Source organism: Salmo salar, chromosome ssa10, assembly GCF_905237065.1.
Source record: "Salmo salar chromosome ssa10, Ssal_v3.1, whole genome shotgun sequence".
NCBI lineage: Eukaryota > Metazoa > Chordata > Actinopteri > Salmoniformes > Salmonidae > Salmo > Salmo salar.
In genome coordinates, this window is record NC_059451.1 from 35,042,981 (window position 1) to 35,187,159 (window position 144,179).

General features: G+C 41.8%; 1 protein-coding gene across 2 annotated transcripts; it reads right to left on the reverse strand.

Annotated features, from left to right (window-relative positions):
• Positions 1-12,577: 12,577 nt before the first annotated feature.
• LOC106560299 (BMP/retinoic acid-inducible neural-specific protein 3) lies at positions 12,578-71,768 on the reverse strand. 2 transcript variants are annotated; one of them, XM_014123052.2, is made up of 9 exons: positions 71,065-71,768; positions 56,562-57,015; positions 50,462-50,652; positions 48,800-48,996; positions 41,105-41,210; positions 38,588-38,824; positions 28,098-28,320; positions 16,228-16,570; positions 12,578-16,082 (listed from the first exon to the last, which is right to left on the reverse strand). In XM_014123052.2, exons 2-9 carry the CDS (start codon positions 56,771-56,773, stop codon positions 15,294-15,296), a joined length of 2,298 nt encoding a protein of 765 aa, XP_013978527.1. In that variant the 5' UTR covers positions 56,774-57,015; positions 71,065-71,768; the 3' UTR covers positions 12,578-15,293. The 2 variants fall into 2 exon arrangements, with proteins under 2 accessions (XP_013978527.1, XP_045543653.1); XM_045687697.1 differs by lacking the exon at positions 71,065-71,768 and adding an exon at positions 57,416-57,546.
• Between the last annotated feature and the right edge of the window lie 72,411 nt (positions 71,769-144,179).

Consider the following 144,179-nt stretch of genomic DNA (forward strand, 5'->3'; position numbering starts at 1 on the left):
TGTTCACAGCCTGAGTGGCTGAGCAATGGAGTTTGCTAAACCGACACCTGAACGAATGTAATTTTAAAATGCTTCATCCTTGGAAATAAAAATCAGGATTGAATTGAGCTTATACAAACCACGCCGGGCGGACATCGACATCTCAGTAATAAATTGGTTCTGATCTAGTCTCGTTTGGTCGGGGTGAAGGGAAGGGGGGACAAATGCCAGAGGAGCCTCCTAAGTGTAATTATTGATCTCTGCAGAACCTGTTGTTCTCCCAGGTAATAAAGCAGACTATTGATTTATCGGCCAACAGCGGTTACCTTTTTCTTGTGTTTGCTATTCCCAATCTACTGCCTGGTCCCCAGGAGGGGAAAGTTTTGTCGGAAACCTGGGATCTTACTTCCTGTGTCACAGTACAATGGTTGCCACGCAGCCTACCCATTAAAACTGAGTTGAGTATCGACCAGGGTGCAATGTTTTCTTTACACTTTGTGTTTGTTAGGAACACAGGAAGCTCAGTTGTTGTCTCAGATCTGTGCTTTGATTTTCTGATAGTGACCCTCCACTTTTTTCAAAAAAGCAGACCGAGCAGCACCATTCATTATCACTCTCTTTGAACTTCCATAAACCCTTATAGTCTGATAAAATACTTAATTGTTTAATGTTGTCATGGCATGCCCTTTTGGGTGAGGATCATAGCTCTCTCTCTCTCTCTCCCACCACAGGTTTACGACGGTCAAAAATACCGAAAACTCTTTACCCCGCTCGGCCAAAATGAAGGTTGAGAATCGCTTTGTTACCACAGAAAAATACTGTGCAGTAGGGTAACGTCAAAAGGTTGAATAATTGAACAGCATTTCTGTATTCCAAGCAGTTGGAGTGGTCCGTGGACACTTAAGGAAAAGTCATGTTGAGTTTGTTTCATTTGGTGACCTCATGAAGGACAGGAGACACACATTACTGTTTCTTTGTTTGTATATACTTCTCAATTATGGGTTTGCATCTGAATGTTGTACAAAATAAATGATTGAGTATAGGAATACTTTTGAAAAGATGAAATGTGATGTTAGCCTTCTAAATGAGAGAATGTGTTTTCATATAAAGTTTAACTAGTCAGTGACCATACCCCGTGAGCGCAGACATTTACATTGGCATCATGGAACGCCACCTTTTCTACTAAAAGCTAAAAAAAACACTTGCAACAAAATTTACATTAGACCAAAACACGCCGGGTGATGCTGGTGTGTGAAGTGGTTCAAACTACAACTTTAGTTTGGTAAACGCGTCCGATCTAAGACCATTTCCAAATGGTACTCTGACGTAGCCATTATAACAACCTACAACTACGACATACTTTGATCTCTGGTGGACAAACCAGAGGCTTTCTGTCGACTGACTATTATCCAGCACACGGACCGGCGATCACAGAGATGGGCAACAAAGGCATACACTCGTAAATATGTAAATTGCTATTTATTTTCTAATGAGCGGCTGTTCATGTTCAAAGTATTAGCATTTACATGACTGTAGTTATGAACTGTATTACAGTGGGTCCACTCTGAGTTTCCCGCTCTTGAACTGTCCCCAACGCTTTCCTTTGTCTACCAAGCAGTCCTATTGGTTTCGTCCACTAGGGGATTTTTATTTGTATCATGTTAGTAAGCAATGTATGACCTATTGTGTGTTTATGTAATTCTGTGATTGATTAGTTCGTTTTTTTTTTTTTCGTTTTGGATCAGCTTAATATTGCGGAAAGAATATTGCTTCCATCAATTTTAATTGTCTGCATCATTTCCAATCCCCCATATATTTTTGGGGTAAATATATATATCCATACACGCATGCATACATATATACATACACATACCTATATAGACATACATACTTTTTTAAAGAATATACCTTTATTATTATTCCCCGCAAACCCTACCACCGATCCCCCAATTGGAGTAAACTAATAAACACTTCGGCTTTAACTTCAATTTATTCATCTTATACACATTTTACAGACACAGTCTATTTTACAATAGTTCTTATTTGTTTGTTTTTAGTCCTGCCTCTATTTCTGATGTCCATCCAGTTTGATTTGTATTTGTAACTGTGCTATATCACAAAAGTTCTGAACCTATATACATTTTACTGATGGATTAGTTAGTTAGTAAATAAATAATTAAGCCAATTTGTATAGCGCTGATTCATGATTTGATGTTCGGGTTCGTGCAGCTATCCAAGGGTTTGCGACGTTCAGAAATGAGACTGATGAGGTAACAATACATTAATAAAAGACTGTAATCAATAAGATGATACAATACTTGAAGAGTTATATTCGGGAAATGTAAACTCTATAAACGTGGTGCCACATCTTCCTAGTTAATTACTATTCTGTGATTCATTTAATTACGGAATAATTACACAAAGAGAATTGATTTGATATATATAACAGTCTTCACATCTAATGAATGTGTATCCAACATGTTGTAATGAGGAATGCAACAAGGTTGGTCAGTGTAGCAATTGACCGGGACTGACTTATCTCTATGCCATCAGATTGTTAAACAGTCACCACTAGCCGGCCTCCGCCCATTACCATGCGCGAAACCTTAAACAGAGTCACTAGCCGGCTACCACCAGGTACTCTACCCTGCACCATAGAGACTGCTGCCCTATGTACATTGAACACGAGTCACTTTAATAATGTTTAGCTACTGTTTTACACACTTTACATGTACAGTACCAGTCAAGTTTGGACACACCTACTGATTCAAGGGATTTTCTTTATTTTTTACTATTTTCAACATTGTAGAATAATGGTGAAGACATTACAATTCTGAAATAACACATATGGAATCATGTAGTAACCAAAAAAAGTGTTAAACAAATCAAAATATATTTTATTTTGAGATTCTTCAAAGTAGCCTTTGCCTTGATGATAGCTTTGCACACTCTTGGCATTCTCTCAATCAGCTTCATGTGGTAGTCACCTGGACTGCATTTCAAATAACAAGTGTGCTTTGTTAAAAGTACAGTTTGGGGAATTTATTTCTTTCTTAATGTGTTTGAGCCAATCAGTTGTGTGTGACAAGGTAGGGGTGGTATACAGAAGATAGCCATATTTGGTAACAGACCAAGTCCATATTATGGCAAGAACAGCTCAAATAAGCAAAGAGAAACGACAGTCCATCGTTACTTGACATGAAGGTCAGTCAATCCGGAAAATGTCAAGAACTTTAAACGTTTCTTCAAGTGCAGTCGCAAAAACAATCAAGCGCTATGATGAAACTGGCTCTCATAAGGACCACTACTGGAAAGGAAGACCCAGAGTTACGTCTGCTGCAGAGGATAAGCTCATTGGAGTTAACTGGACTTCAGATTGCTGTCCAAATAAATAAATGATTCACAGAGTTCAAGTAACAGACGCATCGCAACATCAACTCTTCAGAGGAGACTGCGTGAATCAGGCCTTCATGGTCAAATTGCTACAAAGAAACCACTACTAAAGGACCCAAATAAGAATAAGAGACTTGCTTGGGCCAAGAAACATGAGCAATGGACATTAAACCAGTGGAAATCTGTCCTTTGGTCTGATGCGTCCAAGTTTGAGATTTTTGGTTCTAATCGCCCTGTTTTTGCGAGACGCAGAATAGGTGAACTGATGATCTCCGCATGTGTGGTTCCCACCGTGAAGCATGGAGGAGAAGGTGTGATAGTGTGGGGGTACTTTGCTGGTGACACTGAATTCAAGGCACACTTATTTAGCATTGCTACCACAGCATTCTGCAGCGATTCGCCATCCCATCTGGATTGTGCTTACAGGGACAATTATTTATTTTTCAACAGGACAATGACCCAACACACCTCCAGACTGTGTAAGGACTATTTGACCAAGAAGGAGAGTGATGGAGTACTGCATCAGATGACCTGGCCTCCACAATTACCTGACCTCAACCCAAATGATATAGTTTGGGATGAGCTGGATAGCAGAGTGAATGAAAAGCAGCCAACAAATGCTCAGCATATGTGGGAACTCCTTCAAGACTGTTGGAAAAACTTTCCAGGTGAAGCTGGTTGAGAGAATGCCAAGATTGTGCAAGGCTGTCATCAAGGCAAAGGTTGGCTACTTTGAATTATCTAAAATATATTTCATTTGTTTAATACTTTTCTGGTTATGACATGATTCCATATGTGTTATTTCATGGTTTGATGTCTTCACTATTATTCTACAATGTAAACTCTTGAATGAGTAGGTGTGACCAAACTTTTTACTGGTACTGTATTCTAGTCATGGTTCTTCCTATATTACTACTGCTATACACACTTTTCTATTCACATACTCTACATATACACTGAGTATCCAAGATATTACATACACCTGTTCTTTCCATGACATAGACTGACCAGGTGAATCCAGGTGAAAGCTATGATCCCTTATTGATACTTGTTAAATCTACATTAATCCGTGTAGAGGATGGGGAAGAGACAGGTTAAATAAAAAACATTTAAGCCTTGAGAAAATTGAGACATGGTTTCAGAGGGTGAACGGAGAAAATATTTAAGTGCCTTTAGGAAGGTTATCATTGTAGGTGCCAGGCTAGTCGCACCAGTTTGTGTGAAGAACTGCAATGCTGCTGGGTTTTTCACACAACAGTTTTCTGTTTGTATCAATAATAGTCCACCACCCAAAGGACATCCAGCCAACTTGACACAACTGTGGGAAGCATTGGAGTCAACATGGGCCAGCATCCTTGTGGAAAGCTTTCGACATCTTGTAGAGTCCATGCCTCGACGAATTGAGGCTGTGTTGAGGGCATAAGGGGGCGGTGCAACTCAATATTAGGAAGATGCTCCTAATGTTTATATACTCAATGTTTATTCATATTCCGTACTCTGGTTTCCTGCAATTCTGTCCATTTTGCCATGGGGTTTTGTACTGTGTATATAAATACTGTATTCGAGACATGGCTCATTCTAATATTTCTACTACTGTTCATTGCATTTTAGTTGTACTGTTCATACACACTGCATATTTATTTTTATACTAGATTCTTGACATAGTTCACTCTAATATAACTACTGCTGTAAATATCATTCTTAGTATATCTTGTGTATTTTCATCCGGTGTACAGTGCATTCGGAAATTATTCAGACCGGTTGACTTTTTCCACATTTTGTTACGTTGCAGCCTTATACTGAAAATGATTCAATTAAATGTTTTACTCATCAATCTACACACAATACCCCATAATAGCAAAGTGAAAACAGGTTTTTAGACATTTTGGCAAATTTATATAAACAAAAACACCTTATTTACATAAGTATTCAGACCCTTTGCTATAAGACTATAAATTGAGCTCCGGTGCATCCTGTTTCCATTGATCATCCTTGAAATGTTTCTACAACTTGATTGGAGTTCACCTGTGGTAAATTCAATTGATTGGACATGATTTGGGGAGGCACACACCTGTGTACATAAGGTCCCACAGTTGACAGTGCAAATCTGAGCAAAAACCAAGCCATGAGGTCGAAGGAATTGTCCGTAGAGCTCCTAGACGGGATTGTGTAGAGGCACAGATCTATGGAAGGGTACCAAAACATTTCTGCAGTATTGAAGGTCCCCAAAAACACAGTGGCCTCCATCATTCTTAAATAGAAGAAGTTTGGAACCACCAAGACTCTTCATAGAGCTGGCTGCCTGGCCAAACCTAGCAATCGGAGGAGAAGAGCCCTGGTCAAGGAGGTGACCAAGAACCTGATGGTCACTCTAACAGAGCTCCAGAGTTGGGAGAACCTTCCAGAAGGACAACCATCTTCGCAGCACTCCACCAATCAGGCCATTATGGTAGAGTGGCCAGATGGAAGCCACTCCTCCATAAAAGGCCCATGACAGCCTGCTTGGAGTTTGCCAAAAGGCACCTCAGAGCATGAGAAATTTGATTCTCTGGTCTGATGAAACCAAGATTGAACTCTTTGGCTTGAATGCCAAGTGTCACGTCTTGAGGAAACCTGGCTCCATCCCTACGGTGAAGTATGGTGGTGGCAGCATCACGCTGTGGGGATATTTTTCAGGAGACTAGTCAGTGTCGAGGGAAAGATGAACTTAGCAAAGTACAAAGAGATCCTTGTTGAAAACCTGCTCCAGAGCGCTAAGGACCTCAGACTGGGGGCAAAGGTTCACCTTCCAACAGAACAACAACCCTAAGCACACAGCCAAGACAATGCAGGAGTGGCTTCTGTACAAGTTTCTGAATGTCCTTGAGTGGCCCAGCCAGAGCCCGGACTAGAACCCGATTGAACATCTCTCGAGAGACCTGAAAATAGCTGTGCAGCAATGCTACCCATCCAACCTGATAGAGCTTGAGAGGATCTGCAGAGAAGAATTGGAGATACTCCACAAATTCAGGTGTGCCAAGCTTGTAGCGTCATCCCCAAGAAGACTCAAGGCTCTAATCGCTGCAAAAAGGTGCTTAAACAAAGTACTGAGTAAAGGGTCTGAATACTTATGTAAATATGATAATTCAGTTATTTATTTTCAATACATTTGCAAAAAGTAAAAAAAAACAGTTTTTGCTTTGTCATTATGGGGTATTCTGTGTAGATTGATGAGGATTACATTTTTTTACATTTTAGAATAAGTAACGTAACAAAATGTGGAAAAAGTAAAGTGGTCTGAATACTTTACGAATGCACGGTATATACACATACATTACCATTCAAAAGTTTGGGGTCACTTAGAAATGTCCTTGTTTTAGAAAGAAAAGCACATTTCTTGTATGTTAAAATAACATCAAATTGATCATAAATACAGTGTAAACATTGTTAATGTTGTAAATGACTATTGTAGCTGGAAGCTGCTGATTTTTTTATGTAATATCTACATACCGTAGGTGTACAGAGGCCCATTATCAGCAACCATCACTCCTGTGTTCCAATGGCATGTGGTGTTAGCTAATCCATGTTTATCATTTTAAAAGGCTAATTGATCATTAGAAAACCCTTTTGCAATTTTGTTAGTACAGCTGAAAACTGTTGTTTGATTAAAGAAGCAGTAAAACTGGCCTTCTTTAGACTAGTTGAGTATATGGAGCATCAGCATTTGTGGGTTCGATTACAGGCTCAAAATGGCCAGAAACAATTAACTTTCTTCTGAAAATCGTCAGTCTGTTCTTGTTGTGCGAAATAAAGGCTATTCCATGCGAGAAATTGACAAGAAACTGAAGATCTCGTTCAACGCTGTGTACTACTCCCTTCACAGAACAGTGCAAACTGGCTCTAACCAGAATAGAAAGAGGAATGGGAGACCCAGGTGCACAACTGAGCAAGAGGTCAAGTACATTAGAGTGTCTAGTTTGAGAAACAGATGCCTCACAAGTCCTCAACTGGCAGCTTCATTAACCTGTTTAGGATAGGGGGCAGTATTTTCACGGCCGGATAAAAAACGTACCCGATTTAATCTGGTTATTACTCCTGCCCAGAAACTAGAATATGCAAATACATTTATTTGGATAGAAAACAACCTAAAGTTTCTAAAACTGTTTGAATGGTGTCTGTGAGTTTAACAGAACTCATATGGCAGGCCAAAACCTGAGAAGATTCCATACAGGAAGTGCCCTCTCTGACCATTTCTTGGCCTTCTATAGCCTCTTTATGGAAAATAGAGGATCTCTGCTGTAACGTGACATTTTCTAAGGCTCCCATAGGCTCTCAGAAGGCGCCAGAACGGGGAATGATGACTCTGCAGTCCCTGGGCGAAAAACAGTAGGGCATTTGGAAAGTGGTCAATCTGAGAACAATGACATGGGAGCGCGCGTGCATGTGAAGGGTCCATTTTACATTTTCAGTGTTTGAACGAAAACACGGTCTCCCGGTCGGAATATTATTGCTATTTTACGAGAAAAATCGCATAAAAATAGATTTTAAACAGCGTTTGACATGCTTCGAAGTACGGTAATGGAATATTTAGAATTTTTTTGTCACGATACGCGCCGGCGCGTCACCCTTCGGATAGTGTCTTGAACGCAAGAACAAACGCTGCTATTTGGATATAACTATGGATTATTTGGAACCAAAACAACATTGGGTGTTGAAGTAGAAGTCTTGGGAGTGCATTCTGACGAAGAACAGCAAAGGTAATCCAATTTTTCTTATAGTAAATCTGAGTTTGATGAGTGCCAAACTTGGTGGGTGTCAAAATAGCTAGCCTGTGATGGCCGAGCTATGTACTCAGAATATTGCAAAATGTGCTTTCACCGAAAAGCTATTTTAAAATCGGACACCGCGATTGCATAAAGGAGTTCTGTATCTATAATTCTTAAAATAATTGTTATGTTTTTTGTGAACGTTTATTGTGAGTAATTTAGTAAATTCACCGGAAGTGTTCGGTGGGAATGCTAGTCACATGCTAGTCACATGCTAATGTAAAAAGCTGGTTTTTGATATAAATATGAACTTGATTGAACAAAACATGCATGTATTGTATAACATAATGTCCCTGGGTGTGTGATTATTTCTGGCTGGGTACTCTCCTGACATAATCTAATGTTTTGCTTTCGTTGTAAAGCCTTTTTGAAATCGGACAATGTGGTTAGATAAAGGAGAGTCTTGTCTTTAAAATGGTGTAAAATAGTCATATGTTGGAAAAATTGAAGTTTTGGGATTTTTGAGGAGTTTGTAATTCGCGCCACGCTCTATCATTGGATATTGGCGAGGCGTTCCGCTAGCGGAACATCTAGATGTAAGAGGTTAAATAGTACCCGCAAAACACCAGTCTCAACATCAACAGTGAAGAGGCGACTCCGGGATGCTGGCCTTCTAGTTGCAAAGAAAAAGCCATATCTCAGACTGGCCAATAAAAAGAAAATAGTAATTTGGGCAAAAGAAGACAGAAACTGGACAGAGGAACTCTGCTTAGAAGGCCAGCATCCCGGAGTCGCCTCTTCACTGTTGACATTGAGTCGGGTTTTTGATGGGTACTATTTTATGGAGCTGCCAGTTCAGGACTTGTGAGGCATCTGTTTCTCAAACTACATTTCAGAAGAAATGTCTTTGTTTCTGGCCATTTTGAGCCTGTAATCGAACCCACCAATGCTGATGCTCCAGATATTCAACTAGTCTAAAGAAGATCAGTTTTATTGCTTCTTTAAAACCTGTTGGGGCTAGGGGGGCAGTATTGACAATTTCAGAAAAAAATATGTGCCCATATTAAACTGCCTCCTACTCAAACTCAGAAGCTAGGATACGCATATTATTAGTAGATTTGGATAGAAAACACTATGAAGTTTCTAAAACCGTTTGAATGGTGTCTGTGTGTATAACAGAACTCATATGGCAAGCAAAAACCTGAGAGAAATCCTACCAGGAAGTGGAAATCTGGATGCATGGGCTCCCTTCAAGTCGTTTCCTATTGAATACACTGTGACGTAGTAATAATTGTGCACTTCCTACGGCTTCTACTAGATGTCAACAGTCTTTACAAAGTTGTTTGAAGCTTCTATGATGAACAGAGACAGAATGACAAGGAGGGGAAGCTGTTGAGGCAGGGGGAGACATCAGTTCTTGGGGCGCGTTCACGAGCGAGGATCCTCCCGTTCCAAAACCTTTTTCAAGACAGGAACTGTCCGGTTGAAATATTATTGAATCTTCACGTTCTGAAGGCCCTAAAGATTGATGTTTTACAACGTTTGACATGTTTGAACGAACGTAAATACTACTTTTTTTAAACTTTTCGTCGCGACATCGTCCGCGCGCTTTCTACACTTGGAGTAGCTTACTGGACGCACGAACAACAAGGAGTTATTTGGACATAAATTATGGACTTTATCGAACAAAACAACATTTGTTATGGACCTGGGATTCCTGGAAGTGCCTTCTGATGAAGATGATCAAAAGTAAGGGAATATTTCTAATGCAATATATGATTTTAGATGTCCCCAAGATGGCGGCTATCTGTATAGCCTAGTGTATTTTTCTGAGCTCAGTACTCAGATTATTGCAAAGAGTGCTTTCCTCGTGAAGCTTTTTTGAAATCTTTCATAGCGTTTGCAAAAGGAGATGTTCATCTATAATTCTTTGAAAGACAGTTTAATTTTGTATCAATGTTTATGTCAAGTATTTTTGGAAATTGTGGTGCTGATTCACCGGCAGTATTTGAGGGAAAATATTTTCTGAACGTCACGCGCCGATGTAAAATGCTGTTTTTATATATAAATATGAACTTTATCGAACAAAAAATGCATGTATTGTGTAACATGATGTCCTAGGAGTGTCATCTGATGAAGATCGTCAAAGGTTAGTGCTGCATTTAGCTGTGTTTTGGGTATTTGTGATACATGCTAGATGCTTTGAAAATGGCTGTGTGATTGTTTTTGGCAGGGTACTCTCCTAACATAATCTAATGTTTTGCTTTTGCTGTAAAGCCTTTTTGAAATCGGACAACGTGGTTCAATTCAGGAGAGGTGTATCTATAAAATGGTGTAAAATAGTCATATGTTTGAGAAATTGAAGTTATAGCATTTGAGGTATTTGTATTTCGCACAACGCGATTTCACTGGGTGTTGACTAGGTGGGACGCAAACGTCCCACCTTGCCCAGGGAGGTTAATCAGGACAACAGTTTTCAGCTTTGCTAACATAATTGCAAAGGGTTTTCTAATGATCAATTAGCCTTTTAAAATTATAAACTTATCATTCTCTAACACAATGTGCCATTGGAACACAGGAATGATATTTGTTGATAATGGACCTCTGTACACCTATGTACAGTGGGGGAAAAAAGTATTTGATCCCCTGCTGATTTTGTACGTTTGCCCACTTACAAAGAAATGATCAGTCTATAATTTTGATGGTAGGTTTATTTGAACAGTGAGAGACAGAATAACAACAAAATAAATCCAGAAAAACGCATGTAAAAAATGTTATAAAATGATTTGCATTTTAATGAGGGAAATAAGTATTTGACCCCCTCTGCAAAACATGACTTAGTACTTGGTGGCAAAACCCTTGTTGGCAATCACAGAGGTCAGACGTTTCTTGTAGTTGGCCACCAGGTTTGCACACATCTCAGGAGGGATTTTGTCCCACTCCTCTGTGCAGATCTTCTCCAAGTCATTAAGGTTTCGAGGCTGACGTTTGGCAACTCGAACCTTCAGCTCCCTCCACAAATTTTCTATGGGATTAAAGTCTGGAGACTGGCTAGGCCACTCCAGGACCTTAATGTGCTTCTTCTTGAGCCACTCCTTTGTTGCCTTGGCCGTGTGTTTTGGGTCATTGTCATGCTGGAATACCCATCCACGACCCATTTTCAATGCCCTGGCTGAGGGAAGGAGGTTCTCACCCAAGATTTGATGGTACATGGCCCCGTCCATCGTCCCTTTGATGCAGTGAAGTTGTCCTGTCCCCTTAGCAGAAAAACACCCCCAAAGCATAATGTTTCCACCTCCATGTTTGACGGTGGAGATGGTGTTCTTGGGGTCATAGGCAGCATTCCTCCTCCTCCAAACACGGCGAGTTGAGTTGATGCCAAAGATCTCCATTTTGGTCTCATCTGACCACAACACTTTCACCAGTTGTCCTCTGAATCATTCAGATGTTCATTGGCAAACTTCAGACGGGCATGTATATGTGCTTTCTTGAGCAGGGCGCTGCAGGATTTCAGTCCTTCACGGCGTAGTGTGTTACCAATTGTTTTCTTGGTGACTATGGTCCCAGCTGCCTTGAGATCATTGACAAGATCCTCTCGTGTAGTGCTGGGCTGATTCCTCACCATTCTCATGATCATTGCAACCCCACGAGGTGAGATCTTGCATGGAGCCCCAGGCCGAGGGATATTGACAGTTCTTTTGTGTTTCTTCCATTTGCGAATAATCGTACCAACTGTTGTCACCTTCTCACCAAGCTGCTTGGCGATGGTCTTGTAGCCCATTCCAGCCTTGTGTAGGTCTACAATCTTGTCCCTGACATCCTTGGAGAGCTCTTTGGTCTTGGCCATGGTGGAGAGTTTGGAATCTGATTGATTGATTGCTTCTGTGGACAGGTGTCTTTTTTACAGGTAACAAGCTGCGGTTAGGAGCACTCCCTTTAAGAGTGTGCTCCTAATCTCAGCTCGTTACCTGTATAAAAGACACCTGGGAGCCAGAAATCTTTCTGATTGAGAGGGGGTCAAATACTTATTTCCCTCATTAAAATGCAAATCAATTTATAACATTTTTGACATGCGTTTTTCTGGATATTTTTTTGTTATTCTGTCTCTTACTGTTCAAATAAACCTACCATTAAAATTATAGACTGATCCTTTCTTTATCAGTGGGCAAACGTACAAAATCAGCAGGGGATCAAATACTTTTTTCCCCCACTGTAGATATTCCATAAAAAAATCTGTCATTTCCAGCTACGACAGTCATTTACAACATTAACAATGTCTACACTGTATTTCTGATCCATTTGATGTTATTTTAAATGTACAAAAAATGTGCTTTTCTTTTAAAAACAAGGACATTTCTAAGTTACCCAAACTTTTGAACGGTAGTGTACATTGCATTTGGATTACTGTTACAGTGCTATTTGCATTGTTAATTAGATTCGTTACAACATTTGTTGATTTCTTGTTGTGTTCAAAACTTTATTTCTGTACTTGTTTGACATTTTACTGCATTGTTAGAAGCTAGTAATATACGCATTTCGCTGCACCCACTATAACATCTGCTAAACTGTGTACGTGACCAATACACTTTGATTTAATATGATTGTGTCTGTGACATTGTAACATGTCATTCTTTTACATTTTACAAACAATAATCTGTTTGAGAATAATTAAAGGTGTGTTCATAAATTCACTCTGTCTATCTACTCCAATCTCAGAGCACTCTCGTCTGAGTGTGCGAGAGCGCGTAATAACTGATGAATTTACGAACCCTCAACACACATTGAATATGGCCGTTGTCAGTAAACACCTGCAAAAAAGCGTAATTAAATTGATGCCAGCAGCACAGTTACAGTCGCCAACACCCTGGATAACATGAACACAGCCTAACCAGCTCTGCTAGGGCAAGTAAATTGGTCAGAGTGAGGTGTTCTCTCATTTGTGTCTGGAAGTAGCTAGCAAGCTAGCAACGTTGGCCAGTTAGCTTGGGTGCTTGACTGACGTTGTGAGGTCAGAATGCTCAGATCGCACTCTGAGTGCACTCTGGCACTCAAGATTAAATTTACCAACACACCCTATACTGTATGTCTCTCCTATGGGCAGTCATGTCTTACTGTCATGTTCAGTTTGGAAAAGTAACCGCATTATGAACAGTGAAAGCATAACACGCAACCCAGTTGCAATAAGACAGCCATACATGTACAAAAGACAATTTTATATATCTAACACTTTTGATTGACAGCTCAGTAATGGTCAGACCTTCCTTCATCAAAGCCTGGCCTCTCCTCTGCCCACTCAGTGTCTCATAAGAGAGATGCCAGGCTTCTGCAGAATGAATAACAACTATTTACAAACTCACAATAATGAATTATAGCCAGCCAGCCGCCTCTGCAGCACCAGAACGAGCTTTAGAACTGAGCCTGGTAATTGCAGAACGAGCAGAGGGCTATTAAACATAATTATAGGCACATACCTGGGGATCTTTTCATTTTTAACTCATGAAGAATAAATGGGCAGACAGAATTTATTTTCCATATATTTCCTTTTACTCAGAAAATTCCACCGGCGTTTTTAGCTCAATTACTTAGTAAGGGGGAAATGTTTAATTGATTGCAGGGTTGATTTGAGGTGAGAGGATGTAAAGATTTGGTCTGTTCTCTGTCTCACCTCTCTAATGGGGTGAGCTCACCAGGAGTAGGTGGGCAGGGTGGACTGATGATTTTTGGAGAAATAATTATATAATTCTGGATAGAGTCAAATGACCAAAGAGACAACCAGAACCTTAATCTTTAATCTCTTCACGGCAGCCATTTTCTAGCTGTTTTGAAAACAATTATTCTCCAATATCTGACACCCCTGCATCCAAAAGACACTAACATTTAGTTATGCATTAGACAAACACCTCAGCATCAAGCCTGCTTCATCCACATTACACTCTTTCGAGTTTAGCTTCTAATATGAGCAGGATTTGCTAAGAGGAGCGCAGACAAATGGAAGTGACAGCCGTTGACCTTCATAGGTGTGTGACCTCTCCTTCATCTGCTCCGCTGGACAGCCATACCATGAGATACGGGCCATGTTAGTAAATGAGATCTGGCACCTTATAGACCTGACATGAATACTGCAGGTATGGATCTGTGACCCAGTGCACTGGATGGCCATCACTCCTGGTCCTAGAGGGCAGCTGGGGTGTCTACTGGTCTGCTCCAATTCAACCTGTTGCAGATAATGGAAAACAATACCATGTGGGTTTTTAAAGCCACAACCCTAAAGGAACCAGTTTTACAATAATCTCAGCTTTGTTCACTCATATCTGCATTTTTGGTGTGTGTGTCCATGTGTGTGTGCACATTCACCGTACAACAATATATTGCTTCAATTGTTCCTGTTACAAAGTCTACTTAATTAGGATGGAGAAGCTTGGTCACCATCCATAAACTAACCGTATAAATTAATGAAATAGAGGTTCATGATTATTTGATCAAACTCTGCTATCATGTTTAATTTCATTCACTCAGTTCCTAAGTGGTTTTAATTGCTGCGATAAATGTGTCTGACAATGAGATGTGACAACAGCTGTTACTCGGCTCTAAGTAAGTTTGACAAATATTCTCCACAGTTGTTACTCCATGATGTTTTAATAACAAGTTATCTACAAATCTGACTGACACCACTGTATTCTGGTTGTTATGGAAAGTGCACTGTCACTGAAGCAAAATAACATATAAAAGAGTTACAAACAAACAGATTGTACCATCTATCTTAAAAGGTTCCTCCAGTTGGCTTCAGTGTACACTGTATAAATGAGCAGGGTTGTATTTAAACAAGATGGTGAAGTGGATGTGGAGAGAGTTACATATTTGATTTTCTAGATCTGTTTTTGTTTTCGGTGTCAGAGTTTTTGTGTGTCTTCTGTGGACAAAAAAGCCCCAGCTTCCAGCATCTCTCAACCATTTGCAAGTCATTGAGTCACAACCCAACTGAAAGCCAAAAGACACAATTCACGTGTCCTTATTGTGTCTCTGTAACGGTTAAGTACATGCTTTTAAGGTCTTGTAATCCAGAGAATCAACAAACCATTGAAAGTCAAACCACTGTAGCAGTATACCATGTAGCCGTCCAATACTTCCCTTGTAGCCGTTGAGCTTTAACGTCTCCCAGTCGTTCCATAGTAGCTGTTAACTACACAGCTTGGTGGTCTCGTAATCCAGAGAGTTTGGCAGGCGGTTGCTGAAGGCCTGCAGGGAGGCGTGTATGCGGACCACCTCACTGGCGGTCAGTTTGAGCCGGTGTCTGAGCAAACAGGCGAACAGGTCCAGTCTCTGCTGACCTGGGGGGGACAGTCTGTTGACCCGGTCCCTGATCTCCAGCAGCTGCAGCAGAGCCGTGTCCTGGGACCCCTGGGTGTATGGGTAGTCCAGCTGCAGGATCAGGTCATGGATTGCTTCCGGGTCAAAGTGCATGCTGTAGCCAAATACTTGGATGCTGTTGATCTTCATGTAACCCAGGTTCCGTGAAGGGTCTACCATTTCTAATGGCTCATAGTAGAGGCTGTCGTTCACAGCCCCCGCCGGACCTCCAGCGCCCTGCATCTTTATCCGGCTCCGCAGGTAGATGTGGATGGTCTCAAAGAAGGTCTTCCACTTGTTGCCCAGTGTCAGGGTCCAGTTGAAGCACTCCAGGGGTAGATCCAGTTTGGTGGCCGTCCAGTCTGGGAAGCTGTTCTCACTGACTGGAATGTACCAGCTCTCAGAGTGGCTGCCTCCAAAGGGGTTGATGTAGAGGGTGAGGACGGGCTCGAGGGTGCTGTTCTTGGTCAGGCAGATCTGGAGAGACACGCCCAGCAGCATGTGGACCAGGTTGGACTTGTACTTGTTGCTTTTCAGCGTCAGCAGCATCCTCTTCCTCCAGGATGGGTCAAACCAGCTGTTCAGACGCATGTCATTGCTGATGAAGATGGCGTGGACCTGGATGGACAGATACGGTTGTTTAAGTTGTTAAGACAATATGTCTATCTACTTTTTCAAGATCCTATTCAACTTTATTACATTTAAAATATCTCTACAACTTATCCACAAAATCGTTCACAAAATCAAACAGCCATGTATTTACCTCCAGCCTACGGTCGGCCCTCTGCAGGAGGTATCTCAGCTCCAGGTCCTGTAGGTCTGTCTCAAAGCCCAGGTAGTTCTCTGTTGAGTCAGCCACCATGGGTCTGCAGGCCCCCTGGGTTAGGGCATAGCCAGGGTTGCAGCTCCCACATCGTGTGTGGTTGTCTGGGGCACAGGCTGCGCATGCGGGACCCTCTCCGATGTCACATGGTGGGGGCAGCTGGCAAGGGCTGTGCTCGTAGCTGCAGGTACAGCTGTGGAGCTCCTCAGAGAAGGAACCCAGCTGGTTGTTCTCAGAACAGTAGAGGAGAGACTGGAAGTGTATCAGCCAGTAGGATTGGGGCCTGGGACGTAGACAGAGAGACAGACAACATAAAACAAAATATTTGGGAATTAAAATGGATTTGAATTTAATTGGTTTGTTTAGAAACTTTTTTGCACAATTATACACTACATGACCAAAAGTATGTGAACACCTGTTCGTCAAACATCTCATTCCAAAATCATGGGCATTAATATGAAGTTGGTCCCCCATTTGCTGCTATAACAGCCTCCACTCTTCTGGGAAGGCTTTCCATTAGATGTTGGACCATAGCTGCGGGGACTTGCTTCCATTCAGCCACAAGAGCATTAGTGATGTCGGGCACTGATGTTGGGCGATTATACCTGGCTCACAGCGGGCTTTCCAATTCATCCCAAAGGTGTTCAATGGAGTTGAGGTCAGGGCTCTGTCCAGGCCAGTCAAGTTCTTCCACACTGATCTCGAAAAAAACAATTTCTGCATGGACCTCGCTTTGTGCACAGGGGCACTGTCATGTTGAAATAGGAAAGGGCCTTCCCCAAACTGTTGCCACAAAGTTGGAAGTACAGAATCGTCAAGAATGTCATTGTATGCTGTAGAGTTACGATTTCCATTCACTGGAACTAAGGGGCCTAGCCCAAACCATGAAAAAATAGCCTCAGACCATTATTCCTCCTCCAACAAACTTTACAGTTGGCACTATGCATTGGGGTAGGTAGCATTCTCCTGGCATCCGCCAAAAACAGATTTGTCCGTCGGAATGCCACATGGTGAAGCGTGATTCATCACTTGCGTTTCCGCTGCTCTAGAGTCCAATGGTGGCGAGCTTTACACCACACCAGCTGACGCTTTGCATTGCGCATGGCGATAGGCTTGTGTGTGGCTGCTCGTCCATGGAAACCCATTTCATGAAGCTCCCGATGAACAGTGCTTGTGCTGATGTTGCTTCCAGAGGCAGTTTGGGGCTCGGTAGTGAGTGTTGCAACTGAGGACAGACGATTTTTACACGCCACGCGCTTCAGCACTCAGCGGTCCCGTTCTGTGAGCTTTTGCAGCCTACCACTTCGTGCCAGAGCCACTGTTGCTCCTAGAGGTTTCCACTTCACAATAACACCACATACAGTTGACCGGGGCAGCTCAAGCAGGGCAGAAGTTTGACAAACAGACTTGTCGGAAAGGTGGCATCCTATGACGGTGCCATGTTGAAAGTAACCGAGCTGTACAGTAAGGCCATTCTACTGCCAATATTTGTCTTTGTAAATTGCATGGCTGTGTGTTCGATTTTATACACCTGTCAGCAACGGGTGTGGCTGAAATAGCCGAATCCACTAATTTGAAAGGGTGTCCACATACTTTTGTATATATAGTGTACCTCGTAAAAAATCGAATCAAATCAAAACAGGTATTATTTTAATGGGAAAATATGCTTCTGTGAGTAAAAACTAAATAAAACATATACCATTATTAATGCACTGTGCGATCTTTGAAAAAAAGAGAACAATATTGTGAAACAGAGCAAAAATTTAGAGAGCAAAATCAATAGGACTAATGGTGAAAGTTAGAACACAAAGTGAAGTTTTAACCAACAACTCAGAAGTCGTATTATTAGTCGCTCTATAAATCGAAGGTGACTTCTCTCTCCAAATTATTCCTTCATAATGTGTAAGAAGATGGCGCTGCAGTGGATTATTTTTATTTTATTTATTTATTTTTTATTTAACTAGGCAAGTCAGTTAAGAAAAAATTCTTATTTACAATGACGGCCTACTCCGGCCAAACCCGGACGACGCTGAGCCAATTGTGCGCCGCCCGATGGGACTCCCAATCAAGGCCGGATGTGATACAGCCTGGATAGCAGCAGTCTTATGGGCACCTGACCAATTCTGCTCTTTTTTGTGTTTTTTTTACACTGATCTTAACTGTATTTGTACATAATGGCTCCACCATAATTTCCTATGACCAAAATCAGCTTCTGGACATCAGAACAGAGATCACCAACCTCGATTTGGACGAACATTTCTACTTCAAGGAGTTGGCAGCTCTGGACGTCCTGCTCACTCCGGACCAGGCCCTACTCCCCGGGACTCGAAAGAGGAAGCAGTGGCGAAATAGACTGCCATTAACCTCTGTTCTATTGGTGAACGTGCAATCACTGGAGAACAAACAGGATGAGCTACATTTGAGACTATCCCATCAACGGGACCTGAAAAACTGTAATATCCTATGTTTCTCAGAGTCGAGGCTGAACGAGGACATAGATATACATCGTGCTGGTTTTTCTATGCATCGTCAAGACCGGACAGCAGACTCAGGTAAGACGAAGGGAGGTGGGTGTGTCTTTGGGTCAACAACAGCTGGTGCCCAATGTCTAATGTTAAGGAAATCTCCAGGTTTTGCTCACCTTGATAAGCTGTACACTATACTATTTACCAAGAGTTTTAATCTATATTATTCGTAGCTGTCTATTTACCACTAAGACCGCACTCAATGAGCTGTATAGGGCCATAAGAAAACAAGAAAATGCACATTCATAGGCCGTGAATCAAGAAGAATCTTTTAATACCAAAACAGAACATGATTACGAATGAGGGCTATTATTATACAGGCTATTGTTTTTATTTATTTTTTAATTACACAGGAGCCGCATATCATCAGGTAGGCCTATATGCACTTGTAACTTTTTTTCATTCTGGAAACTGTCATTTTCTCATTTATTATATTTTATTCCAAGATATTGTTGTTCCAAAATAGATTTATGTTGACTGTGATTAGGGCATGGGAATATAAGAGCATTTGCTAAGCTAAATTAACAAACCAGGCATGCATAGCACACCACATGATCCTCAAATCAAAGACTGGACAAACTCATGTATCTAAAACTTTAAATAAAGGCACTGTAGAATGAATGTACAGCATAGCCTAATAAGGCATTTTTCTTTTCATTATTATTTAATTCTAAATAATACTTTTTTGAAATGTCATTTTATACAGCCTATACTAATAGGCATGTTGTTGAAGTGCAGTTATTGATGTGTTGTTGAAATTCTGAGCGGTCCTGCCAGCCTGTAGCATGTCACAAATGCTTCACAATTTATTTCTTAAATGGCAGGCTAGCCTTGAAATATTAATATAGCCTAAATAATTATACCTGGATTGCTCCTGACTGATTTAGAGTTAGTATGTTGTTTAATAGCCTGTTGAAATGTTGAACTTCAATTGATTATGACAGAATCACACATTACTTCCCATTCAAAGTAAATGTTTTGTCTCCTCGGCTACAGAAGTTTGTAGCGCAGCCTCTGAATGTCATACAGACAAACCAAAGATATCCCATATGCATCAGAGTCACATCTTTCCCATGCATTTTACAGCTTGTGTCTAGCATTACGGACTAAAGCGTTGTTATAGATCATAACAAAAGCCACAATACCATCACATACCCTCACCCACACCCTCAATTTGAGCTCTGGTTTTAACTTAACACATTAAGCCCTTCCCTCACTGACACTGAGATATTTAACGTGTGCATGGTGACTGAAGGAAATGGCTGACAAAATCTATGGATAGTAGACAATAATTGTGTCTGTCAAATAGGTAGGCCTACCTCTTATTCCTTGAATAGGAAGAAATAGGCTCCAACACAAAGACCTCTTGTTGTTAGTAGCCTAAATTCAAATTAAAATGAAGACAGTTTAAATGAATTAGGACTGCTCAAATGAACCACCCATGCGCTGTCCATCTCCGCGGCTACCGCTTCATAGTAATGTAATTTATGTAAATTACTCAAATGGCTTAATGTGAGGTCAATAATGCTGATAAATAGCTTCATTATGTGCAACAAAACATACACACATATACATATACATATATATATATATATATATATATTTTAATCCATTTTATAAGTAGCAAGCTTACCTCCGGTACTCCACAGTAGGCCTTGTCCGCGTACACATATAAGAGTGTGCAAAGCTGTCATCAAGGCAAAGCTTTGCTACTTTGAAGAATCTCAAATATAATTTATATTTTGATTTGTTTAACACTTTTTTGGTTACTACATGTTTCCATATGTGTTATTTCATAGTTTGATGTCTTCACTACTATTCTACAATGTAGAAAATTGTATAAAAAAAATGAAGACTGAGTAGGTGTCCAAACTTTTGTCTAGTACTGTAATGCCATAGATTTTTTCGACTGGTACTGGGGGACAATCAGATGAGTCTTGTGAAATCTGTGGGTGTCCTAGAGGAAAACAACTGACATGTATGTGTTCATGAGAGTCTCTCCTTTACACAAATGTGTATCTCAAACTGTTCGGAAGCTATAGACAGAAGTTGGAAGATCAGCAGTACCGACTTTAAACGAGTCCCAAGACGCTTGTAGGAATCATAGAGAACACCATTGTGTTTGTGAGAGTCTCATTTTTCCACAGAATGGGTCATAATGGATTCTAGGCCAAACGGTTCGGACACTACAGATGATTTCGTGAGAAGATTGATTTTCGGGATATCTTATGGTCTGACAAACACTGCTCTAGCAGATGCGGAAGCGTTACATAGGCGGATGCAGGGGATTGAGACGCATTCAATGCAAAAACCAGATATTTCTAGCTTAAACTGACAGATTTTTACGGACAACGGCCTTATTAAAACAAGTTGTTTCGTTTTGTTTTGTTTCGAATTTGATTATAATTATTGGTCTCTTTTTAGACCTTATCAATAAATGAATTTGTTATTGACAAAGTTCGGCATGTCCATGCTTAGCCATAATGCAATGTAAAGTAGGCCTAGCCCTTATATCAGTATGCATGCTATGTATATATTTACCCATTGAAGCCATGCAATTACTTAGAACAATGTCGACTGCAAACAGGCTCAAGTTAACATTTTAGCAAAGATGGGATGGTCTACATTTTGTTATTTCGTTTCTATAAGTTGTGTAACAAACTCTATTACATAAAATACCATAAATACACAACTTGAAGAAACCACATATTTAGCCATGGAGGACGTTCCGATTGGCCAGTGAGGGGCAAAGCCTTGACACACCCACAACTGGTTTATTCATCAAAAGTCAGTTTGTGCCACCGCCAGCACTGCTCTGATACCTTTTGGTTTTGAAAATAGCTAAAATATTTCTGACACACCCCCGAACCTACAGCACTACCGCCAGGGCTTAGATTTACCATTGTGTTAGGTTTGTTAACCGATTACAAATTACATGACCCTCCCCTGGACTAAATAAAAAAAATACTAAACCCTCACCTGAATGAAAGTGAGAAAGCATGACATCCCCCATTTTCTTCCGGGTAACAATTGTGTACATTTCGAACACTTCCTAAGATCAAATCCTACAACGCCGGCTCTGACACTCAACAATGTGTCAGGACATATAAACTATCACAGTTAACAAAAAGGAAATCCAGCCACGAGCTGACCAGCGACGCGAGTCTACCAGACAAGATAAATGCCTTCTATGCTCGCATCGAGGCAAGCAACACTGAACCGTGCATGACAGCACCAGCTGTTCCGGATGACTGTGTGATCACACTCTCCATAGCCGATGCGAGACCTTTAAACAGGTTAACAGGGCCAGATGGATTACCAAGATGCATACGCAGAGCATGTGCTGATCAGCTGGCAAGTTTCTTTACTGAAATGTTCAACCAATCCCTGAACCAGTCCATAAAACCAACTTGTTTCAAGCAGACCACAATAGTCATCATGCCCAAGAACGTCAAGGTAACCTGCCTAAATGACTATCACACCCACATCTTTAGCCATGCAATGCTTTGAAAGGATTGTTATGGCTCACATCAACACCATCATCCCAGACACTCTTGCTCCACTCCAATTCGCATACCGCCCCAACACATCCACAGATGACGCAATCTCTATTGTACTCCACACTGCCCTTATCCACCTGGACAAAGGGAATCAATATGAAAGAATGCTGTTTATTGACTACAGCTTGGCATTCAAAACAATAGCCCCTCCAAGCTCACCACCAAGCTGGGGACCGTGTGACTGAACACTTCCCTCTGCAACTGGATCCTGAACTACCTGACGGGCCGCCCCTAGGCAACAACACAGCCGCCACGCTGACCATCAACACGGTGCGTGCTTATTCCTCTCCTGTACTCCAAGTTCACCAACGACTGCGAGGCCGCGCATGACTCCAACACCTTCATCAACTTTGCTGATGACGCAACGGTGGTAGGAACTCACACAACGACGATGAGGCAGCCTATAGGGAGGAGGTCAGAGACCTGGCAGTGTGGTGTCAGGACAACAACCTTTTACTCAACGTCATCAAAACAAAGGAGCTGATTGTGGCCTACATAAAACATAGGGGGGGCACGCCCCCATACATGTTGAGGGGGCTGTAGTGAAGCGGGTCGAGAGTTTCAAGTTCCTCGGTGTCCACATAACTAAGGAAATAACATGCTCCACACACACACACTCAGTTGTGAAGAAGGCACGACAGCATCTCTTCCCCCTCAGGAGGCTGAAAAGATTTGCCATGGATCCTCAAAAAGTTCAACAGCTGCACCATTGAGAGCATCTTGAACGGCTGCATTACCGCTTGGTACGGCAACTATAAGGCGCAACAGAGGGTGATGAATACGGCCCAGAACATCACTGTGGTCATAATCTCTGCCATTCAAATCAAATCAAATGTATTTATATAGCCCTTCGTACATCAGCTGATATCTCAAAGTGCTGTACAGAAACCCAGCCTAAAACCCCAAACAGCAAGCAATGCATGTGAAAGAAGCACGGTGGCTAGGAAAAACTCCCTAGGAAAAACTCCCTAGAAAGGCCAAAAACCTAGGAAGAAACCTAGAGAGGAACCAGGCTATGAGGGGTGGCCAGTCCTCTTCTGGCTGTGCAGGGTGGATATTATAACAGAACATGGTCAAGATGTTAAAATGTTCATAAATGACCAGCATGGTCAAATAATAATAATCATAGTAGTTGTCGAGGGTGCAACAAGCATGTCCGGTGAACAGGTCAGGGTTCCATAGCCGCAGGCAGAACAGTTGAAACTGGAGCAGCAGCACGGCCGGGTGGACTGGGGACAGCAAGGAGTCATCATACCAGATAGTCCTGAGGCATGGTCCTAGGGCTCAGGTCCCAGGTCCCATTCAGGACCTCTATTCCAGGCAGTGTCAGAGGAAGGCCCAAAAAATTGTCAAAGAATGTTCTCTCGGCTACCGGATGGCAAGTGCACCAAGTGCAGTGCACCAAGTCTGGAACCAACAGGACCATGAACAGTTTCTACCCCGAAGCCATAAGACTGCTAAACAAGGCTGCTAAATAGCTAATCAAATGGCTACCCGGGCTACCTGCATTTGCTTTTTTTTTAACTAAATCTCTTGCACCGACTCTCTGCACACACACTGGACTCTACCCATACACTCGAACATACTTACATTTACACCCCAACACACACAAACACTCACACACACACACTTTCACCTTCACCCTGCTGCTACAGCTCAGCATGTTATCTATCCTGTTGCCTAGTCACTTTATCCCTACCTACAGCTGAAGTCGGATGTTTACATACACTTAGGTTGGAGTTATTAAAACTCGTTTTTCAACCACTGTACAACTTTCTTGTTAACAAACTATAGTTTTGGCAAGTCGGTTAGGACATCTACTTTGTGCATGACACAAGTCATTTTTCCAACAATTGTTTACAGACAGATTATTTCACTTATCATTCACTGTATCACAATTCCAGTGGGTCAGAAATTTACATACACTAAGTTGACTGTGCCTTTAAACAGCTTGGAAAATTCCAGAAAATGATGTCATGGCTTTAGAAGGTTCTGATAGGCTAATTGACATAATTTGAGTCAATTGGAGGTGTTCCTGTGGATGTATTTTCAAGGCCTACCTTCAAACTCAGTGCCTCCTTGCTTGACATCATGGGAAAATCAATAGAAATCAGCCAAGACCTCAGAAAATAAATTGTAGACCTCCACAAGTCTGGTTCATCCTTGGGAGCAATTACCAAACGCCTGAAGGTACCACGCTCATCTGTACAAACAATAGTACTTAAGTATAAACACCATGGGACCACACAGCAGTCATACCACTCAGGAAGGAGACGCGTTCTGTCTCCTAGAGATGAATGCACTTTGGTGCGAAAAGCGCAAATCAATCCCAGAACAACAGCAAAGGACCTTGTGAAGATGCTGGAGGAAACAGGTACAAAAGTATCTATAGCCACAGTAAAACAAGTGCTATACCGACACAACCTGAAAGGCCGCTCAGCAAGGAAGAAGCCACTGCTCCAAAACCGCCATAAAAAACCCTGACTACGGTTTGCAACTACACATAGGGACAAAGATCGTACTTGTTGGAGAAAAATAACTTTTTGGCCGTAATGACCATCGTTATGTTTGGAGGAAAAAGGGGGAGGCTTGCAAGCCGAAGAACACCATCCCAACCGTGAAGCACGGGGGTGGCAGCATCATGTTGTGGGGGTGCTTTGCTGCAGGAGGGACTGGTGCACTTCACAAAACAGATGCATCATGAGGAAGGAAAAATAACTGGATATATTGAAGCAACATCTCAAGACATCAGTCAGGAAGTTAAAGCTTGGTCACAAATGGGTCTTCCAAATGGACAATGACCCCAAGCATACATCCAAAATTGTGGCAAAAAGGCTTAAGGACAACAAAGTCAAGGTATTGGAGTGGCCATCACAAAGCCCTGACCTCAATCCCGTAGAACATTTGTGGGCAGAACTGAAAAAGCGTGTGCGAACAAGGAGGCCGTCAAACCTGACTCAGTTACACCAGCTCTGTCAGGAGGAATGGGACAAAATTCACCCAACTTATTGTGGGAAGCTTGTGGAAAGCTACCTGAAACTTTTGACCCAAGTTAAACAATTTAAAGGCAATGCTACCAAATACTAATTGAGCGTATGTAAACTTCTGACCCACTGGGAATGTGATGAAAGGAATAAAAGCTGAAAAAAATCATTCTCTCTCTCTCTTTCTGACATTTCATATTCTTAAAATAAAGTTGTGATCCTAACTGACCTAAGACATGGAATTTTACTTATATTAAATGTCAGGAATTGTGAAAACCTGAGTTTAAATATATTTGGCTAAGGTGTATGTAAACTTCCGACTTCAACTGTATATACAATAAGCTACCTCAATTACCTCATACCCCTGCATATTGACTCGGTACTGATAGTCCCTGTATACAGTGCATTCTGAAAGTACTCAGACCCCTTGACATTTTGGATTAATTTGTTTTTCCCCTCATCAATATACACATAATACCCCATAATGACAAAGCAGATTTTTTCAAATGTTTGCAAATTCATAAAAAAAAGAAACTGAAATATGACATTTATATAAGTATTCAGACCCTTTACTCAGTACTTTGTTGAAGCACCTTTGACAGCAATTACAGCCGTGAGTCTTCTTGGGTAAGACGCTACAAGCTTAGCACACCTGTATTTGGGGCGTTTCTCCCATTCTTCTCTGCAGATCCTCTTAAGCTCTGTCAGGATGGATGGGGAGTGTCACTGCCCAGCTATTTTCAAATCTCTCCAGAGATGTTCGATCGGGTTCAAGTCCGGGCTCTGGCTGGGCCAATCAAGGACATTCAAAGACTTGTCCCGAAGCCACTCTTGCGTTATCTTTGCTGTGTGCTTAGGGTTGTTGTCCTGTTGGAAGGTGAACCGTCGCCACAGTCTGAGGTCCTGAGCGCTCTGGAGCAGATTTTCATCAAGGATCCGTCTGTACTTTGCACCGTTCATCTTTCCCTCGATAATGACTAGTTTCCCAGTCCCAACTGTTGAAAAACATCCCCAAAGCATGATGATGCCATAGGGATGGGGCAGGGTTTCCTCCAGACTTCACGCTTGGCATTCAAGCCGAAAGCTTCAGTCTTGGTTTCATCAGACCAGAGAATCTTGTTTCTCATGGTCTGAGAGTCCTTTAGGTGCCGTCTAGCAAACTCCAAGCGGGCTGTCATGTGCCTTTTACTGAGGAGTGGCTTCTGTCTGGCCAATCTACCATAAAAGCCTGATTGCTGGAGTGCTACAGAGATGGTTGTCCTTCTGGAAGGTTCTTTCATCTCCACAGAGGAACTCTGGAGCTCTGTTAGAGTGACCATCGGGTTCTTGGTCACCTCCTTGACCAGTGCTCTTCTCCTCCAATTGCTAAGTTTGGTTGGGCAGCCAGCTCTAGGAAGAGTGTTGGGGGTTCTGCACCAATTAAAGAATGATGGAGGTCACTGTGTTCTTGGGGATCTTCAATACTGCAGAAATGTTTTGGTACCCTTCCCCATATCTGTGCCTTCACACAATCCTGTCTCGGAGCTCTACAGACAATTCCTTTGACCTCATGGCTTGGTTTTTGCTCTGACATGCACTGTCAACTGTGCGATCTTATATAGAGAGGTGTGTGCCTTTCCAAATCATGTCCGATCAATTGAATTTACCACAGGTGGATTACAATCAAGTTGTACAAACATCTCAAGGATGATCAATGGAAACAGGTTGCACCTGTGCTCATTTTCGAGTCTCAGAGCAAAGGGTCTGAATACTTATCTAAATAAGGTTTTTCTGTTTGTTATTTGTAATAAATTAGCAAAAATGTCTAAAAACCTCTCTTCGCTTTCTCATTATGGGGTATTGCGTGTAGATTGAGTAAAACAAATTAAATATTTTAAAATAAGGATGCCTAATGTGGAAAAAGTGAAGGGGTCTAAATACTTTCCGAATGCACTGTATATCCATGTTATTTTCTACTCTCTGTATATAGCCAAGTTATTTTCTACTCCCTGTATATAGCCATGGTATTTTCTACTCTCTGTATAAAGCCATGTTCTTTTCTACTCCCTATATATAGCCATGTTATTTTCTACTCTCTGTATATAGCCATGTTATTTTTGTACTCCCTGTGTATAGCCATGTTATTTTGTACAACCTATATATATCTATCTATGTTATTTGTACTCGTCATTGTTATTTGTTATTCACTGTGTATTTATTCCTCTTGTTGCTATTTCTATTTTTATTTTTTATCTTTATCTTTAACTCTGCATTGTTGGAAAAGTAAGCATTTCACTCTTAGTCTGTACTTGTTGTTTATGAATCATGTGACAAATTATATTTGATTCAATGATTTGATTTGATTTCATTGTTAGCAGTGGAACTGGCCCCAGGAAGTGAAATCAATCATATATCGTCTGTCTGAAGTGCTGCGAACGAACGGGACGTAGGGGAGCCTTTCAAGTGTTAGCCTTTCAAGTGTTCCGCTTCACTCCCAGGCAAACTGACAAACATTCCACTTTCTCTCTCCATCTCTCCACAGTCTATGGAGATTTCTCTTCACAAAAAAAGTATACTACTTCCAGTTTTCTTCAGAGCAGCAGTAATAAAGTAGATAAACATACTTTGGCTGGCTCCCTGTTTCTCCCACTCACACAGGGAGAGGTAGAGAGGATCACTATCAGCTTCCTGGATGGGTGATTAAAGTGTAATTGGGGCTCAGTGGTAAGAGGTGTATTGTAGGAGCAGAGCGGGACTCTCACCATTCTCTGGGTAGGCGGATGTGAGGCTGCCGCTGGCACCTCTTGCTGAGGCTGAAGAGCTTGAACACCACTCTCTGGGCTCGTCTGAAGAGCACACTCATGCTGTTCTCCAGCTGCTCGTAGCGCCACTGGAACACGCCATCCAACGACCAAAGGTGCTGGATAGTCGACACGTTCAGGAAGAAGTTCTGCGGGAGCCTCATAAGGAAGGTCTTGAACTCATCTGTCAGAAAGAGAGTGAAAATGAAAAGAAGAGGCAACTTTTTTTTAAAGGTGATTGTTTTTAAATGAACATGCCATGAGTATGGCCAGGGGACATCTGTGGAGGTAGAACTTTCTTAACCCCTGGAAATTATTTAAAGTAAAGAAATGAACAGGACACAATGATTTAAAGTAAAACAATGAAACAAATCTGCTTACAGAAGGTATAACTGTAAAGGCATTGGGATTTTCTCTGCACATTCTGTTTGGTCCTATGTTTGAAAAGAAAGTGCATACGATCACTTCAGGCATGTCGCCACATTCCTCAAGGCTAAAGGAGAACAATGTAATTGGTTCCAGAACTGCCACATTCTATGTTTCCGTGGTTACTTTCTTCCTGCTGGCATCCCATTCCGCTGATAGAGCAGAACGTTGACACGTCTTTGATATCCTTTACCGAAGGACACGTTTACGACCACACCTGAGAAACTCTTTATTCCTGGCACTGCCCTGCACTCTCCTCTCCTCCCTGCTATTAAAACATAAACTTTGAAAGTAATTGCACAGATATTTCACACACCAAAAAATAGATGAGAAAAAAGGCCCATCCATTCTGATTTCACCTCAGCAACCATGGCCACTGCAGGGTGACCTAGAGAGGCAATAATACCCCCAGATTATACTAAGTGCCCTCATTCATAAACTGTTACTATGCCAATGTGAAACACTGGACTTGTAATAAATGTTTTTTATGTATGATTAATCTGCTCGAGACATATTGTAAACTACCTGTGCAAGGAGATGTTGATTTTGTAATCCAATCCTGTCAGGTTGTGATTTGCTATACACAGATCGTGTGCCAAGTCCCCCATGGTTTACACTGTTTCAACTGTATATATCAATATGTCTTGGGTACACACCGAGGAACGGTCCTCCACCTTTAAGGGTGTGACATACAATAAAACACTTTTATTCAGCTAACATAGTCCACTACAGAAACTTTTCAAAGATTGCCCACATGAATTTATCAATTATCAACTGCATGCACAACGAGTAAGTTTACAGCTAAGCTAGCTGAAGAAACCTGTAGATATTGCATGTCAACTGAGTGGCACTGGACACGTCATATATCAAAGTAAACGTGTAATAGCTTGAGCATCTTAATATATAATAGGATCCAAAACAATTTTGTATTCATTTTTTATTTAAACTTTATTTTGACAGGGAGTCAGGCTGAGACGAGCAGTCTCTTTTACAGATAAGCCCTATATGCCAAGGCAGCAGCTACTCTTCCTGGGGTCCAGCAAAATTAAGGCAGTTTATACAATAAAAAAAAACATTACAATACATTCACAGACTGTGTGCCCTCAGGCCCCGACTCCACCACTACCACATACTGTATATACAGTAAAAAATCCATGTGTACGTGTGTGTATAGTGCGTATGCTATCGTGTGTGTGTGTGTGTGTATGCATGTGTCTGTGCCTATGTTTGTGTTGCTTCACAGTCCCTGCTGTTCCATAAGGTGTCTTTTTAATCTGTTTTTTTAATCAAATTTTACTGCTTGCATTAGTTACTTGATGTGAAATAGAGTTCCATGTAGTCATGGCTCTGTTTAGTACTGTTCACCTTCCATAGTCTGTCCTGGACTTGGGGACTGTGAGGAGGCCACTTGTGGCATGTCTTGTGGGGTATGCATGGGTGTCTGAGCTATGCGCCAGTGGTTCAAACAGACAGCTCGGTGCATTCAACATGTCAATACCTCTCATAAATACAAGCAGTGATGAAATCAATCTCTCCCCCACTTTGAGCCAGGAGAGATTGACATGCATATTATTAATATTATCTCTGTAGATCCAAGGGCCAGGTGTGCTGCCCTGTTCTGAACCAATTGCAAAGTCCTTTTTTGTGGCACCTGACCACACGACTGAAAAGTAGTCGAGGTGCGACAAAACTAGGGCCTGTAGGACCTGCCTTTTTGACAGTGCTGTCAAGAAGGTAGAGCAGCGCCTTATCATGGACATACTTCTCCCCATCTTAGCTACTGTTGTATCAATATGTTTTGACCATGACAGTTACAAATACAATGCTTATAGTTTTAGAAATATTTAGGACTAACTTATTCCTTTCCACCCACTCTGAAACTAACTGAAACTCTTTGTTAAGGGTTGCAGTCATTTCAGTCACTGTAGTAGCTGACATGGATAGTGTTGAGTCATCTTCAAAGTAGCCACCCTTTGCCTTGATGACAGCCTTGCACACTCTTGGCATTCTCTCAACCAGTTTCATGAGGTAGTCACCTGGAATGCATATCAATTTACAGGTTGCCTTTTTAAAAGTACATTTTGTGGAATTTCTTTCCTTCTTAATGTGTTTGAGTCAATCAGTTGTGTTGTGACAAGGTAGGGGTGGTATACAGAAGATAAACCTATTTGGTAAAATACCAAGTCCATATTATGACAAGAACACCTCAAATGAGCAAAGAGAAATGCCAGTCCATCATTACTTTAAGACATGAAGATCAGTCAATCAGTAAATCAGGCGTTCATGGTTGAATTGCTGCAAAGAAACCACTACTAAAGGACACCAATAATAAGAAGAGACTTGCTTGGGCCAAGAAACATGAGCAATGGACATTAGACCAGTGGAAATCTGTCCTTTGGTCTGATGAGTCCAAATTGGAGATTTTTGGTTCCATCCGCCGTGATTTTGCCAGATGCAGAGTAGGTGAACGGATTATCTCTGCATGTGTGGTTCCCACCGTGAAGCATGGAAGAGGTGATGTGATGGTATGGGGTTGCTTTGCTGGGGACACTCGCTGTGATTTATTTAGAATTCAAGGCACTGTTAACCTTTCTGGGAAGGGGGTTTCGCTAGCGGAACACCTGGCCTACAGCCAGTGAAATTGCAGGGCGCCAAATTCAAACAACAGAAATCTCATAATTAAAATTCTTCAAACATACAAGTATTATACACCATTTTAAAGATAAACTAATCCAACCACAGTGTCCGATTTCAAAAAGACTTTACGGTGAAAGCACACCATGCGATTATGTTAGGTCAGCGCCTAGCCACAAAAAAAACATACAGCCATTTTCCAAAGAAGGGGATGTGGCACAAAAGTCAGAAATAGCGTTAAAATGAATCACTAACCTTTGATGATCTTCATCTGGTGGTACTCCCAGGACTCCATGTTAGACAATAAATGTTTGTTTTGTTCGATAAAGTTAATCTTTATGTCCAAAAACCTCATTTGAAATTGCTGTGTTATGTTCAGAAATGCATTGTCTCAAACAAACATCCGGTGAAAATGCAGAGAGCCTGTAACGATCGTTGTCGGGTGACGAGGAAGCGGACCAAAACGCAGCTGGGAGCGAACACATGTTTATTCTTTACACTGAAATAAACACGTACACAAAATCAAGAAAATGCCGATACGTTAACTGCTCAAACACAAGAGGCAACACCCCACAAACAGCGTGGGGGAAAAAGGAACTTAAATGTGATCCCAATCAGAGACAACTAGCGACAGCTGTCTCTGATTGGGAATCGACAGAACCCAACATAGAAATAACCCACATAGAGCTAACACAAGGCTATAACGCAAACATAGAAAGCAAACCAAGGAAAAATACCCAACATGACACACCCTGACCCAAAATACCCGAGTTCACCTGGTCAGGGCGTGACAGTACCCCCCCCCCCCAAAGGTGCGTACTCCCGGCGCACCAAACTTAAGTCTATTAGGGGGGGGACCCGGGTGGGCGCCTCACCCTCGGTGGAGGCTCTGGCCCCGGGCGTGTTCTTTCCCCCGCCTCCACCTTAGCCCTACCCCTCTGGCCCGGACTGGACCACTGTGGAGCGGCATGCTCAGGCTCCGGAGCGGAGCCGTCGACCGGAACAGGATTGGGCACTGGTGGACCGGACACGGGCCATGCCGGACTGGGAACACGCACCACTGGCTTGGTGCGGGCAGCAGGAACGGTCCGGGCCGGACTGGGGACACGCACCACTGACTTGGTGCGGGGAGCAGGGACGGGCCGGACAGGACTGTGGACACGCACCGTGGGCTTGGTGCGGGGAACAGGAACGGGCCGGACCGGACTGTGGACATGCACCGTGGGCTTGGTGCGGGGAACAGGAACGGGCCGGACAGGACTATGGACACGCACCGTGGGCTTGGTGCGGGGAACAGGAACGGGCCGGACAGGACTGTGGACACACACCGTGGGCTTGGTGCGGGGAACAGGGATGGGCCGGACAGGACTGGGGACATGCACCACTGACCTGGTGCGGGGAGCAGGGACGGGCCGGGCCAGACTGGGAACACGCACCACTGGCTTGGTGCGGGGAGCAGGAACGGGCCGGGCCGGACTGGGGACACGCACCACTGACTTGGTGCGGGGAGCAGGGACGGGCCGGACAGGACTGTGAACACGATGGAACGAAGGCGAACGTCCTGGCTGGATGCCATCTAGCACGGCATGTGCTGGGCATGCCACCGGACGCACCGCGGCGCACTGGCGACACAGCGTGCAACTCCGCTCCCATGGCTTGTGCGGGGAGCAGGGATGGGCCGGACAGGACTGTGGACACGCACCGTGGGCTTGGTGCGGGGAACAGGAACGGGCCAGACAGGACTGTGAACACGCACTGGTGAACTGAAGCGTGGAGCCGGTTTAGCCACTCGTCCTGGCTGGATGCCCATCCTAGCACGGCATGTGCTGGGCATGTCCACCGGACGCACCGGGCTGTGCGGGCGCACTGGCGACACAGCGCGCAACTCCGTATCCCATGGCTCCTCCTCCAGATCTTCTCTCAGCAGGTCCTCAATCAACCGCCTCATCTCCGTCTCCTCCTCCGCCGTCATCCCCCACGAGAGCAGTGGTCTGGGCTCTTCCTCTGCCCTTCCGGACCACCCCATTAGCCCCCCTAAAAAAAATTCTTGGGGGTGTCTTCCGGGCCTCCTCGACCGCCGCCTGCGACTCCGTCCACCGGCTGGCATTACCTCCTCGACCTGGGAATCCTTTCGCCAGGGTCCTTTCCCCGACATGATCTCCTCCCAGGTCCAGAACTCCTTCCCCTCGCGAGCCCATCTCTCGCGCTCCTTATCCTCCCGCTGCTTGGTCCTGGTTTGGTGGGGTGTTCTGTAACGATCGTCGTCGGGTGACGAGGAAGCGGACCAAAACGCAGCTGGGAGCGAACAAATGTTTATTCTTTACACTGAAATAAACACGTACACAAAATCAAGAAAATGCCGATACGTTAACTGCTCAAACACAAGAGGCAACACCCCACAAACAGCGTGGGGGAAAAAGGAACTTAAATGTGATCCCAATCAGAGACAACTAGCGACAGCTGTCTCTGATTGGGAATCGACAGAACCCAACATAGAAATAACCCACATAGAGCTAACACAAGGCTTTAACGCAAACATAGAAAGCAAACCACGGAAAAATACCCAACATGACACACCCTGACCCAAAATACCCGAGTTCACCTGGTCAGGGCGTGACAGAGCCACATCAAATTACAGAAATACTCATCATAAACATTGATATAAGATACAAGTGTTATACATATGATTAAAGATACACTTCTTGTTAATCCAGCTGCTGTGTCCGATTTCAAAAAGGCTTTACGGTGAAAGCACACCATGCGATTGTGTTAGGTCAGTGCCTAGCCACAAAAACCATACAGCCATTTTCCAACCAAGGAGAGGTGTCACAAAAGTCAGAAATAGCATTAAAATGAATCACTTACCTTTGATGATCTTCATCTGATGGCACTCCCAGGTCTCCATGTTAGACAATAAATGTTTGTTTTGTTCGATAAAGTTCATCTTTATGTCCGAACGGAGCTTGCATATTCTAGCTTCTGGGCCTGAGTAACAGGCAGTTTACTCTGGGTACGCTTTTCATCCAAACTTCCCAATGCTGCCCCCTATCCCAGCATGGCTACCACAGCATTCTGCAGCGATACGCCATCCCATCTGGTTTGCGCTTAGTGGGACTATAATTTGTTTTTCAACAGGACAATGACCCAACTCACCTCCAGGCTGTGTAAGGGCTATTTGACCAAGAATTAGAGTGATGGAGTGCTGCATCAGATGACCTGGCCTCCACAATCACCCGACCTCAACCGAATTGAGATGGTTTTGGATGAGTTGGACCACAGAGTGAAGGAAAAGCAGCCAACAAGTGCTCAGCGTATGTGGAAACGACTTCAAAACTATTGGAAAAGCATTCCAAGTGAAGCTGGTTGAGAGAATGCCAAGAGTGTGCAAAGCTCTCATCAAGGCAATTGGTGGCTACTTGAAGAATCTAAAATGTTTAATATATTTTGATTTCTTTAAAACTTTTTTGTTTACTACATCATTCCATATGTACTATTTCTAGTTTTGATGTCTTCACTATTATTCTACAATGTAGAAAATAGTAAAAATTAAGAAAAACCCTCGAATGAGTAGGTGTGTTCAAACTTTTGACTGGTACTGTACATATTAATACACATCTATATACACTATACACATCAATATAAACATCAATATACTGTACACATACATTTTCACATCAATACACGAAAAGCAAAACAACTTATTTGAGAGAGTCTTGGTGATTATCCTCTCTAGGGTAGGGGGCAGTATTTGCACGGCCGGATAAAAAACATACCCGATTTAAACAGGTTATTACTACTGCCCAGAAACTAGAATATGCATATAATTGTTTGATTTGGATAGAAAACACCCTAAAGTTTCTAAAACTGTTTGAATGGTGTCTGTGAGTATAACAGAACTCATATGGCAGGCAAAAACCTGAGAAGATTCCTTACAGGAAGTGCCCTCTCTGACCATTTCTTGGCTTTCTACACTCTCTTTATTGAAAACTGAGGATCTCTGCTGTAATGTGACACTTCCTACAGCTCCCATAGGCACTCAGAAGGCGGCAAAACGTTGAATGATGACTTTGCAGGCCATGGCTGAAAAACAGTAGCGCATTTGGATAGTGGTCGATCAGAGAAGAATGAGACTGCACGAGCCGACAACATGTTTTTATTTTTTCGTCTTTGAACGAAAACAGGGTTTCCCGGTCGGAATATTATAAAAAAAATTGCGAGAAAAATCGCATAAAAATTGATTTTAAACAGCGGTTGACATGCTTCGAAGTACGGTAATGGAATATTTCGAATTTTTTGGTCACGAAACGCGTCGGGCGCGTGACCCTTCATCACCCTTCGGATAGTGTCTTGAACGCACGAACAAAACAGAGGTTATTTGAACATAACTATGGATTATTTTGAACCAAACCAACATTTGTTATTGAAGTACAAGTCCTGGGAGTTCATTCCGACGAAGAACAGCAAAGGTAATCCAATTTTTCTTATAGTAAATCTGAGTTTGGTGAGGGCCAAACTTGGTGGGTGTCAAATTAGCTAGCCGTGATGGCCGGGCTATCTACTCAGAATATTGCAAAATGTGCTTTCACCGAAAAGCTATTTTAATATCTGACACCGTGATTGCATAAAGGAGTTCTGTATCTATAATTCTTAAAATAATTGTTATGTTTTTTGTCAACGTTAATCGTGAGTAATTTAGTAAATTCACCGGAAGTTTTCGGTGGGTATGCTAGTTCTGAACAAAACATTCTAATGTAAAAAGCTGGTTTTTGATATAAATATGAACTTGATTGAACAAAACATGCATGTATTGTATAACATAATGTCCTAGGAGTGTCATCTGATGAAGATCATCAAAGGTTAGTGCTGCATTTAGCTGTGGTTTTGGTTTTTTGTGACATATATGCTAGCTTGAAAAATGGGTGTGTGATTATTTCTGGCTGGGTACTCTCCTGACATAATCTAATGTTTTGCTTTTGCTGTAAAGCCTTTTTGAAATCGGACAATCTGGTTAGATAAAGGAGAGTCTTATCTTTCAAATGGTGTAAAATAGTCATATGTTTGAGAAATTGAAATTATAGCATTATTAAAGTTTTTCGTATTTCGCGCCAGGCGCTACCATTGGATATTGGTGAGGTGTTCCGCTAGCGGAACGTCTATCCATAAGAGGCTAAATCACCTGTTTGGCGAAGTAGGCTGTGATTCAATGCTAAATAAACAGGCACTGCATCGATTATATGCAACGCAGGACAAGGTAGATAACTACACATGGTTGATGATATTACTAGTTTAACTAGTGATTATGTTAAGATTGATCGTTTTTTCTAAGATAAGTTTAATGCTAGCTAGCACCTTACCTTGGCTCCTTGCTGCACTCGCATAACAGGTAGTCAGCCTGCCATGCAGTCTCCTCGTGGAGTGCAATGTAATCGGCCATAATCGGTGTCCAAAAATGCTGATTACCGATTGTTATGAAAACTTGAAATCGGCCCTAATTAATCGCCCATTCCAATTAATCGGTCGACCTCTAGTATGGCGTGTCGTGTGGGTGAGCAGTTTGCTGATGTCAACAGAGAACCCCATGGTGGCGGTAGGGTTATAGTATGGCCAGGCATAAGCTATGGACAACGAACACAATTTCGTTTTATCAATGGTAATTTGAATGCACAGAGAGACCATGATGTGATCCTGAGGCCCATTCATCTGAGGCCCATTCATTCATGCCATTCATCTGCCTCCATCTCTTCATGTTTCAGCATGATAATGCATGGCCCCATGTTGCAAGTATCTGTATACAATCCCTGGAAGCTGAACATGTCCCAGTTCTTCCATGACCTGCATACTCACCAGACATGTCACCCATTGAGCATGTTTCGGATGCTCTGGATCGACGTGTACGACACCGTGTTCCAGTTCCCGCCAATATCCAGAAACTTCGCACAGCCATTGATGAGGAGTGGGACAACATTCCATAGGCCACAATCAACAGCCTGATCAACTCTATGCAAAGGAGATGTGTCACGTTGCATGAGGCAAATGGTGGTCACACCAGACAATGATTGGTTTTCTGATCCATGTTCCTATTTTTTTTTAAGGTATGTGTGACCAACAAATGCATATCTGTATTCACAGTCATGTGAAATCGATAAATTAGGGCCTAATTCATTTATTTCAATTGACTGATTTCTTTATATGAACTGTAACTCAGTAAAATCTTTGAAATTGTTGCATGTTGAGTTTGTTTTTTGTTCAATGTAATTCATTATCATTCTTTTTGAAAAGTAGGTTTTTATCAATCCTGACACCCAGATATTTCTAAGCGGGGACACGAGGACAGGAGGACACCACCATGCATAAAGCATCAGATACATTTTTATGTGATTTGGAGAATGACATATACTTGGATTGACCTGCATTAAGTACCTATTTCAGTTCAACAAAGGCTTTCTGCAAAGCAATGAAGGTAGATTGAAGCTCCGAAAGAGCCTGGTCAACCATGGGGGCAATAGCAAACACAACAGTGTCATCTGCATTTTTTTGCAGATAGACCAACATTTGTATATAGACAGTAAAATGTACATGACCTAAAATCAATCCCTTTTGTAATATAAAGGAAACCTTTCGTAAAACATTTCAGAAAATATAATTGTTGGAGGTGTAACAACCTTTGTGGAGATCGAGCACATTTAGCGAGCTCATTTAGCCTTCTAAACCCTGAGATAATCGTCAGATTAAAAATATGTGTCAATGACTCTGCAATCAGGGGAGCAGAAAGCTGCAGCAAGAAACGATAAAGCAAACCAGTCCAATTGATTTTTTTAAGCAAGGCGTTAAAAAGTGGAACATTGCTGAAATGAAAACAAAGATTCACTAGAAGTTGACTGATCTTCCATTGAGCCAACTAGACGCTGGTAGAGGGAAAAGCAGTAGACTGACTGACCAGGCTAAATGCAATCACAATTTATTTCAAATAAAAAGCCTGCTGAGATAAAATGCTGATTAAAAGCATCACATATCAATTTTTTCTCAGTAATGATGCCAGTGTCTGACACAACTTGCTTAGGCAGGGAAGGACAGGAATTTCCACACTTCAGTGCATGAACTCTTTTCCAACATTTTGACGGATCACCAGCAGAGTCTGAGATAGAACTTAAAAAAGTAGCTTGATTTAGCTTTCTTTATTGAGGAAGTACATATATTTCTCCATTGCCTGTAACACTGCCAATCTGCTACCAAGTCGGTTTTCTAGCCTTGGCCCAAGCATGATTTCTCATTATAATGAGATCTATAAGTTCAATACAAAACCAAGGATTTGTTCTATTTTTATCTCTAAGGCGTGTCTACTAGAAATGTAAAAATACATAAGAAAAGTTCTAGAGCCAATTTGTCCTCACCTGAATCCTCAAACTCCTTGTAGAGTGTCCCCCAGGTCTCAGTGATCCTCTGTAGACTGTCCTCCATGGCTTGGATGTCCATGTAGGGACAGTTGCATTCTGGGAACTTGGTGTCACACTTGCACCAGCAGTCATTGTCCTTACAGACGAAGCCCCCCTCCCCGTTACAGGCGATGTAGCTTAGAGCAGCCTGGACAAAACTGTCCCTCAGGTAGTCTGGCAGGATAACCTGCAGGCCTGTAAAACAACACAACACAGCCAAGATTTAGTACCACCATCAAAGTGTACAGTTATGGTACTGTATGAGAGGATAGCAATAAGTGATTTATAGTGGGTGAATCACAAGGCAGTTCAAGTGTAGTTGTTAGCCTTGGTACACTAACAATGTCAAATCAAATCAAATGTTATTGGTCACATACAGATGGTTAGTTGATCTTATTGCGAGTGTAGCGAAATGCTTATGCTTCTAGATCAGACAGTGCAGCAGTATCTAACAGGTAATATCTAACAATTTCACAACAAAACCTAATATCTAACATATTCCACAACAAAACATAATACACACAATCTAGTAAAGGGATGGGATAAGAATATATAAGTATAAAATATATGGATGAGCAGTGACAGAGCAGCTAAGATGCAATAGATAGTAAAGAATAGATAGTGAAGGATAAAGTATACATTATATACATATGAGATGTCACACCCTGGCCATAGAGAGGGTTTTATTCTCTATTTTGGTTAGGCCAGGGTCTGACTAGGGTGGGCATTCTATGTTCCTTTTTCTATGTTTTGGTATTTCTTTGTTTTGGCCGGGTATGGTTCTCAATCAGGGACAGCTGTCTATCGTTGTCTCTGATTGGGAACCATACTTAGGTAGCCTTTTCCCACAGGGTTGGTGTGGGTAGTTAATTTCTGTTTAGTGTTTTGCACCTTACGGAACTGTTTCACTATTCTCTTTGTTATTTTTGTTTTAGTGTTCAATTATTAAAATAATCATGAACACTTACCACGCTGAGCTTTGGTCTACTCCTTCTTCCACAGAAGACTGTTACATGAGATGAGTAATGCGAGATATGTAAACATTCTTAAAGTGGCATTATTAAAGTGACTAGTGTTCCATTTATTAAAGTGGCCAATGATATCAAGTCTGTAGGTAGGCGGCAGCCTCTCTGTGCTGGTGGTGGCTGTTTAACAATCTGATGGCCTTGAGAAAGAAGCTGTTTTTCAATCTCTCTGTCCCAGCTTTGATGCATCTGTTCTGACCTCGCCTTCTGGATGGAAGCGGGGTAAACAGGTAGTGGCTCGAGTGGTTATTGTCCTTGATTATCTTTTTTGCCTTCCTGTGACATCGGGTGTTGTAGGTGTCCTGGAGGGCAGGTAGTCTGCACCCGGTGATGCATTGTGCAGACCACACCACCCTCTGGAGAGCCTTGTGGTTGTGGGCGATGCAGTTACCAACTGGATGCTCTCAATTGTGCACCTGTAAAGGTTAGTGAGGGTTTTTGGTGACAAGCCAAATTTTTTCAGCCTCCTGAGGTTGAATAGGCGATGTTGTGCATTCTTCACCACACTGTCTGTGTGCGTGGACCATTTCAGTTTGTTGGTGATATGTACACCGAGGAACTTAAAACTTTCCACCTCCTCCACTGCTGTCCCTTTGATGTGGAAAAGGGGGTACTCCCTTTGCTGTTTCCTGAAGTCCACGATCATCTCTTTTACTTTTGCTGACATTGAGTGAGATGTTATTTTCCTGACACCAGACTCCAAGGGCCCTCACCTCCTCCCTGTAGGCTGTCTCGTCGTTGTTGGTAATCAAGCCTTCTACTGTGGTGTCGTCTGCAAACTTGATGATTGAGTTGGAGGCGTGCATGGCCACACAGTCGTGGGTGAACAGGGAGTACAGGAGGGGGCTGAGAACGCACCATTGTGGGGCCCCAGTGTTGAGGATCAGAGGGGTGGAGATGTTGTTTCCTACCTTCACCACCTGGGGTCGGCCCGTCAGGAAGTCCAGGACCCAGTTGCACAGGACGGGGTCGAGACCCCGAGTCTCAAGCTTAATGATGAGTTTGGAGGGTACTATGGTATTGAATGCTGAGCTGTAGTCAATGAACAGCATTCTTACATATGTATTCCTCTTATCCAGATGGGATAGGGCAGTGTGCAGTGTGATGGCGATTGCATCGTCTGTGGAACTATTGGGGCGGTAAGCAAATTGAAGTGGGTCTAGGGTGATATGATCCTTGACTGACTCTCAATGTAAGAGCAGAACAATGATGGTCCAAACTGTATTTTATTCTCTACAAGCATTGTCATGGAATGTGTGGATCTCTTTGAAGATGCTATTGTATGGGAATGTTTGATAGGGAGTGCTAAAAACCTTAAAAATATTTAACGTTCTTATTTCTTTGTAACATTGTGTGATAATGCTGTGCAGGATTTGCATAACAGGAACACGTAATCAAAGGTCTGACATTAAAATGCAATATACGTGGTATGAATCAAAAAGAAACAAACCTTGCAAGTGGACTTTGTTTTCCGGACTCTGAACCAGAACAGAGCTGACAGAATCAAGGTTGTCATAGTTACTGCATCCGAGAGGGCCTGTCCGGGTCTCTGTTACCTGGGCAACAACAAACACACAATGCTTTGAATACACATTCCTTTTAACATCAGAGCAACGTAAGAATGACAAAAATATATTTATGCATCATGCATTTCCTTTGAATTGACATCCTGGCAATCTTACACCCACTCTTTCCCTGGATTCATGTGCATGCTTTTCCGTACGATGATTGATATTAGTATACGTACATTAACTATTCCAAATTGAAAAAATATAAAAATACTACTACTTCTACAGTACTTCTGTATGAGACACATAATGCCAAAAGAAACACTTCTGAGAGTGGCTGCTCTCTGCTGGGGAAAAGCAATGAAGTGGTGGGCATGTGTGTTCCCTGGTGAGATGAGTGTTCAACCATGGGTTCCTGCTTCTTGTGCTCTATGAGTCAGAGCTGAGCTCCTATTATATACATTACACAGGCCCTTTAATGACCATCACCCACAGCTCTGAGTAGATAATGAAGCACGGCTAGCAGAGAGACGCAGAACATTGCAGTGGTAGAGCATATGTACAGTACGCCCTCTCCTCTGCTCTGCTCTCTCTCTCCTTCCTTCCACCCACATACAACACTTAAAGGTCCAATGCAGTCATTTTATCTCAATATGAAATCATTTCTGAGTAATAATTAAGTTAGTTTGATTGTTTTCAATTAAAATTGTAAAGAAATATACAAAAATATATTCTTAGCAAAGAGCAATTTCTCAAGCAAGAATTTTGCTAGGACTGTCTGGAAGTGGTCTGAGTAGGGGAGGGAAAAACAGAAAACTAGCTGTTATTGGCAGAGAGGTTTGTAACTTTCTTTCTTATTGGTCTATTAAGTTATTTACCGCCTGGTGATGTTACCAGGAAGCCAAACCTCCATCCCACCAAAAGAGGCTGAAATTGCAAGCGCTTTTCAAAAGCTCATACACTAAAAGGGCACTATCATCATTTTCCACGATTTCACAGTATTATTCCAACCTCATAATGTGGAAATATATATAAAACACAGGCAATTCATGTTTTTTACTGCACTGGGTCTTTAATTGATTACATACATTCCTTTGTTACAGGTATTCTTATGCACCCACAGTGAAAATGGCAGCGGTGTTGTTCTTATTCTCTCCCACTCAAAAAAAAGAGAAACATCAGAGTGGTGTTGAAGGAGAGCTTCTAACAACTCAGCCATGACAGGTCTTTTCTGTCGTATTGACTGAGACATCTCTCCTGACCTTTCCCTGGCAAACCGTCTCTGCCAGACCTCATCATTCTTTCCATTCTCCCTCGCTAGCAACATGAAATCTCTTTCCAGTCCTCTTCTGTTGATAGAAAGCTCCTAATTGATTGCCATTTTTCTCTCTTTGTAGGAGAGGGACAGTGTCGTCAGCCCAGAGACGTGCCCAGGTCTAGCCTGTCACAGGACAGTTGGTGGGGGATAGACGGCTAGGAAACAAGGGTCAGTCCATCAGTTACACAATCAAACACAGTCTCAAAGTGCTGACAGAGGGAAAGACTAAAGAGAGACCTGAAGCTAATGCTGTGTAGGGGGAAACTTCTGGAGCTTTTCAATCAAACCCTGAACCAGCAAAATCTGGGTGTCTGGGAAAATGAATAGAATGTGTAAATCAGAGAGAGGGGAGACCATCTGTGTGCAATGATTTTGACATTATTATTAACAGCACATTGTAAATCACAAATTTCCTTGATATGGGATTATACTGCTGATAAGACTGTGAGGAAATGAGGAACAATGCAGAGTTTTGAGACACTTGAATATTGAATCTATACAGAGCATTATTTGATATGCCATATGATAGCCCATATGGCACAACATTGACTGATGAGCACGGCATTCAATTTCCTCTATGGATAGCAGCTGCTTTTCATTGCAGATATATTCTGGTATATTACTAAATGCTTAATGGCACATTATTGGCCACCTGTATCTCTATGCTGCTGCTGCTGGAGGGATTTCACATGGAGCACAGAGAGAGACTGTGTTCTAGTAGTCTCAGCTAAACTTATTTTCCTTCTTCTCTGCTTCTGCTTTTCTTCATGACCACTAGGGTGAAAGGATTGATATACAGGTGTACTATCTTAATTTGATCACTGTTGTCGCAGAGAAATGCTAATTATCATTTCCACTTTTAATATGTCAGACATGATTTATCATAACTAAAAATGCATCAACCCTTCCCGAAAATGGCCACGAATTATAATGCACATGATAATTCACATTTCCGGTTGCTGCAGGATTCATTTCCAGCTGAGAAACTGGTCAAATTAAGATAGACATATTACTAGATGAAGAAAAGAGGAGGAAGAAAAGAGGAGGAAGAGATTAGCTAAAAGGCAGTTATTTAAATTATGTGGTAACTCAGTGGCAGTTACATTTGCCCAAGACTCACTGGCAAGTGAAGGGGCAGGACTTTAGACTGGAAATGAAAGGTACAGATTGTAGCTTTAAGACTGCTGGATACAGTGCCCCTTTGACAACACAGACAACAATCGATTGAGTACCGGGGTGGAAACGTAAAAAATGCAATGCTGCCATAATGGCAACATAATGCAATACTGGGACTGTCTGAGTGGAAATAAATATGAATCCACACGGTGTTGTGGGAGCGCCACTGCTGAGAAACTTTCTCTCATTGTTCATCATTCTGCAGACATACTGCCAACCATCGCATGGGTCAGGTGGGGATATCAACATCGATTTAGTTGGGGAAATTGTCAAATCATAACAAAAATGATCCCTGCCGCTCTGGTAACAGCTTGAGTCATTACTCATTATAGCAACAACCTTCTCTGAACAGAGGTAGAGAGGTAGCAGGCTGCACCGTGACCTCTTTAAGAGGGAGAAGATTTCCACAGCAAACCCCCAGCACACCAGAGCACTAACAGGCTTTTCCTCTGAAATGAGCTCCCAAATTTTCCCTCCATAAGGCCACAAGGGGGGGGGGGCAGCCTCACCTGCTATCCTCCTACCTTCCCCTGTCCAATTCACATTCACATGGTGGAGCGGTTGGTTGTGCCTGTCCCGGCGTCACGGGGGTTGACGCCCTGTGGAAATGATGCGTGTGCTGAAGAATCCCTCCGCCGCCTCCCTCCCTCTCAGTGATTCACTCTGCTTCACTGATGAGCTGCTCAACCTCTCTGCCTCTCTGCTCTCACCTGTCACTCTCAACACATCTCTGCCTTTGAACCATTAAAGTTGGCGCTCACACACATACCCACACTTACACACATACACACACACACACACACACACTACAAAAGTGACTCCCAACAGAACAGACAAAGCAGCGCGTCTCGCTTTCTGAGTAGTGACTAGATACCTCTGCTGTGATAGAAATGTCCGACCTCCCACACATCCTTGTGGTTCAGGGAGTACAGAGCTTTGATAGCTGTTATTCATAGTTTGCTCTGGCAAATTCAGAGAGGCCGGATGCCACACACAGATGTGACTGTCACTATATAGCAGCATGAAGGATCTGAAAGGTTCACGTTTGCTATTTTCAAAAGGGGTGTGTGCACATCCAACAACTTTACAGGTGCAGGGTTAAAAAAATGGCATAATAAAGAAACATAAATATTTGCACACTTTAGTTCAGCCTGATAAAATCCATCCTGTCGAAATGTTGCACTAACAGAGTGGAGGTATTTATATCCCTTTCCTTATTCACACAACATTGCAGTAACCTACTGGTACAGTGAGGGAAAAAACCATTTGATCCCCTGCTGATTTTGTACGTTTGCCCACTGACAAAGAAATGATCAGCCTATCATTTTAATGGTAGGTTTATTGGAACAGTGAGAGACAGAATAACAACAAAATAAATCCAGAAAAACACATGTCAAAAATGTAATAAATTGATTTGCATTTTAATGAGGGAAATAAGTACTTGACCCCCTCTCAATCAGAAAGATTTCTGGCTCCCAGGTGTCTTTTATACAGGTAACGAGCTGAGATTAGGAGCACACTCTTTACCTGTCTGGTCTAGGGGGCAGTATTTTCACGGCCGGATGAAAAATGTACCCAATTTAAACAGGTTACTACTCTGGCGCAGAAACTAGAATATGCATATTATTAGTAGATTTGGATAGAAAACCCTCTGAAGTTTCTAAAACTATTTGAATGGTGTCTGTGAGTATAACAGAACTCATACGGCAGTCAAAAACCTGCGAAAATTCCAAGCAGGACGTGGAAAGTCTGAGAATTGTAGTTCTTCTTTTGATTCTCTATCGAAGCTACAGTGTCTGTGGGGGACGTTGCACTTCCTAAGGCTTCCATTGGCTGTCTAAAGCCTTCAGAAAGTGATTTGAGCATTTTGCTGTCACTGGGCAGATAATAGGAGCTCAGTTACTGAGTGGTCTGCCTGGCAGCAAAGGGATTGGATATGCTCGGTCCTGCGAGCGCGCCCCTCCTTCTTTTTCTTCTTGAATGAATATGCTATTGTCCGGTTGGAATATTATCGCAAATCTACGTTAAAAATACCATAAAGATTGATTTTAAACAGCGTTTGACATGCTTCTAAGTACGGCAATGGAACATTTTGACTTTTCGTCTCTCGTTCCGCACACTCGCGTGTTATGCCTTTGGATAAGTGATCTGTACACACGAACAAAACGGAGGTATTTGTACATAAATATGGATTATTTCGAACAAAAACAACATTTCTTGTGGAAGTAGCAGTCCTGGGAGTGCGTTCTGACGAAGATCAGCAAAGGTAAGAGCATATTTCTAATACTAGTTCTGAGTTTAGGTTGCCTTGGACTTGGTGGGTGTCTGAATAGCTCACCGTGATGGCTGAGCTATGTACTCAGAATATTGAAAAATGTGCTTTCTCCATAAAGCTATTTTAAAATCTGACACAGCGGTTGCATCCAATCTATAATTCTTTAAATAATTGTTATGTATTTTGTCAACGTTTATGATGAGTATTTTTGTAAATTGATGTGCACATTCACCGGAGGTTTTGGTGGGAATACATTTTCTGAACATCACACGCCAATGTAAAATGCTGTTTTCGGATATAAATATGAACTTTATCGAACAAAACATACATGTATTGTGTAACATAATGTCCTAGGAGTGTCATCTGATGAAGATCGCCAAAGGGTAGTGCTTCATTTAGCTGTGTTTGGGGTTTTATTGACACATGTCCTTGCTTGGAAAATGGCTGTGTGATTACTTTTGTCTATGTACTCTCCTAACATAATCTAATTACATTTTTACATTTACATTTAAGTCATTTAGCAGACGCTCTTATCCAGAGCGACTTACAAATTGGTGCATTCACCTTATGATATCCAGTGGAACAACCACTTTACAATAGTGCATCTAAATCTTTTAAGGGGGGGGTTAGAAGGATTACTTTATCCTATCCTAGGTATTCCTTAAAGAGGTGGGGTTTCAGGTGTCTCCGGAAGGTGGTGATTGACTCCGCTGTCCTGGCGTCGTGAGGGAGCTTGTTCCACCATTGGGGTGCCAGAGCAGCGAACAGTTTTGACTGGGCTGAGCGGGAACTGTGCTTCCTCAGAGGTAGGGGGGCCAGCAGGCCAGAGGTGGATGAACGCAGTGCCCTTGTTTGGGTGTAGCGGATGCGGATGCGAGCTTCAACTGGAAGCCAGTGGAGAGAGCGGAGGAGCGGGGTGACGTGAGAGAACTTGGGAAGGTTGAACACCAGACGGGCTGCGGCCATTACACTAATGTTTTGCTTTCGGTGTAAAGCCTTTTTGAAATCGGACAATGTGGTTAGATTAACGAGAAGTTTATCTTTAAAATGGTGTAAAATAGTTGTATGTTTGAGAAAGTTGAATTATGACATTTTGTTGTTTTTCAATTTGCCGCCCTGATATTTCACTGGCTGTGTTCCCAACGCTAGCGTCCCAGAAGTTAAAGGGAGTGCTCCTAATCTCAGCTTGTTACCTGTATAAAAGACACCTGTCCACAGAAGCAATCAATCAATCAGATTGCAAACTCTCCACCATGGCCAAAACCAAAGAGCTCTCCAAGGATGTCAGGGACAAGATTGCAGACCTACACAAGGCTGGAATGAGCTACAAGACCATCGCCAAGCAGCTTGGTGAGAAGGTGACAACAGTTGGTGCGATTATTCGCAAATGGAAGAAACACAAAAGAACTGTCAATCTCCCTCGGCCTGGGGCTCCATGCAAGATCTCACCTCGTGGAGTTGCAATGATCATGAGAACGGTGAGGAATAAGCTCAGAACTACACGGGAGGATCTTGTCAGTGATCTCAAGGCAGCTGGGACCATAGTCACCAAGAAAACAATTGGTAACACACTACGCTGTGAAGGACTGAAATCCTGCAGCGCCCGCAATGTCCCCCTGCTCAAGAAAGCACATATACATGCCCGTCTGAAGTTTGCCAATGAACATCTGAATGATTCAGAGGACAACTGGGTGAAAGTGTTGTGGTCAGATGAGACCAAAATGGAGCTCTTTGGCATCAACTCAACTCGCCGTGTTTGGAGGAGGAGGAATGCTGCCTATGACCCCAAGAACACCATCTCCACCGTCAAACATGGAGGTGGAAACATTATGCTTTGGGGGTGTTTTTCTGCTAAGGGGACAGGACAACTTCACTGCATCAAAGGGACGATGGACGGGGCCATGTACCATCAAATCTTGGGTGAGAACCTCCTTCCCTCAGCCAGGGCATTGAAAATGGGTCGTGGATGGGTATTCCAGCATGACAATGACCCAAAACACATGCCCGAGGCAACAAAGGAGTGGCTCAAGAAGAAGCACATTAAGGTCCTGGAGTGGCCTAGCCAGTCTCCAGACCTTAATCCCATAGAAAATCTGTGGAGGGAGCTGAAGGATCGAGTTGCCAAACGTCAGCCTCGAAACCTTAATGACTTGGAGAAGATCTGCAAAGAGGAGTGGGACAAAATCCCTCCTGAGATGTGTGCAAACCTGGTGGCCAACTACAAGAAACGTCTGACCTCTGTGATTGCCAACAAGGGTTTTGCCACCAAGTACTAAGTCATGTTTTGCAAAGGGGTCAAATACTTATTTCCCTCATTAAAATGCAAATAATTTTATAACATTTTTGACATGAGATTTTCTGGATTTTGTTGTTGTTACTCTGTCTCTCACTGTTCAAATAAACCTACCATTCAAATTATAGACTGATCATTTCATTGTCAGTGGGCAAACGTACAACATCAGCAGGGGATCAAATACTTTTTTCCTTCACTGTATGTCCTGTATGTCACAACATTCATCCCAACAGCTACAGTACTCAGTTCAGATGAGGTATGTCAACGCCTGGCCCGGGAAATACCCCACCTACTGATCAACACTCCTGGCTCTTCACAACCTGACAAGCTGACACTTCTTACAAGGGGCATTCCAGGATCTCTAATCAGCTAACCAACTGTGCTGCTCCACTTGAACAAGTATGATTGCAGGAAGTTTCAAGTTTGATGGAAGGTCAGTGTGTGTACCTGTGTGTGTTTGTGCATGTGTGTATGTCTGTGGGTATGTGTGGGTGTGTGTTTGGGTGTTGGTTGTGTGTGTGTGTGTGTTTGTGTGCGTGTGTGTAGGGTGTGTGCTTGTGTGTGTTTGTGTGTACCTTAATGGCTGTGGATGCTATCTGGATGTGGTGCAGCTTGCGCAGGGTGCTCTCTCTGTCTATGAAGTAGGAGGCAGCCAGCTGGTGCAGAGCCTCCAGAGTTACGCTGGACGAGTTGCCAGAGCCAGAGTATTCGCTCACATCCGCCTTCTTACTCAGCTTTCTCTTGTCCACAAATATCGTTAAGGCCTCTTCCCCTGCAAACACAAAGATGGCGTTACGACAATGTTTGCCGATGCTGTTTAAACAGGCTTTTTTTTCAGCTGTTGGGAGAACGTTTGCTGGCTAACATGGTTTTAACAGTCTATACAAATGTCAGTTGACATTATTTAGATGGTCTCTGAACTACATAATCAACAGCTACCCCGTTTTAGTAGTATGGCAATCAATAGGAATAATACAGTGTATTATTCACTGCCAGGTATTATGACTATTAACCATGTGCTATTTGGGAGAATATGAACAAATATACATCCAGATTCAACCATAAAGGAGGGCATCATATCATATTATCAATGGTAATCTGTGTTTTGTGTTCTTCTTCCTCTGCTGCAGAAAAGTGCCCTTAAATCCCTATGTAATTTATTCATTTATTTCATGAAGTCCATGTGTTCCAGAACACGGACAGGCAATCCATTTATAACCCCATTCAGCAGCCAGCAGCACATCTCTGGCTCATGGCCAAGCAACAGCTCCTCATCTTCCTCTCCTCATACAGAGCTACTCTGGTTGTGTGCCAGAGCATGGAGGTTGCATCGCATCAGCCAGTGCAGCTGTGTGTGTGTGTGTGTGTGTGTGTGTGTGTGTGTGTGTGTGTGTGTGTGTGTGTGTGTGTGTGTGTGTGTGTGTGTGTGTGTGTGTGTGTGTGTGTGTGTGTGTGTGTGTGTGTGTGTGTGTGTGTGCGTGTGGCCACTCACAACTACGACCTTTCCAGGAGCCCGGCTGAGGTAATCGACAAGTGTTGCTTTCCAACAGGAAACCCATTCCCTTGGTTTCCCCGACATGCACAGGGCTTTGTAGCTGAAATAAGCTTCTCTCCTGTAAAGAGCAACCACCCTCATGGCGTTGTCCACATGACTATCAAAAGCACTGGGGAATGACTGTGTAGCTGAGGGTTATGCAGTACATGTCCGTGTAATGAGGTTTTTACATGGGCTTTCATTATGTAGATAAAAATCTATTCAAGAAAAGTATTCCACTGAATTCATATAGGCTGCTACTGTATACCAATATTGGCATAGAAGGCATGTACATGTCCTGCCCTCATTAGCTTTTTGGTGGTATTGGGACTTTACAAACACAGATAACTGACAGATTATTAGAATACCGTACCCCTCTTTCCTAACCATTAGGGGGATTCAAAAATATGTCCCTGTATCAGTGAATAGGGGTCAACTACTACTACCTACTCCAGGGGTAAGCAACCCTGTTCCTCGAGTGCTGCAGGTACTGTAGGATTTTGTTCCAGGTAGGCAGCACACCTGACCAACTGAGCTAATTGATCAGTTCAGTGATTGACTAAATTCCACAAACCTGGTCTTCCTGTGGCACTCCAGCACCAGGGTTGCCTACTCCTGACCTACTTCATCATTCTCACAGAATCCCCTGATCAAACACTATATAGGGAATAGTGTGCCATTTCAGACATAGTGGTGTGTTTACCTCCCAGCGTGGCCGACAGCAGGAAGTGTGTCCCATACTTCCTGATCAGGTTGTCAGTGATGAGTTGGGTGGTGGGTCTCCGACCCAGGAGACGGATGTTACGGATGAACTCTGGTGTCAGGGGCAACGGCGACTCCAGGAAGTCTCTCCTCTCCACAGCCAGGTTGTTTACCTTCCATCTCCCAAACTCTCTGGAAAGAAGAAGACATGGAGGAGAAGACTTTAAAATGTCCTTGAAACTGTTTGGTAAATAAGGCTCACTAATGATGTGATGGTATTAATGGTTTTCTGTCGGTCTGTCCTGTCTGTCTGCAGAAGGGTAGGGGAGAGGTGAGTCTACGGGGGCAGCTATCAACCGCAATGCCTCACTGCATCCTTAGCTTTAAGTTCTGATGGAGAGATGGGAGAGTGAGAGAGCAAAAGTGAGAGAGAGAGAGAGCGAGAGAGAGAGGGAGAGAGAGAGATGGACAGAGAGATCCAAAGCAGGTACCATTTGGAAGATGAATGTAGCTGGGGAGGAGAATGCTCCCAAAGCCTGCAGCTGACAGGTGCTCTCCTTAATAAACACATCATAATCAAAATGTGCAGTGACAGAGAAACCCATAGACATCGGCGGATCTCTGACACTCAATACAACTCATAATGAGGAAAGAAAGTAAAGTGACCGAAAGGAAAGGAAATGCTAGAGGCAGCTGTAAAGTTCTGATTTCTCATCAGCGTCTGTAGCTTTGACATCTTCTGTTTACATTTACAAACATTACTAAGTTATTCTGTATGCAGCCTTAAAGACGGGAGCATTGTTACCCCTTGAAAGACTTTGTTTGCGTTAATCCCCTGTGTTTAAATAATTACAGTATCTAAACACTGGTTCAGTTTTAATTGGCTCTGACAGGTTCAGATAATATTTCTGTGAGGGAGGTTGAAATTAACATGCTCTGTCTGTGTCAGTTAGCTGGAGGCTACAGTAGAAGCAATGTAATGTAGAAGAAATTATGTGCAATATTTTACATCCTGATGCTGAATATAGAAAGCCTTTCTTCTTGCCAGTTTTTTTCTCCTTTCTGCCCGTCTGCCCGTCTGTCCGTCTGTCTGTCTGTCTGTCTGTCTGTCTGTCTGTCTGTCTGTCTGTCTGTCTGCCTGCCTGCCTGCCTGCCTGCCTGCCTGCCTGCCTGTCTGTCGTTCTCTCTGTTTCTCTTTCTGTCTCCTATCGCTATATTTATTTCTCTCTTCTCCAACACACACACATACAAACACACACACACTCCCTAACAAACCTCACAGGTGCAAGTTATCACTAAATGATGCACTGCGCTGTGAATTGGATGCTTGTCTGCTGTAATCAGAATAGGTTCGCCAACCTGTGCTGTAGGTGATGGATGGAGGGGGCGTGGCCTTTTGATAGGAGATATATCACATTAAAGCAGGAGTAATGATGAAAAGCCTCTTTTTAAGGATCATATGGGGCAATGTGGAAAATTGTAAAATACTTTCATGTCTGCTCTCATACAGGTAATGAAAATATAGCAATTAGTTTAATTTGTGTGATGTTAGCATGCCTAATCCACTTATGGGAAAGCTTTCTCAAATCAATACATGAAACATACAGCTTAATGAATGTATGCACACCCACATACTTCTACTTTTAGACATGTCCCTTGAGTAATTTTTCGGTCAGTTACATCAAGCATAACCATTAATCCTGACCTCTTTTCACTCCATACATATAAATTATCTCTTCAACTGGGCCACCATAGCATTCCTCACCAGTTATATCTTGCTTTGCTATGTGAGAGCTGAGATTCGGCAGTTCGAAAGCATTGCATGTAAGAAGTGAGAAAGGAGCAAGAGAGGAGAGAGAGGAAATAGGAGAGAGAGAGAGAGGAGCGAGAGAGGAGAGTGAGAAAGGCGAGCGAGAGGAGAGTGAGAGGAGCGAGAAAGAGAGAAGAGCGAGGAGCAAGAGAGGAGGGAGAGAGGAGAGAGTAAGGGAACAGGTAAGGAAAGTGTAGCCTCAAAATCATTCTGTCATTGGTTTCTCCAGTTATCGTTGACTGTGATAAGCTGGACTTGTCTTATCTTAAACCCCCCATAGGGCTAATGGTACATCCAACAAGGAGTGGGATGAAATTAAATGGATTTTACCATGGAGCAGTTTTTGGGGTTCTGCGGTATTTCCTTAGACTACACCATGACGTTATTCTTCTTATCTGTCTCTCATCACTGTACTGTACGTCACAGGAGGTTGGTGGCAGCTTAATTGGGGAGGGCAGGCTCGTGGTAATGGCTGGAGCAGAATAAGTGGAACGTTATCAAATACAGCAAACACATGGTTTCCATGTGTCTGATGCCATTGAATTTGCTCCATTCCAGAATTATTATGAGCCGTCCTCCTCTCAGCAGCCTCCACTGTTGTACGTAGCTACCTTGGTTTCATTTGCGATATCATTCATTCATTTTCACACATCTCTCTTTTGGACTATTTCTCCTAGTGGAGATTTCAGAGAATTGGGATACATTGCTTTTCTCTGGGTATGAAATAAGAAGGCCACTGTAACACAGATCAAGGTCTTTTAAGGTTTCCAAAAGACATTCTCAAATTTGATGCATTGCAGCCGTACAGAAAGACGGCATTCATACTGTGAACTTCTCTATGCGATTTGGTGCCAACACTCACTTACGTTTCTCAAATGCAATATGTCAAAAAACACAAGAGCTACACAAGCGTAGCCTACAATTTCCTACACCCTGCTGTCTACGGGAACTGTCACTTGGCAATAGTTGCCTAGGACTGGTGGTGCAGCGGAACCCCATCTCTACACATGTTGACTGAGGGAAAAGCTGTTGCATTCGCCAAAACAATGAGTGATTCCCCAAACAGGAAAACAGCCTCCATTTCCTGTTGGAGGACCCATTAAAATTCTTTCAAATTCAATCAAGAAGAGAGGTGGAAAATTGAAAGAGGGATGAGATGGTGCAATTTCATTACTGCAATGATGGCATAGTAACACACAGCCACTGTAACTAGAAGCACCCACTTGCGGTAATTCATCTTCTCTCTGTCAGTGAAGATTATGAGAATATAGCAGAGATCCAAAACTCTGCAGAAGCAAATAATGTCACTTTCCATCTCCTCATGTCTGTTTTGCTGTGAAATGATGTGTTATGGGATAGGGAATAGATTGTCAGATATCAGAGGTAATTTTAAACAAACAAACTGTGTGGTGGACTGTTTGGCTATGCCGCTGTCACTGGGAATTGGCAACAGAGTGGACATATTGGATATATGCATGTGAGTACGCCACAATAACTTCTCATATTAACAGAGACAGAGACAATTAGTACCACCTGCATGCACTTTAATCCAAAATGGCCACCACACAATGCCACAGTAAAGCCAACGTTGTCTGGCAAAGCAATTCTACAGGATTATATTCTATGTGATAGCTTTTTATAGATAGTAGTTTTGCCACTGGGAACCATTGTTGATGTGTTGAGATCACCTGGGGAAGTTTGAGGGATGAGAACAGATATCAGTAACAATCTGTTTGACAACTAAAGGCACACTGGATTAATTTACCACCTTTCCTCCTACTGTAAAAACCTGCAGTATAGTTTCCTCCTGGGCACACACTGGTTGAATCAATGTTGTTTTCTTGTCATTTCAATGGAATTAGGTTGAACCAATGTGGAATAGACATTGAGTTGACATCTGTTCTCAGTAGGCTGTTGCCTTGTACCATTAAAGCTGTTGATTTTAAGGGAACATTGTATAACTTGATGCAGTCCTTATGTAAGATACTGATAAGAGACCAAAGTCTGTAACAGATACAATTACCTTGAATTATCCCTATATTACATTTACATTTACATTTAGTCATTTAGCAGACGCTCTTATCCAGAGCGACTTACAGTAGTGAGTGCATACATTTCATACATTTTTTTTTCTTCCCCCATAGAAATATAATCAAGTGATTATATGTCTATGATGTCCCAATTAGCAGTTGTCATCTCAGCACAAATTTTGTCTGGTCGATTAATACCAGTTAGCAATTTGCTATGTTTACATCCAATTGGCGATATTCTAAAATCTGCATTAAAAGAAATATGCAAATTTTCCCACCAGAGATAATATGTTTCCATCAAAATGACTTGTTGCCGATAAAAAGTTGTACATGATAACATCAATTACTTTTGCGTTGTTATATACCGATAAAAAACTAGACTGATTGTCTTATCACTAAACATTTTGCGTTATAAAGAATGTCCCCACTCTGGTATTTGCATGTGCGCTCTTGCCAACAGTTCGCAGACAGTGCGCAGATTCTGTCTGCGAGATTCCTATTACGGACAAAAGCAAGATTATTAAGCATCGAACATCATGTCAACAGAATAAGACCCTTGATATTTATTGGAAAGTTGCATCAAACCCGTCACCGTGCACTTTCACCACCCTGTGAAGTTCATCATAACTTATGTCGACTGTAGACTAATAAAATGCATGCTTTCCGGAGTCGTAGTGGTAGGACCACAAAACATATCACCATATCATTGCGTGTCTCCAAGTTTACTTCGATATGATGGTTATTATATAAATATTTGCGCATAATATTTGCGCATCATTAATTTTACAGACACAAAAAGATCCCACCCTATCAACCGTATTTTGTTTTGTAGACATTTAGAAGTTTTACCGACTGTTTCCATCAGGCCTGTCGTGACATGTACTTTACTTACATAAAAAGATTGGATGGAAACCTGGTTTATGAAAGAAAAAAAACACAGCCGACATAAAATACAGTGCTCAGCATTTCTACCAGCCAACGAAAGGGCTTTAATAATATTACTGTTAATCAAGAGTTGGTTGTAATCTAGCGCGCCTCAGACACAACCTTGCAGCTGACAGTAGACTCTCAGGGGATGGTGTGATAATGCAGAGTAATAACTATTAAGAGCCCACTAATCACTTGGCCACATGATAAGACTATTAATCTTACCGCCAATGAAGCTCAGTCCCGAGAGCTGTGATGGGCCTGCACTAGCCAGAGGAGAAATATTAAAACGCTTTAACGCGGGAAGCAGGTCACCATAGCCCATAAAACACCCAGCGCAAATCCATAGATGTCAGAGTCCCGTCTGCGGTTTCCCGGTCCGTGTTCAATACCTTTCCAACTCACGACGGACAGGATATATGACACACTTTCCACTAATTTTATATCACGAGCCAATATGTGAAAATGTGTTAAACGTTATGACAAATCATACGTTTTTCCCCCTACACTACAGTAATCAATATATTTTTCCTGAACAGATATCAGAATATGCATATGGCCATGTGCTTGTAATTACCTTGATACACTCAAATCATATAACTGTACTATTTACCCACAATGGCTATATTATGTAGGTGCCTAGGTGCATACTGTAGATACAAAACAGCTACAATAGTAGATTGATTTTGATTAGTTGATTAGTAGATTGATTGATTAAGAAATAACCACAATAGCTACACAAGTAGGTGCCAAACTTAAACATTTAAGTTTTCCCCTCCTTTTCTCCTTGAAAGCCATTTATTTACTTAACCTTAGTTGACTTAATTGCAGTTCCTTTAATTCAATACGTTTCCACTACTAGACTATCCTAGATGGGGTGAGAACTTTCCACATCTCTTTTCAAGGCTTTCCTTCCAGTGGTATTTACTTCACGACTTTAAATGACACTGAACGTGCTTTAGCAATTTGATATTGGATATAACATTCAGCCTGCTTTGGTGTACTAACACGTTGGTAGGTAGTCTAATCTGTCCATCTGTCTATTGATTCTCCCTATACCTAATCTAGACTACCTGTGGTCTGACTCTCCTATATATCTCTGAAGAGAACACTGCTATGAGACTCACCTGTTTACCTGTAAACCGCCCCTACGTCAGAGTTACCTAAACTTAGTCCTCGAGACCCCTTGGTTTTTGCCCTAGCACTACACAGCTGATTCAAATAATCAACTAATCATCAAGCTTGGATCATTTGAATAGGCTGTGTAGTGTTAGGGCCTGAGGACTGAGTTTGGGAAACACTGCCCCATGTACAAGCCCTGCTATACAACTCACCGGTATATCTTGTAGCGGGTGGAGAAGCCCTGCCGGTTCCTCTCAACGAAGTCTGTGTACTCCTGGGAGTGGTGGAAGGGGCCCTTGTCGGACAGGAGCCAGTCCAGGGGCCCTCCGGGGCGGTTGTGGGGCAAGCTGGTCGACATAGGGGCCCCGGCCCAGAGCCAGACCCAGCAGTGCAGGCTGACACTGAGGAAGCCCCATAGAGCCATCAGAGATTGAGGGAGCGAGGGAGGGAGGGAGTGAGGGAGGGGTGGAGGGAGGTAGGGGTGGAGGGAGGGAGGGAGGGGTGTGGGGAGGGATTGAGGGAGGGATTGAGGGAGAGAGGGGTGGGTGGAGGGAGGGGGGAGTGGTGGAGGAATGGGATCAGTAGTGGAAGGGGTTCCTACACTTGAGCTCACTCCTCCTCTGGGATGACCGGGGAATCTGCATTCCCTCACATCCACTGTAGCACCTGGGAGAGAAAGACATAAATAATTGTCACTTGAGAATGTACTGTTCTTATAATCATCAGGCACCTTCATCTTTTAAGAGATCCCATACTGACAAGTAAAAAATGCCTTTGTATTTTACACGTCAAACAATCAGAACTCTGATCTCTTTAGCTCTTATGGAGTAAGTCACTAGTCATCTGTTTTGAGACTACACTTCTATTCCACCTCTAGTCCGAGCCTCCCATTGCTCAACATCTCCCTCCTAAGGGTTGTCAATCTCTCCCCTGCAGCTGGGACCAAACCAGATGCTTGGTTTAAAAAAAATCCCATTACTGTATTCTGATGACAATCTGTCAAGTGAACTCAGCCATGTGACCATGTGTGTGGGAGGGTTTCAGAAATCATTATTCAAAACAATACCGCAAGACGCCGGGGGGTAGACGTGAGGGCAGGTGCTAGGAGATGTGTGACAGAGAGTGAGAGAGTGGGAGAAAGAGAGAGATGGAGAGAGAAAGATAGAGAGAGCGCGAGAGAGAGTGTGGGAGAAATAAAGAGAGATGGAGAGAGAGAGACAGAGAGAGAAAGGGAGAGGGTGAGGTAGTCTGAGAGAGAAAGGAAGAAAGAGAGAAACAGAGGCATAGAGAGTGTGGAAAAGAGGAAGATAGAGAGAGCGACAGCGAGAAAGAAAGGGAAAGGGTGAGGTAGTTTGAGAGTTAAAGGAAAAGAGAGCGAGACAGAGGTTAATGACTGATGTTTGACCCCACAGAGAGAGAATATGGACTGCCATGAATAAATGTGCTGGTGGTTTTATTAGATGAGTCACTGTCATTCACTCTGTATGCCACTCAAAAGCCTTGCCCTTTCTGACCCTCTCTGTGTGTGTGTGTGTGTGTGTGTGTGTGTGTGTGTGTGTGTGTGTGTGTGTGTGTGTGTGTGTGTGTGTGTGTGTGTGTTTGTATGGCCATAATGAACTGCAGACTGGGTGTTAATTCACAGATAAGTGGATATCCCTCACTGATGCAAACACAGGCTTTATCTGGTTCACAATGCTTTTTCCTGTGATTACACCAGATTCAAATGCTCTGGTTTTGCTGCATGACATTTAATTCCTCAGTGCAGACATCCGTGCATGGCCATGCATATTGATGAGGTGTGTGTTTGTGGGCTTGTTTGCATGAGTGCGTGCATGTGTGTCTATGTGTGTGTGTGTGTGTGTGTGTGTGTGTGTGTGTGTGTGTGTGTGTGTGTGTGTGTGTGTGTGTGTGTGTGTGTGTGTGTGTGTGTGTGTGTTGGGCGGGGGGGTTTGGATCTGAGTACACAGCAGGAAGCAAACAATGGAGCGCAGTTCATTTCACAACAGTGGTGTTCCACATAGTGAGATGGTGAGGGAGGTAGGGGGGCTACGAAACTATCCAACCATGGCAATCCTCAGTAATTCCCTTTTAACTTTGTTTTTGTTGCTGTTGTTAATGTTAAACAGTGAGATCGTTTTCCAGCTATAACAATTTTCATTTTGTGGTGTTGTATCAACTCCATTTTCAGGCAACAACTACACTATCTACTGGACCTCTCGGCAGCACATAGGCCTAGGGTTTACATGAGTTTTTGTAAACATGGTTTAAAAGTGACCTTGGCTTGCAGCGAGGGGACTGTCTATCCTGTTAATATCAGAATAGAGGACAGGGGTCATGTTTAAAGACACTTTAATCCTATCACCCCACAGGCATGGGGCCAAACAAACGCTAATGCAGGAAGGAACATTCTCTCCCTCTCTCTCTCATTCTCTTTCTTCTCTCTCCCTCTCTCTGTTTACCCTCTCCTCCTTCCCATTCTCTTTCTCTATTCTCTCTACCTGCTTAATGTAAAAGTCCAATAAATAAAAATATATATCTGTCTACAGATTCAGACATCACCAGCTCTATAATCACATTATCAGACACAACACGTCTAACCAGACTGTTGTTATAATCTGTCTGAATCATATCAGGTGCACACCATTCCCACTTGAGAAGGGCATTACTGGATCACATTTGTGCATATGTGAAAACACAAACTTTACATTTTCATCAAATGTCATTAAATCGCCTTTCTTTGAGACGCGAGCAAAGCTGTGCATGAATATAACATATAGATTGCCGTGGCCTAGGCTGTGGTTTTGAAGTGAAAGGCGCGTTCAATATTACCAGCAGTAGGAGAGAGAACAAGGGCTCTTGTGGCTCAACTGAAATATGATTGTACACATTGTGGGCCATCTTTAACCCAGGTCGGTGTGAAGCCACCACACAAAGGCCAGTGATGGGGGTGTGTGTATGTTAGGCAAGAGACAGGGGGACCGGGGGACGTGTCCTCTGGGTGAAAAGAGTGCAATTGATGGAAGAAAAGGTACAGAAGAAAGGCTATACAATACATAATGAGCCGTGTAGGTCTTTCAGAGCAGAGAAAGGAATGTAGAATACCTCTCCAATAGTAGATGGAAAGAAAATATACAGATAATGAGAGTAATCATTTTACACTGTATTATAAGAAGGGCATTACTGGATCACATTTGTGCATATGTGAAAACACAAACTTTACATTTTCATCAAATGTCATTAAATCGCCTTTCTTTGAGACGCGAGCAAAGCTGTGCATGAATATAACATATAGATTGCCGTGGCCTATTATTCTACATTGTAGAATAATAGTGAAGACAGCAAAACTATGAAATAACACATATGGAATCATGTAGTAACCAAAAAAGGGTTAAACAAATTCTTCAAAGTAGCCACCCTTTGCCTTGATGACAGGTTTGCACAATCTTGGCATTCTCTCAACCAGCTTCATGAGCTCGTCACCTGGAATGCATTTCAATTAACAGGTGTGCCTTGTTAAAAGTTCATTTGTGGAATTTATTTCCTTCTTAATGCGTTTGAGCCAGTCAATAGTGTTGTGACAAGGTAGGGGTGGTATACAGAACATAGCCCTATTTGGTAAAAGACCAAGACCATATTATGGCAAGAACAGCTCAAATAAGCAAAGAGAAACGACAGTCCATCATTACTTGAAGACATGAAGGTCAGTCAATCCGGAAGACTTCAAGAACTTTGAAAGTTTCTTCAAGTGCAGTCGCAAAAACCATCAAGTCATGATGAAACTGGCTCTCATGAGGACCGCCGTAGAGGATAAGTTCATTAGAGTTACCAGCATCAGAAATAGCATCCCAAAAAAAGGCTTCACAGAGTTCAAGTGGCAATCACATCTCATCAACTATTCAGAGGAGACTGCGTGAATCTGGCCTTCATGGTCAAATTGCTGCAAAGAAACCACTACTAAAGGACACCAATGAGAAGAAGAGACTTGCTTGGGCCAAGAAACACGAGCAATGGATATTAGACTGGTGGAAATCTGTCCTTTGGTCTTATGAGTCCAAATTTGAGGTGTGTGTCTTTGTGAGATGCAGAGTAGGTGAACGGATGATCTCTGCATGTGTGATTCCCACCATGAAGCATAGAGGAGGAGGTGTGATGGTGTAGGGGTGCTTTTCTGGTGACACTGTCAGTGATTTATTTAGAATTCTTGGCACATTTAACTGCCATGGCTACCACAGCATTCTGCAGTGATAGCACAAACCAGATGGGATGGTGCATCATTTGTTTTTCAACAGGACAATGACCCAACACACCTCCAGGTTGTGTAAGGGCTATTTGATCAAGAAGGAAAGTGATGGAGTGTTGCATCAGATGACCTGGCCACCACAATCACCCAACCTCAACCCAATTGAGATGGTTTGGGATGAGTTGGGACTGCAGAGTGAAGGAAAAGCAGCCAACAAGTGCTCAGCATATGTGGGAACTCCTTCAAGACTGTTGGAAAAGCATTCCAGGTGAAGCTGGTTGAGAGAATGCCAAGAGTGTACAAAGCTGTCATCAAGGGAAAGGGTGGCTACTTCAAAGAATATCAAATAATAAATATATTTAGATTTGTTTAACACTTTTTTGGTTACTACATGATTCCTTATGTGTTATTTCATAGTGTTGTTGACGTCTTCACTATTATTCTACAATGTAGAAAACAGTAAAACTAAAGAAAAACCCTTGAATCAATAGGTATGTCCAAACTTTTGACTGGTACTGTACATCACAGAAGACTGAAATATAACAAAACTGTATGACATAGAAACACTGGATTTTTGTCGTGTTTAAAAAATAATATTTATTAATTATGAAATTATGAAGAAAAAAAACTTTCCACCAATGAGGCCAAAGAGGGAGGTTTTGGTCATTGACTGTAGGAAAGGTCTATATGTCACGTTCTGACCTGTAAAGGTATTATTTGTTAGTGTTTAGTTTGGTCAGGACGTGGCAGGGGGTATTTGTTTTATGTGGTTCAGGGTGGTTGTGTGTATGTGTCCATGTAGAGAGGGGTATTTGATTTATTAGTCCAGGGTTTTGGTTATTGTTCTGTTAGTTTATTTCTGTTCTGTCTAGTCATTTGTATTTCTGTTTAGTTAATTGGTGTTGGGGCCTTCAGTTGGAGGCAGCTGTCTACCATTGCCTCTGATTGAAGGTCCTATAATTAGGGGTGTGTTTGTATTGTGGTTTGTGGGTAGTTGTATTCTGTTTTGTGTTCTTCACCTGACAGAACTGTTTAATACTGAACCTTCTTCAGTATTAAAAAGATGAGTATACGACTCCGTTACACAATACCATGGTTATAAACATCACTTGATCCTTGACAAAATAAAAAAATGCATTAGCTTTCAACAATAAACAACTTTCCTTACACACAAATCCTTAACGTGGCCGACTTTAGGTTGTGCTCCACATCAATCTACAGTCTGTGACCGACCCGAAGCAGAATCACCTCAGCCTTGTCACCCGACACACCATTCATTATTCAAACTTTCTATCCAACAACATTTGTGATGGAACCCAACCTACAAGGTTTCCATAAGTGAATAAAAATACACAGATTGTAATCTGTCATTTATATTGCATCTATATGACAAGGTTTTGTTTATTTCACAAAGGGACCATTTCATTTTGGAACTGCAGATATTTTAGGCATTATGATCCAGAGGTAGTTTATACCAAATGGCAATTCAGATTAATAAAAGCCCATCTGCTTTAAACTCTGTACTGTTTTTACGGCCGGCATAATGGTTGGCTATATTCATTAAGCAACACCTAATATCAGCCATTCTAGATGAAGTGAGTGATCTGTCATAGATCCATAGGAAAAACCAACTTATCTTCAGTAGGTTACCAAAGAGGTCAGAGGTCATTGTGGAAGATTGTGGAATTCCTTTAAAGTCACCTATTCAGAAAACCTGACAAGACATGAATCCAGTCCTGGAATTACCAGTGCCTCATTCCTCACAGGCATGGTACTAGGTCTACAACAGGTGACTGTATAGACACAAGAGCAGGGGAACTCAACTCTTACACTATGAGGTCCGGAGCCTGCTGGTTTTCTGTTCTACCTGATAATTACACACACCTGGTGTCCCAGGTCTAAATCAGACCCTGATTAAAGTGGAACAATGAAAAAATACACTGTAACTGGCTTCGACGTCCAGAGTTGAGTTTGAGGGCACTAGAGCGTACATAAAGGAAAGAGAAAATGTGACCTCTTTTAGAAATGTTCTGAGATTATGTCAATGAATGGAATTATTAATAATCAATATTGATTATTTAGCGAAGATTTAGGGCAATCATCTCAATGTAACATCTAAATTGGTCAAAGAGCTATAGAACCAACCATCCTGGCCCCTTTTCAAGGCTTACAGCACTATGTACTAGCAAGCTATGCTGCATGCACGAAGAGAGTGAAGACATTAGTAGCGTATTATAGTTACTATTATTATTCTACTATTACTCTACTAGTATTATTTTTTTTAAATGTCCTGTTTTCCTGTTCTGTCTAAAACTGTCTGAATAAAGAGCAAACTCAAACCATCAACAACAAAAAATATAGAATTGTATATTTTGTTAATAAAAATTGTTTTTTTACTGCTGTGCATGATTGCTGGTCAATTCAGTCAGAGTGTGTACAACTACAACTACTACTACTACTACTAAAGGTCTAAAGTCTGTCTCTAATGTACCTGTCTTGTTGACAGACACTTAACTTACATCCAGAGACTGTGCCATGTTTACTTCACAGTGTCAGCCCTACCGCAGTGGTTAGATATTCTCTCCCTCCACGGCTTAGAGGATATACTGTACTGTTGTACGCTTGATGAGATTTGGGAACTCCCCAACCTAATCTGTCTAAAGCATTCCACCAGCCGCATTCAGAGGGGACAGAGGGGTGAGAGAGAGAGAGAGAGCGAGGGAGAGAGAGAGAGAGAGGAAGAGGGAGAGAGAGGGAGATAAAGAGAGAGAGAGAGAGTGGGTGGGTAGGTACCGGGTGAATGCGGGAGAAGAGAGAGAGCAGTGTGTCTCAGAACATCTGTTCAGCCACTATACCCATTAGGACACCGGAGCCATACAGATGATGCGCCTTCCCTTCGCTGGCACAGCAACTATGCTAATGTACGGAATGGCTTTCACTTTTTGATATCTCCCAGCTTTGAATACATTTGAAGGCAGAGGGAGGGAGGGAGGGAGGGAGGGAGGGAGGGAGGGAGGGAGGGAGGGAGGGAGGGAGGGAGGGAGGGAAGGAAGGAAGGAAGGAAGGAAGGAAGGAAGGAGGGTGAAGACGAGGAAGGGGAGATCAGGGTGGTAGGTGGGGGGGTTGATTAAAAGAGTTTCATTAGAAGTTCATCAACAGGATCCAATTTGTAACTGGTGCACTTTGAAACTAGTCTGCGAGCCATCCCCAAAAGCATCTTCAAAGTGTGGAAACAGGAAGTGATAAACTTTACATCTTCCCCTCAGTGCTGACTAACAAGGTTTTTGGCCCTAATTAACCCACATACAGTATCTCCCCTCCCACGGTACAACTGTCAACAATACCTTTCATACAGATGCCAGGGGGGAAAGCAAAGCCTTTGTGAAATGATATTATGTCTGCATGTCCACAGCTCCTCGCCTGTAGTCGACTGTCTTACACGTAAACACACAAAGAATAGCTTCTATGTTATGCAAATGACTAGTAGGGGGTGGGGAAAGCATCATAGAGAAGATATCCCATTGAAAACATTTCAAAACCAATATAAGAAGGCAGAGAGATTCTGTTGGGGTGTTAGAAACAGTGGCAGACAGTGTCAGGTGGTGGTAGACAGAATTAAATGTAATTTCTAATCTGGCTGTCACTTTGAGTAATGGACTGTTTGAGTACAGATTGATGCTTCAGGGGACAATAGGTGACTGCCTGGCAGTGGTGTAATACAGTACGTAATCAGAGCAGCATGTTAGCTAGTGGATGCTATGTAAGCTAGCATGGACTACAGCAAGTTATTGACTGCTTGGAAGGAATAATACATGAATTGAACAAACATGTGAAGCTACTTTATGATGGTCGGTACTCTAACTTGTGTTACGCATCACAGGCTGATTCATCTTTCTGTTTGAAAAACATTAGGCACAGTTCACTGCAAAATAAAACAAACAATTTCACTGTAGTGAAAATGTACAGTTTCCCTGTTCTTCCAGCCCCCAATCAGTTTGAAATGAGCATTGACTCAACTGCACTTTATTGTCCCTCTAATCACTCCGACATCAATGCAAATGTATTCAAAACTCTAATCAAACACTTCATGAGAGCCCATGAGCTCATGTTGTGCAACATTTCTATAGGCTATGCAATTGCGGGAGAAAACAGTGATGGCCTCTATCAGCTTTCTATAGGCTTGGCCTACCATATTTATTTCTCAACTTTCCTAATATTAAGCACATTGCTTCTCTTTACAACAGGAGTATAGTCTATCTGGCTAGCATGAAAATAAACCACTAGGAAAAACGTCCTCCACTCTCGATTTATGTGCATAGATTACATGTGTTTTTTCACGCTGCCCCTGTTTTGATACAGGTGCATGATAATGGTCCATTCTAAATCCAAACAAATGTCACACATATTATTTAGTATATGTAAAGACAAGATTAAATTAAGAATAGTCTGACAGGTAACAATATTAGCTTATCACTTGTGAATGATGCCCAGCATAAGAAACAAAGCCTTTTTTTTGTGACTTGTTTGAATCATAGTCGCACACCTCATGCAGCCATACAAACTTTATTAGAACATATAGGCTATGGGCTAGGCCCTAGCCTATAGGCCTATATGTTTTAATAAGGTTGTATCACAACTAAAGTGGCCAAATAACTTCTTAAAATTAAACACATGAATCCGCTTTACAAGGGGTGTAGAGCCTAACTGGCATATATAAGCAGCGCGTGGGTTTCCAGTTTGGGGAAGATCATTTTCACCATAAAAATGCACCTTTATAATTAAAGGGTTACATTTAAAATTGCATTTCCAGTCACTTTTGATAATGGTGTTTTCCGCTAATGGAACATTCCCGCTTATAGCCTACTACCATGTGTGCATTGATGAGCTTATAATGTGAAGAAATAGCCTAATAGTTTATCAACATTTTAAGATAAACGTTCTGATCTGTTGCGTCAGTCACATTGCATAAAAAAATGTTTGATGCCAGAGGTTGTATTCACTTGGGATCTATCGCACCCCACAACTGTCCCAGACTATGTTTGGAATATTTATTTCTCGCACAGAATAGAATAGGTCAACTTTTGTACTACAGGGGATAGTAGATTGACATAGGCTAGTGCTTTTTCTGTTCGTTAGGCCTACTGATCTTGTTGGCTGACGAAAAGTTAATGTGGACAGTTCTTCCAGTATCTTCAATATGTACCTCGGAATTGGAGAAGGACATGCGCGGTGGCGTCCCCGGTGTGTCTGTCTTAACTAGTAGCCTGTGAGAAAGACCTGATCACGTGACGCAGAGCCGTGAGTGAGAGACACCTCGGATTGCACAACACACTTAAGAGAAGGGCAAAACGCAGCACTCCGGGCCGCAAAAGGCATGGATTTTTTTAGGGTGTATTACGGACACAAAGGGTATGACGTGGTAAAATTCGAGGCATTATCAAGTGCTTGTCAAATTGTGAATGGGAGACTATTGGAGTGTGTACGGCCTGCGCAAAATACAAAGCAGAGCTCATGCCTTCCAATCAACTTTTTAGAATCATCCTTAGAGTCTCATCATGCAGTCTTACAATGTATTAAAAATCAAAACATATAGCCCAACATTTGTAGAACAATTAAAGCTACATTAATAGCTATATATTAAGCATACAGGATTAACTATTTATTTGTTAACCGCTCAACATAGAATAGCTGCATGTGCTCACTCCCTCAAATCGGTTGGAGAAAGTATTGATATTTTATTCAGCTTTGCTCAATTGTATTCTTCATAATATAAAATAATGCCACGGAATTATAAGCAAATCTTGTCTGATAAATGAACTTGTGTAGCCCACAGCCATTTGGTGTAGCCACATCAGGACCTAACATAAGGACAACTCAGAGTATGCTATTCTGTTCTTCTGAAATAGTCTACATTTTCTTCATATCATGCTTCTTTAGACCTGTCTAAAATAAATAATGGATTTATTGTGAAGGTGTAGGCTATATTATATGGATTTATTAGACTTTTTACAATGGCTTTGTTGGGTTCTAATTCTCATAGTAAATAACTCAACAGACATTATGAAAGCTTAACCAAGTTTAATTCTTCCCAGAGGGTCAATACACCTGCATTCAGACAAAACATGTTTCCACCAACATAAGTATATATACTCCAATTTAGGCACTCCTCCTTCTCTCCAATCCTTACATCTTTTATGGTTAGACAGGAAGATGAAGTAATAGGGTAATAAACCCTAATTTCACCCTCAAGGGGATCTGACCTGACCTCAACCCCTCATTTGCCTAATCCACAGATGTCCATCCGTATCCCCTATAGCCATCCTGTGACTTCCTCCCTTCTACCCAACACATTCCAAAGCCATCTGGCTCCTACATATAACCATTCATTTCTGATGTAAAAAAAAACATTCTCCATCACCCCTCAGACACTATAGTCTTACTTCTGATGTATCATGTCTCTAGGATAGCAATGTTCCAAGTTTAACCCAAAATCCAACAGCTTGTAGGTGTGGAAGCCAGGAGATGCTAAATGTGTTTATGTTAATTACGGTCAATTACCGTGAGACAGACAGTTATTTGCTTGACAATCACCGGTTGACGAAATTTTGTGACCGCCACAAACCTAGTTTGGGGGATTAAAGATTTGAATTGTATCTAATCAATTAGCGGAGTGTGTGTGTGTGTGTGTGTGTGTGTGTGTGTGTGTGTGTGTGTGTGGTGGGTTCAGTGAAGTAGAGTACTTTTCCTTTCCTCGTTGAATAAAAAAAAACATAAAAAGCCCACTTCGCTAGTCAGTTCTGGGAAAGCAATGGTAAAAAAACGAGTCTTAATTATGGCTATCCAGCTCGTAAAGTTCTCACTTGTACATTTTTATTTGGCTGCATATCACTGGGAGGCGGAGTGAGCAAAAGCCGTTATAAATCTGAGTAAAGCACACATAGGCCTCTTCTGAAAACGAGTCTCCAGGTACAAGCATGCCCAAAAGGTGCCTCCTGAATAAAGAGCATTAGTTCTGCTGAGTTAATAGCTGTAAATAGTAAAGAGAAAACTGGCTAACAGGTATTCCCTTTACGGTACCTGAGCTAGTGTGTGTGTGTGGAGAGAGTAATAACATTGTCTATCTACGACTGTACACTCCTTTATAGTATCTCTATCTCTTGTGGGATCAATGTGTGTGTGTGTGTGTGTGTGTGTGTGTGTGTGTGTGTGTGTGTGTGTGTGTGTGTGTGTGTGTGTGTGTGTGTGTGTGTGTGTGTGTGTGTGTGTGTGTGTGTGTGTGTGTGTGTGTGTGTGTGTGTGTGTGTGTGTGTGAGTGAGAGTGAGAGAGATGAAGAAAAATGGCAAGAGATAGACAGAGAGAGGGCATGACATTTTTGTTATATACCAACAATGACAGCATTTTCAAGAACACATGCTGCTTGTCTTTCTCACTCATTTCTAATATGATTGTGTTTGTGTTATTGAGGGGAGGTTTGTGAGTGTGTATGAGTCCACAGGATGTGTTCCACCACTGCCTTGTATCAAATATTTTCAATTATCAAGCATTCCTGGAAGTATCTTTTTTTAATGCCCTAATCAGTCAACCTATCTCTCTGTGACCTGCTCAGCTCTCCTTAACTCTCTTCTCTCCCCTTTTCCTCTTTCCTCCCTTTGTCTCCTTCCTTCACTTCTTCTTTGTTGTCCTTCTTTTTCTTTTCCTGTTTCTTTCTCTCCCTTATCTTTTGTCCTTTCTTTCATTCTCTCTCCTCTCTATCTATCCGTCAGACTCAGTTCCGAATCAGGGCCGCTGCACCAGTGATCCACCAGTTTGCTCAATATCATAAAATAATGGGTGGTGGGTATTCACCACAAAGCCCCTGTTCCTGCCAAGACGTGCCTGACTTCTGCCTGTTTGTCCACTCTCTCTCTCTTCCCTTATATCTCTTTCTTTAAGTCTCTTCAATTCTCTCTCTTTTTTCTTGTCAATATTTCTCTCTTTTCTTCTGTCTCCCCTATTAATATTTGATGTGATAAAATTGCTGCAGCAGTGTTCCATGTGTGACTCATTCATTAATGTGGGTGCTTGATAGCAGCAGGCCCTTCCTCTATCTTAAAGACTATGTTGATCCTTTAAGGAAGAGGCCCCATTGAAGCGTCACAGTCGTTTGAACACGAGGGCATCTCACTGACTCCTGTCTCATCTGATCTATGTCCACATCTCACAGTAGGAGCAGATAAATAGGTCATTGAGAAAGCCGCAGCAGTTATTGATGTCTTGTGTTTGTGTCGTGTGTGTGTGTGTGTATGTGTGTGTGTGGGAGATGGGTTAAGGCGGGAGGCGGTGAGAGGGAGATATAGGGAGAGAGAGGAGATATAGGGAGAAGGGTAGAGAGAGAGAGTGATGGGGAGTGAGAGTTTTAGGTTGTTGTCAGTGTACAGTACATAAAGGTGCATACCAATTGCGTACATGTCTGTGTGTGAGCAAAGAAGACCAGAAGACAGATCGTGTGTGTGTGTGTGTGTGTGTGTGTGTGTGTGTGTGTGTGTGTGTGTGTGTGTGTGTGTGTGTGTGTGTGTGTGTGTGTGTGTGTGTGTGTGTGTGTGTGTGTGTGTGTGTGTGTGTGTGTGTGCGTGTGAGCGTTTGTGCGTGTGAGTGATTGAGTGAGTGAGCGTGTGTGCAAGTGTGCATGTGTAAATGCATGTTGCTTTGTGTGAAAGTGAATGTGTGCATGTGTGTGTGAGTGTGCATGTGGGAGTACATGCATGTCTGCACTTATCAAGGTGTTTGTGAATGTGTGTATGTATTTGTGTGTATTTGTGTTTGTGTGTGCTTTGGTATGCTCTCAGTCTCCAGTCTGCGTTGTTTCTATTCTGCTGCAGCCAAGACCTCTATAGAGCAGTGAGGACATAGTCAGACAGAGCCAGTATTTCATGTTGATGGGGTACAGCTGGGCCACCAAACACTCTCACAATATACCACAGGACATGAATGCAGCATTCAGCTCTTCAGTCTGCCCGTGGCAATGGACTCACTATGCATGCAGTCTCTGGAGATACATTTCTCCAAGGCCTCCACAAAGGAACAAGAGATTGAACCCTTTGCTCATTTCATTTTAGGGAGCTGGGTATGCACCGATCTTTTGGATACGTTATATGAACACTTATACTCACATGCACACTCTTTCATGCACGCACACACTCCTCTAGGGTTTTGGCTCTCGGGCTTCCTGAGCTAACGGCTTACGTGAGAGACTCACAGACTATGGCAGTACTCACTCCCTCCTATTATAGTGATAAACAACAGCCTTCATAAGCTTACCCAATGGAGCCTTAACCAGAGACATCCATACATCTCTATTATAGATATATCTCTACAATATCTCAAGAGATGATTCATCAAAGTCCACCAAGTCCATATTTTTTCATAGTCTCTCCAAAGGCATAGATAAACTATATCATTCAAAGTCCATTGAAACAAAACTCGCAGACCATTGCTAGATAGAGTGACTGTCTATTATTTTGGTATGTTTACCGAACATGGATTTATGTTACAACAACTCAGGAGTAGGAGAAGCTAGATATGCAACAGCATGAAGTATACAGTATTTAGATTTAGTATAATTTTCTGTAAGGGATCAAAAAGACTGTATAAACCATTTCATTAAATCAAAATACTCTAACTCCATAAAAAACATAAAAGCCTCTATTCAAATGTAGCACAAACGGATGACGTTATGTCATTGTGGGTTACTGGGTTCATTCAATTTAACAAACCCAAGATATTCCATTTCGACTTAGGAGCAACTTTGTACAGTCTGGTTTGGGCATACAGGCTTTTCATTACATCCTTTCCTGCATTCAAAACCTGCCTTGATTCCCATTTCCCAAGCCTTTAAGAGGCTCGAGGGTGAAATGTATAATTATGAAATCAGAGGGAAAATTGTTTGTGGATGGCTGGAAGCGGATGGTTCTACTTGACTGACTGGCTGGCACTTGGCTTGGCAGACCTGCTCACAGCACATCAGCATTACAGATCTGAACCCCAGTTCTGCTCTGCTCTGCTGGCAAGCCCATACCACCCTCAGGAATTCAGACTGGGCGTCACGGTGGCAATGGGAAAAAAGGGGAGCGAGGGAGAGGAAGGGGGAAATGGGGAGAAGGGTAGAGAGAAAGATATATATATATATATATATATATATATATATATATATTTTGTGTGTGTGTGTGTGTGTGTGTGTGAGAGAGAGAGAGAGAGAGAGAGAGTTTCAGAAAGTGAGAGACAGGTATGAGAGTATGTCATATGTATGCTTCACCTGGGTTTACACAGCAGTTGTATATATGCTACCTCTGGCATTCAGTTATACCCAATATGTCCCTGCATTGTGTGACAGTGTCCATGCAACTTCAGGAGAATGCAAACCATTACACAACAAAAAACATGCTCCATTCAGGCTTACAAACAAAAGGTATTATAAAAGATAGATATCTCAACTCACCGCGATTCAGAACATCGGACAAAGTTCAATTCAGCATCTTCAAATATTTTGCTGAATCAACGGATATGTCCCTAGAACTGCCAACATTGTTGAAAACCTAATTTCACGTTGATCGGAGTGAATTAGTTCACACTTGCACAAGACCAACAAAACTCCACAACATCCAAAGAGAGATAGAGGGGAAACGATTCGGCGAGAGTCGGGGCAGCTCTACGCCTCAGCAATCCTTCCTATCGCTCCAGCCCACTGAGGAAGTTCGAAGCAAAACGCTTTTCATTATGGAGCAAAGGGACAATGATAAGCAAAGGCTTTGACCTTTCAAGGGATAATTACTTTAAAAAATGAAAGCATCGACCGAGAGTGCGGGGTAAAGAAAGAGGAGTAGAGAGAGAGAGAGAACTCGCAAATGTGCTTCTTGATGTGGGAACGCGTGCGAGCCTCCCGTTACAGAAACACCAGCGGGCGACTGACGGGAGGGCAGATGCGGCGGAATGCAGTTCGGTAATGCTTCACGGGATGTTTAAGTGCCTCTGGCCGGTGGTTAAATATTCCTTTATAAAGTCCGCGCCATCACCGCGCTCTGCTTGACCCGCCTACTCCGCAGCGGCGACAGAGTGGGGGACACACATTTCAATAGGTGGGCGCTGGCAAGCACCAGACACGGGCTTCTTTAGCTCTCTATCCCTTTTCCCCCTCTCCCACTCAGTCACATGTTTAAAACACAAGTAGCCCTCTGTAATAGCTGCAAAAGGAGGATAGCCTATACTTAAGACCGCTGACGTGGCAGGAATGATAACAAGTGCTTTGGAGACAGCTTTGACGCAGGCACCACTGATATGCAATGGCCAGGATATGGGAAATTGCTTACAGATTATGGATTCCTGGATTTATGTCTGGAGATATTTGATGTTTTATTTGCTCGTGACTTTTTGGATCTATAATTCATTTGATGTCTCTCTGGAGGGCAGATTAATACATTTGAAGAGGCTAATATATCTCACCAAAATAAATACCTGTAGGCTAATGCAGTCTCTGCGCCATTAGTTTAGTCTTCATACCTGTCTGACTGTCATACTTAGCTCTGTCTGTCTGAGTAGGGGACGGGAGGGGAGTGTGGAGAATGGTTCAGTGCCTGATTCTCTTCTCTCCTGTCTTCAGCCCCCATATGTATGTGCATAAGGAATGCGTCATAGCACTGCAAAGGCAGATAATTGAGTCACCAGCTGAGACTCCATACAATGAATGAATGCTGGCATCTAACAGTGAATATGAAGGTGTACATTGAGACACAATAATCAGAATTTATGATATCAGTGATCATGTGTTTAGTTTCTAACCTAAGCTAAGGGACCAAAACTCCAAAACCTCAGTAAATAACCCTTCCTGCTTCCTTGAAGTAGGCCTATTCACGGATCTATGCGTGATTGGAAAAGTGATGCAGAGGATTCCATTTTACTGCTCACATCAATCCAATATGGTCAGCTCTGTGGTTTTGGTGGTAGAAAGAAAGAAGCCAAAGTGAGTGGCCATGTCTGAAGTCTGTTTTGCCTACTACTAAAACGACATACTGTGTACTAATACTACATACTATTTAGAAAGTACCGTTCCGTAAAAAATGAAGTAAGCGACACATCAACTCCCTAGACTCACTATAAGAATGCTTCATCTAATTCGCAACTGCGTTGTTTCCTGCCATTCGTTTATTTTTCTACAGCCCTTCACCTGAGCTGATTATCAGCTGTTGTCAAACACACATGGGTCAGAAAAGACGATACTTTCTCAATATATGCATTTTTTTGTTTACAATCAAGCGTCAAGTTCGACTGATGCGCGTACTTGCTCGCAAAAAAAACCTGTAGCAGATAGCTAGCTATACGCTGTCCGGACCTTGAACAACTTAGCAGTGAGTGAGTGATGATCATGAAAACACACAAAAAGACTGATGGCTGTAGCTATGCTCAACAAGTATATTATTATTCTGGCTTTATCTAGCTCTATTTGTGATATTTTACCTTGCCTGACTGGTAATCAATCATCTGATGACATCTGGGATGTTGTAGAAGATAACCATCTGAATAGCATACTTGTTTGCTAACTTTAATGATCTGCATTTGAAGTCAGACGTTCATGAGGCAGCCTGGAAATGCATCTATAGCAAGTAGAGAATTCTACTAGATGAAAAGCCAAATGAGTATGACATCCTGCCATTTAAAGCAAATTCAATTAAAACAATTCCACATACCATAAAACATTATATTTTCGCATACCCAAAAAGCCTATTTAGAGCGAAAGTACAGCTATTCGTACATGGTCAGAGTTTCCTCAGTGATATGGTATGGGAGCTGTCCATGGTGCTGAACTTCCTGTAAATAAGCCTCAACGAATAACTCCACTAACGTCAGTGGCTTGCAGACTCCATCTGTGGCTTCTAGAGGCTCACAGACTGTGGTATGGTAGTTTATGTGAGCTGTCCACAGTGCTGAACACATATCAACCTCAATGAATAAGCCTTCAACTTGCCATCATTTCCATGATGATATCTTTGTGTAGTTTCCCCAGTGTGGGAGATGGTCCTCAGTGCTATAGCATTTGAGCTGTCCTTGGTGCTGAAAACTGTAACAAAAAATCTCAGTGAATAACCCTTCAGCATGGCATCATTTCCCTAGGGATCTGTGTGGTAGAGTCTTCATCAGGGGTATAAGTGCATATCAAGACTACTCTGACACACTCTGTTCTTGGATAATTGGCACTCATCTGTTTGCTCCATTAGGTGTTACTTTGGCAATAGCTTCTCTTCCTGGGGCCCACAGAAAACACAGAAAACAATAATACACACATAAGCATAGGTATTGTAGAAGTAACCACATAGAGTTTCTAACACAGATATGATGACTATAATGTTTAGAATATTAATATGGTATACTATCATTTACATTTTCACAATGTAGATCCACGCTGACACGCCACACAGAAATGCACTGTGGCCCATGGGTGTTTCTTAGTTATTGGTTATTATCTTATTATCTTAGTTATTGGTTTGTATCGGGTCACTAATGATAGAGCAGCCCAGTGTAATGTTGTTGCTGACTGTATTACCTGTCATATTATAGATCTGGATACAATGTACTGGAGAGAAAATAAGTTCCCAGAAGACCACAATACATTAAAAAAAATGTTTTTAAAGTCTACCTTTGCACAGTGTTTTTATTGAAGAGATAAAAATCACTTAGTCATATTTTTCAGTAAAAATTACTTATCACCATAACAAAAATTTCAAGTAAAGTGCTCTCCATTTGAAATCTGACACCACCTCCTCCTTCAGTCCTGACCCATTAAATACTTTAATTCCTTTGATTTCATTATCAACCTGAAATTAGCCCTATTAGCATATTAATGAGTGTTGTTCCTGAAATGGATCTCCTCTGAGGGACCATGGTGGGATGTTGTAGAAGATAACCATCTGAATAGCATACTTGAGGCAGGAGGCAGGAGAAGCTCAGTGGGTTTCCTGTTGCATAGTGTGGGTCTGGAACAGAGTCGTGAGACAGGCTGGGGGTGGGGGACTAATTCACACCTTAACCACAGTCTCAATCACAGACCAGAATAGTCCGAACGGAAGAGATTCGGGAGAGAGTCGTGCTAACCTAGCTTCGCCGTCCTATTGGTTGACTGTTATCATAGGTGCATGAACAGCTGTTCCTGTCCCTGTTCTGTCTTAATGTTTGCCGTAGAAAACTTTAAGCAGAGTGATGTTTAAGGGACAGGGAAAAAGTTATATTTATGGCTCTTTTTTGACTGCAGCAAACTATAATGTATCATCTGATTTGTTATATATTTTTTCTCATTCTTCCCACCACCTCATCAGATCCCTGTAGCCGTCATTCTCTGCAACCTCTTTCTAAGCACCAAAGGCCCTGAGGATCATCTCTCCAGAGTCTGGAAACTCTCTCCCAATCTGAAGACTAATGCCACCTGAATCCCCATGTAATTTGACCTCAGCCTCCTTCTATATCCCTCCATGAAGAGCAGAGGACAGTTGATTCAGATAACTCCATTCCATGGGGCCTGGTGGAAAATGAATCCAGGGCGCTTCCACTAAGAGCTCATTCTTTTGAGCTCCATTTCTCTGGTTATCACTTTGCAGAATGGTATCAGGCCGGCGGTTATCTCTGCTATATTTAAAACAGGTGGGATTATATTCATTCCTTCCATTGGTGCGGAGGAGGAACACACCATACCTCATACAGATGAATTATCTCTGTCGCCAACCATGTTCTCTTCCTATCTAATAGTGGGGTACAGATTATGCATTCAAACGTAAGCAGTCACAGGCGGTACATATCATTTTTGGATTATGGTGCTTATCAATTCATGCATACTGTTGGGAAAAGGAAAAAGTTCAGAACTATTTTGAAACCTCTGAACTATTGAGATACTGGGATAAATGCAGCTAACTCCTTTATATTTTTATTTTGAATTCATTCAAACAGCAATAATTTTTTTCATTGGGCAGTTTATTTTAAGGAATACTGAAGGTTGTTTCTGTATGAACACGGAAATGGATTTTGCTATATAGATTAAGGCATATTGATTAATCATCAAATCATATTATGCTTAATACCTATAAGTACACCATTATGGATTTGTGGTATCGTGCAATATTCAAATTTATTTTGGAGGTGTAGTTACTTAACAAGACCAAAGACATTCTGCTATTTTGAACATAGAGGATAGTGTTAAAATACTTTTCAACCTTTCTTCAATTTGATCACAATTTTCCATCGTAAAATTGCAGTTGTGTTCCCCAATGCCCCCATCAAAACTGGCATTAGACCATAAAAATCTAACTAGTTCCCTATTACGACATCTATCAAACCTGATCACGGACACACAAGGGAAGAGAAATCAACTTTATATCCAGAAACGGTTTCTCGCTGGCGTAATAACTGTCTGTTTGATTTGAAACAACAACGGTGGTGATACTAATCAAGGTCTTCGCTTGAGGGAATCTTCATGGTACAGGAGACTCAGTGCTTAGCAGAATGTCTGCTATTCCAGGGGGATTGTAGGAATGATAAGCCACTGGAGAGGATTAGGAAAGGTATGCTGCTTTGTCTACACTTTTAGAAAAAAGGGTTCCTAAAGGATTCTTCGGCTGTCCCCATAGAAGAACACTTTTTGGTTCCAGGAAAACCCATATGGTTCCACGTAAAACCCTTTTGGATTCCATGTAGAACCCTCTGTAGAAAGGGTCCTATATGGAACCCAAAAGGGTTCTACCTGGAACCAAAAAGGGTTCTTCAAAGGGTTATCCTATGGGGACAGCTGAAGAACACTTTTAGGTTCTAGATAGCTCCTTTTTTCTGAGCGTGTACCTCTCAGTAGGCACAGATCACATTCAGAATCTCAGCGATAATGTCCTTTTCTTTTCAACAGCATTGTCCTCCATTTTCTTTTAGCATTTCATAAGCACGGCTCTGTGAGGCTTATCAAAGCTTATTGAAGTTTTTATGTGTTGAGAATTAAATTACTTTAAGAAACACAAACAAATAAGAACAATTCTTTGGTTATCTTTTCAGGCACATTTGGAAGGATATACAATGCATTTGCGCTCTAATATTTCATGTTTTATTATGTTTTGTGCAGAGGATTTGTGCCAAAAGCCTAGAAGATGAATGGATGTAACTCCCAGATAGTATCAGGCTCTGCCCCTGTGTCAACACTGTGTAGCACACTGCTGAAGGACAGAGCCAGGTTTGAACGGAGCCTTGTATGGTTTTGTACCTTTTGTTGCCGCTCGGGAGGTGGGCCATCATTGATACGGGAGAAGCAGATAGGCAGGATATTTGTCAGCGGTGATATAGTGCTGTGAGCGAGAGAGGCCCAGCTCCTCCATAACAAATCCATCATCAGTGATGATGGGGGGATACAGTAGAAGACAGCCACAAGCTGCTACAGCACTAGGAGGCTGGAAGGCTGGATGACGGACCACACTGATGAAAGTGAAAACTGTCTTGTGTCCAGCTCAGCAACACAACCCACTCATACAGTACAGCTACAGCTTCTCTCTTTACAGGCACACACATACACACAATCAATTGTTGGAACTCTGGGAGTTCCCAACAACCTAACAAACATATCTAATTGTAGTATTTTCCCACAAGGGAGACTACTGGCATTGTGAAAGGCAGTAAAGGACTTCACGCCTCCATAAGCTAGCTTTGTATCTGAAGGATATCTTCTATACAAACAGAAAGCATGTGTGACTGATCTGGGTTCAATCCCGGGTAGTCTACACACCTCAAGACTGTGTTAGGTCAAGGCTAGCTGGGAGTTAAAGGTTAATTAGGCTGGAAGCTAGCATGAGTCTTCATGTTTCAGCAAGGTTACACCATGTTAGGGTATTACACTGAACCACCTCCACTACATATTGGTTTGAAGAAGCAGACAAGAAGGGGACAAGCTTTGAGTCATGGATGGACCATGTCTTTGAAGGACACGTCCTCCACCAACAGTTAGCTCTGGCTTGAAAAAGTAACCAACTGGGCAAAAACTGGTTGAATCAACGTTGTTTCCACTTCATTTCAACAAAATGATTCAATTTGATGACGTTGAATCAATGTGGAAAACTGATTGAAATTACAAATAATCATCAATGTAAAGGAATTCCTTTTTCTGTCACCCAACATTTAACCTAAATCCAATGACATGGTGACATTTTTTTGTTGATTTCACACTGAATTCACATTAGTTGACTAGATGTTGGAATTATGTCTCTGGCCAGTGGAAAGAGAAGGTAATATGAAGGAATGTGAAGTGACCAACTCACGTTATCCCTGTGTGTATTTCATGGCAGTTCTATGTGCCCCCAGCTGACAGGGATAATTCAGACAGGAGAAAAAGACAGCTTTGTGACTGGGTTGGGAGGAGCAGACTGGAGATAAAACATTATGACTCAGCAAAAGGTATTGCCCCATTAAAATTAAATTTACTACTGGCTTCAGACACATCTTTAGCTCGGTAAGCTGTGACTGTAGGCCTCAGTGATTGGCCATGTAGAGGACGTAACAAACTGACACAGCTTCTCTGCAATGTTGAGCCATTTATTAGACCTACCACTACTTAAGCTGTCTCAGCAATGATGGGTTTGGCGCTGGGTCGTCCACAGCTAATTTGTCTAAGGACAAAGAACTAAACTGAAAAAGTGTAGGCAAGGCTAGAGTCTGCCTCGGTTGACAAAGTGACTAGCTATCTTGGGGTGTTAAGTTTTCCCTTGAGTGCAATGCCAACACTTTAACCGCTAGGTTACCTGCTGCACTTAATGTACACTTCTGTATGATTACTGCAATTTATTTGTCCTCAGTTATTCGTGGCCAACAATCTATTCTTTGTTCTTTAACTACTGTGCTTTCAATCTATGAATAACAGACATGCCCTATTCAGATATGTGAATAAAAAACAGTTATCTTAAGTGGATAACGTGTGAAGAGGACAAAAATAATTAGACTGTAATTGCAATCACGCTTCTTGGTATTTTCATCCGCTATTGTCTCTTGGGTTAAATTTAACCAACAACTTGCAATTTGGCTGAGCAGTCTTAGTCAAAGGAAGGAATGGTTATTTTGTGAATATATGAAATTAGCGTATACTGGTAGCCTGAAATGTTAATATCTAAATAATATTCTGTCCACTTTTCACAGTTTATTCACCAAATTATCAGAACTTGGAGCTTGTATGAGTTGAAAACCAGTTTTCTTAAAGATTTAAAGAGCAGGCAAAAACACTCTGCACCAGAGGTACTCTTAACCCCCGGCGTTGTTTTTCTCTCTCTGTTAGATGCTCGGCAAGGCGAGGGATTCAGGAGCCCTTTAGAAACTCTGACTGGCAGCCATGCTAAATTACAGAAAGGTTCCAGGAGAGCTGGTTCTCCTGAGGTTCTCCACAGGCTCTAATTCTTCCTGAATCCGGCACGGGCGTTCCCATGTTCCTCAGCCCTGATTTAATGGTTCTAAAACACCCCGTGAGCTCAGCGCTGAACAAAACCCAAATGCTGCTAATGCCAAGTTAATTAACACAGACCCAGATGCTCAGCTCAGAGTGCCAGAGAGGGAATATTGTGCTCTATATCTGTTCATTTTGACACTAATGCCTCGGTGTCAGTGGGACAGGCCTTTGCTAGCCCCTCTCAGCTGCTTGGTTAATTCTGTTTACGCAGCCTTCTCCCTCCAAAAATTGTGTGATTAATTTGGGCATCATGGCTTTTGACGCCGCCACTGTTTGCTGTTGGCTCTTTATGAAAGGCTGTGGCGGCTAGCAGGTGCATGATTTTTAGAAGCATAATGAGCAAAAAATTCCTTTGTCTGGCGAAATCCAATTAGTTAGCTTTACATATAAGAAAAGCTGTAATTTTGCTCATAGAATCTCCAACCAAATGTTGAATGAGTTACTTTATTTCATATTTTATGAGTTGTTTCTCTATTTTTCTAAACATTCTTGGAGACATTGAATACCAGCTACATTTAACTGTGGAGACACTCAAATTGATTGCTCCCAAACACATCAAATATTATCAGCTCTTGGACAAAATTATTCAATTGACTGTGCTATTGAAAGGTGAAAGGACAGCTACCATTGAAAGGACTACTATCATTAGAGTAACCTTGGGCTAGCTCTCTCAGGATATTACGAGTTTCCCCCTTGAGGGCTATACTAACAGTCATTGTACCCTTCCTTTCTCATCACATGGAAATTCACAGACTACAGAACCACTGTGATATTCAGTCCCTGGGTTATAAATAGGTAAAATAAACACAATGGCAGATGGCAGGGAGCTGGAAGAGTAAGATCAGACAAATGATTTAATCTAGAAGGCATTAGTCATCCTCAGTTAGCATGATGAGAACCTGCATCGTGCTGCCTTTTGTCAACAGAATCCCTTTAATCCAACACATATCCTTGAACCAAACAGTGAGTTGCCAACCATTTCTTTCTCCAGAGAAACTGATGCTTTCTCTTTCCTTCATCAAATTATTTGGATAATTGAAAGTAAAGATAGCGCCATGTTTTTTTTACCTGATAATTAAAGGTCAAATGAGTAACCAAGGTAGGGGGCTGGTTGTGAAGTCGCTGGCTGGCTGATAACCCACCCTGTCACCCAATCATTTAATTGACTTTGCTTTGCATGCCATATCTCACCAATTACAGAGGAAGGAGAGATACACGCAGGCAGGGACTAGTGTGCGCAGCCAAGGTCATCCATCATTCAACCAGACCTGTAAACACTAACAGTATGTGAATAATTCAAACGATAGTGAAGATCTTGCATCCAGCCAGTGTTAACAAATCTCATTCAACCTCTGTTAAAACAGAGTGACATGGAGTGGCTCCCTGATCTCATATCTCTCAGATGGATTCTGTGTAGCAGACAACCTGTACCACCTTTCCATGATTCTCCAATACTTTACATTCGTCCAAATACTGTATTTCAAGCCCTTTGAGTAATGACTGTTTAGTTTTTCATATGACTCTATTGATCTGAAGAGGCAGTGCAGATTGAGAAGCATCACCCTGTATGTATCGTTGGACGTCAGTGACTGTGGACAGTTAATGACACTGAGATATGAAGGCATTCTCCTCTCTGAGGTATGCATTGCTATTGATTCCTCAGGGGCACTATCAATTACTGTGGTAACTCTAGCATCACATATCTTATTGAGAGCCGTTGTTCAGCCTACGAACAGCGGTAGGAGAGGAGGAGGAACAGAGGAGGAAGGGACAGACATCTGTGGTCTTTTCTCTCTCTCTCTTCTCCCACTCTCAATTTCAATTCAATTAAAAATGTTTTATTGTTATGACATATTTGTCTGTCCCTCTCTCTCTGTTTCTGTCTCTCTCTATTTCTCTCTCTCTTATTCTCTCTTGCTGGTTAATGTGAGGAGTGAGTCTGCAGGCACCAGGCACAGCCAGGCTGGCCGTGGTCTATAATGTTGTTAAGAGCCATGCATTATCTGACATTAGCCACATTAGGCCTCTGTCTCTAATTGATTAAAGTGAACATTCTCTCAGCTCCATAACCGCTTGCAAACACCAGTTATCTAATCAGGCAAACATACTGCATCCTATAACATATACTAATGGATTCCATGTGAACTGTAAATGATGTAGAGGTCACCATGGTTGTGACTAGTGCTGGTTTTCCAAGAAAAAATATATGGCATCCTTGAAAATACTGTCTATATTTGGCTGTTGGTGCTTTGGACAATCACACATGGAAAGGCTAGGAATCATCTGTTTACACTCAATCCACTTAGCAGTTACCATAACAGCACTGTGTACAAAAATATGACTAGGGTTACCTCAGGCCAAACCTACAAGCACTTAGGCTGCATTTATACTGACAGCCCAATTTTCCTCTTTTTGTCACTATTGGTATTTTGATCAGATATGAAAAAGATCTGATGTGAAAGATTTGATGTGATTGGTCAAAAGACCAATTCGTGGAAAAAATATCAGAATTGGGCTGCCTGTGTAAACGCGGCCTAAGATGTGAAAGCATTCTGTTCATCAGTGCATTAGGGATTGCCTCTGTACACTGTAGTTGTAACACTGTATATTCATCTACAGAAGCAAGATCCTTTCGAGTGCAGGAAAGTCTAACTCTGAAATGAAGAGAAATAAATACCAAGATACAAATCTAAATCATTTTCATGGTAACCCAAAGGGGCTGCGATCCTTATTCTTATAGCCAGTTTTGAGTAAACAAGTGTCCATTATCCGAGAGCGTCGCTGCCTGTTTTAATGTCAGTGCTGCGTCCCCCCTCGGGAGATAGATATGAAATATTCATAAGGGATGTTTTGAACGGCATCTGAAGTCAAACAATGTTATGTGAGTCGGAGAGGATAGGTGCTGTACAGTGTCAGTGTTTGCTGCACCTCGTAATCAGGTTTAATAAATAACAACAACAGCAGGGTCCCGACCTCACTGTCGCCACGCTCCAGTTCAGATGAAAGGGAAATGTTTTGTATGTCGGCCATTAAGCACAGGGCCTTTAGCATCACCTACCCAGACACTTCTCAGGTCACCTCGTAGAGCCTTCACAGGCTTTTAAAAAGTTAATTGTTTAATCCCATCTCCCTGTGTCAGAGACAAGACGTAACCTTTTAGCACAGTGTGAATTCTGAAATTGGTGACAGTTTTTAGGTCTAGTTGTTTCTCTAATGGGTGTTAATACATTAATGTGGTCTAACTGTAACATTGTTTAGTGACATGTAAATGTGACATTTATATGACTGAGTGGATATTTTCTGTCATTTAATTAAACTACATTTGAAAAAATAAACGTTTTTCTCTTTTCACATTTTGCAAGCATGGAATTGTTGCATTTGCTATTGTTTTTTATCTTGTTGGTTGGATGTTTTTTCTGTTTACTTCCCAAACTAGATTAACTTTGCAACTATTTTATTTAAATATAGTATGGCCTTTTGTTCAGCAAAAACAAAACAGCATTTATTATCATGAACTTAATTGTGTAACCAGCCTTGACTTAAATAGGCCTACAAAAGAACATTTGCATAATTGAATTCGATTTTAAAAAGTAAACTCGGTTGAGTTTCCTTTTTTGGCTTATTTGTTGTATTTTATACCCCCTTGAAAATAAGTGCAAATGCTTCAAAAATATTTCACTCACAGGAATATCCTAAAACGATCTACTCCTAATGGCTGTCATTGCTTGACCAGTCAGATTTTTGAATTTATACAACAATGACAAGGTTTCTCTCTCGCTCTGACCTCAAACTCCAGTCTTCCTATTTTTCCCTCTAGAGGAGGAGACCACTCCATCCGATCGAATGACAGGTGACTTTCCCTTAGTGCAGATGAAAGCCTGTCTTACTACAGCCTGACGGGGGGTGGTGTGAAGTCACCCTGATGGAGTGCACCACAGAATCATAATCACTTCAGCAGTTCCTCAGTCAAAGCACCATGGATTTGTGGGTGGAACACCATATACGGTGGAACAAATGGAAATTGCCATTGTGGATGTACAGAACACAGATAAAGGCATTGTAGAACTCTAATTCTAGTATGCTGAGCGCCAATTAAGAAAATGAAACTTACACTAAATATGGCCACTGGTGCACCCACCATGGAATGTTGCTTTGAAAAGGAGTGTAAGTTAAGCATTCTACTACTCCTTCTTATTCTAAATGGTACAATACCAGAGGGGTGTTTGGATTTTCTGGGGGCTTTCTCAGTGTCCATGGGGAGTATAATTACCATGGTACCCTGCATGGAGCCTGCGGCCTTTAACGTCCTCAACCTACCAATTCACTCAGAGTAAATTAGCCAACGTCAATCAGTGTCCTCCATCAGTGACAACAGGAGGCAGAGGGGGGGGGGCGTTTCCTCCTTCGATGTCAGATTCTGATTTGAAATGTGTCCTTTCACTTTCATCCTCCACAGAGTGTTGTATCTTTGCCCAGGGCACCTCTCTAGTCCTCTCCCACCAGTGATCCTTCTCTCTCTCTCTCTCTCTCTCTCTCTCTCTCTCTCTCTCTCTCTCTCTCTCTCTCTCTCTCTCCCCTTCTTCTTCTTCTTTCAAAAATAGGCATCAATTTGTGTCAATTAGTTGGCAACATGGTATGACAATCAGTGGTGCTTTGGCCTGCAATATTTCAACCAAAATCAATCCACCACTTCAACCCCCTCTCTTACAAGATTTGAAACACATCCATCAAAGAGGTCAGGATGATCTGAAAAACACACTTGCCATATACTTAGTTTAGGAGATGTTGCTATCAGAATGGCCTTATTGAGGAACAATAGATTGGAATCTTTTATACTTTTAAAATAGCCTCCGGCAAATACCGGCCAAAACAATTGGTGAGAGGTGGCCTCGGGGGGCTAATGGTCTAATCTTAAATGATGACAGTCAGGGTTTGATTAAGCTTGTGCCTATGAGGGCCTGTTATTTGATAACACGTGAGTGCAGGGATCATTTACATTGATTATGTCCCAGTCCCGTTCCACAGACCCAATCCCAGGGAATTAAATTCAGTTCCGGAACCCTACTCATTTTTAATCATCCTGAAGAAATTAAGGTGAGTGGTCGATATGACTTCGACGGATTTTACGTGGGGGCCACTGCACTCCTTATCACACTCCCCAAAGGCATTGACATAGGAATTTAACAAGGAGACACTATCTGCCGGGCCAAGAATAGAACCATTTTGGAGTAGCCCTGGCCCGCTTGGCTCTGGCAGTATTGATGAATGTATCATACTGTGTTCAGTCAAAAGAACCAATCCCTCCCTCTTCACATCTTTTTAATCACAGATTGGATCGCACATCGATCAAGCTCCTTTGTTGGGCAATGGGCATACATCCCGGATGTGGTGAGGGAAGGAATGTCTATTCATAAGCTGTTATTTTTTCATTAAATGAATGTGTCCTCATTAAAAGTGAATAGTTACAGCGCTACAGATCCAGTGAGATAGTGTGTAATCTTCAGCTCAACATTAGCACTTAAACAACTCCATAATCAAGCTGCAGCGGTCTCGGCCCCTTAGTTACACAAAAGTCTCCATCAACTGTAATGAATGTTCATTGTGTTCATATGTGCTGTTTCCCTCATAGAAGCTCATCTGTACTGTGTAGTAGGCCGATACCATAACAATTAGTATTGAAATGAGCGGGTGTAGAAAAATGTTTGTGTTTCTAGCTCCAACAGTGCAGTAATATCTAACAATTCACAACCATACACACAATACACATAAACCTAAAAGTAAAAGAATGGAATTAAGGAACATATATATATACATACACATATACATATATATATATACACATACACATATATACATATATATATATACATATATATATACATACACATATATACATATACATATATACATATATATATATATATATATATACATATATATACATATATATATATACATATATATATATATATATATAGTTATACATACATATATATATATATATATATATATATATATATATATATATATACATATATATATATATATATATATATATATATATATATATATATATATACATACATATATATATATATATATACATATATATATATAGTTATACATATATATATATATACATACATACATACATATATATATATATATATATATATATATATATATATATATATATATATATATATATATATATATACATATATATATATATATGTATATATGTAGCTCATAGCTGGCTACAGTTGGAAAATTAAATACATTAGTATCCTGTAAAAAAAAGCCAGCCATAGAAAACATAAAGTGAAAGGCAAGAAACTTTATTTTATGGTGCTATCAGAGAATATATATATATATATATATATATAGTTAAAGATCTCATACTAACTAAGGCCTCATGAGTGCTGTTTCCAAAGCAGATGTAACCTCACAGTGAAGAGTGAAAGTGACAGCGAAAAAAGTGAATTCAACAGAAATAGGCAGGGAGTGTGATTGATGATTTAGCTTCCGTTAGCTGTCAACAGAGATCTTATTAGTAGCTACAGAGGCCTGTCTGCTTAACAAGTTATTCATGGATTTCATGATGATAAAAAGTGTTTCCTTTGAATTCATTACCTTAATGCTAAATCAAAATCTTCAAACAGCTGAGCCTAACACAGACTCCTTGTAAGGGAGCTGTTGGCAAACAAAAAGCTCTGTGCTTTACTGATCTGGCCTTCAAATCAATCTTAAACACACAATCAAGACTTTCCAAATTGGTTACTCTGTATTCATCTCATAGCCTCTACCTCCTCATGCTCTGAATTCTGCATGTATGCTGAGAGATTTTCTGTTCATATGTGTTCAATATTTTTTATTTTGAGTTGCATCTGGGCCTCTATGATGGCACTTACCGGGGCGGCGACACTTTTCTCCCGACAACATTTGTTTTGCTGCAGGATTGATGATGGGGGCGTTGCTTTGACTAACTAGATCCTGTTAAGGGAATAATGAAGAACGTGTATTAATTTCTCAGCATGTGCAGGCTCAGGGAAGAAGGGTGCTCTTTGTTTTTCACAAGCGGGCTGCTATCCAGAGAGTCAACTCAGGGAGAAGGAAGCAGAGCTACTGCTTTGAAGCTGCATTCAACATTTCTTCTCCTGCTGCCTTGGCTGCATGGCGTTTCATTATTATTTTAACCCCCTTACTCTCTGTCTCCAGAGCTCCATAGCCATTTTATACGGGCACTATTAGACTAGCCAAGACTCTTGACAGGAAACGCTGTGTTTGTGATTGCATTGTGGGGCTCGGGACAGAGGAGGTGACATTAACATAGTGAGTGGTAGTGCAGCTTTGGTGTTTTTAATGGATTTTGGTTGGTTGATTTGTTTTCCTGCTGGTGTGTAAGTGGTGGTGGAGTTATAATGTTGTCGGATGGATTCTAGTAAATAAAATCAATATTCTCTGTGATGGAGAGATGACAGTCTTTCTTTCTTTCTTTCTTTCTTTCTTTCTTTCTTTCTTTCTTTCTTTCTTTCTTTCTTTCTTTCTTTCAGGAAGTCAGTAGAACCATTCCTAAACCATTAACCTCTCTAGGGGGTGTGGGACGCTACCTTCCCACCTGACCAACATCCAGTGTAATTGCAGAGCGCCAAATTCAAAAACAGAAATACTCATTATAAAAATTCATAAGACATACAAGTGTTATACATTGGGGGAAAAACGTATTTAGTCAGCCACCAATTGTGCAAGTTCTCCCAGTTAAAAAGATGAGAGAGGCCTGTAATTTTCATCATAGGTACACGTCAGCTATGACAGACAAAATGAGAAAAAAAATCCAGAAAATCACATTGTAGGATTTTTTATGAATTTATTTGCAAATTATGGTGGAAAATAAGTATTTGGTCACCTACAAACAAGCAAGATTTCTGGCTCTCACAGACCTGTAACTTCTTCTTTAAGAGGCTCCTCTGTCCTCCACTCGTTACCTGTATTAATGGCACCTGTTTGAACTTGTTATCAGTATAAAAGACACCTGTCCACAACCTCAAACAGTCACACTCCAAACTCCACTATGGCCAAGACCAAAGAGCTGTCAAAGGACACCAGAAACAAAATTGTAGACCTGTACCAGGCTGGGAAGACTGAATCTGCAATAGGTAAGCAGCTTGGTTTGAAGAAATCAACTGTGGGAGCAATTATTAGGAAATGGAAGACATACAAGACCACTGATAATCTCCCTCGATCTGGGGCTCCACGCAAGATCCCACCCCGTGGGGTCAAAATGATCACAAGAACGGTGAGCAAAAATCCCAGAACCACACAGGGGGACCTAGTGAATGACCTGCAGAGAGCTGGGACCAAAGTAACAAAGCCTACCATCAGTAACACATTACGCCGCCAGGGACTCAAATCGTGCAGTGCCAGACGTGTCCCCCTGCTTAAGCCAGTACATGTCCAGGCCCATCTGAAGTTTGCTAGAGAGCATTTAGATGATCCAGAAGAGGATTGGGAGAATGTCATATGGTCAGATGAAACCAAAATATAACTTTTTGGTAAAAACTCAACTCGTCGTGTTTGGAGGACAAAGAATGCTGAGTTGCATCCAAAGAACACCATACCTACTGTGAAGCATGGGGGTGGAAACATCATGCTTTGTGGCTGTTTTTCTGCAAAGGGACCAGGACGACTGATCCGTGTAAAGGAAAGAATGAATGGGGCCATGTATCGTGAGATTTTGAGTGAAAACCTCCTTCCATCAGCAAGGGCATTGAAGATGAAACATGGCTGGGTCTTTCAGCATGACAATGATCCCAAACACACCACCCGGGCAACAAAGGAGTGGCTTCGTACGAAGCATTTCAAGGTCCTGGAGTGGCCTAGCCAGTCTCCAGATCTCAACCCCATAGAAAATCTTTGGAGGGAGTTGAAAGTCAGTGTTGCCCAGCGACAGCCCCAAAACATCACTGCTCTAGAGGAGATCTGCATGGCGGAATGGGCCAAAATACCAGCAACAGTGTGTGAAAACCTTGTGAAGACTTACAGAAAACGTTTGACCTGTGTCATTGCCAACAAAGGGTATATAACAAAGTATTGAGATAGACCTTTGTTATTGACCAAATACTTATTTTCCACCATAATTTGCAAATAAATTCATAAAAAATCCTACAATGTGATTTTCTGGATTTTTTTTCTCATTTTGTCTGTCATCGTTGAAGTGTACATATGATGAAAATTACAGGCCTCTCTCATCTTTTTAAGTGGGAGAACTTGCACAATTGGTGGCTGACTAAATACTTTTTTTCCCCCACTGTACATCGGTTTAAAGATTAACTTCTTGTTAATCCAACTACGGTGTCAGATTTCAAAAATACTTTACGGCGAAAGCAAACCATGCGATTATCTGAGAACAGCGCCCAGCAGACAAATCATTACAAACAGTAACCAGCCAAGTAGAGGAGTAACAAAAATCAGAAATAAAATTAATCACTTACCTTTGATCTTCATATGGTTGCACTCCCAATACTCCATGTTACACAATAAATGTTTGTTTTGTTCGATAAAGTCCCTCTTTATATTCAAAAACCTCCGTTTTTGTTGATGCGTTTTGTTCAGTAATCCATTAGAACAAAGTGCGTTCACAGCAGGCAGACGAAAAACAAAAAAGTACTATAAAAGTTCGTAGAAACATGTCAAACGATGTTTATAATCAATCCTTAGGTTGTTTTTGTCATAAATAATCGATCATATTTCAACCGGACAATAGCTTCGTCAACTGAAAAGGAAAAACAAGGAAGGCATGTCTGGACTCATGTCTGGAAATTTCCACTGTCCTCTCATTGAAAGTGGTGTTTCTCTGTCATTTTTCAGAGTAAAAGCCTGAAACAATGCCTAATGACTGGCCACATGTAGTGGAAGCCATAGGGATCATGAACTGGGTCATAAGTCTTTGTATGGTGGATAGGCTTTCAATGGAAAAACCGCCATTTCAAAATAATAGCACTTCCTGGATGGATTTCCCTCAGGTTTTCGCGTGCCATATCAGTTCTGTTATACTCACAGACATTATTTTAACAGTTTTGGAAACTTTAGAGTGTTTTCTATCCAAATCTAATTATATGCATTATATGCATATCCTAGCTTCTGGGCCTGAGTAGCAGGGAGTTTACTTTTGGCACGCTTTTCATCCAAAATTCTGAATGCTGCCCCCTACCCTAGTGAGGTTAAAGGAAAACCAAATTCTTCCTTCTCAGACCTAAGCCACTACTGTACGGGTGTAGGATCTTAATTGAGAATTTTTCTGTCCGAAGGAAATGCAGATAAGCTTTGTGATTTACATTAATTCACTGAAAACCCACACTAACACATGGTTAAATTCACAGTATTGCACTTTTCATGTAGCCTACCTTTGGCCAGCTAATAGCCTAACCACCGATTAAGCAACATTATGGACTAAACGCTAAAACCCTGTTGCTGAAGGATTATATTGCTGTGACAATATATATCAACTCAAGATCCCACTTCTGGTATATGGAAAAAAAGCATTAAATGTTATTTTTGTCACTTAGCATATGCTCTAATTCAGAGTGACTTACAATAGTGAGTGCACACATTTTCTTACTGGTTGCCCGTGGGAATCGAAACACAGAACCCTGGCATTACAAGCGTCATGCTTTACCAACTGAGCCACACAGGATATGCAGCAGCTGTTTTCCAACACCTCTGTGTTGGTTGAACAACAGTGATAGTTTGGCTAAAAACTATTTATAGTCTTCAGGTGTTGTCATAATATCCTAAGACTACTTTTCCAGTGTTACTCACACTTTTCTAACAATGATTCGTTTTTTTAACAATTTAATTAGCAGCGCTGTCATAGGTTCCGCCACTGTAGATCAGGTTGCATTTTTGTTAATTGGTCATCTAAATGTAATTTTACTTCATTCTATTCTAAATCCTGAGAAATGTAATTAAAATGATGAGGAATGTGGCCAGTGGACAATAATGGACTGAACAACCATACAGGAATAGAATACAATACCATGGTCAGGTCTGGAAATGTGTTGACGGCTGAATTATAAATCTTGGACTGGCAAGAGAGTAAGCGGCTGAGATAATTAAGGAGTGAAAGAGAGGGAAGTGGAAGCAAGAGAAAGAAACAATCATTGGGAGAGGAATGTGTTAGTTATCCGCAGGGGCTACTGCTAATTGCCTTGCTCATGAGTTTGTGAGACGTGTTAGCCTGCTCCTGGATCTGGTTCCAGCTCTGCTGCTGACGTTATGCCACTGCCTCAAGGGTGCTAGCTTGGTATCTTGGCTTTGCACACATTTTTACATTTACATTTTTTGTCATTTAGCAGACGCTCTTATCCAGAGCAACTTACAGTAGAGAGTGAAAAAATATATAAAAGCACCATACTCTATCAACTGAGCCACAAAGGACACACGACAGCTAGCTCTGTCCCACCGACTCTCATGGACATTTTTCTAACTGCTTTATGGCTCTTTAATTTGTTGCCGAGAGAGAGGAGAGAGAGAGAGAGAGAGAGAGAGAGAGAGAGAGAGAGAGAGAGAGAGAGAGAGAGAGAGAGAGAGAGAGAGAGAGAGAGAGAGAGAGAGAGAGAGAGAGAGAGAGAGAGGCTTGGTAATGTACTATTATTGAGTATTATTGAGTATTATTGAGCCATCAGAGTGACATTAAGCACATTGAGTCATGATTACTGCAGCCTAGCTTTGGGAAAATAAAAAAATACTTCTTATAATGTCGTATGAATGGTATGGTTTGAATAGATGCATGGTTTGAATACAAGAACACACACCAAGTATATAACTGTAGTGTCCGAATTCATATTCTGTTTTTGTTTCAATCAATTTGGTGAAATTTTCACAAGTAAAGTGCATTCAGAAAGTTTCCAGACCCCTTGACTTTTTCCACATTTTGGTATGATACAGCTTTATTATAAAATGTATATATTTAAAAAAAATCCTCATCAATCTACACACAATGCCCTATAATGACTAAGCAAAAACAGGTTTTTAGACATCCCCCCCAAAAAACGTATCACATTTACATTAGTATTCAGACCCTTTACTCAGTACTTTGTTGAAGCACCTTTGGCAGCGATTATAGCCTTGAGTCTTCTTGGGTATGACACTACAAGCTTGGCACACCTGTATTTGGGGAGTTTCTCTTTCTAAAATTATCTGCCGAAATTGTTGCAACCCCTATTACCAGCCTGTTCAACCTCTCTTTCGTATCGTCTGAGATCCCCAAAGATTGGAAAGTTGGGGAGACACTCCAGACCCAAACTGCTACAGACCTATATCTATCCTACCCTGCCTTTCTAAGGTCTTCGAAAGCCAAGTTAACAAATAGATCACCAACCATTTCGAATCCCACCGTACCTTCTACGCGATGCAATCTGGCTTCCGAGCTGGTCATGGGTGCACCTCAGCCATGCTCAAGGTCCTAAATGATATCATAACTGCCATCGATAAGAGACAATACTGCGCAGCCATATTCATCGACCTGGCCAAGGCTTTCGACTCTGTCAATCATCACATTCTCATCGGCAGACTCAACAGCCTTGGTTTCTCAAATGACTGCCTCGCCTAGTTCACCAACTACTTCTCTGATAGAGTTCAGTGTGTCAAATCGGAGGACCTGTTGTCTGGACCTCTGGCAGTCTCTATGGGGGTGTCACAGGGTTCAATTCTCGGGCCGACTCTCTTCTCTGTATATATCAATGATGTCGCTCTTGCTGCTGGTGATTCTCTGATCCACTTCTACGCAGACGACACCATTCTGTATCCTGCTGGCCCTTCTTTGGACACTGTGCTAACTAACCTCCAGACGTGCTTCAATGCCATACAACTCTCCTTCTGTGGCCTCCAACTGCTCTTAAATGCAAGTAAAACTAAATGCATGCTCTTCAACCGTTTGCTGCCCGCACTTGCCCGCCCGTCCAGCATCACTACTCTGGACGGTTCTGACCTAGAATATGTGGACAACTATAAATACCTAGGTGTCTGGTTAGACTGTAAACTCTCCTTCCAGACCCACATTAAGCATCTCCAATCCAAAATTAAATCTAGAATTGGCTTCCTATTTTGCAACAAAGCATCCTTCACTCATGCTGCCAAACATACCCTCATAAAACTGACTATCCTACCGATCCTCGACTTCGGCGATGTCATTTACAAAATAGCCTCCAACACTCTACTCAACAAATTGAATGCAGTCTATCACAGTGCAATCCGTTTTGTCACCAAAGCCCCATATACTACCCACCACTGCGACCTGTACGCTCTCGTTGGCTGGCCCTCGCTTCACACTCGTCGCCAAACCCACTGGCTCCAAGTCATCTACAAGTCTTTGCTAGGTAAAGCCCCGCCTTATCTCAGTTCACTGGTCACCATAGCAGCACCCACCCGCAGCACACGCTCCAGCAGGTATATTTCACTGGTCACCCCCAAAGCCAATTCCTCATTTTGGCCGCTTTTCCTTCCAGTTCTCTGCTGCCTGTGACAGGAACAAACTGCAAAAATCACTGAAGCTGGAGACTCATATCTCCCTCACTAACTTCAAGCACCAGCTGTCAGAGCAGCTCACAGATCATTGCACCTGTACATAGCCCATCTGTAAATAGCCCATCCAACTACCTCATCCCCATACTGTATTTATTTATTTATTTTGCTCCTTTGCACCCCAGTATCTCTACTTGCAGATTCATCTTCTGCACATCTATCACTCCAGTGTTTAATTGCTATATTGTAATTACCTCGCCACTATGGCCTATTTTATTGCCTTACCTCCCTTATCTTACCTCATTTGCACACACTGTATATAGACTTTTCTACTGTATTATTGACTGAATGTTTGTTTATTCCATGTGTAACTCTGTGTTGTTGTATGTGTCAAACTGCTTTGCTTTATCTTGGCCAGGTCGCAGTTGTAAATGAGAATTTATTCTCAACTAGCCTACCTGGTTAAAAAGGTTAAATAAAATAAAAAAGAAATAAAATAAAAAGATCCTCAAAAGCTCTGCCAGGTTGGATGGGGAGTGTCGCTGTACAGCTATTTTCAGGTCTCTCCAGAGATGTTTGACTGGGTTCAACTCCGGGCTCCAGCTGGGCCACTCAATGACATTCCTGAGACTTGTCCCAAAGCCACTTCTGCGTTGTCCTGACTGTGTGCTTAGGGTCATTGTTCTGTTGGTAGGTGAACATTCGCCACAGTCTGAGTTCTTGAGAGCACGGGAGCAGGTTATCGTCAATGATCTCTCTGTACTTTTCTCCATTCATCTTTCTCTAGATCCTGACTTTTTTGTAACAATGGCGCTGGAGAAGGCTGATGTTTTACGTGTCCCCAAACAATTTAGTTTTTGTTCATTTATTTGCGTTGTTGGTAACTTATTTTTTAACTTATTTTGTAAATAATGTTGCCGCTACCATCTCTTATGACCGAAAATATCTTCTGGACCTCTGGACTGTTATTGCTCACCAGGGACTGGCAGAATCCTTTTTTTCCTTTAACGAGTCTGACGAGTCTGACTCGAATGATATACTGCTTTCTCGGGAACAGGCCCAGATCCCCGTGATTTGCGTGAAGAGGAGGTGGAGAAAAAGGGGCCAGAGGGCAGGCTGCCTTCTGAGAATTCGTAGGCGATCGAATAAACCTCCTCTTCATTCCATTCTGCTAGCAAACATGCAATCTTTGGAGAATAAAATAGATGACCTACGCAGAAGATTCAACTACCAACGGGACATTCCAAACTGTAATATCTTATGCTTCACGGAGTCATGGCTGAACGACGACACTATCAACATACAGCTGGCTGGTTATACGCTGTACTGGCAGTGTAGAACAGCAGCGTCTGGTAAGACAATGGGCGGCGGAATATGTATTTTTATAAATAACAGCTGGTGTACGATATCTAAGGAAGTCTCGATCTATTGCTCGCCTGAGATAGAGTACCTCATGATAATCTGTAGACCACACAATCTATCTAGAGAGTTTTTATCTGTATTTTTCGTAGCTGTTTACATACCACGACAGACTGAGGTTGGCACTAAGACAGCATTGAATGAGCTGTATTCTGCCATAAACAAACAAGAAAACACTCACCCAGAGGTGGCTCTCCTAGTAGCCGGGGACTTTAATGCAGGGAAACTTCAATTCGTTTTACCTAATTTCTATCAGCATGTTAAATGTGCAACCAGAGGGGGAAAAAAAACTCTGGACCACCTTTACTCCACACACAGAGACGCATGCAAAGTTCTCCCTCGACCTCCATTTGGCAAATCTGACCATAATTCTATCCTACTGATTCCTGCTTACAAGCAAAAATTCAAGCAGGAAGCACCAGTGACTAGATCAATAAAAATGTGGTCAGATGAAGCAGATGCTAAGCTACAGGACAGTTTAGCTAGCACAGACTGGAATATGTTCCGGGATTCCTCCCATGGCATTGAGGAGTACACCACGTCAGTCATTGGCTTCATCAATAAGTGCATCGATGACGTCGTCCTCACAGTGACTGTATGTACATACCCCAACCAGAAGCCATGGACTACAGTCTACATTCGCACTGAGCTAAAGGTTTGATCTGCTGCTTTTAAGGAGCGGGACTCTGACCCGGAAGCTTCCAAGAAGTCCCACTATGCCCTCCGACGAACCATCAAACAGGCAAAGCATCAATACAGGACTAAGATTGAAATGTACTACACCGGCTCTGATGCTTGTCGGATGTGGCAGAGCCTGCAAACCATTACAGACTACAAAGGGAAGCACAGCCGAGAGCTACCCAGTGACACAAGCCTACCAGATGAGCTAAACTACTTCTATACTCACTTTGAGGCAAATAACACTGAAACATGTTATGAGAGCACCACCTGTTCCGGATGACTGTGTGATCCCACTCACCGCAGCCGATGTGAGTAAGATCTTTAAACAGGTCAACATTCACAAGGCCGCAGGGCCAGATGGATTTCCAGGACGTGTACTGCGAGCATGCGCTGACCAACTGGCAAGTGTCATCACTGACATTTTCAACCTCTCCCTGTCCGAGTCTGTAATACCAACATGTTTTAAGCAGACCACCATAGTGCCTGTGCCCAAGAACACTAAGGTAACCTGCCTAAATGACTACCGACCCGTAGCACTCATGTCTTTAGCCATGAAGTGCTTTGAAAGGCTGGTCATGGCTCACATCAACACCATTATCCCAGAAACCCTAGACCCACTCCAATTTGCATTCCACCCCAACAGATCCACAGATGATGCAATCTCTATTGCACTCCACACTTCCTTTTCCAACCTGGACAAAAGGAACACCTATGTGAGAATGCTATTCATTGACTACAGCTCAGTGTTCAACACCATAGCTCCCTCAAAGCTCATCACTAAGCTAAGGACCCTGGGACTAAACACCTCCCTCTGCAACTGGATCCTGGACTTCCTGACGGGCTGCCGCCAGGTGGTAAGGGTAGGTAACAACACATCCGCCACGCTGATCCTAAACAGGGGGCCCCTCAGGGTTACATGCTCAGTCCCCTCCTGTACTCCCTGTTCACTCATGACTGCACGGCAAGGCACGACTCCAACACCATCATTAAGTTTGCCAATGACACAACAGTGGTAGGCCTGATCACCGACAACGATGAGACAGCCTATAGGTACGTCAGAGACCTGGCCGTTTGGTGCCAGGACAACAACCTCTCCCTCAACGTGATCAAGACAAAGGAGATGAATGTGGACTACAGGAAAAAGATGACCGAGCACGCCCCCATTCTCATCAATGGGGCTGCAGTGGAGCAGGTTGAGAGCTTCAAGTTCCTTGGTGTCCACTTCCCTAACAAACTAACATGGTCCAAGCACACCAAGACAGTCGTGAAGAGGGCACAACAAAACCTATTCCCCCTCAGAAGACTGAAACGATTTGGCAAGGGTGCTCAGAACCTCAAAAGGTTCTACAGCTGCACCATCGAGAGCATCCTGACTGGTTGCGTCACTGCCTGGTATGTCAACTGCTCGACCTTCGACCGCTAGGCACTACAGAGGGTAGTGCGAATGGCCCAGTACATCACTGGGGCCAAGCTTCCTGCCATCCAGGACATCTATACCAGGCAGTGTCAGAGGAAGGCCCTAAATATTTTCAAAGACTCCAGCCATCCTAGTCATAGACTGTTCTCTCTGCTTCCGCACGGCAAGCGGTACTAGAGCTCCAAGTCTAGGTCCAAGAGGCTTCTAAACAGCTTCTACCCCCAAGCCATAAGACTCCTGAACATCTAATCAATTGGCCACCCAGACTATTTGCAAATCCCCCCCCCTTCCCCTCTTTTACGCCACTGCTACTCTCTGTTGTTACCATCTATGCATAGTCACTTTAATAACTCTACCTACATGTACATATTACCTCAACTAACCGGTGCTCCCGCACATTGATTCTGTACCGGTAGCCCCCGTGTGTATAGTCTCGTTATTTTTATTTTACTGCTGCTTTTTAATTACTTGTTCCTCTTATTTCTTATTCTTATCCGTATTTTTTTTAAACTGCATTGTTGGTTAGGGGTTCGTAAGTAAGCATTTCATTGTAAGGTCTACACCTGTTGTATTTGGCGCATGTGACTAATAGAATTTTATTTGATTTGACTAGTCTCCCAGTCCCTGCCGCTGAAAAACATCCCAACAGAATGATGCTGCCACCATCGTGCTTCACCGTTGTGATGGTGCCAGGTTTCCTCCAGACGTGATGCTTGGCATTCAGGCCAAAGAGATCAATATTGGTTTCATCAGACCAGAGAATCTTGTTTCTCATGGCTTGAGAGTCTTTTAGGTGCCTTTTGGCAAACTCCAAGGGGGCTCTCATGTGTCTTTTACTGAGGAGTAGATTCCGTCTGGCTGCTCTTCTATAAAGGCCTGATTGGTGGAGTGCTGCAGAGATGGTTGTCCTTCTGGAAAGTTCTCCCATCTCCACAGAGGATCCCTGGGCCTTTTTCAGAGTGAGCCTCCCTGACCAAGGTCCTTCTCCCCCGATTGCTCAGTTTGGCCGGGTGGGCCAGCTCTAGGAAGAGTCTTGGTGGTTCCAAACTTCTTCTATTTAGGAATGATGGAGGCTACTGTGTTCTTGAGAACCTTCAATGCTGCAGAAATGTTTTGGTACCCTTCCCCAAATCTGTGCACGACGCAATCCTGTCTCAGAGCACTATGGGCAATTTCTTCAACCTCATGGTTTGGTTTGTGCTCTGACATGCATTGTCAACTGTGGGACGTTATATAGAGAGGTGTGTGCCTTTTCAAATCATGTCCAATCAAATGAATTTAACGCTGTTGGACTCCAATCAAGTTTTAGAAGCATCTCAAGGATGATCAATGGGAACAGGATGCACCTGAGATCAATTTGGAGTCTCATACTGTAGCAAAGTGTCTGAATACTTACGTAAATAAGGTATTTCTGCAAAATATTTGTCATTATGGGGTATTGTGTGTCAAAAGACAAGGGGTCTGAATACTTTCCGAATGCACTGTATGTGGTACATCTTCACAACTCTAAGCACAAAATCCAAACAGATCATCAAATTGGCTCATGTTTCAAAACACTAAGCACATTTTCAATTGATTGAGTACAATAAACATATTCACAAAGTCACTTGTTTATTGCACCAAATAACTCTTCCAATTTGGATGCATATTCAATCTAAGTATCTGCTTTTGAAAATTAAATATGAACTTAACTTTGATTTTATTTTCTTGTAATTTGTTAACAATACAATTAACTATCACATGATCAAACTGCTGAAAACGGATAACTACTGAACCAAAATTATGAAGTGCTTTGTTAACATACATAGTGTGATAACTGTTGAACACTGTAACGTTCTACATATATTTTTACATCATAAATGTATCAATTTGACAACAATTTATGTTGGAAGGTTAAAACCAAATCATATATGGATGTGGTGTAAATACTACATTCTCATTTTCTGTCAGTCAGCGTGCTACAATAGGACAAAGTAGAAAGAGTTACTATGTGCTACCATTTGGAAATATAGTGTAGTGCACAATGCACTGCTGAAATACCTGTGTTGTATATAACACTATATTTATACCGGGATTGTATATAACAACATATTCCACTCATTATCTGAATTTCATTCATATACTGTAAGCTAACAGGCAATACTGTATCAGTTGAGAAGTCACGTAGAAAAGGTGATATTTTACAATGTTGCACAGGGCAGATTTTGCATGAATGACTCAGGGGTGAAAGATGTGTGAAACCTAAATGAATACATAATGAAAGGTCCTGAACATAAGCTAGGGAGCATTAAAAGGGTTATAATTTTAGAGTTTTGTACTTAAGAGCTTTGAAAATATACCACTTACATCTGAAAACTGCTCCAAAGTCATTGAAAATAACTGTAACATTCAAGCGGATGAGTCTACTCAGCATTCCCTATCTACAGTAAAACGACACGCACTGGACCCTCAGGGTCACTCCAACATGCTAGAGGAATGCATTAATGTCTTGATGGTTTTTTCAATGGCTAATATCAATTAATTATTGCACTATCTATACAGTACAGAGAATGGAAAAAGATTCAACACTAGAACCATTTATTTTATCGCAGGGTACCACACATAAAAATGTATAAAGCAGATAAGATCAAAGACATCAATATTTTGCCATATTGAGTAGGTTTATCCGTCTAGCTTTCAGTGGAAATGTAATCTTAATTGGACTCTATGTATTTATATAATGGAGTCGGGAGAAGATAACGGCATGAAAGACTGGGAAAAGTAACAATGATATCTTGTCTTACATCACTGTTAACCTATCACTCTCACTCTCACACACACAACAACAACTTACATGAGAGCAAAGTAAACATTGTAAAAAATACACCCATTAGGCATAACAGTAGCGAGAAATTACTCCATCCACGTCATCTGTCAGATCAGTAATCAGCCTGCATGTGTATACTGTATGTGTTGCTATTTAATCAGTCATGGAGGACAGGCCACCATACTGAAAAGTACTTGGGTAGAGAGAATGGCGAAAACAAACACTAATCCGCTATATCCATTTAACTGTTACTATTTTAACCAAAAGTTCGTTTTTTATGGGTTCTTCCAACATTGTTGTGTATTTGTTTATTTGGATCCACAAAAAAAAACACAAAACATTATCTGTTGCCTTGATGACAGCTTTGCACACTTTTGGCATTCTCTCAACCAGTTTCATGAGGTTGTCACCTGGAATGCATTTCAATTAACAGGTGTGCCTTCTTAAAAGTTAATTTGTGGAATTGCTTTCCTTCTTAATGCGTTTGAGCCAATCAGTTGTGTTGTGACAAGGTAGGAGGGTATACAAAAGCTAGCCTTATTTGGTAAAATACCAAGTCCATATTATGGCAAGAACAGCTTAAATAACCAAAAAAGAGAAATGACAGTCCATCATTACTTTAAGACATGAAGGTCAGTCAATACGGAAAATTTCAAGAACTTTGAACGTTTCTTCAAGTGCAGTCGCAAAAACCGTCAAGCGCTATGATGAAACTGGCTCTCATGAAGACCGCCACAGGAATGGAAGACCCAGAGTCACCTCTGCTGCAGAGGATAAGTTCATTGGATTTACCAGCCTCAGAAATTGCAGCCAAATAAATGCTACACAGAGTTCAAGTAACAGACAAATCTCAACAACAACTGTACAGAGGAGACTGTGTGAATCAATTCAAATCAAATTTAATTTGTCACGTGCTGAATACAAACTTACAGTGAAATGCTTACTTACAAGCCCTTACATTTTTTTTTTTTTACAAAAGTAAGAGATAGGAATAACAAATAATTAAAGAGCAGCAGTAAATAACAATAACGGGCTATATACCTGTATATAAAGGGGGCACCGGTGTCGAGGTAATTTGGTAATATGTAAACTCAGCAAAAAAATAAACATCCTCTCACTGTCAACTTCACGTGTAGATATTTGTATGAACATAACAAGATTCAACAACTAAGACATAAACTGAACAAGTTCCACAGACATGTGACTAACAGAAATGGAGTAATGTGTCCCTGAACAAATGGGGGGTCAAAATCAAAATTAACAGTCAGTATCTGGTGTGGCCACCAGCTGCATTAAGTACTGCAGTGCATCTCCTCCTCATGGATTGCACCAGATTTGCCAGTTCTTGCTGTCAGATGTTACCCCACTCTTCCACCAAGGCACCTGCAAGTTCCCGGACATTTCTGGGGGGAATGGTCCTAGCCCTCACCCTCTGATCCAACAGGTCCCAGATGTGCTCAATGGGATTGAGATCCGCGCTCTTCCCTAGCCATCGCAGAACACTAACATTCCTGTCTTGCAGGAAATCACGCACAGAATGAGCAGTATGGCTGGTGGCATTGTCATGCTGGAGGGTGATGTCAGGATGAGCCTGCAGGAAGGGTACTACATGAGGGAGGAGGATGTCTTCCCTGTAACGCACAGCGTTGAGATTGCCTGCAATGACAACAAGCTCAGTCCAATGATGCTGTGACACACCGCCCCAGATCATGACGGACCCTCCACCTCCAAATCGGTCCCGCTCCAGAGTACAGGCCTCGGTGTAACGCTCATTCCTTCAACGATAAACGTGAATCCGACCATCACCCCTGGTGAGACAAAACCGTGACTCGTCAGTGAAGAGCACTTTTTGCCAGTCCTGTCTGGTCTAACGACGGTGGGTTTGTGCCCATGAGCAATATTTTTGCCGGTGATGTCTGTTGAGGACCTGCCTTATAACAGGCCTACAAGCCCTCAGCTTGGTGGTAGAAGCTATTTAGGAGCCTCTTGGACCTATACTTGGAGCTCCAGTACCACTTGCCGTGAGGTGGCAGAGTGAACAATCGATTACTAGGGTTGCTGGAGTCTGCTGAAGCTGGAGTCTTTGACTTAGGGCCTTCCTCTGACACCGCCTGGTATAGAGGTCCTGGATGGCAGGAAGCTTGGACCCAGTGATGTACTGGGCAGTAAGCACTACCCTCTGTATTGCCTAGTGATCAGAGGCTGGGCAGTTGCCATACCAGGCAGTGATGCAACCAGTCAGGATGCTCTCGATGGTGTAGATGTAAAACCTTTTGAGGATCTCTTCAATCTCCTGAGGGGGAATAAGTTTTGTCGTGCCCTCTTCACAACTGTCTTGGTGTGCTTGGACCATGTTAGTTTGATGGTGATGTGGACACCAAGGAACTTGAAGCTCTCAACCTGCTCCAAAACAGCCCCGTCAATGATAATGTGGGCGTGCTCGGTCGTCTTTTCCTTTTCTCCACAATCATTTCCTTTGTCTTGATCATGTTGAGGGAGAGGTTGTTGTCCTTGCACCAAACGGTCATGGTCTCTGACCTCCTCCCTATAGAATGTTTTATTGTTGTTGGTGATCAGGCCTACCACTGTTCTGTCATCAGCAAACTTAATGATGGTGTTGGAGTCGTGCCTGGCCATGCAGTCATGAGTGAACAGGGAGTTCAGGAAGGGACTGCGTAAGCACCCCTGAGGGGCCCCCTTGTTGAGGATCAGCGTGGCGGATGTGTTGTTACCTACCCTTACCACCTGGGGGCGGCCCGTCAGGAAGTCCAGGATCCAGTTGCAAAGGGAGGTGTTTAGTCCCAGGGTCCTTAGCTTAGTGATGAGCTTTGAGGGCACTATGGGGTTGAACGCTGAGCTATAGTCAATGAATAGCATTCTCACATAGGTGTGTGTTCCTTTTGTCTAGGTGTGAAAGGGCAGTGTGGAGTGCAATGGAGATTGCATCATCTGTGGATCTGTTGGGGCGGTATGCAAATTGGAGTGGGTCTAGGGTTCCTGGGATAATGGTGTTGATGTGAGCCATGACCAGCCTTTCAAAGCATTTCATGGCTACAGACATGAGTGCTACGGGTCGGTAGTCATTTAGGCAGGTTACCTTAGTGTTCTTGGGCACAGGCACTATGGTGGTCTGCTTAAAACATGTTGGTATTACAGACTCGGACAGAGTGAGGTTGAAAATGTCAGTGAAGACACTTGCCAGTTGATCAGCACATGCTCAGAGTCCAGGTCCTGGTAATCCATCTGGCCCTGTGGCCATGTGAATATTGACCTGTTTAAAGGTCTTACTCACATCAGCTGCGGAGAGTGTGATCACACAGTCGTCTGGAACAGCTGATGCTCTCATGCGTGTTTCAGTGTTACTTGCCTCAAAGCGAGCTTAGAAGTAATTTAGCTCGTCTGGTAGGCTCGTGTCACTGGGCAGCTCTCGGCTGTGCTTCCCTTTGTAGTCTGTAATGGTTTGCAGGCCCTGCCACATCCGACGAGCGTCGGAGCCGGTGTAGTACGATTCGATCTTAGTCCTATATTGATGCTTTGCCTGTTTGATGGTTTGTCTGAGGTTATAGCGGGATTTCTTGTAAGCTTCCCGGGTTAGAGTCCCGCTCCTTGAATGTGGCAGCTCTCTCCTTTAGCTCAGTGCGAATGTTACCTGTAATCCATGACTTCTGGTTGGTGTGCACGTACAGTCACTGTGGGGACGACGTCCTCGATGCACTTATTGATAATGCCAGTGACTGATGTGGTGTACTCCTCAATGCCATGGGAAGAATCCTGGAACATATTCCAGTCTGTGCTAGCAAAACTGTCCTGTAGTTTAGCATCTGCTTCATCTGACCACTTTTTTATAGACCGTGTCACTGGTGCTTCCTGCTTTAATTTTAGCTTGTAAGCAGGAATCAGGAGGATAGAATTATTGTCAGATTTGCCAAATGGAGGGCGAGGGAGAGCTTTGTACGCGTCTCTCTGTGTGGAGTAAAGGTGGTCTAGAATTATTTTTCCCTCTGGTTGCACATGTAACATGCTGATAGAAATGAGGAAAAACAGATTTATGTTTCCCTGCATTAAAGTCCCCGGCTACTAGGAGAGCCGCCTCTGGATGAGCGTTTTCCTGTTTGCTTATGGCGGTATACAGCTCATTGAGTGAAGTTTTAGTGCCAGCATCGGTCTGTGGTGGTATGTAGACAGCTACAAAAAATACAGATGAAAACTCTCTAGGTAGATTGTGTGGTATACAGCTTATCATGAGATACTCTACCTTAGGTGAGTAAAACCTTGAGACTTCCTAAGATATCGTGCACCAGCTCGTTTACATAAATGCATAGGCCCCCGCCCCATGTCTTACCAGAGGCTGCTGTTCTATCCTGCCAATAGAGTGTTTAACCTGCCAGCTGTATGTTCTTAATGTCGTCATTCAGCCACAACTCGGTGAAACATAACATATGACAGTTTTTATGTCCTGTTGGTAGGATAAACGTGCTTTCAGTTTGTCCCGTTTATTTTCCAGCGATGGAACGTTAGCTAGCAGTAAGGAGGTCAAGGGTAGATTAGCCACTTGTCACCTGATCCTCACAAGGCACCCTGATCTCTTTCTGCAAAATCTCCTTTTGCTTCTCCAGTGAATAACGGGGATCTGGGCCTGGTCGGGTGTCTGTATTATATCCCTCCCGTCCGACTCATTGAAGAAGAACTCTTCATCCAGTTTGAGGTGAGCAATCGCAGTTCTGATGTCCAGAAGCTATTTTCGGTCATAAGAGACGGTAGCAGCAACATTATGTACAAAACAAGTTACGAACAACGCGAAAAAACTAAACAAATAGCATGGTTGGTTAAAAGCCGATAAGACGGCAGCCTTCCCCTCCGGTGTCATCACTCCGGCCTTCATGGTTGAAATGCTGCAAAGAAACCACTACTAAAGGACACCAATAAGAAGAAGAGACTTGTTTGGGCCAAGAAACATGAGCAATGGACATTAGACCGGTGGAAGTTTGTCCTTTGGTCTGGAGTCCAAATTGGAGATTTTTGGTTCCAACCGCCATGTCTTTGTGAGACGCGGTGTGGGTGAATGGACGATCTACGCATGTGTATTTCCCACCTTAAAGCATGGAGGTGTTATGGTGTGGGTGTGCTTTGCTGGTGACACTGTCAGTGATTTATTTAGAATTCAAGACACACTTAACCAGCATGGCTACCACAGCAGTCTGCAGCAATATGCCATCCCATCTTTCATCATGGCAAAGGGTGGCTATTTGAAGAATTTCCAATCTAAAATATATTTTGATTTGTTGAACAATTTTTTGCTTACTACATAATTCCATGTGTTAATTTATAGTTTTGATGTCTTCACTATTATTCTACAATGTAGAAAATAGTAACAATAAAGAAAAACTGTTGAATGAATCAGTGTTCTAAAACTTTTGACCGGTACTGTATGAATGAGGGTGGGAGAGAATGGGTGTGTGTTGGGCGGGAATGAATGAAAATGGATGTGTAAGTTGATGGATGGATGGGTGTAATGTGTCTGAGAGGTAGGGAGGGTGGAAAAAAGATGAGAGGTTGATGCAAGCTTAGCTTGGGTGGGCAAGGGTGGGCTAGGATGGGAGGTTGAGACAAGATTGGCTTGGGTATGGTAAAGGCTGGTCAAAACAGGGAGGGGGAGGTGGAGAGGGATGGGTTTGGCTTTGGGAGAGAGAGAAGGAAGGATTTAACAATACTACAATGTAATTATATTTATTTTTGTGACTTGCAAACCTGCTGTAAAATGAATGAGTTCTGGACAGATTTGGAGAGGATGTTGAGTAATTATTATTCCTTTTTTGTCATTATTGCTAAGATTCAATGGTGGTTATTGGTGAGAGTGGAGAGGGGCTCTATCCGAGTGATTGGGATGGGGTGACTGGGAGGGCATCAGACACTTCTCTGAAGTGTGTGTGGGGCCTCCACTCATCTCACTTCAGTCTCTCGGTTGATACACTCTTTAGCTCAGCCCGCATGCTAACATGTTCTATGCAATGCCTTCAGAAAGTATTCATTCCCCTTGACTTTTTCTCATTTTGTTGTGTTGCAGCCTGAATTTAAAATGGATTAAATTGAGATTTTGTTTGTCACTGGCCTACACACAATGTCCCATAAGGTCAAAGTGGAATTATGTTTACACATTTTTACAAATTAATGAAAAGTCTATAATCCCTTTGTTTATAAGGGCAAGACCAAGATGCAGACATGGGAGGCAGATGGTTTGAGTCTCTCATTCTTATTATAATCCAAAGGGGCAGGCAAAAGAATGGTCGTGGACAGGCAAAAGATCATAAAAAAGGTCAGAGTCCAGGAGGTACAGAGTGGCAGGCAGGCTCGAGGTCAGGGCAGGCAGTATGGTCAGGCAGGCGGGTTCAAAGTCAAGGCAGGCAAGGGTCAAAACCGGCAGGACTAGCAAAAGAGAGATAAGAAAAAGCAGGCACACGGAAAATACGCTGGTTGACTTGACAAGACAAACTGGCAACTGACAAACAGGGAACACCGGAATAAATACCCAGGGACTAATGGGGAAAAAGGGTGACACCTGGAGGTGGGTGGAGACAATCACAAAGACATGTGAAACAGATCATGGTGTGACATTGTTATGACAAGCCTAAATAAGTAATTTGCTTAACAAGTCACATAATAAGTTGCATGGTCTCTGTGTACAATAATAGTGTATAACATGATTTTTGAAAGACTACCTCATCTCTTTACCCCACACATACAATGTTCTGTAAGGTCCCTCAGTCGAGCAGTGAATTTCAAACACAGATTCAACCACAAAGACCAGGGAGATTTTCCAATGCCTCGCAGAGAAAGGCACCTATTGGTAGATGGGTAAAACTTCGAAAAGCAGACATTGAATATCCCTGGTGAAGTTATTAATTACACTTTGGATGGTTTATCAATAGTCACTACAAAGATGCACGCGTCCCTCCTAACTCAGTTGCCGGAGAGGACGTAAACTGCTCAGGGATTTCACCATGAGGCCAGTGGTGACTTTAAAACAACTAACATCACAAAAACTATCAAGTGTTGCACACATATTATCCAAATACTGACTGTCTTGGTGGCCTATAGCAGCACCCCAAAAGAAGAGGCTTTGTATGAGGCAGATGAACTTGCAACCACAACACTCCAACAACATTTGACCCTCTCTAAGCTTTACAGGAATATGTCTCTGAACATATACCACGACACCTCCCCCATAGGCATTTCTGTCAATATCTTTGTATTGCTACCGATGTATCATCAAAGGTACTATAAGTTTCAGAGATGGACAGTATATGAATGTTATCCGATGTTAGTTAGTAACAATGTACCGTTAGCAGTAATTAGTTCATATGGGGGGGGTTAGATAAGGATGAAACATAATTACTTTTTGTACACATAATGCTTGGGCTCCAGAGTGGCGCAGCAGTGCTAGAGGCGTCACTACAGACCCTGGTTCAAATCCAGTTTGTATCACAACCGGCCGTGATTGGGAGCCATAGGGCGGCACACAATTAGCCCAGCGTTGTCCGGGTTAGGGTTTGGCCGGGATAGGCCGTCAGTGTAAATAAGAATTTGTTCTTAATTAACTGACTTGCCTAGGTAAAAAAAGGTTAAATAAAAAAATTACAAAATTAATACACATGTCAAAAACATTAACCATTTCTGTGTTTATGCATTACACATAGCCCAGTTGAAATGTCTTCTTCATATTGACACTGCTGCTGCAAAACCAATTTTACCCTTGGGGACAGTAAAGTTTAGTCTATAATACAGTAACATACAGTTGTCCTAGCTACCTCAAGGTTCCCTCTTAACATTGTCATATATCTAAAGAAGCTGTGTAAGAGGTGATTTCTCATTGTCATGGCGGTAGTGGTGAAGTGAACTCTATAAATTCCCCCGTGTTATAGTGAATTGTCTCCAAGCTCCACTCTGCACCGAGCCCCGCTGAGTGCCAACCTGCTGTATTCTCTAATTGAAAAGACTCTATGCACTCCCATTCTGTGGAATCATTTGGGCAATGACATGGGAATTGACTGGAGAAATATGTGTCCCAGGAATCGTTTCCAAACAGAAGCAATTTCATGCTGCTTTAACACTGAGGAAATAATTTGAATTCAAGAACACAAAGCCGCTCCCTGACTGCCTCTCTCTCTGAACAATGCCATTATGAACAGAAATTACATCTCACATAATATAAAATATTGACATGATGTGATTCCTTGAGGTAAACATTGTTGTGGTGTAACAATATGATGCAGAAACATCCTCTGTACTGAGGTAGTTGATCACATGGTGTTGTTTATCACATGTGCCTGGGCACATGGCAGAGTAGCTATTATGGTGTCCTTGTTATATTTCAATCCTCACTCCTAACATTCTCCAAACAACCTTTCAGTTGTATGTGCCATTCAAGGGGATTGGGGGTCAATTCCATTTCAATTTATCCAATTTAGGAAGTGATTTTTCTTTTTCAAAACAACTGTCAGAATATGAAATAAAGACCAAGAAGTTTGTGCAAATGTTACAGCCAATTTTGTGCAAGGACCATGTATTATGAAAACAACAATGTCCATGTAATGTACAGGAATTGTATTATGGAACACTATGGTACGCCCAGTAGTCTTTCTGCAAAGATAACAGGGTCAGGGTTATGCAGGTCCAGGTGCAGCTCTTTGCCTCTGGCTCTCAGGTCTGCAGTGGGGAAGAGGACTGCAATGTTGTGTGTGTGTGTGTGTGTGTGAAAGAAATCAAATCAAATCAAATGTATTTATTTGCCCTTCTTACATCAGCTGATATCTCAAAGTGCTGTACAGAAACCGAGCCTAAAACCCCAAACAGCAAGCAATGCAGGTGTAGAAGCACGATGGCTAGGAAAAACTCCCTAGAAAGGCCAAAACCTAGGAAGAAACCTAGAGAGGAACCAGGCTATGAGGGGTGGCCAGTCCTCTTCTGGTTGTGCCAGGTGGAGATTATAACAGAACATGGCCAAGATGTTAAAATGTTCATAAATGACCAGCATGGTCAAATAATAATAATCACAGTTGTCGAGGGTGCAACAAGTCAGCACCTCAAGAGTAAATGTAAGTTGGCTTTTCATAGCCGATCATTGAGAGTTTCTCTACCACTCCTGCTGTCTCTAGAGAGTTGAAAACAGCAGGTCTGGGACAGGTAGCACGTCCGGTGAACAGGTCAGGGTTCCATAGCCGCAGGCAGAACAGTTGAAACTGGAGAAGCAGCACGGCCAGGTGGACTGGGGACAGCAAGGAGTCATCATGTCAGGTAGTCATGAGGCATGGTCCTAGGGCTCAGGTCCTCCGAGAGAGAAAGAAAGAAAGAAAGAAAGAAAGAAAGAAAGAAAGAAAGAAAGAAAGAAAGAAAGAAAGAGAGAATAAGAGAGAGCATACTTAAATTCACACAGGACACCGGAAAAGACAGGAGAAATACTCCAGATATAACAGACTGACCCTAGCCCCCCGACACATAAACTACTGCAGCATAAATACTGGCGGCTGAGACAGGAGGGGTCAGGAGACACTGTGGCCCCATCCTACGATACCCAGGGCCAAACAGGAAGGATATAACCCCACCCACTTTGCCAAAGCACAGCCCCCACACCACTAGAGGGATACCTTCAACCACAAACTTACCATCCTGAGACAAGGCCGAGTATAGCCCACAAAGATCTCCGCCACGGCACAACTCAAGGGGGGGTGCCAACCCAGACAGGAAGACCACGTCAGTGACTCAACCCACTCAAGTGACGCACCCCTCCTAGGGACGGCATGGAAGAACACCAATAAGCCAGTGACTCAGCCCCTGTAATATAGGGTTAGAGGCAGAGAATCCCAGCGGAGAGAGGGGAACCGGCCAGGCAGAGACAGCAAGGGCGGTTTGTTGCTCCAGAGCTTTTCCATTCACCTTCACACTCCTGGGCCAGACTACACTCAATCATAGGACCCACTGAAGAGATGAGTCTTCAGTAAAGACTTAAGGTTGAGACCGAGTCTGCATCTCTCACATGGGTAGTCAGACCATTCCATAAAAATGGAGCTCTATAGGAGAAAGCCCTGCCTCCAGCTGTTTAGTTAGAAATTCTAGGGACAATTAGGAGGCCTGCGTCTTGTGACCATAGCGTACGTGTAGGTATGTATGGCAGGACCAAATCAGAAAGATAGGTAGGAGCAAGCCCATGTAATGCTTTGTAGGTTAGCAGTAAAACCTTGAAATCAGCCCTTGCCTTAACAGGAAGCCAGTGTAGGGAGGCTAGCACTGGACTAATATGATCAAATTTTTTGGTTCTAGTCAAGATTCTAGCAGCCGTATTTAGCACTAACTGAAGTTTATTTAGTGCTTTATCCGGGTAGCCGGAAAGTAGAGCATTGCAGTAGTCCAACCTAGAAGTAACAAACGCATGGATGAATTTTTCTGCATCATTGTGGACTGAAAGGTTCTGATTTTTGCAATATTACGTAGATGGAAAAAAGCTACCCTTGAAACAGTCTTGATATGTTCTTCAAAAGAGAGATCAGGGTCCAGAGTAACGCCGAGGTCCTTCACAGTTTTATTTGCAACGACTGTACAACCATAAAGATTAATTGTCAGATTTAACAGAAGATCTCTTTCTTTCTTGGGACCTAGAACAAGCATCTCTGTTTTGTCCGAGTTTAAAAGTAGAAAGTTTACAGCCATCCACTTCCTTATGTCTGAAACACAGGCTTCTTGCGAGGGCAATTTTGGGGTTTCACCATGTTTCATTGAAATGTACAGCTGTGTGTCATCCGCATAGCAGTGAAATTTAACATTATGTTTTCGAATGACATCCCCAAGAGGTAAAATATATAGTGAAAACAATAGTGGTCCTAAAACGGAACCTTGAGGAACACCAAAATTTACAGTTGATTTGTCAGAGGACAAACCATTCACAGAGACAAACTGATATCTTTCTGACAGATAAGATCTAAACCAGGCCAGAACTTGTCCGTGTAGACCAATTTGGTTTTCCAATCTCTCCAAAAGAATGTGGTGATCGATAGTATCAAAAGCAGCACTCAGATCTAGGAGCACGAGGACAGATGCAGAGCCTCGGTCTCACATCATTAAAAGGTCATTTACCACCTTCACAAGTGCAGTCTCAGTGCTATGATGGGGTCTAAAACCAGACTGAAGCGTTTCGTATACATTGTTTGTCTTCAGGAAGGCAGTGAGTTGCTGCGCAACAGCTTTTTCTAAACATTTTGAGAGGAATGGAAGATTCGATATAGGCCGATAGTTTTTTATATTTTCTGGGTCAAGGTTTGGCTTTTTCAAGAGAGGCTTTATTACTGCCACTTTTAGTGAGTTTGGTACACATCCGGTGTATAGAGAGCCGTTTATTATGTTCAACATAGGAGGGCCAAGCACAGGAAGCAGCTCTTTCAGTAGTTTAGTTGGAATAGGGTCCAGTATGCAGCTTGAAGGTTTAGAGGCCATGATTATTTTCATCATTGTGTCAAGAGATATACTTCTAAAACACTTTAGTGTCTCCCTTGATCCTAGGTCCTGGCAGAGTTGTGCAGACTCAGGACAACGGAGCTTTGGAGGAATACGCAGATTTAAAGAGGAGTCCATAATTTGCTTTCTAATGATCATGATCTTTTCCTCAAAGAAGTTCATGAATTTATTACTGCTGAAGTGAAAGCCATCCTCTATTGGGGAATGTTGCTTTTTAGTTAGCTTTGCGACAGTATCAAAAATACATTTCGGATTGTTCTTATTTTCCTCAATTAAGTTGGAAAAATAGGATGATCGAGCAGCGGTGAAGGCTCTTCGATACTGCATGGTACTGTCTTTCCAAGCTAGTCGGAAGACTTCCAGTTTGGTGTGGCGCCATTTCCGTTCGAATTTTCTGGAAGCTTGCTTCAGAGCTCGTGTATTTTCTGAATACCAGGGAGCTAGTTTCTTATGACAAATGTTTTTAGTTTTTAGGGGTGCAACTGCATCTAGGGTATTGCGCAAAGTTAAATTGAGTTCCTCAGTTAGGTGGTTAACTGATTTTTGTCCTCTGATGTCCTTGGGTAGGCAGAGGGAGTCTGGAAGGGCATCAAGGAATCTTTGGGTTGTCTGAGAATTTATAGCATGACTTTTGATGCTCCTTGGTTGGGGTCTGAGCAGATTATTTGTTGCGATTGCAAACGTAATAAAATGGTTGTCCGATAGTCCAGGATTATGAGGAAAAACATTAAGATCCACAACATTTATTCCACGGGACAAAACTAGGTCCAGAGTATGACTGTGGCAGTGAGTAGGTCCAGAGACATGTTGGACAAAACCCACTGAGTCGATGATGGCTCCGAAAGCCTTTTGGAGTGGATCTGTGGACTTTTCCATGTGAATATTAAAGTCAGCAAAAATTTGAATATTATCTGCTGTGACTACAATGTCCGATAGGAATTCAGGGAACTCAGTGAGGAACGCTGTATATGGCCCAGGAGGCCTGTAAACAGTAGCTATAAAAAGTGACTGAGTAGGCTGCATAGATTTCATGACTAGAAGCTCAAAAGACGAAAACGTCGTTGTTTTTTTTGTAAATTGAAATTTGCTATCGTAAATGTTAGCAACACCTTCGACTTTGCGGGATGCACGGGGGATATGGTCACTAGTGTAACCAGGAGGTGAGGCCTCATTTAACACAGTAAATTCATCAGGCTTAAGCAATGTTTCAGTCAAGCCAATCACATCAAGATTATGATCAGTGATTAGTTCATTGACTATAACTGCCTTTGAAGTGAGGGATCTAACATTTAGTAGCCCTATTTTGAGATGTGAGGTATCACGATCTCTTTCAATAATGGCAGGAATGGAGGAGGTCTTTATTCTAGTGAGATTGCTAAGGCGAACACCGCCATGTTTAGTTTTGCCCAACCTAGGTCGAGGCACCGACACGGTCTCAATGGGGATAGCTGAGCTGACTACATTGACTGTGCTAGTGGCAGACTCCCCTAAGCTGGCAGGCTGGCTAACAGCCTGCTGCCTGGCCTGCACCCTATTTCATTGTGGAGCTAGAGGAGTTAGAGCCCTGTCTATGTTCGTAGATAAGATGAGAGCACCCCTCCAGCTAGGATGGAGTCCGTCACTCCTCAACAGGCCAGGCTTGGTCCTGTTTGTGGGTGAGTCCCAGAAAGAGGGATAACAATATCTCTATACTCTCTACACTCGCCAGTTTTAGCTTTAGCCAGCACCATCTTCAGATTAGCCTTAACGTCGGTAGCCCTGCCCCCTGGTAAACAGTGTATGATCGCTGGATGATTCCTTTTAAGTCTAATACTGCGGGTAATGGAGTCGCCAATGACTAGGGTTTTCAACTTGTCAGAGCTAACGGTGGGAAGCTTCGGCGTCTCAGACCCCGGAACGGGAGGAGTAGAGACCAGAGAAGGCTATGCCTCTGACTCCGACTCACTGCTTAATGGGGAGAACCGGTTGAAAGATTCTGTTGGCTGAATGAGCGACACCTGTTGAGCATTCCTACAGCATTTCCCTCCAGAAGCCATGAGAAAGTTGTCCGGCTGTGGGGTCCTTGCGAGGGGATTTATACTAACGTTACTATCTGTACTTACTGGTGGCACAGACGCTGTTTCATCCTTTCCTACACTGAAATTACCCTTGCATAATGATTGCGTCTGAAGCTGGGCTTACAGCACAGCTGTCCTCGCCGTAAGGCGATCGTTCTCCTGTATATTATGAGTACAGTGACTGCAATTAGAAGGCATCATGTTAATGTTACTTAGCTTCGGCTGTTGGAGGTCCTGATGAACCATGTCCAGATAAAACGTACAGAGTAAAAAAGTTGAATGAAAAAAAATTGAGTGAGGGAAAAACTAAAAATATAAACGGTAATTAAAAAGTAAAAACCGTAAAGTTGTCAGGTAGCAAAGTAAGGTTGGCAACAAAATCTCACAGCAGCACGTAAACAAGTCTGCAAGAAACAAACTCACTATGTTTTTTTTCCAAAGAATCATTGATGGGAAAATGTAAAAACTTTTGCGGCATATGTGGGCAACATTTTCTGTATTTCCAAGGTTAACTGAAAGGTTGTCTAACTTACCGCTCAAACTTTTGTGATTGTACTTACCACAGGGCCTTCAGAAAGTATTCACACCCCTTGACTTTTTTCACATTTTATTGTTAAAGCCTGATTTTAAAATGTATTAAATTGAGATTTTGTGTCACTGGCCTACACACAATACTTCATAATGTCAAAGTGGAATTATGTTTTTAGATATTTTTACAAATTAATACAAAATTAAAGCTGAAATGTCTTAAGTCAATAAGTATTCAACCCCTTTGTTATGGCAAGCTTAAATAAGTTCAGGAGTAAAATTGGGGTCTTATGTAACGCCCTGGCCATAGAGAGGGGGTTCTTTATTTTGGTTAGGCCAGGGTGTTACATTGGGTGGGCGTTCTATGTTCCTTTTTCTATGTTTTTGTATTTCTTTGTTTTGGGCCGTGTGTGGCTCCCAATCAGGCACAGCTGAAGTTCGTTGTTGCTGATTGGGAGTCACACATAAGGAGCATGTTTTTCCTTTGGGTTTCGTGGGTAATTGTTTCTGTTCAGTGTGTTTCCTGACAGGACTGTTTCTGGTCGTTTTTGTTTCGTTTTTGTAAAGTGTTCTCTTTTTGAATTAAAATTCTAATGATGAACACATCCTCTGCTGCACCTTGGTCTAATTCTGACGACAGCCGTTACATCTTAACCTCTATGGGCTAGGTGGGACGCTAGCGTGCCACCCGTGGTGCACTCCATCAACAGCAGGTGCATTTCAAGAGCGGCAAATTTGAATCCAAATAAATGTCAAAATTCAAATTTTTCAAACATACAACTATTTTACACCCTTTGAAAGATAAACATCTCCTTAATCTAACCACGTTTTACGATTTCAAAAAGGTTTTACGGCGAAAGCATAAATTTAGAGTATGTTAGGATAGTACATTTACAAGAGTTGTGTGTAATGTTTTGTCAAGTCAAAGACAGGGTCACCAAAACCATAAAACCAGCTAAAATGATGCACTAACCTTTTACAATCTCCATCAGATGACACTCCTAGGACATTATGTTAGACAATGCATGCATTTTTAGTTCTATCAAGTTCATATTTATATCCAAAAACAGCGTTTTACTATGGCATTGATGTTGAGGAAATCGTTTCCCTCCAATAACCGGCAGTCAAGTCAGCATCACAAATTAAATAATTAAAATTAGAAAACATTGGTAAAATATTATATTGTCATTTAAAGAATTATAGATTTACATCTCTTGAACGCAATCAACTTGCCAGATTTAAAAATAACCTTACTGGGAAATCACACTTTGCAATAATCTGAGCACTGCGCCCAGAAAAATACGCGTTGCGATACAGACTAGACGTCATGTTGGGGAGATCTAAAATCGAAAATACTATGTAAATAATCCATTACCTTTGATTCTCTTCATCAGATGTCACTTCCAGGTATCACAGGTCCATAACGAATGTAGTTTTGTTCAAAAAAGCTCATCATTTATGTCCAAAAATCTCCGTCTTGTTAGCACATGATCTAAGCCAGCCGGACTTCTCGTCATGAACGAGGGGAAAAAATATATTTACGTTCGTTCAAACATGTCAAACGTTGTATAGCATAAATCATTAGGGCCTTTTTTAACCAGAACATGAATAATATTCAAGGTGGACGAATGCATACTCTTTTATAACGTATTGGAACGAGGGTACCCAACATGAACTCGCGCGCCAGGTGTCTAATGGGACATCATCGTTCCATGGCTCTTGTTTGGTCAGATCTCCCTCCAGAAGACTCAAAACACTTTGTAAAGGCTGGTGACATCTAGTGGAAGCAATAGGAAGTGCCAAAATATTCCTCAGCCCCTGTGTTTTTCAATGGGATAGGTTTAAAGGTAATATAACACATCAGGTATCCACTTCCTGTCAGAAAATGTCTCAGGGTTTTGCCTGCCAAATGAGTTCTGTTATACTCACAGACACCATTCAAACAGTTTTAGAAACTTTAGAGTGTTTTCTATCCATATATAATAAGTATATGCATATTCTAGTTACTGGGTAGGATTAGTAACCAGATTAAATCGGGTACATTTTTTTTATCCAGACGTGCAAATGCTGCCCCCTAGCCCTAACAGGTTAACAAGTCACCTGATAAGTTACATAGTCTCACTCTGAGTGCAATATTAATATTTAACATGATTTTTGAATAACTACATAATTTCTGTTCCCAACACCAAAAAAAATATCTTTAAGGTTCCTCAGTTGAGCAGTGATTTTGAAACAAAGATTCAACCACAAAGACCAGGGAGGTTTTCATGCCTTGCAGAGAAGGACACCTATTGGTAGATGTTTATTTTTATTTTTTTAAAGCAGACATATACCTTTGAGCATGGTGAAGTTATTAATTGCACTTTGGATGGTTTATCAATACAACCAGTCACTACAAAGATACAGGCGTCCATCCTAACTCAGTTGCCGGAGAGGAAGGAAATTGCTCAGGTATTTCATCATAAGGCCAATGGTGACTTTAAAACAGTCGCAGAGTTTAATGGCTGTTATAGGATAAAACGCAGATGGATCAACATTGTAGTTACTCCACAATACTAATATTAAACCTGTTAGGGACAGATGTTCCGCTAGCGGAACGCCTCACCAATATCCAATGGTATAGAGTGGCGCGAATTACAAATACATCAAAAATGCAAAAACTTCAATTTCTCAAACATATGACTATTTTACACCATTTTAAAGACAAGACTCTCCTTTATCTAACCACATTGTCCGATTTCAAAAAGACTTTACAACGAAAGCAAAACATTAGATTATGTCAGAAGAGTACCCTCCCAAAAATAATCACACAGCCATTTTCAAAGCAAGCATATATGTCACAAAAACCAAAACCACAGCTAAATGCAGCACTAACCTTTGATGATCTTCACCAGATGACACTCCTAGGACATTATGTTATACAATACATGCATGTTTTGTTCAATCAAGTTCATATTTATATCAAAAACCAGCTTTTTACATTAGCATGTGATGTTCAGAACTAGCATACCCATCGCAAACTTCCGGTGAATTTACTAAATTACTCACGATAAACGCTGACAAAAAACATAACAATTATTTTAAGAATTATAGATACAGAACTCCTTTATGCAATCGCGGTGTCAGATTTTAAAATAGCTTTTCGGTGAAAGCACATTTTGCAATATTCTGAGTACATAGCCCGGCCATCATGTCTAGCTAATTTGACACCCACCAAGTTTGGCCCACACCAAACTCAGATTTACTATAAGAAAAATTGGATTACTTTTGCTGTTCTTCGTCAGAATGCACTCCCAGGACTTCTACTTCAACAACAAATGTTGTTTTGGTTCGAAATAATCCATAGTTATATCCAAATAGCTCCGTTTTGTTCGTGCCTTCAAGTCACTATCTGAAGGGTGACGCACCGACGCATTTCGTGACAAAAAATGTCAAAATATTCCATTACCGTACTTCGAAGCATGTCAAACGCTGTTTAAAATAAATTTTTATGCTATTTTTCTCGTAAAATAGCGATAATATTCCAACCGGGCAATGTTGTATTCGTTCAAACACTGAAAGAAAAATATGGAGTCGTCTCGTGCACGCGCGCTCCAGTGTCATTGTTCTCAGCAGGACCACTCACATAAACTCCTGCTGTTTTTTGCCCAGAGACTGGAGAGCTCTCATTCCACTTTCTGGTGCCTTCTGAGAGCCAATGAAAGCCTTAGAAAATGTCACGTTACAGCAGAGATGCTGTATTTTTGATAGATATGCCCTAGAAGGAGAACAAATTGTCAGACAAGGCACTTCCAGTATAGAATCTTCTCAGGTTTTGGCCTGCCATATGAGTTCTGTTATACTCACAGACACCATTCAAACAGTTTTAGAAACGTTAGAGTGTTTTCTATTCAACTCTACTAATTATATGCAGATTCTAGTTTCTGGGCAGGAGTAGTAACCAGATTAAATCGGGTACGTTTTGTTATCCGGCCGTGAAAATACTGCCCCCTATCCCAAACAGGTTAATGACAGAGTGAAAATAAGGAAGCTTGTACAGAATACAAATATTCCAAAACATGCATCCTGTTTGCTATAAGGCACTAGAGTAAAACTGCAGAAAATGTGCAAAAAATTAACTCTATGTCTTGAATACAAACCAACTTAACAGAGCTTTAAAAAAGTACAAATATTGTACAATCCAGGTGTGCAAAGCTCTTAGAGACTTACCCAGAAAGACTCACAGATGTAATCACTGGCAAAGGTGATTCTAACATGTATTGACTCAGGGAGGTGAATACTTATGTAAATTAGATAGTTCTGTATTTCATTATCAATTAATGTTCTAACATTTCTAAAAGCATGTTTCACATTGTCAATATGGGATATTGAGTGTAGATGAATATATTTAATTCATTTGGAATTCTGGCTGTAACACAAATGTAGAATAAGTCAAGGGGTATGAATACCTTCTGAAGGCACTGTATGTGTGGAATTCTGTGTTTTTTGAAGGACAGAGTGAGATCTAGGCCTAGGGTATAGGTTTTCTACGCAAATATGACGTGAAATTGGAAAATCTGTTCGATACTATAATGTGTAACGTGTGGCTCAGTTGGTAGAGCATGATGTTTGCAACGCCAGGGTTGTGGGTTTGATTCCCAAGGGGGACCAGTACGGAGAAAAAAATGTATGAAATGTATGCACTTTGGATAAGAGTGTCTGCTAAATGACTGTAATGTAATGTGTCCAGCACAGGCTAAAGTAGCTCCTTGGATGGTACTTTGTGAGTGTTGAACTCGGAGTGTTGAACATGGGTTTGTAGAGCACTGTCATTACCGTGATGAGCTCTCCCCACTCTCCTTCCTAATGTCAGCCATGACAAATCACCTCATTCAGCTAGCATCCACCATCTCAGTCTTCAGCCAAACACACACACACACACACATTTCTGCTGATATGATCTTGAAGTCTAAATTATATGACCAAAAGTCATGATATCTATCAGCATGATTGGCATTTCAGTCATTTGAGTAAAAGTAGTTTCATGTTCCAATAAATGTTTGTCAGTTCTTAATAAAAATACAAATTGAAAATAAAATGTTATCTATGAGCAATTTCTGACTGCTTTGGTCATATTAAGTTGATTGATGACATCTTGACATTAAGATGCAAAATCCATTGAAATCAAGTCAATATATTTTACCAATTTAATTTTGGTGCAAGATTTTATCCAATATTTTAATAAGTTAAGAAATTTCGTATGCAATATCCAATACATTATATTTAATATGTCTGCCGAGATAAACAAATTAAACTGAATCAAAGATTTTAAGGTGAAAGATGAATCCAATTTATTACTGATTTGTTTTCAACTGACTTTTCATTATTGAGGTCGATATATTTAATTTTGAATCGTTGTATGATTTATTTGATAAGATATAGCAGATGTTGTCTATTTAATTAACACATATAGGGCCATTTATATGTGCTATGTTTAGATCCCAATGCTTAAGGTGATATATAAAATTGACTGCCTTTTTGGAACTAGTGTGCTATTCAGAACCAGACTTACAGCTGCAAATATGACTACTCTGGACTACTCCTGACATTTACAGCAGGTATGTGCCTGGACTATGGACATGCACAATGACATACAAGCACATTGTACATGTGACTGTCTATTTTAGCGAACACACTTTCTTTCCAGGTTGCCAAACTTTTTTACATTACACGTTTCCCATTTGTTTTCCACTAGTCTGCTTGCTGTTGAACTAGTAATCAATTTGCACTAAAGCGGTAGTCTGATCAGAAACAATCTCATTTGGATTCTGATGGCTTGCTTGAAGGTGGTGGGATGAGTGACACCCATACAGATTGTGTGTGGGATTTGTAGGGGTTGTGTTTGGGAGGTTTGGGAGGTCCATGGCACTCCGGGTTGCTTGTCACAGGTGGTGACATTGAGTGGAAATCGTTTGCCTCCAGAAATCCCCAGGTTAAGCGTTCAGACCCCTTTCTAATTAACAGTAAACAGCACACCTTCCGGTAATATTCGGCTTCACTCTTTCTCAGGAAGAATATAGGATGTTTCAGGCTGTGGACTGAATCCTAACTTGTGGAATGTTTATAGAACTCTGTAATCATTTGTCCAAATCTCATGAGGACATCAATGGATAATTTATGCAAAAATGTGATATTTTATCTCAAGGTAGGACAGTCAACAGTATGACTAAAAAAGCCCCATCCTGCTTTGAAATATACACACATTGGTATCTACCTTTATCTGTCATGATGAAATATCACACAGAGACCATCACTTTTGGTTTGTTGGACACTTGCAGATACGAATGGCCACAACTATAAGGTGTGCTGTGTGATAAATCCATACATTATATATATATATATATATATTCTCCTTGCACACCAAAAGGCGGATCATCATATTTCCGTGAAACTACCCAATAACTCATTCAGTCTTTATGGTTATGGTTTTTGATATTCAGAGCTCTGTATACTGTATGGTGGAAGATCAGTATTCATATACAGTACGGTAATGCATTGCATGTTATATTTATTGCTCCATTGACAGAAAAATCATCCCCCTCTCCCTCCCTCCCTCCCTCCCTCCCTCTCTTCCCAGTGTATCCAGTGTGGAAAGTATTACCACTGATATTCCCTTTCCCCTATCAAAGCCTTTCCACTTATCTAAAAAATAAAGTTAAGAGTTAATGGAATGGGATGGTAAAGAGCTAATAGAAATTTTGTGGTACACTGTGCTGATACCTCGGCTATCAAAAGGGTGTGCCAAGGACACACATTGAAAAAATTAAATGGAAAAATGCCTCATCTGTGTTTGTTTTTCTTTCTTCTGTTTATTTGTCCTCTGCTCTTGAACAAATAAATACTTCAAAGAAGATGGGAAAATGGTCATGTTCACCACAAAAAAAAGTGAGTGTGCTGTCTGCCATGTGTCATGATATGTACTTCTGTCCTGTAGGGACATATCCTGTTCAATCATTGGCTGTTATGATAAGTTCTAGAAGTCTCAAGAAATACTCAGTGCTCTCACCTTAAATAACCTGGCACGTTCGTTGATGCAGATTTTGTTAACGAGTCACAGCAAGGACTTCAACCAAATACAGCACATCTGTTATCTCTATGCCGTAGCAGAGCCTAAGCCTGTCACAGTCTACTCTCCACTGAATATCTCAAAATATCCCTGGAACATCTTAGAAGCCCACATTAATCAAGGGGCTCAGAAATACTGTACCTAGATGTTTGATACATCCCTCTCCAATAGAGCTTGCTCCTCGGTCGGTTCCAGTCCTGGAGAATGTTCATGTTTTAAGCCTCTCCATCATAAATATCCGTGGCACTCCTTGCTTTATGAGCTGGGCTTGTCTCTAAACTTTTCAATTAGGCACTAATTAAGGTGCCTCTGAAGAGGCCCCCAGTTCCAAGCGTGGCCAGAAAGTGGGTCAATCAAAAAGCTTCATAGCCTGGCCACAGTCCATGAGCAGCTCTGCCTAATGAATCTAAATGTCCACAGCACAAGTATGGGTAAAAAAGTGATACAGCAGGTGTACAATAGTACAGTGAAATGCTTACGTGCAAGCTGTTTCCCAACAATGCAGAATAAAAGTAATATCACAGTTAAGAAAAACACAAGAGAAATAACCTGAGAGGGATACCTGGTGTGATTGAGGTAGATATGTACATGTTAACAGGGGGAGAAGTGGCTAGCTGCAGGATAAACCCCAATGGTAATAATAATCAGATAGTCAATATAGCAGCAGCATAATGGTAGTAGTAATGGTAATAGAATTCACCAATAAATTGGTCCACATGGAAAACTAAAGGCATAGAAACCGTAAATTATTTGGTAATAGGAAATACAGTACATTTATTTCCATTACAGAATTAAAAAGCAATTTTGGACTGACCAATGCAGATATTTTCAAATACATGCAATGCAAAAGTTTCACTTCAAGAAATTTGTATTTCAAATATTTTGAGCATCAGAGCAATCTTGAGTGAATCCTATTTGAGTCATAAAATGATATTCATATGTTAGGAAAGATATACAAAACCTTGCAGAGAGCCTATCTAATCTAAGTAGAAAAAAATATAAGCTACTGGAACCATGACTTAAAAAGAACTCATATTGAAACAGGATGGATGGAATATTGGAACTTAACGAAATTACAGTTTACAAAAATGTACACTTCATCCAGTATAAACTAATGTTTAGAATTTATTTAGAATTACACAAAATTCACAAATTCTACAGCACAACGGCAGAGTCATGTCTTCGGTGTAAAACTAACAATGCCTTCTGTGAATGCTATAAAATCAAAAGTTACAAAAATGTGGCTATCAGAAGTACACTACATGGCCAAAGGTACAGTATGTGGACACCCAACTCAAATGAGTTGTTTCAGCTATTTCAGCCACACCCGTTGCTGACAGGTGTATAAAATCGAGCACACAGCCATGCAATATCCATAGTCAAACAATGGCAGTAGAATGGCCCGTACTGAAGAGATCAGCGACTTTCAACTTGGCACCGTCATAGGATGCCACCTTTCCAACAAGTCAGTTCGTAAAATTTCTGCCCTGCTAGAGCTGCCCTGGTCAACTGTAAGTGATGTTATTATGAAGTGGAAACCTCAAGGAGCAATAATGGATCAGCCGCAAAGTGGTAGCACGAAAAAATCATCTGTCATCGGTTGCAACACTCACTACCGAGTTCTAAACTGCCTCTGGAAGCAACGTCAGCACAATAACTGTTCGTCAGGAGCTAGCTCCATCAAATGGGTTTCCATGGCCGAGCAGCCGCGCACACAAGCCTAAGATCATCATGCGCAATGCCAAGAGTTGGCTGGTGTGGTGTAAAGCTTGCAGCCATTGGACTCTGGAGCAGTGGAAACATGTTCTCTGGAGTGATGAATCACGCATCACCATCTGGCAGTCCGGTGGATGCATCTGGGTTCTGCGGATGCCAGGAGAACCAAACCTGCCCCAATGCCTAGTGCCAACTGTAAAGGAGGAATAATGGTCTGGGGATGTTTTTCATAGTTCATTCTCCTTCGTTCCAGTGAAGGGAAATCGTAATGCTACAGCAGACAATGATATTCTAGACGATTCTGTGCATCCAACTTTGTGGGAACAGTTTGGGGAAGGCCCTTTCCTGTTTCAGCATGACAATGCCCCCATGCACAAAGCGAGGTCCAAACAGAAATGGTTTGTATAGATCGGTGTGGAAGAACTTGACTGGCCTGCATAGAGCGCTGACCTCAACCCCATCGAACACCTTTGGGATGAATTGGAACTTTGACTGCAAGCCAGGCCTAATCACCCAACATCAGTGCCCGACCTCACTAATGCTCTAGTTTCTGAATGGTAGCAAGTCCCCGCACCAATGTTCCAACATCTAGTGGAAAGTCTTCCCAGAAGAGTGGAGGCTGTTATAGCAGCAAAGGGGGACCAACTCCATATTAATGTCCATGATTTTGGAATGAGATGTTCGACAAGCAGGTGTCCACATACTTTTGTATTACAATGTAAATTTACTTTAAATCCATCTTTCTGCATATTTCAATTTATGGCATATGAGGGTGCAGTGAGATACGCGATTGTTTGGATGATACTTTTCTCGTCAATCATCTTGAAAAAAAGTATACTTAAAAACTGGAAATCATCAATCCTCCATCATTAATACAGTGGAAAGGCCAAATGATTTATTATCTAAATATTGAAAGTGTGTGGGCGAGGGAGAGAAACAGAATGGTGCAGTTTGAGGCTATGTGGCAGAGAGTGATGCAGGCACTGGAGATGTGTAAGCAGGTGGGACTGGGCCCGGGTGATGTGGATGTTTTTGTGCTTCTGTATGTTGTTGTTTGTATATGTATGTTATGTTTTATGTCATTTAAAAAAAAAATTGTATAGTTACTGTAGTCACTATAGCAGCAGCGTATGTGGTGGCTTGTAGTCACTGTATCATTCCATTTAGGATTTATTGCAACTTGTCCATGAAGTTTTCAGTTGCCCCCTTACTTTTATATTATTTGTTTAATGGTGTTGAGAATTCTATAGGGAAAGAGTGAAATGAATGTTATTATGAATAACAGTGTCTGGATTTGTGATTTGAGTTCGATTATCCAACACCACACATTATTATCCATTCAACACTCCCTTTAAGTGTGCACTCTCTCTTGTGACTTTCTGTGATGTGTTGTCACATTAAAGGTAGTCTGAGAGCAATACAGTGTGCCGGCATCTATTGTTGACGTTCAGTGACCAAATGAAAAAGCCATTGTTCCTCTATTCATTCTGTGTGGTCAAGCATAGACGGAGCTTTGCAGTATAGGGACCATGCCCCCTAGAGAGTGCTGCCCTGATTCCTGGGTAATATTGCAATCTGGGAGTATCATACTGGCTGACAGGGTAAGCATCTTACCTTGGTTTTGACACCAATATGCACAGCCTTGGATAACAGTGTCTTAAGTGAAATGTCAAGATGTTATCGAAATATATATTAGAGCCGTTGGCCAGGCACTGGCCTCCTTTCTCTCTGGGTGGAATGTATATATCATATTGTGATACGTGTTCTGACCCTCATAAATCATTCCCCATGCAGCCAGATTCTTTCTGGAGTCTGGTTGTCAGTGAGCGACACACACACACACACACATACACACATCCTGTGCCCAGCAATGAATAAATAATCTAAGACAGGAAGGAACACAAGTTGAAGCTAGCGGTGTAGCTTGTTTTTTATCCTGTGAAATGTATACTCTCTGTTACTAGTGAGGATAGTGAAATGAAAACCGAAATACTATTCAGCTGACATTTTTTATATAATTCTGCATTAGCAATTCCCACTATAGGTATTGTAAATCGATTAATTCAACTAGCAACTGCATATCCCTTCCACATAAGATAATAATAAAGTATGGTATCTTATGGTTGATTAATCTAAATTAAAACACATAGGTAGATAGGTTATTGTAGTTAAAGTATATACTGAAGTCCTTGGAAAGGCATTCATAAACATGCTAAGCTTCCTCAGTTAATGCTATGATAGAAAAACTGAAGTCCATTTTAATTCAATTTTAGAAATGTTTCACAGTAAAAAGCTTTATTGCAATGGCTTATGTTGAGGTAAAGGGAGAGAGAAAAATACCCCTGGCTACACCTTCTGAACCAGATTAATTATCATTGCTGGGAAAAAGACAATGGATCTAGGCTGGAACCCTGGCTGTGCTCTCCAGGCGGTGTTTTAACCTCAACTTCCATATTCAGAGGGGGGATGGAAACCTACAGAGCACAGTCCCCTACAGGCGTTGGCCACATCAGTGTGCAATGACTAAAAGGAAAGTGCATTCCGATAGTGGGAAGTGGGGAGGTGATGGGAACCAGGGATTGAACAGTGGCAGTGGTAGTGTAGTAAATTTGGAGGGATGGTCGGGAGCAAGGTTTTCACCAGGAACCTAAAAACGATCTCGGGAGGGCTGGGTTTAACAAGGATGTTGCTGCTGCAGCTTCAACAGGACACATCAAACACTACCATTTATGGCCGTAAATGACCGTCTGATGGTGTGCTAGGGTAAGCTTGCGAAGTGAAAAGGCAGCAGGGTGGTGACTTGTTTTTAAACTTCACAAATACATGCTGTGACTCCATACCTGCTTGGAAAAACTACACAGTGAGATAATGGGGTTGTGTGCCTGCCTCCCCAGCCAACAAGTAATAGACCTGTGGTGTGTTCAGATAAAATTGTGAAATATCATTCAATTACACCATCATTCAAGAAAATTACACATTTTGTACTAAAGGATTATTTGTTTAACTGCCATTGTAAACAATAACCTATGAGACATGCTTTAGCCACATACTATGTTCAATGTGAGCTGGAATGTACTGGGAGCTGCATGGTCCTCTGGGCTGCTCTGTTCCCAGCTGGGCAAGGCCAGGTCAGAATGCTGAGCAGGAGATTGGATCTAAATTGCTCCAATCGCAGTGTCAGATAGCAGAGAGAACAGAGTACACCCCCATCGACACGCTGCATGCTTCAGCATGGCCCACTGTGCTCCAACACAATCACTCCGCCAGTAATGAGAGGGCTATGAGGTCCAGTGTTCATAATTTAGTCTTTTAAACGCTGTGCCCTACAGCTCCACATCTACAAAACAATGGCCCCTGGTCTAAGCAAAGGGAATGTGCTGTGTAAGAGGGCTGTACGGGGTAGCCCACACTCTCCTGCTCTGCCGATAGCACCACCCCCCCACCCCCTAACATGGAGCGTGTGTTTACGTAGCTCCGCAGTGGGACATGTTTGCTGTGCTGGTGTCACGGACTCGGGAGATAACCTCGCTCCAACAAGAGGTTTAATTGGTTGGCCCCTGTGTTGGAGGGATCAGGGAGGAGAAGGGAGGGTACCACACTGCTTCTTCTTGGGCTAACACTATCTCAAAGCACAACACTAACACTGATGCAACCCACAGCTAAATAGAACAATTATTGGAATCCTTGCTGGACAGAAACAAATACATAACACAAATGCCTAATCAGCTAAATTAATTGGGAAATTAATATTCAGAAAGATTTTGCTCATACCCACTCATAAGTTTTAAATAAAACAGAGAGGAAGTGCTCATAAATTGACCTACAGAACATGTGAATCCAAAATTCATCAGATTACCTAAATTATTTGTCGGATGCCTGGAAATCCAAATAAAATCCTTGAAAATGTAAAATGAGAATGGATGCTGTTTCTTTATCAGATGCTGTGTCAAATCTCAGATGTGCTTTTTGGACAATAACATCCAATCAGTACATTTTAGAGACGTGATACTCCTGCTCTGTGGTTGTAAGAGGATCATTATTGGCACACAGTCTGCATGATTTATGCATTTCTGGACAAACACTTTGTTTTTTTGCCTTGAAGGAGAAAGAAAATTCTTCATAGGAACCTATTTTGTACCATTAAGGGGTCAGAGAAAGCAATTATATGAACATAAACTAAGTAAATCTTAGTCCACATGACCTAGAATCTATTAAAACACTGTTTTATGAATAATATACAAAACAAGACCAACTACAAAACATTTTTATGTACATACTATACAGGACCAAAGTGAGCTCATCTGTTTTATGTCATTAGCTTGCTCTACATCTCATCGCCCACTGCAAATGGAATACATAAATCATAAAAATGTATTTTGCATTAGCGATCCCTAACGGATTTATGCATGAAGTGAACATACGTTTCCATATCAAATGGTTTAGAACTATAGAGAGATACCGTTTGTTTCACGAATACTAGATATTAAATGATGTCTTAATTGGCTGGTGAACGTAGTTCAATGATCATATGTCATCAATACTACTGCATTGGGCATCCAGGATCACTTCTTCGGATCAGAATGGCAAAGGAATTCCATTTAATGTGTTCCAATTCCTGTGAGTTCTGATCTAGTTTTTACCCTTTGAAGGAACCTCCCAAACTTCATTGTTTGATATGAATGGCTATAATTAACATATACATGGCTGTAATTATTTCAATTATTATATAATTAGTAGGGTAATGATATAAAGACTAATTAAAACTATTACCTTTAAATTAAAGCCCCCAAGCAGGCTTTTTAATTTACATTTTATACATCACTGTATGCCTAATAAATCACTGTGTTTGTTTATTTCATGAAAATAACTCATTTTTTATCATTTCTCTGAGCCTCCTTTTGCCAGTGAAGTGCTCAGTCTGATCGTGTTGGCGTGTTGATATAATTTTTTATATATTTACATACACAGCCCTGATTGACGGATAGGATTGTCTAGACTCTAGAGCCTATGTGTCACGGTAGTCGTAGGGTTGAGACCAAAACGCAGCGGGTATATGTACACTCATCTTCTTTTATTGGTACAAAGAAGGGAAACCAAAACAAAACACGTATACAAAAACACAACGACGATAGACAGTCCTGTAAGGCATAACGGTAAACATGGAAATAACCTCCCACAAAGTGACAGGTGAAAACAGGCTCCCTAGTATGACTCTCAATCAGCAACAACGATGTACAGCTGTTCCTGATTGAGAGTCATACCAGGCCAACACAGAAATACAAAACTAGAACTGCCCCTTAGAAATACAACCACAAGAACATACCCAACACCCCGGAACACATAAATCAAATACCCCTCTACAATACACACACACCCATAACCACCTAAATCAACTACCCCCTCTACATCGACAGTTACACCAATAAACCCCAGAAACACTCTACACAAAATATCCCTCTATCTAAACACATACACAAAACCATGAAAACAAATACCCTCTGCCACGTCCTGACCAAGCTACAATAACAAATAGACCCCTTTACTGGTCAGGACGTGACACTATGCTTACCCTTTCAAAGTAAAAGGATACATATGCAAATTAAAGATGACTGGTCATTGGTCAGAATAATCCGATCAGATAAAACTCCATCCCATCTGAGACAATAAGGGCATTATCATAATTTTCAACATTTCAGAGTGATATTTCATCCTCATAGTGTGGAAATATCTTGTTTTTGACTACACTGCTCCTTTAACAGTCTGCTGCCTGTGGGAGTCTTGGTAGGAACTGTTTGAGGAGCAGAGCATCACTTCACTTGGTTTGTGTTCATTTAAATTTCATCAGTTAAGACAGTTTCCACACATGGCTTGATGTTACAGCTTATTACATCTATAGATAACAACAGGATACTGTAAAGCCCATGGATCTCACATTGGCTAGTATCTCTTGAGCTGTAGCTGAATTCTCTGCTGTGGCCAACTATATTGACTTGGTTGTGGTGGGTCACAAGAAAATGCAAGTGTACAGTAATAAAATGAATTTTAAAACAATAAAGATCTTTATATCTATTAGCAGTGGTGTAAAGTACTTAAGTAAAAATACTTTAAAGTACTACTTAATTAGTTTTTGGGGGTATCTGTACTTTACTTCACTATTAATATTTTTGACAAATTTTACTTTTACTCCACTACATTCCAAAATAAAATAATTTACTTTTTACTCCTTACATTTTCCCTGACACCCAAAAGTACTTGTTACATTTTGAATGCTTAGCAGGACAGGAGAATTGTCTAATTCACGCACTTATCAAGAGAACATCCCTGGTCATCCCTACTGCTTATGATCTGGCAGACTCACTAAACACAAATTATTTGTTTGTAAATTGTATTTGAGTGTTTAACTGTGCCCCTGCCTATACGTAAAAAACAACAACAACAAAATTGTGTAGTCTGGTTTGCTTAATATAAGGAATTTTAAATGATTTATACTTTTACTTTTGATACTTAAGTACATTTAAACCAAATACTTTTAGACTTTTACTCAAGTAGTATTTTACTGGGTGACTTTCACTTTTACTTGAGTCATTTTCTTTTAAGGTATCTTTACTTTTACTCAAGTATGAAAATTGGCTACTTTTTCCACCACTGCCTATTGGTTATTCTGATCAGTTTTCAGCTATACCCTCTGTACTTTTACAATCAATGCATGAAGTCATAGTCCAATATATCTGCTCCTGTCATGCCATTATAACCTGAAGGCCCAATGTAACTGCAAGTCAATGAAAAAGTCATTATTAAAGAAGTTTCCTGATTTGTATCATCTAACATTTAGATTAGACCAGAGACACTGCTAGATGTAAACACAGAGGTAGATTATTCCCACAGGCTCTCTGCCATCCAACATAAAATCAGACTAAAGAACTAATGATGCTTGAACGCATTCTGCGCATTAAAAACTCCTTTATTTTTTCCATTTAATGCAGATTGCCATCACAATAAATTACACTTCTCGAACTACGTGATTAAAGTACCAGTGTGGGGTTTGTGGAGTAGTTTTACTGACTGTTGTAGCCACCTGAGTAGTCCGAAGGAGTTTTAAATGAGAAAGTCTCAACTTTCACACACAGGGGAAACTCTGTAACACTGTGCCTGTGCTTCAGAGCACCGTCTCAATGGGTCAACAGAAGCAGCCATCTCAGGGCTTCCAAAACACAGAGTAGAGTTGACATGGTAATTATTTTACTTTACACTTACAAAGTGAACTAAAGCTCGTGAAGAAGTTGGTAGTTTACAACACAAAGTAAGGTGGTTCACATTGTCAAAAACCCTACTCCACTACCAGTCCATTCTTTCTCCAATCTTGTGTAAACTATGTTACGCTGCATTCTTACAGTTCTCCATTGCTCATACAATTCTTTGGTTGTGTTTAGTTGAGACCACTGCTTGTAACCACATCACATGATCAACTCAAATCAACTAAAACATTCAATCACATGGAAACATTCAATGGGATGACTGTACTACTGTCAAAGCCACTTATGTGCTGTGCAACATTTATATTTATCTCAAGTTTATGTGAATGTGTGTGGCACCATGAACGTGTGTGTGCGTACGTGTGTGTACAAATAAATACGAATGTGTGCGGATGTGTGTGTGGAGATGTGTGTGTGTGTGTGTGTGTGTGTGTGTGTGTGTGTGTGTGTGTGTGTGTGTGTGTGTGTGTGTGTGTGTGTGTGTGTGTGTGTGTGTGTGTGTGTCAGTGTCTTGTTGCCTGGTATGACTTGTTCTCCTTACCTCCCTTGTATATCAAAGTTATCCTGTTCTTTCTGTCTGATTTAGCTGACTCATCCTTAAGGATGTAGCGCATCGATCTGTTGTCTGATCTTTCATGCAGTGCACTCAATTCCAGACTGATGGACTGCCCTTGTATTCCCAGGCAGCGTGGAGCGAAAAGCAGATCCACAGAGAGTGTGATGGGGGTGTTATCTTAGAGAAATGTCTGAGAATGCCAGAGGCTTGTGACTCGGGCCATAAGGGTCAGATGTACCCCTTCTCTTCTTGATATTTGTTTTTGACCCCTTCATCTCCCAGATTATTTTCATCCAGTCTGATGTTTTGTTTGAAGTTTTATTTGTCACATGCACAAGTGCAGTGAAATGCTTAACTTACAAGCCCTACGCAACAGCGCAGTACTCAATATCAATATAGTATAACTAATACAAATAAAATAAGAAACAGGGAAATAAGAAATAAGAGAGGAAGCTATATTCAGGGCCAGTGCCAATATCACATTTACAATGTGCAGGGATACTGGAGTATTGAGGTAGATATGTACATGTAGGCAGGGATTAGGAGAAAGTTACTGGTAATAATAACAAACAGTATGGCAGCAGCATAAGTTGTGGGTGGGTGTTAGTGTGAGTTTGTGAGTATGTGAGTGTATGTGCAAGAGTGTCAATGTAGGTGTGATAGGAGGATATACATGTTAACAGGGCTGAAAAGTGACTGGTAGCAGGAATATATAAATACTTATGGTAATATAATAATGGTATATACTGTATATGTAAACAGGAGTAATATTATCCAGTAGCAGGAAAAATAGATAGATACTAATGGTAATGTCAATCAATAATCAATGAATAGCAGCGTGGAGGTAGTATAAATAAATCAAATTAATAATAATTTTAGCAGCAGTGTAGGTGTGAGGGGTTATGTGTGCATAAGTGTTTGGCATCAGAAAAGAGTATGTGAGTGAGGGTGTGTGTGAATAGGTGTGTATGTGTGTATGTGAGTATGTGAGTAAGAGTAGCAGTGAAGATGTGTGTGTTTGAGTGGGTAGAGACCTGTGGAGGGCATAGAGTAGTGTGGATCGTCTGTGGGAGAGGGAGTGCAGTAGTTGTTAGCCATTTAACTGTCTTATGGCCATGGAATTTAAGCTGTTTTAGGAGTTGGTCTGAGCCTTGATGCACCGGTACCGCCTGCTGAAACGGGAGCATGGGGAACAGTCCATGTCTCGGGTGGCTGAAGTCTTTGGCAATTTCTCAGACACCACTGAACAACTCATTTTGTCTGAGATAAAAAAAATAATAATAATAACAGAGCAACTCTCAACCAAAAAAAAGATTCCTATCTTGTATTGATTTAGTGATCAACCTCTAGTTGTGATCAACTTCTAGGTTTGTATAAGCAGACACAGTGTATGTCTTGTGAATGTAGATAAGGTGGATGTTTTCCATTGTCAATTCCAAGAGCACTCGATAGATGATAGCCATTGTGTTTGAATCCTGAGAGACGTACCACATTTCCTCTGACTTTTTAATTAATCTCACAATCTATTATAGCAGACTGCACACTGTAGGCTGCATGTTTATGAAGCAATACAATAACAAAACTTAAAGCATTATTCATTGAATTTGCTATTTTTATTGAATTTCATTGAATTTAAAGCATTGCATGCATGCAAGGTTACCCTGGCGAGTTGCATTATATCAGTTGATAGAGTCTGTAACATATGGCGTGCTCTACGCTGTCCTTGTTGTTATACTTATAATAAGAAGGCCACAATAGTCTAACATGAGAAACAAAATCAAATAGCATGGGCTGCCATCAGGGTCATTTTATTAAAGAGCTAAGGATTTTTCATCAGTCTGTAGAATGAGCAGCATCATGTAGAGCTTTGCTTGCGTCTGCACCACTAATGCTACTGATTTGCACCAGTTCATTGCTTGTTGCTATTCTTATTAATGCTGGCTATTTGCCAGTCTGATGGAATTGGACCCACCCATTGACCACAGTCCATCATTCTCTGTACTGCTTGTTCTTCAGTGTTTAAAGCATTTGTCACTATACCTAGAAAGGACAGGTAGGTGCTTTACCCTACTTTATGTTGATTAAGATTATCTTGATTAGAGTAAAGCACCTTTACTGTGTTTCTCTGTGACCGCTTTTTGAAAGTGTTCTTATTTCAATGCCCGTGCAATAGAAACCGATAGTATGAGGATTTTTATTGTAGTTATTTTCTGTTATCTTGTGAGTGGGTGCTGATTCTCCATAGTTTCTACAGAATCACAAACACAAATAACTAGCAATGTTTACATGAATCTCCCAAGGCACAGCTCATTTACATAACTAGCTAATAACTAATTAAGGATAGTTTCTGTGCATTATACGAAGGGACGAATGATATATCAGCACTTAAAAACGCAGCGTCTACAATCAAGGTCAGTTTAAAAATGAGTTTAATCTGTTACTGTCTGTGACATGACAGATACATAGACGTCAGGTAATTGCTTCTTTAGAGAAAACTAAAGAGGCTGTGAAATTATTCACTCGCAAGGCTGATTGTTATAAATTAAGCGAAGGGACAAATTAAGTGGGTTGATCTATCATGTTTGATAGGAGAGTTGCCATCTGTCTGCATGCTGCATTTATAGACACTGTTAAAGGTGTTGTATTTTACATCAGGTCGATGTAAAATTTGATCACTCTTTTGTTGCTAAGAATTTCCCTGCACCACAGGAAATGGAGATGAGCTTTGTGATTTACAGTACAACCAATTCGCTGAAAACCCACACTAACACACAGCTATATTAACAGTGTTGCAGTTTTCATGTAGCCTGCTTTTGTCCAGCTATTAGCCTAATCACTGATCAAGCAAATTTATGGACTAAACGTTCAAATCCTGTTGCTGCAGATTTATTTTGCTATGACATACTTGTCAAATTAAGATCCTACATAAGTAATTTATACACTGTTACGTGCTAAGGTTGGACCTAGGTGCAGAAAAAACATCAAACGAGGAATCAGTGGTTAGGGATGAACATAATACTTTATTGAGATTCACCCCCTGTCCTGGTGAACACTGGCATTCCCGTCAGCTCTGGGCAGGTAGCACGGAGATGGACGAGACCACCGCCATAGATCCAGCATCCTTCACGCATTTGCCTGACATGCTTCTGTGGGCTCAGACATGTGCGACCCAGCTGCATGGGATCCTCCATGCTGGGTTCGGTGGGCTTGGGGTGCTCAGGAAACCGAAATGCTGGAGTGCTGTCAAATGGCCGCTGTCTCACCCGTTCCCGGATTTCAGTTGTCATGCCTGATTTCCAGCGTTATCAGGTACTCGAGGTCCTCCTCTGCCAGTTCCTATCGGCCAGTTCATCTTTGATGGCGTTAGACAGACCCTGGGGGAAAGCAGTAACCAGTGCCTCTGTATTCTGACCAACCTCTCGGCTCTGAGGGTGCAGAACTCAATGGCAAAGTCAGCCAATGATCTGGCCCCTTGGCAGAGGTTGAACAGTCGGCTGGCCACTTCTCGCCCGCCGACTGGGTGGTTGAAGACTCGTAGCAGCTCGGCAATGAAGGCTAATATGGATCTGCAAGATGGTGGCTGCTGTTCCCACAACGCTGTTGCCCATGCCAGGGCCTTGCCTGAGAGCAGAGCGAGGATGTAGGCGATCAGTGTGGAACGAGGAGGACTGTAGCTCGAACACCAGAGAACACTGAGCGAGGAACCCCTTGTATCCTCCCGGGTGGCCGTCATACCGCTCACGGTCTGGGATCTTGGGTTCCTGGTGCAGGTTCCCTGGAGGAACCATAACGACATCTGTTGCACTGGGCGATGAGACCTGGGCATTGACTCCTCCTGGGTTGGGGGTGTGCCGTGGTTGGAGGGACTCGACAAGTGCCCGAAGGGTCCCAGAGATTTGGGAGAGATGTTCTTGCTGCCGTCCTAACAGTGCTCCTTGGTGGGCTACCACATTCTGGACCTGGGTGATCTCTGCTGGGTCCATGTTGTGGCAGAAGCTCGCTGTAACGTGGTAAGGTTGGACCCAGGTGCAGAGAAGAGACAAGATGAGGAATCAGTGGTTAACCTGTTGGGGATAGGGGGCAGTATTTGCACGGCCGGATAAAAAACGTACCCGATTTAATCTGGTTACTACTCCTGCCCAGTAACTAGAATATGCATATAATTATTGGCTTTGGATAGAAAACACCCTAAAGTTTCTAAAACTGTTTGAATGGTGTCTGTGAGTATAACAGAACTCATATAGCAGGCAAAAACCTGAGAAGATTCCTTACAGGAAGTGGCCTGTCTGACAAGTTCTTGTTCTTCTTGGCTCTGTTTATTGAAAACTGAGGATCTTTGCTGTAACGTGACACTTCCTACGGCTCCCATAGGCTCTCAGAACCCGGGAAAAAGCTGAATGATGTAATTCCAGCCTCAGGCTGAAAAAACATTAGCGCGTTTGGATAGTGGCCGGTCAGAGTACTATGAGACTCAGGCGCGTGCACGAGGGGATCCCATGTTTTTACTTTCTCTCTCTTTGAACGTAAACACGCTTTCCCGGTCGGAATATTATAGCTTTTTTACGAGAAAAATGGCATAAAAATTGATTTTAAACAGCGGTTGACATGCTTCGAAGTACGGCAATGGAATATTTAGAATTTTTTTGTCACGAAATGCGTCGTGCTCGTCACCCTTCTTTACCATTCGGATAGTGTCTTGAACGCACGAACAAAACAGAGGATATTTGGATATAACTATGGATAATTTTTAACCAAACCAACATTTGTTATTGAAGTAGAAGTCCAGGGAGTGCATTCTGACGAAGACAGCAAAGGTAATATATTTTTTCTTATAGTAAATCTGATTTTGGTGAGTGCTAAACTTGCTGGGTGTCTAAATAGCTAGCCCTGTGATGCCGGGCTATCTACTCAGAATATTGCAAAATGTGCTTTCACCGAAAAGGTATTTTAAAATCGGACATATCGAGTGCATAGAGGAGTTCTGTATCTATAATTCTTAAAATAATTGTTATGTTTTTTGTGAACGTTTATCATGAGTAATTTAGTAAATTCACCGGAAGTTTGCAAGGGTATGCTAGTTCTGAACGTCACATGCTAATGTAAAAAGCTGTTTTTTGATATAAATATGAACTTGATTGAACAAAACATGCATGTATTGTATAACATAATGTCCTAGGGTTGTCATCTGATGAAGATCATCAAAGGTTAGTGCTGCATTTAGCTGTGGTTTGGGTTTATGTGACATTATATGCTAGCTTGAAAAATGGGTGTCTGATAATTTCTGGCTGGGTACTCTGCTGACATAATCTAATGTTTTGCTTTCGTTGTAAAGCCTTTTTGAAATTGGACAATGTGGTTAGATTAACGAGAGTCTTGTCTTTAAAATGGTGTAAAATAGTCATATGTTTGAGAAATTGAAGTAATAGCATTTCTAAGGTATTTGAATAACGCGCCACGGGATTCAACTGGCTGTTGAGTAGGTGGGACGATTTCGTCCCGCCGACCGTAGCAGCTCGACAGTGAAGGCTAATATGGATCTGCAAGATGGTGGCTGCTGTTCCCTCACCGCTGTTTCCCATGCCAGGACCTTGCCTGAGAGTAGAGAGATGATGTAGGCGATCATGGCCCGAACAGTGTGGAACGAGGAGGACTGTACTTCGATCACCAGAGAACACTGAGCGAGGAACCCCTTGTATCCTCCCGTGTGGCCATCATACCACTCGGGGGCTGGGATCTTGGGTTCCTGGTGCAGGTTCCCTGGAGGAACCATGACAGCATCTGTTGCACTGGGCGATGAGACCTGGGCATTGGCTCCTTTCTTTCCTTCTTAATGCATTTGAGCCAATCAGTTGTGTTGTGACAAGGTTATAGGGTTGGTATACTGAAGACAGCACTATTTGGTAAAATACCAAGTCCATATTTTGGCAAGAACAGCTCAAATAAGCAAAGAGAAACAACAGTCCATCATTACTTTAAGACATGAAGGTCAGTCAATGTGGAAAATTTCAAGAACTTTTAAAGTTTCTTAAAGTATAGTTGCAAAAAACATAAAGCGCTGTGATGAAACTGGCTCTCATGAGGACCGCCACAGGAAGGGAAGACCCAGAGTTACCCCTGCTGTAGAGGATACGTTCATTAGAATAACTGCACATCAGATTGCAGCCCAAATAAATGCTTCACAGAGTTCAAGTAACAAACACATCTCAAAATCAGCTGTTCAGAGGACACTGTGTGAATCAGGCCTTCATGGTCGAATTGCTACAAAGAAACCACTACTAAAGGACACCAATAAGAAGAAGAGACTTGTTTGGGCCAAGAAACACGAGCAATGGACATTAGACCCGTGGAAATCTGTCCTTTGGTCTGATGAGTCCAAATTTGAAAGTTTTAGTTCTAACCGCTGTGTCTTTGTGAAACGCAGAGTAGATGAACGGATCATCTCCGCATGTGTGGTTCCCACCGTGAAGCATGGAGGAGGTGTGATGGTGTGGGGGTGCTTTGCTGCTGACACTGTCTGTGATTTATTTAGAATTCAAGGAATGCAACCAGTATGGCTACCACAGGATTCTGCAGCGATACACAATCCCATCTGGTTTGCGCTTAGTGGGACTATCATTTGCTTTTGAACAGGACAATAACCCAACACACTCCCAGGCTGTGTAAGGACTATTTGACCAAAAAGGAGAGTGATGGAGTGCTGCATCAGTTGACCTGGCCTCCACAATCACCCGACCTCAACCCAATTGAGATGGTTTGGGATAAGTCGGACCGCAGAGTGAAGAAAAAGCAGCCAACAAGTGTTCAGCATATGTGAGAACTCCTTCAAGACCATTGGAAAAGCATTCCAGGTGAAGCTGGTTGAGAGAATGCCATGAGTGGGCAAAGCTGTCATCAAGAAAAGGATGGCTACTTTGAAGAATCTAAAATATATTTTGATTTGTTCAAAACGTTTTTGGTTACTACATTACTCCATATGTTTGTTTCATAGTTTTGATGTCTTCACTATTATTCTACAATGTGGAAAATAGTAAAAATAAAGAAATACCCTTGAATGAGTAGGTGTATCCAAACTTTTGACTGGTACTGTATAGGTACATGTACAGTGGCATAAAAAAATACTAAAAATACAGTTTGGTATGCACATGAAAATATGACTTTCACGAGTTGGTCTGAAATGAGGATTGCAAATATATCTATTGCGTTTTGTGCATCAGACAGCTCTGGTATAACAGTCTGAGCTGAGCCCAGAGGTGACACAGAGAATAGAGAAATGTGTATGGGACAAGTTCAGGAGAGAGGATTTCATAAAATCAAGCCTCTCTGAAGTTTCACTTTGCGTGTCATTTCCACTGTTTCTTTTATTTACAGGCCTACAAAACCTCACAATGGAATATTTATTTTTCTTTTGAAGATTTTCTTTCAGTCTGTGAAAAGAAAGTATATTGAGATTTCAAGTGTAGTGACAACATTCCATTGGCTGTGACAACTGTTTGTACCAATGCAAAACCTTAAGCTGATGCAACATATTGATATTCTTTGCATTTTTCATGGCAATGAAAAACAAAGATGTAATGTGATAAAATGTTTAATTTGGGATGGATTAAATAGTTACATCCAACAGCAGTTTCAACTGATATGTAGATAAATAAATACATTGAGATATTTTGAATTGCAATTCATTTACATTTTAACTATCAAATTCGTAGACATTCAGCCAGCTAGGCCCGTGAAGTGTGATGGTATTAATTCAAAATGATGTTAGTTGCACAGTGTGATGTGTGAAAAACATTTTTTGGGGACGTTTTTCTCAGGAAAACAGATATTTTCTCATTCCAAGTTTTGAGCCATTACAAATGTTAACCGGCTGGAAAGTAATAATTTTGTAAGTGTGATTGAGTGGACCTCTACCGCTGTCCCTGATTTTTGGGGAGTCATAACGCACTTGGCTGAAGAAAACAATATTGCAGCTCCCGGTTGATGGTTGATGTGAGAGGCAATAGCGAGACTTTAACCTTGGCAGCTGTGGTGTGACTAACACATAGCATTTGGGGAGCAGAAAAGAAAATTAAAAGTAAACAAGTCTGTCACCGCTGTCTCACCTGTTGCGTCGCCTTTTTTCCCTTTCTTTCAAACATGTGGCAAATTGCTTTGCCACGGCAAGACATTTCTCCCACAGAGCGACTGCAAACCACTTATTATTCTTGTGTTGTAAGTCAAAAGTTTCAGAGAGTTTTCTTCAGACTGATTCCAATATGTCTCTCTAGTACATCTTTGTGAAATTCATCTCTGTTAGATTGTTTTGTTGATCACATTAAATCAATGTGTATCGGTCTCTCACTCATTGTGAAAGTACTTGAATACTTATTGGGTATAAAAAGTATACTGTCGCTACTTTGCACTTCAGGAAGAGTTATAGAAAGCAGTAGAAATGGGTGAACATACTTGATGAATTTTCAAATGGTAACTTTAGACTATAACCATATCGTTTGTGTGTCAACCAACAGAGGTGTTTGAATGTCATTTTAAGTGTGCTGTTTACTTTCAGGTTTAAGTCAGGTAGCTGGATGCTGCTTTTTGCTTCGTAATTGGCTTCCAAATAGCTGACTGGGGTAAAAGTACAGAGGCTAGCTGGGAAATATAACAAAGTCGGAAAGTCGCATCCGTGGACATGAGGGAAAAAAATTCAAAGTAACGGCTAATGACTGTTTTTATCTGTGGAACAAGCACACCTTCATTTCTCAGAGTAAGATGGATTAAAAGAATGCTTTGATTAATTGGTCTCTCTGAAGCTAGTTTTAATGAACAGCCAGGTCGGACCATCGGGCCAAATTACCTTGATCCTCTTTTTACGGAGCAGAATAATGAAACCTCAGCGGATTAGCTGAAGTGTTCCATGTTTTCAAACCCATGTGTGGGGACCAGAAGGCCCTGGTTGCAACTAGCTCAATTTTTGCCTTTTACTGTAGAGGTAAAACTTCAGTGGTTAAACTTGTTAAGCAATAACCGTATCAACTGTTTTCCCCCTGCAAATGCTACAAAGATAAGGTACAGTAGAGTTGTGCTAGCATAATAGACTGTCAATATATGTTTGTAAAATTAAGCCAAATGTACGCCATAATACATGCCTCACCACAAATTAATCAGATTGTGTTCAGTGGGAAACACCATGACATAAACACTTTGCAAACAAAAACAAAAACAAGCGTTTCTTCATTTCAAGTTCATGTGGTCCTACCTACCCATTTCCCCTGTTTTGTGCCAACTGAACATGACCCTGGTGTGACCGCCAGGACTGTTTTTCCGGTTTCACCTCCACAGAGAGAGAAGAAACACAGTTTTCACACCAACTAGCTTCCAAAAACACTCTGACTGCAGCCAGCCACTGCCCACGCTCCCAAGAGTAAAAGAGAGTGTCTACTCAAGAGTTAGTTGTTCCCAGAACTACTCTGGTTCCCTGTCAACCCACATACACATCCACAGGAGGCCAGAAACTACCGGAACCACTTAATGGGTCTCAGGCAGGGGACCTTGTCAGGACTCACTTGACTGTCCCTCACCTATGGAGTTGATGGAATACACCTGTGCAAAGTCTCGGGTAATGAGGATGTTTGTGTGTGTGTGTGTGTGTGTGTGTGTGTGTGTGTGTGTGTGTGTGTGTGTGTGTGTGTGTGTGTGTGTGTGTGTGTGTGTGTGTGTGTGTGTGTGTGTGTGTGTGTGTGTGTGTGTGTGTGTGTGTGTTTGTCTTGTCTGCACTTAGCTCAGCTCAGCCAGCTCTGAATTTGGAGGAGACAGTGAGCAAAGGAGCATGCCATACGCCAACAAGCGAAGTCCAATTGTTGTGGTGTAACTCCAGAGTTCGACTGCAGTGCAGGGTTTGATTTTACTGAAAGGGAATTTACTGAGAGGCCGTCATATGGCCCATGAATCGCTGTCCATAAACCTGCACAGAGAACACATAAAGCACTGTTTTGCTTTAGTGTTGAGAGATCTCCTATTAACTTCCCTTTGATTACGCATAAACACGGATAGACAGGCAGGCAGGCTGTGGAGAGCTGCCACACACACACACACACACACACACACACACACACACACACACACACACACACACACACACACACACACACACACACACACACACACACACACACACACACTCACACTCACACTCACTGCTATCCAAAACTCCCTGGCTGAGATCTGACATATCTGTTGCCAAGAGTGGTTTGTTACATTGCCCATAGCAACACAGCCACAGCTCTGTACAACTGTCTGTGAGGGCCACTCTAAGGTAGTTTTCCAGACTGGCAGAATTTGCAGGGATGTAAAGGGAGGACATTTTTGCCCTTTACCCTTGCCCAGTGCTCTTCCATTTACCCTGACATTTCTCTCTCTCTCTCTGTCTTTCACTCTCTCACATACAAACATGCACACAAACACACATGCGCGCGCACACACACACACACACACACACACACACACACAGAGCACATCCAACCCATTCGTCCCACGCTGTTCAGACAAATTACTGGTGGAAGCCAGGGGCTGGGTGCCCATCTGGCCAGTCCTGTTCCACCGGGCCCCAGCATGGAAGTCCTAATCCCCAGACTCACACACAGTACAGAAGGGCCCGCACAGCCTCACAGTTCCCCAGTCAAACTCAAGGACGTTGGCTAAACCTTCAAACTGCACCGCCACCATGCAGGCAACAAGGTCAACACACGCCAGCCCAGCCCTCTCCCATTCTAGGCCAAGCCACAGAGAACCTACCCCATGGAGGCCTGATTGGGAAAATCTCCAGAGGGAAAAGCCCATCATTTGCAGAAACAGAAGCCAATGTACTCCAATGTGATTAGTTACCAGCTACTGTAGCATCCAGAGAAATGGGTAGGCTACGTCATCGGTCAAGCCAGGGGAAAAAAGGTATAGAACAGGATGAAGATAGAATGGCTACAGTAAAAGTGAATTGTGATAGAATTGTGATTGTATGAGTAGATTGTGATAGAATGGTAATTGCAGAAGTGGATGAGAGTGGATTCCGATACAACAGGGATTGTAGAAGTGTATAGAGATAGAATGGCAATTGTTGAATGGTTTACTTATTTAAGATTGGGATCAAACCCTTTTTTGCTTAGAATTTTCGCCTAAAATGACGTACACAAATTTGAAAGGAAAAACTTTGAAGTCTGTGGAAATGTAAAATGAATGTAGGAGAATATAACACATTAGATCTGGTATTTTTTATTTTTTTTATCATCTTTGAAATGCAAGAGAAAGGCCAATAAATAACTTCGGAATCTACAGTCATGGCCAAATGTTTTGAGAATGACACAAATATTAATTTCCACAAAGTTTGCTGCTTCAGTGTCTTTAGATATTTTTGTCAGATGTTACTATGGAATACTGAAGTATAATTGTAAGCATTTCATAAGTGTCAAAGGCTTTTATTGACAATTACATGAAGTTGATGCAAAGAGTCAATATTTGCAGTGTTGACCCTTCTTTTTCAAGAACTCTGCAATCCGCCCTGGCATGCTGTCAATTCACTTCTGGGCCACATCCTGACTGATGGCAGCCCATTCTAGCATAATCAATGCTTGGAGTTTGTCAGAATTTGTGGGTTTTTATTTGTCCACCCTCCTCTTGAGGATTGACCACAAGTTCTCAATGGGATTAAGGTCTTGGGAGTTTCCTGGCTATGGACCCAAAATATCATTTTTTTTGTTCCCGAGCCACTTAGTTATCACTTTTGCCTTATGGCAAGGTGCTCCATCATGCTGGAAAAGGCATTGTTCGTCACCAAACTGTTCCTGGATGGTTGGGAGAAGTTTCTCTCGGAGGATGTGTTGGTACCATTCTTTATTCATGGCTGTGTTCTTAGGCAAAATTGTGAGTGAGCCCACTCCCTTGGCTGAGAAGCAACCCCACACATGAATGGTCTCAGGATGCTTTACTGTTGGCATGACACAGGACTGATGGTAGCGCTCACCTTGTCTTCTCCGGACAAGCTTTTTTCCAGATGCCCCAAACAATCGGAAAGGGGATTCATCAGAGAAATGGACTTTACCCCAGTCCTCAGCAGTCCAGTCCCTGTACCTTTTGCAGAATATCAGTCTGTCCCTAATGTTTTTCCTGGAGAGAAGTGGCTTCTTTCCTGCCCTTCTTGACACCAGACCATCCTCCAAAAGTCTTTGCCTCACTGTGCGTGCAGATGCACTCACACCTGCCTGCTGCCATCCCTGAGCAAGCTCTGTACTGGTGGTGCCCCGATCCTGCAGCTGAATCAACTTTAGGAGACGGTCCTGGCGCTTGCTGGACTTTCTTGGGTGCCCTGAAGCCTTCTTCACAACAATTGAACCGCTCTCCTTGAAGTTCTTGATGATCCGATAAATGGTTGATTTAGGTGCAATCTTACTGGCAGCAATATCCTTGCCTGTGAAGCCCTTTTTGTGAAAGGCAATGATGACGGCACGTGTTTCCTTGCAGGTAACCATGATTGACAGAGGAAGAACAATGATTCCAAGCACCACCCTCCTTTTGAAGCTTCCAGTCTGTTATTCGAACTCAATTAGCATGACAGAGTGATCTCCAGCCTTGTCCTCGTCAACACTCACACCTGTGTTAATGAGAGAATCACTGACATGATGTCAGCTGGTCCTTTTGTGGCAGGGCTGAAATGCAGTGGAAATGTTTTTGGGGGATTCAGTTCATTTGCATGGCAAAGAGGGACTTTGCAATTAATTGCAATTCATCTGATCACTCTTCATAACATTTTGGAGTATATGCAAATTGACATCATACAAACTGAAGCAGCAGACTTAGTGAAAATTAATATTTGTGTCATTCTCAAAACTTTTGGCCATGACTGTAGGCACAATTTAGATTTTTGACACTAGATGAACCATTGCATTTATGTTCAAAATGTTGTGTCAAGACTGCCCAAATGTGCCTAATTGGTTTATTAATACATTTTCAAGTTCATAACTGTGCACTCTCCTCAAACATTAGCATGGTATTTTTTCACTGTAATAGCTACTGTAAATTGGACAGTGCTGTTAGATGAACAAGAATGTAAGCTTTCTGCCCATATCAGATAGGTTTATGTCTTGGGAAAATTTCTTGTTACTTACAACCTCATACTAATCCCATTGGCCTACGTTAGTTCAACCGTCCCGCTGGGGGGACACCGATCCTGTAGAGGTCTATTATTGTCAGCAACAAACAATGACTGAACTCAGTGACACTGGAATAACACTGGGGAATAACCGTGAAATGAATTTTAAAAAATCACAAAATAAGGAAGCTACCGAGATAAATTCTATTTCAAACATTCAAACCAAGCCTCGGACTTCAACTAAGTAAGTATGAAAGGCAAAAGGAAAAGCAATAGTGACTCCTGGCTGCATGTTAAACACACTTGGGTCTGATGACCAAACAAGCTTGGCATTGTGACTGAATAGAGTTCATACCCTTATGTGAGACTGAATCAAACTTCACTGCTGGAATAGGTCTTATAGGAGTGGGCCGTTGTTCGATGACTTAGACCTGCGGTACACTGTGGACTTAATTCAGCCTACTCTGGTGTGAAATTACATAGGCAACCTTGAAATGATTCCCACAATAACAGATGGTCCTAACACTGCAGAAAAATTTGATTTTCCCCCTTGAAGGAGGAATAAGGTGGCATTAAATGGAACTTTGATTAAAAAATGACACCTGAGGCTTGGTGACGGGAGACTGAAGCTTCACAAACGGAGGAGGAGATGGATTCTATCACTGGCTGAATCAGAATGGAAACGTTGTGTTGTAATGAGCTCAGCTTCTCAAATGGAGTACTCAGTGCTCGATCCAATAAAATATAATTAGGTAATTTACAATGGAGTTCAGGATGGCTCTGTTTCGCTTTGCTACAGTACCAAACAATATGTGTCAATACCATTAAGTAATTTCTGTCCTTGCTGACTAAAAGGTAGTGAATGTTAAAAATCAAGTGCATTATAAGGATTTGGTCTTCAAAACAGTAGTCTTTAGAGTGTGTCAGTGATTTATCCAGCATGTTGAGATGGAGAAGTATTCTCATTAAAGAGGGAGCATCAGACCAACCCCCTGCTTATAAGATGGTGAACTATCCTACAATGATTGATATGGACCCTGATAGGCTTAAGGGAGAGTGGGGTAAGTTGAGCCATTTTTTACATTCAGCATCACTACAATTATTTCCTTGTATCCCTAGAAATAATCAGAATTCATGTAAACATTGCAGTTTTGAAAACATAACTTGTACAAAAAAAGTGGTCTCTTGGCACAACTTACCCCGGCTATGGGGTAAGTTGAGCAGCGGGACATGGTAAGTTAAACCGCCTACACATTTCTGTGCTGAATGAAATATTACCACTGCCTTTTTAAAACCATGTTTATCTATATTTCAAAAACACAATTCAACACAATCACAATTGCTTTCCGTATTTTAATAATGTTAAGCATCTTCTAACACAAGCTTAACGCCTAACAAACACATTGTACTTGAAAACATTTTTTTAACATAGGACA

What these genes read in the sequence shown, in the direction of transcription:
- LOC106560299 (XM_014123052.2), bottom strand. Translation starts at nt 56,773, where the DNA reads ATGGCTCTATGGGGCTTCCTCAGTGTCAGCCTGCACTGCTGGGTCTGG. An exon ending in AAACAAAGTCCACTTGCAAG is followed by an intron (nt 38,825 to 41,104) that starts GTTTGTTTCTTT and finishes GTTGTTTTACAG; the next exon opens with GCCTGCAGGTTATCCTGCCA. An exon ending in ATCCGCCTACCCAGAGAATG is followed by an intron (nt 16,571 to 28,097) that starts GTGAGAGTCCCG and finishes TCTACGTCCCAG; the next exon opens with GCCCCAATCCTACTGGCTGA.